General features: G+C 45.3%; 3 protein-coding genes across 3 annotated transcripts; 2 read left to right on the forward strand and 1 right to left on the reverse strand.

Annotated features, from left to right (window-relative positions):
- Positions 1 to 2642: 2642 nt before the first annotated feature.
- Positions 2643 to 34829, forward strand: LOC134397354 (neuronal PAS domain-containing protein 4-like). Its single transcript, XM_063123935.1, has 8 exons — positions 2643 to 2758; positions 15578 to 15744; positions 21300 to 21457; positions 22374 to 22479; positions 26203 to 26455; positions 30331 to 30440; positions 32559 to 32700; positions 33597 to 34829. The coding sequence occupies exons 1-8, from the start codon at positions 2643 to 2645 to the stop codon at positions 34600 to 34602; spliced, it is 2058 nt and encodes a 685-aa protein (XP_062980005.1). The 3' UTR covers positions 34603 to 34829.
- Positions 34830 to 36719: 1890 nt separating this feature from the next.
- RRP36 (ribosomal RNA processing 36) lies at positions 36720 to 71437 on the forward strand. Its single transcript, XM_063123938.1, has 8 exons — positions 36720 to 36826; positions 40412 to 40897; positions 59497 to 59635; positions 68175 to 68241; positions 68725 to 68829; positions 68942 to 69016; positions 69186 to 69303; positions 70446 to 71437. The coding sequence occupies exons 2-8, from the start codon at positions 40459 to 40461 to the stop codon at positions 70583 to 70585; spliced, it is 1083 nt and encodes a 360-aa protein (XP_062980008.1). The 5' UTR covers positions 36720 to 36826; positions 40412 to 40458; the 3' UTR covers positions 70586 to 71437.
- A 42672-nt stretch (positions 71438 to 114109) lies between these two features.
- LOC134398288 (transmembrane protein 121-like) lies at positions 114110 to 115679 on the reverse strand. Its single transcript, XM_063125546.1, has one exon. It carries the CDS (start codon positions 115677 to 115679, stop codon positions 114732 to 114734), a length of 948 nt encoding a protein of 315 aa, XP_062981616.1. The 3' UTR covers positions 114110 to 114731.
- Positions 115680 to 144179: the final 28500 nt, after the last annotated feature.

The following is a 144179-nucleotide window of genomic DNA, read 5'->3' on the forward strand; positions in this document are numbered from 1 at the left end:
CCTCTAAAAAATTGATGTTGGCTATTGAAACTTTGATGCTGGCTACTGAAATTTTAATGCTAGTATCATGCCGTAGCAGAGGTAGAGGTTATATGCTGGATGTGAACCACCCAGAGAGCTCCGGCTATTGGGCGGTATAGAAATGTAATAAATAAATAAATAAATAAATAAATAAATAAAAGTTAAAAAAAATCAATTCAGATTCCTAAATGAGGCAGAGGTGGTGCTTCTGGAAAAATGTCCCTATCTTTACTGAAGATTTATACCAGCCTTTCCGAATCTGATGCCTTGCAGATGTGTCCAACAATATCTGGAGAGGCACCAGGTCAGTTCAGCCTAATTTACACAAAATACAAAAGTAGTCGGAGTATGCATATTGATGGTTATATTAAATCCTGGGACAATAAATAATAATGCATGTTTAGACAGAACATTGTACGTACGTTTAGACAGAAAAAAGTCCTAAAACTGCCAGCATTCCCCAGACAGCGATGCTGGTTGGAGACAGCTGAAAGTTGTAATAAGATGTACATATGGTGCAATCCTATGCATGTCCTACAGCTAGCTCTAAGGGTGCTTTCAGATGAAGGGCTTCTAGCAGTACCTACAGTGGAGGATGGTGGATCCAATTTCAGTGGGGCTGTAAACCCATTCTGGGTTTCAGTCAGAATTAGCCAGAACTCTAAAAGATCTGTCCAAAGTGCTGAACCCTACCCACAAAAGAGGTCTGGCAGCTTGGAGAGCTCCTTTAGAGTTTTGGCTGTTTCTGCCCGAAACCCAGAATGGATTCGCAACCCTGCCAAATTTGGAGCTACCAGCCCCCACTAATTATCTACAACAGGAATGGGCAGCTTCAGACTCTGTGTGTGTGTGTGTGTGTGTAATTTCTGCTCCCTGGAATCCATCAGGATGGCTCCCCCACTGCCGACTGAATAGCTGCTGCCCAATTGCCATGTGCTTTGTTTTAAAGTGAAAAATGCAGCTTTGCCCCCCCCCCCCGCCAAACATTGTTGGAATTTGATAGCAATTCAGTGGTGCAGCAGAAACCATTTGGCAGAGGCGGGGGCCCAAGAACAAAGGATGGCACTCATGCAGCCCACATTTCTCAGCTATTCTGTCTTTCCTTTCTTAATGGATTAGTTGAGCAGGGCGAAAATATGGGAGGGTTACGAGAGGAAGAGTAGACATGGACACACCCCACCGTAAAATTCTGCGAATGAAGCAGCATGATGGTGAAATAAAGGCCTTGTCTGGAAGCACCCTAACATCATGTGATATATATCACATGATGTTAGGAGATTATATATTCAGTAAAAGGCACAACAGCTTGCTTTTTAAATGGGTGATATCTAGACACACACACCAAATTCCATGAAAGAGGATGGAAACCACCGTAAATGCATCACTTAAGAACATAAGAAGAGCCCTGCTGGGTCCATCTAGTCTAATGTTCCGTTCACACAGTGGCCACACGGGAAAGCCACAAGCAGACCACGGATGCAACAGCATCCTCCCGCTTGTGTTCCTCAACAATTGGTGTACAGAGGCACACTGCCTCCAATACTGGAAGTGATATATAAATCATCACGACTCATAGCCATTGATAGCCTTATCCTTCACTGGGAGTTGTATTTTGGATCATTTATATATTTAACTCTGCGACCCGGAAAAAAAAGTTGCACTGTGGAGTGCTCCAGTGCAGAGGGTTCCAGCCTGCCGACCATGCCCTTTCCCAGAATATTCCATTCCTTTCGCCCTTTCTTCCCCACTTCCATTCCCTACAATAGTCAGCTGGCATTTGGTCCCTACTGCTTGGTTCTCATTGTGCTGTTTTGGGGTCCTCCCCTTTAGTTATTTTTCTCTAAAGGTACATAGTACTACTGCAAACCTTTGGATCCCCCAGCCGTCTGAGACCTTCCTCTTGTGTATGACAGTGCTGTTTTGGCTATATAGTTCCCCATCAATGTCCCAAAAAGAGCATGGGGAGCTTCCTCCAACCTGGTGCCCTCCAGATGTGTTGGACTATAACTCCCAGCTGGGAATTGGAATCCAACATCTGGAGGGTGCCAGGATGGGGACGGCAGTTCTAAGGCACAAGTCCAACTGAAGTCAGTGACTTACTCCTGAGTAAACATCACTTGGAATTGCATATTTAAAAAACCCTCATGTACGATCATCATATGCTTGTCGGGGTTCATAGGCATTGTAGCCCAAAATAGATGTGAAGGCCACCAATTTGGATGGTTTTAAAAGGGGATTGGATAAGTTCCTGGCAGAGAAGGCTGTCAATGAGTACAAGTCCTGATGGCTATGTACTACCTCCAGTATCAGAGGCAAAGTAAGGCTGTATACACTAGTTACTGGGCAACATGGTTGGGAGGGTGCTGTTGCACCATATCCTGCTTGTGGGTCCCTGGTCGACAGCTAGTTGGCCACTGTGTGAACAGAGTGCTTGACCAGATGGATCCTTGGTCTGATCCAACAGGGCTTTCCTTATGTTCTTGTATTCTTATCTGGAGGGCACCAGGTTGGGGGGTGGGGGAAGACTGGGTTAGAACATCCCACTGGCACACAGGGCTTTGAAATCTTATTCCAACTTTGAACATCCCATCCTCAGTGTCTTTGCATCCCTTTGCAGAACCATGACCATCCTATGCGAAAGCTGCAGCAAGCCGGTCAGGACCGAGAGCTGCATCTCTAGATGCCCTACTGCTTCCTCTGTCTCCAGGCGGATGCTCAGGACCCCAAAGCCCTTCAGGTCAGAAACTACCTTGCTTGCTTTCCCTCTACACGAGAAGGTGTGTTTAAGAGGAGCCCCAACAGTCAGCTCTGGTTCATGTTCTTGGGGCAAAAACTCTCCTTAAGACAGCAGTGTGGAACCTCTTTCAACTTGAGGGCCAAATTCAATTTCTCAGAAGCTCTCAAAGGCCACATTTCAGTGGTAGGCAGGGCCAAAAGGACAAAAACAAGCCTATTTTAGCTCAAAGTTCTTATTGCCAGCAGTAACTATGCCTTAGGAGAGGCATTTCAACCTTTTACAGCTTCTCTACATTTATTTATTCTCAGCCTTGGATTACTGTTATTCAGCCTTGGACTACTGTTATTGCTTCTTTTAAATTTTGTTTTAACTGTTTTTATTTCTGTTTTTTATTTTCATTTTACATTGTACACCGCTCCGAAATTTTTCAATGGGGAGCGGTATATAAATATTCTAAATAAATAAATAAAATAAATAAATATTGTACGCTCATAATCGGCCAGTCAAGAAACTTTGCAGATCCTTTACATGACGCCGGCAATCTCCAGGACATCTCCCGCACCTTCCCCTGGTAATCTCACTTAAAAATAAAAAAAAACCAGAAATAATGGAGTATTTAAAATAATTGCGGGATTACTTCCACCACTAGATGACGCTCTTTCAATTACAAACCATATGGGTTGCTGTCAGTCGCCATCTAAACGAGTCTGTAGTGAACATGGAATTACCGAAGGGGAAAAAAAACCTGGTAAGGTTACAGTTTTTTTACTTAATGTAGAGACGCCCTTAGAATGGGAAGAAAATTGCACAAAAGCCAGGAAATCACCAAACAATTGGTGGTTCGGGGGAAAGGAGATGGGTCCATCTGGGGAACCCCAGGCCTTCTTTTCCCCACCCAAATGTTCCCCGATGTTTATATCAGCATAATGATGAAGTTAATCTAGAATAGCCTTCTGCAACCTGGTGCCCTCCAGATGTTTTGGACTTCGACTCCCATCAGCCTCAGCCAGCATGGCCAATGGTCAGGAACTGTTTTCCTTTAGAATTCATATTTATCAAATGTAAATTTAATGGAGCAATCAATCCAAACATACAATTCATCAAATAAAATGCATGGCTGCAATTCTCTGCACATGTATCTGGGATCACAGCCCACTGGATGCAGAGCAATGTACTGGAAAGTAAATATAGCATGCTTAGGACTGTGCTGGAAGAGACTCTCACTTCTAGACCAGTATCTTATGAGCTTTTCTACAGGAGGCTTTGTACTTGCCGTTTTACCAAGATTTCTGTTACTGAATTCTTTGCAGAAGTAAAATCAACTCCTTTACAAGTGTTTTTTGGGGGTGGGTGGGTTTCTTTCCCTTTCTTTCTTTATGTGGTGTTGTGGTATGGCGGAATTGCCCAACTACAGTAAGCTTTATTCCACCATTCACAAATAATAGCAGACTTTCCTTGTTAAGGAAAAAAAAAGCCCACTAAAGTGGTCGCAAAGCACTGGAGAGGCCCTGGAGGATGCCAATGTCATGTAAAAGATCTGCAAACTACTAAAAGTGAGGAATCAAGAGTGCACAGTAAAAGCCTCATGTAGAAACGCTCTATGTCTTACTGAGACTGGGATGATGCTGGGATTTCCTTGGTGGCCAGATTTTGATGCCCAGTGAGTAAACATGATCAGTTCATAACCAACATTTTTGAGTTAGCACAGCTGTTCCAAAGCATCTGCAAAACAATTGCTTTCTCTGTTGGGGCAGGGAGATGTGCTGGACTAGATGCCAGGAGAACCCAAGAGAGCAATTGGAATGGGTTCAGTCCATGCCAAGCCAGGCTTGCCACCTGTGGCTCTGAATCAGCTGGCCGGGGTTGGCTTGGTGTTGTTAACTGATGAATCACTGAGCTGGTAAATCTTTGCATGGCCAGACTCCAGGCTGAAGCTGTGAATCTGCCTGCCTGCCTAGGGTGATCATACGAACAGGAGGACAGGGGCCCTGTATCTTTAACAGCTGCATAGAAAAGGAAATTTCAGCAGGTGTCCTTTGTATGCAGGCAGCACCTGGTGGAATCCCCTCTTCATCACAACCGTTAAAGCTGCAGGAGCCCTGCCCTCTTGACCAGATACAAAAGAGCAACTCAGTCCCAGCAGTACCACCCAGTGGTCAGTGGGAGACATTGTAACCTAAGGGAGGGTGACCAGATACAAAAGAGGGCAGGGCTCCTGCAGCTTTAACTGTTGTGGGGTGGGTGGGGTGCCTTTTAAATATTATATATATATATATATATATATATATATATATATATATATATTAATTACAGCACCACGTGCCTTGATCGTGCAATATAATATAATATAATATAATATAATGGCACAATCCAGCTACTATTAAACACTTTTAGCTACCTAAACTTATGCATGTTTACTTCTATTTCCAGAGAGCTCACTGGGACTTAATTATAAAGAATCACCTTAAATTAACATAGTACGTCTTGACTAGTGGGTCAAAAGCATATTACATGCCAGACATTTTCAGGCTAAGCACAGGAAGAAGGTTTTGAGGGTATGTGATGTTATTGTACTGGGTCATGGGGGGAGTTTGTAGAACACTGGTATATTGTATAGGACTATGGATGGTGGGGTAATGTGTAAACTATCATAATATTATAATTAAAATGTAATACTTTGGTTGAGTACTTATTTTAATATATGGCTTTAAATACTCTAGGATCCATTGTTGATGGAGGATGGTTTCCAGAAATAGAAATATATACATAAATGTAAACAAATAGGCCTAGCCTCCCTTTTCCAAGTTTAGCTCCATGCCCCTCCCCCCTGGCAAAAAAATTGAGAAGTCCTCACTCATTTAGGCCTTTGAATGTTAATACCTGCCCTTTCAGTTGGGCTTTTGCTTGCAAAGCACATGTGCTCCTCCCGTCCCTTTGCCACCCAGAAGGCCAAAGCAATGCGTGCAAAAACCAAAAGGTTTTCCCCAGCACATTCCCCACTTCAAATACTCTCCTTCAGGGGAAACTATTGAACTTATTAATTTTTTAAAAAAGAACATCTATATGCTGGCTGAATCAATCTCCTCTGGTTTAGTCCAGAGGAAATGTGTGTTTTTTTCAAAGGCTGAGCAATGCAAAGTTCCATTCACATTTTCAGTACAGAAAAACTACCCTCTCTGCATTTCACTAGCATTTATTTCATGTCCTGGTTACTAAATTCCTTTGGAAGACAACTCCCTGTGAAATCCACGTTGAAACCGTAACATAGGATGCTCCTTCCTACGTGAGGATTTCTAACAGGGCAATCTCAAGCATGTTCACTCAGAAATGAGTCACTGACTTCAGTTGGACTTACGCCTTAGAACTGCCATCTCCAACCTGGTGCCCATCAGATGTGTTAGACTATGATACATCTGGAGGGAACCAGATGTGTTGTAGTTCAGAACATAAGAAGAGCCATGCTGGATTAGGGATCCATCTAGTCCAGCATTCTGTTCACACAATGGTCAACTAGCTGTCAACCAGGGACCCACAAGCAGGACACAGATGCAAGAGCACCTACCAGCCCATGTTCCCCAACAACTGGGGTGTATAGGCTTACTGCCTTGGATACTGGAGGTAGCACATAGCCATCAGGACTAGTAGCCATTGAAAGCCTTCTCCTCCAGGAATTTATCCAACCCCCTTTTTAAGCCATCCAAAATAGTGGCCATCACTACATCATGTTGTAGATAATTCTGGAGTTTAACTATTCATTGTTTGAAGAAGTATTTCCTTTTATCTGTCCTGAATCTCTCACCAATCAGCTTCATGGGATTGAAGGATACCAGATTAGGGAAGGCTGCCTTAGTAAGTGTATGTAGAATTGCAGCCTAAAAAACATCAAGGATAAGATCTAGGGACAGTCTGATCTATGTTCAAGTTTATGCAAATGTGTATATGTGGGACGAGTAAATTCTTCTTCCTCTATCCAGCCAGCTTGTTTCCCAGACATGAACAAGTGCATCTGAGATTCACCAGATCAAGAGAGAATACAATGGCTTTAAAGGCAGACCCCACTCAGTGATAAATGTCTTAATCTTTACCAAGTGTTTTGGACTTCAAGAATTAATTGATATGGGTTGTGGTCCCTGACACCCCTTTCAAGCCAAATAACACAAAGTGATGCCACTATCTATCTATCTATCTATCTATCTATCTATCTCAAACAATAGAGAATAATAAAACTATGCAATGCTAAAACAAGCAAAACACATTACTACATACTATGCAATTATAATAACAGGAATTGTGGCTAGCCTATTTCTTAGCAAAATTTCAGTTCCATTCTTCTCAACCAACAAAGCAGTCATCATTAAGATTTTATAGTGCATCTTTACATTGAGGAGAAATTGCATTGCTTACCCCAGGCATTTGTACTTCGTGTTTTTTGGCATGATTGTTATGGGCTGCATTACACGGACAGAGAGGGGTGACCACAAAGTGTGAATGGAATACATCCCCTCTAAGGGTGCTCTGTTCACTTCCACTGAGACAGCACCATCTGTTGGTGGAAGATCCCACTTTTTCCAGATGTTACCACTTTAAAAGTGGTTCTTTTCATGATGGAATTTCCAACCGATGCCACGGGAGATGTCCAGGTCATTCATGATGTTGTTGAAAAGACCCACAAACTTTCATGAGTGACCAATTATGAGCGTGCAATAAATTGCTCATTTAGAGGAGCCCATAGTTACAAGTATGGTTGACAGAGCTTAGGCAAGTATGGTTAACAGAGCTTAGGTAATCATATTGGGTAGGCATCTCGTTCTCCCAGGTCCTCTCTGGGCAATCAGATCACCCCCTTGCTTTATCTAAACCCTATGTTGATGACCTCATCCTAATTTTCAGACCTGGGCTGCATTTGGACAACACAATAGTCAATGGTGGTTTAAGTAGTCAGCCATCAGTAGAATAGCCAACAGTTGGTTATTGTGTTATATGTCGGGCAAAAATCACACTACGGTTGACTATTTCCTCAAAATAACCAACAGAGATCACCAACGCTCTGCAGAGAGGACTAGCTGCACAATTATTAGTTAGCAGCTGGGTTGAGATGACATGCTATTCAACTGTTGATTTCAATGTTCCTCCTATTACATCCACCCCCGTTGATTAGCATGTCATCCAAACCCAGCCAGCATGTTGTCTGTCGGGCTCAGTGGACTGTTTTGCAGGGTTGAGTTGACTATCTTGGCTGGCTACAGAGTCCCTGGGCAAGAGTGGCCAAAACTACACCGGCTGCTCTGCTACAGCCAGAACAACTCGCAGAGGCTGCTGGGATAGCTCCGGGAGGACTGAGGGAGGGAGAGGAAAGGGGCGTGGGCTGTGTCAGTCAAATGCCAGGTTGTCTATTAGTCCACTCAGCGCCAGCCCCAACCACTCCACAGTTGGGTAGGAACATGTTGTGTGGGGATTCCCCCCTCGATAATCAACTCTGGAGTTGACTATTAGCCCACCACTGACTATTGTGTTGTCCGAACACAGCTCTGGTCATACCACTACTCCTATTTCTCTCAATGCAGTCAGGTTTGCCGCATAGATGAAGGTATCCCTGCTAAGCTAAGCAGCTTTCTGCATCTCATACCTAACTAATCCACTTGTGAAAGCTGTCTTTCATTTCCAAGAATACATTCTATTACTCACAGTTATCTCGCATCATGTAGAGAACTAACCTCATCTATTACTAATCACCTACAGTCAGCATACACAGATAATTAGGAATAGCATTCCTATGAAATACAATGAATTCTTATCAACGCTACATGTTACATTCATACTGTGTGACAGATGGACGTGCCTGGTTGGTGGGAGTTCTCGTATCCTGGTTAGCCCAGTGCTCCAAGACCAAAGCCTCTGTCTTCTCCTCAGCACTCCATATTAACTTAAAGCATAAGGCAACAATCCTGAACATACTAACAAGGAAGTAAGTCCCATTGAATGCAGTGGGAATCACTTCTGAATCATCAACACCTTTAGGATTGTTCTATAAGCATCGTACTGTGTTAGATACATGTGGGTGGACAGCCCCCTAGTCATCATTATGGGGAGTACCCTTGGGGCGGGGGAGTTGCTTGGGGGTGCTTCTAGGCAAAGTTTTTATCATGCCATCACACTACCTCCTCCACAGAATTTCTGGAGTGACCAGATGAAAAGGAGGACAGGGCTCCTGTATCTTTAACAGTTGCACAGAAAAGGGAATTTCAGCAGGTGTCATTTTGTATGCATGCAGCACCTGGTGAAATCCCCTCTTCATCACAAAGTTGAAGCTGCAGGAGCCCTGCCTTCTTTTGTAGCTGGCCACCCTCCCCTACACTTCAATGTCTCCCACTGGCCACTGGGTGGTACTGCTGGGACTGAGTTGCTGTGGCGTTAGAAGGATATGAAAAGTCACTGAGCAGGGCAGTAGCTAGAAACATGGTTATCACCCAGCTCGCAGAAAAGCCATTAAGGAAAATAACACAGAATAGCTGCACACTGCCTTCTGGCTGTTCGCATTACACCCGCTTCATCTAGAAGTAAACTGCCTGAACAGAATTCTGGGCTTCAGTTTTTGTTCCTCACCTTCATCAAAAGCATTATTGATTATTTTTGTAACATCTCAAATATATTCTGTGTTGGGTGAACATCAAAGGGCACTGCTCCTTGCAGTGGAGGCTGGTGGCTCCGAAGTCAGTGGAGCCAGTGAATCCGCTCTGGGTTTCAGTCAGAGCCTGTCAGAACTCTAAAGGAGCTATCCGCCCCATGGATGGCTCCTTTAGAGTTCTTACTGGTTCTGACTAAAACTCGGAGCGGATTCACCGGCTCCATTGACATCAGAGCCACCAGCTTCCACTGGGTCCCTGCCAGCAAGCTTTCTATCAAAATAAACTCCACTCATAGCTGGATCCATAAGGCAGGGTGCTTCCAGACAGGTCTTTTATCCTGCAATCACACTGCCTTAAGCACAGAATTTTACAGGCGGGTCCAGACACCTCTTCTGTTGGTAACTGTCTTGTTATTCTCCACCGTTTCTTTTGCCTTAACAGAAAGAGAGAAAAGGCAGAATTGCAGAATGGTTTTTGCTTGGTGGTGCTGGGACATCTCTGTCTGAAAGCGCTCCCAGTAGAGTACTTAGACTGACTTCTGTGGATCAAAATCAGTACTTTGGCTGATACGCAGTCGTGCCATGAGCTGCTCCCATCCCTGTTCAGCCTTTTTAAACTGGATGCTCAAAAGCGGAGCTTACTATGCATCGGTAGTTCTTCTAACCCTGTCAGTGCCTAGATCCGAGGGATGGGAGAGACGACTCATGCCACCCACCTCCCAGCTCCTTGCACGGATTAATGCCTCACATGGCTGCATGGTGGTTGTCATGGGAACCATCACATACAATAACGTGGGGCCTGTTGGAGTTCTACACCGAGTGATCCATTTTTGGTTAGGCCGAATCCTTTTGAATCCTTTTTCTCTCCCCGGGGCCTCTTCATTGCCGGTGTTTCTTTAGCGATCGCTTCCCCACCACCACTGCTTCGCCTCGCCGAGGTCTTCCTGGGGTTCCCTTGCAAAGAGAAATCTCAAAAATGGCAAAGGACAGTGTTTTCATCAGATAGAAGTCTCTGCTTTCTAAAAGGGACTTGGCCCTAGAGCTGGTTGATCTGAAAGTGCCCAGAGACGATGGAGGACAGGCCTTCTGTGCCTAGAGCCGTTGTGGAGATGAGAGCATTGCAGAAGACTGTGCTGTTTTTCTCAGCGTGGCATGAAGGCTGCACTCCCCTAAAATCACCTCTTCTGCACAGTGATGAACGCCACAGGAGCCCCACTGTTCTCCTTTGCATCTGTTCCCTTTTTTTGTTTCATTCTGGGTTGCGCTAGCTCCCTTCCCGGCAGCTCCAGGTTGACTAGAATTCTGGTTTTTTGCCAATCACTCCTTATGTGGTGCAGTAAATGAAGTGATAACATTATTGAGGTGCTGCCGTGCAAAACACACAGAGCCCAGGCTGCCTCCGCTCCTAATTGACTGAAAACTCAATAGCAGCAGGCAGCAGGAATGTGTTTTTCATTCAAATAGGCTCAGGAGCGGTGACTTGTGGCCCAGAGGTTCAGGGCTTCTTTAGATTAAGGGGTAATCATGTTACCTTATTGGGGCTTCGCTTCCTGCTTCTTGTGCACAATTGTACTGGGCTGCATTACGTGGGTGGAGAGGGGCGACCACATGGTCTGCAATTGAAAACTTCCCCTCCTGTCCGTTCTTTTTGCCTGTGTCTCAAGGCTGTAGGAAGTGCCTCCCTGCTGGAACAGACTAACAAGTCCAACACCTTGTTTCCCACCATGTCCAACCAGATGCCTCTGGGAAGCCCACCTGTTGGAGATGTTGGCCATTTCCCAATGGAGCGGGTAGGGCTGAACCTTGGACCTGATGCTTGTCCCCCACCCCAAATGACCATCTGAAGTACGGGAGGTGATGGAGACAATGGCAAACGGACTCAGTATCAGCCGTTGGACCAGCAGGGGCCTGCCAGGGTCCCCCCAGGCTGATGCCACTCGCTTTCTTCCATCTTATCTTAAAAACATTTTATAACCAAGGGGTGGCCAAATGGGCACATACCTGGTTACAAATGCTCAATTTATAATTTTTATTTTAAATATATATGATCCTGCTCTATAGCCACACGGTGCATATTCCCAAGGAGCAGAAGCAAACTCTGCTTATAGTCACGATGGTGCCATGGTTTTAAAATGCAAAACTACGCATTCTCAGAAAGGTTTGGCAAAACGTTTGTTTTGTTTTTCTCTCTGTCGTAGTGGGAATATCGAAACAGTTATAAAGCATGGAATGGGGGGAGGAGAGGAGAGAAATGTTAGTTAGAAATAATACACAGAGCTGTGTGAACCCTCCCCGTGCCTCTGAGGGAGTGCTTAGACCATTAAATCTTACGGCCTGTGTATGTCCTCTAAGCTGTACCACTGGCGCGAACACTCCCCCTGCTGTTGTTACTGGTATTCAGAGGTACGCTGCCTCTGATCCTGGATGTAGCATATAGTACTAGCCACCATGACTAGTAGCCACTGATAGCTCCACTGATAGCCATTGCTAGTTCCATGGCTTTTAAAGCCATCCGGGTTGTTGTCTGTTGCTTGTTCTTGTGGTAGCTAATTCCATAGTTTAACTATATGCCGTGTGTGCTAGAGTGCTTCCTTTTGTCTGTCCTGAATCTCCCACCGTTTAGCTTCATTGGTGAACCTCGAGTATTATGAGAGAGGCTTGGCTCACACGGAAGCAAAGCACTGAGCAGAATCAATAGCACTGGCTCTACAGCCCTGCTCAAATCAAAGGAGAAGCTATCTGTTAAAAATTACTTGTCAATATTTATTTATTTATTACATTTATATACCGCCCCATAGCCGAAGCTCCCTGGGTGGTTTACAAAATCAGTGCTCATTGCCGCTTTGTGGCAGTGAAATATAAAATGGGTGTAGTAATAGATTTTGATTGGGCCAACAAGCTTTTGCATTGCACGAAATATGATTGAAACATGAGGCTTTTCACAGATAAGGAGTTGTCGATCTCAATAGAATAGGTGTCCTTCAATTACTGTATGAAAGTCATTTGCTGGGAAATCCTATCCATGTATACCTGAGAATATGCCCCTGGGAGTGCAGAACTTACTTCCTGTGCAGGTATTTAAGCAGGTATTATTCTAATAATAACGTTCTCTGCCACTTTTAAGTGTGCAGAGCACTTTAAAACTCTTATCGTCCATACCTTTTACAGCATAGAAGAAGGATCATTAATATTCTTGTTTTATATGCGGAGGCACTGAAGTGACAGAGAATGGCTTGCTCAAGGCCGTACAATGAGCTCATCATGGCTGAGCAGAATTCAGGATTCCCAGGCTAAGAGACATTTAAATATTAGGGGGGCTCTTGAGAATAATGCTGAAAAACACTTTTGTGTGTCAGTGGCTCCCCAGAGAAATGTAACATTTGAAAACTTTCCTGCAGAAGTAGGCCCAGTCCCATGATAAGTCTTCATACTAGCCAGACAGTAATGTGAGACACTGGTGTAGATACTCACTGCCATAGCCTTCCCCAGCATAGACCTTTAAGATGCTTTGGACTACAACTCCCATCATCCCAGACCATTGGCCATGTTGACTGGGGTTGGTGGGCATTGTAACGCAAAAACATGGAGGGACTCATGGTGGAGAAGGCACACTCAACTCTTCTGATGGTAGGTTGCCTTCTGGAACCTTTTCCCCAACCTGGTGCCAACTATCCATTGGGTAGGTGCATATGTGGAGATTCTTGGCATGCATGTTGCTGCTCTGATTTATCCAACCAGGCTGATCCATAGAGTAAGCCCATTTAAAATATCACATCAAGGCCAGCCCTACCATGAGGCAGAGTGAGGTTAGGGGGAATGGAGTTGTAGAACAGAGCTGTTTGTGCCATGTAGCCTGCTGCCCTCAGCCTGTTGCCCCCAGGTGTAGAGGAAGACACTAGCCCAGCTGCCAGTCTGGTCAGACCCTGGACACGAGATGAGAAGGGGCGCCATCTTGTCCTCTGCCTCAGGCAGCAAGATGTCTTCAGCTGGCCCTGTGTTACATCACATTCCCGACATGGAGTTACTGGCTATGTCCATGCAACGGCTACGACGTTTAAATCTGCACTGAGCCATATTTTTCTTCTAATTTGGTTTCTTGGATTATTGAGTAGATTTTGTACATTTTATTCATGATATAAAGAAGTTCATATACAGTTGCTTCTGAAGCCTAGTTGCTTCTGAAACGGTAGCCCTGTGTCTGGGCTGTATCACTTCAAACTGCAAGTGAGAGCTCACACGACTGAATGCATTTCCATACTGGAAAATAGAATCACTGCGCATAGAGGAACATAGGAAGCTGCCTTATACTGAGTCAGGCCATTGGTCCATCTAGTCCAGTATTGTCAACACAGACTGGTAGTGACTCTCCAGGTCTCAGGCAGGATTCTTTCCTCACCCTACCTGGAGAAGCTGGGAATCGAACCTGGGACCTCCTGCATGCAAAGTATGTGCTCTATTAGGCTGAGTTAAGGTCCCTCCCATAGTGTATCAAGAAGGCTGGTTTAGAGCTATTTCTTTATGTGAGTGGGTTGGTTTTTTGTTTTTGTTTTTATGAAAGAGCATTCAATCATTTGAAAACCCACTTGAAGTACAAAGTGGTATCCAGACCAGTTGGAGGTTTACTATCTCGGTGAAAACTAAATCTGAATCTTTATGGCCTCTCTTGAGCTGCTTCTCACAGGCACTTGGGGCCCATTGTGTTCCTGAAAACCGTTGAAATTGTCTTTTCAGTGAAGAATCACTTACATCAAAGGAAGAGATTTTAATTTCTACCAAAATCTCCCACTGTCATCCCTTACATTAGAAACTCTTCAGAAATATTTGTTGTTCACACACCTCTAAAACGCTCTTATGTGAGGCCTCATTCACTTAAAAGATTAAATTCTCCCAAGAATATTGTACCTTATTTGTTTCCTATGGGGAGCAATTCACTGCATGACACAGAGAGATATTTACCACAAATGGGACTTTCTTCAGTTTTGAAGCCTTTCTCATAAAATGGAACATTAAAGTTTGCACCCCATAAGGAACGTTCTTAGGAGTGCAATCCTTGCACTGTCTTCTCAGTCTTTTTCTAAGATTCATTGTGTCCAGATGAAGAATGGAACAGTGCCTTAAATCAATATCTAGTAAAATTAAAGATTTTTTTTAAGCTGGTTCACCAGTGGTATCTTATCCCAGTGACAATGAGTTATATTAATAAAGCTATATCTAAAAATTGCTGGAGTTGCTGTTCAACTGCTGGTTCATATTTTCACATGTGGTGGAGATGTTCCACAGTGTATCAGTTCTGGGGAAATGTATTTTAAAAAGCTGAGAAAAATAACAAATCACAAAACAAACAATTGAGTTTTTGCCAGAACAGAGTTTATTATCTTTATTTGACGGAGCAAATAAATATTTAAGGCACAAAGAGCTGTTGAGTTTTATGTCAACTAACTATAGCATCATCTTGGGAAAAGGAAGTAGCAAATTCCATGGCAATATGGAGGAATAAGTTAAGGTCCATCACCTAACCAAGTTAGGCTACAAAGGTCTGAAAACTACAAAGATAGCTTCTTTGAAAATTGGGCAACTTTCATAGATTTTACAACTAATTCAAATAATACAGAAACTCCATATTCACATGGATCCTGTTGGAAAGATGTCTTGGCATAAATGAATGAACAGAATAATATTTACAAATGCAGGCATTTAATTTTTACATAAACTTGGAATCCTGAAATTAAAATGAAAAATAATTCAATTCTAGGAATGTAATGTACCCCGTGATTGTTTTGTTGTTATGTTTATTGGTTTGTATGTTTATAATGAAACAATATATTTTGTATTGATTTTTTATATGAAAACTCAATAAAAATATTTGGGGGGAAAGAAGAAGAATGGAACAGTGGCTTACTAAGGCACGCAACTGTTCTTAGGTGGGAAAGATGTTTTTACCCTTAACTCTCAATAAAAGTATGGTCATGCGAAATGAACGTTGTCATGCAAAGTTATCACATAAATCAATTTGCAGTGTTAATCCCAGGACTGCGATCTCACAAGACCACTTTGTTCTGTGAAAATTGAGGATGGTCATGTGAATTGGACCCTCGGATCTGCTGGCAGCACTGAGAGAAGTGTTTTAAAGGACTGGAATTATAAGAAGAAAGTTGCCCAGTTGACTCATCTCTTTGAACTCTTGGCCCGTGCAGGTCAACGAAAGGCGCTTCAAAGGCTCGACGGGATCAGATCAATGCTGAGCTGCAGACGCTGCGCTCCCTCCTGCCCATCTCCCAGCAAGAGAAGGAGCGCCTCTCGTATCTTCACACCATGGCTCTGGTCTGCTTCCACATACGAGAGACTCAGCTGTTTCGTCCAGGTAAAAACCAAGCCTCTCGCTAGAACTGCTTCAAGTAGCCAGTGTAGCATAGTGGTTAGAGTATTGGACTGGGACTCGGGAGATCCAGGTTCTAGTTCCCACTCAACCATGAAGCTCACTGGGGGAACTTTGGGCCAGTCCTTTTCTCTCAGGGTTGTTGCAAGGATAAAATGGAGAGGAGGAGGACCATGTAAGCCGCCTTGGGTTCCTTGAAAGAGGAAAAAAGGCAGGATAGAAATGTGATAATCATCATTTGATTATCACATTTCTGTGTGATAAAGATTGTCACACAGAGGAGGGCCAGGATCTCTTCTTGATCCTCCCAGAGTGCAGGACACGGAATAACGGGCTCAAGTTAAAGGAAGCCAGATTCCGGCTGGACATCAGGAAAAACTTCCTGACTGTTAGAGCAGTACGACAATGGAATCAGTTACCTAGGGAGGTTGTGGGCTCTCCCACACTAGAGGCCTTTAAGAGGCAGCTGGACAACCATCTGTCAGGGATGCTTTAGGGTGGATTCCTGCTTTGAGCAGGGGGTTGGACTCGATGGCCTTGTAGGCCCCTTCCAACTCTGCTATTCTATGATTCTATTCTATGATCATTATAACAACAACAATAATGATGTTGATGATGTAATATCAACTTAGGTTGGCCTTGTGTCCTACTTTACAGGGAACACCCTTCTATTTGAAGGGTTGTCTGAGAACAGTCCTCTATTTGAAGGTGTCCTCTCTATTTGAAGGGCTGTGCAGTCCAAGTTCAGTTTAACGATAAAGAACCATAAGAAGACAGGGAGCACAGAGACCTTGAAATTGTCCCAGTGGAGACTGGTGACTCCAATACCAGTGAGGAGGTGAATCTGCTCCAGGTTTCAGTCACAACTATAAAGGAGCACCTTGGATAGCTCCTTCAGAGTTCTGACGGGTTGTGACTTAAACCCGGAGCGGATTCACTGCCTCACTGACTTTGGAGCTACCTTCCTCCACTGAGTTGATCATCTGCAGTTAGCATCAACAGGAGAACAGCAGTCTGAGCAAGGTATGCAGGTCACCTGGTCACAGTCTTTCCCACTATGGTCAGACGTATTGCATTTCTATTTAAATTATAGTAATTATTTCTAAATGTGCTTCTATGCAGGCAAGTTAGCATAGGCACATTTTATTGAAATTTCTGTCCTCCTTTGTTCTCTCTTTTGGGGATGCATTTCCTCTTTTTCGATATGCATAAATATCCCCCATCCATGTTGAGACTGTAATCCTCCCTAAGAAAGTTTGTTCAGCTGCTAGAAGTGGCATGAGTTCTCCCATGGGACAACTGCCCTCTACAGTTTGGGCGTGTATCTAGGTGTGGCCATTGTGCTGACCTGCCTTGCACCAAGTTCAGGGCTAAACTACACAAAATCTTCAATGTGTAGTGTGTTACTGATCCTGGTTGCTTCTTTTTTCTTTTTTACTTTAGTGTAAGTGCAAGAGTACTGATCCAGATCACGACCACTGCACGGGGGCAAAGGGGGGGGGTTAAACCTCCCCCCCAAACCCAATTCCACCTGCCCCAATTCACCCCCCACCCCAATCTGGGAGCTAAAGAAAAACAAATTCAATCAGTGCCAATTGAGGATGTGTATTTTTCTTTCTTTCTTTCTTTCTTTCTTGGGGGCGATTTAAAGGAGGAAGTGGTTGGATGGAAAGGTTTAAACCTCTCTCCCCCCCCCCATACCAACACGAGGAGGTCCAAATCTAGATTGGCACCCCACTGCACATACACTAAAGTAAAAAGAAAGTTAGACTCAGCTAAGCATCCTGCATTTAGCATAATCAGCTTTGACACCTAGTTCCTTTCCGCATGTACTGCTGCCAAGCCAGGTCTCCCCCATCCCAGATGTGTGCCTTTGATCTTTTGTGCCGAAATGCAAGACTTTACATTTCTCTCTGCTGAATTTCATCTTGGTGCTTTTGGCCCCGGCCTGTCAAGATCATTTTTGAATTTCTCTACTCTGTCTTCTGTTGTGTTTGCTCTCCTGCCCATTTTGTGCCGTCTGCAAATTCCTTCAGCATCTGATTCCTTCTCTGTTTGATTGTGATTCCTTCCAGTGCTCTCTGCCTCACAGGCTCAGGGCCTTCTGAATTTCGACAGGCACAGCCAGGCTGCTCTTATATGGGGGGTGAGAACAACTGTTAGCCTGCCAGAAAATAATAACCAGTATAACCATAATATAAAGTATTTATTACATTCATGCCTGGCCTTTCTTCTTTTGGGATCAACGTGGCATGCCTAGGGTATCAGCTGCCATTGGGATACTAGCCAGACTCAGAGTCACTTAGCTTCAACAAGGTTGCTCCATCTTGTGCCTTCAGACCATCACCCTAGGACAGGGGTATTGAGCTTCTTTCATCTCAAAGGCAAAATTCAATTTCACAGAAGCGTTCAGGGGCTGTATTCCTATGGGATGCCCTGCCACTGGAGGTCAGGCAGGTGCCAGCTTCATATTCCTTCTAGCGCCTCCTGAAAATGTCGTTGTTCCAGGAAGCCGCGGCTTATTTTGTACCTTTAATGTGTTTTTATTCTGTTTTTATCTATTTTATTTTGTCCACCACTCCAAATTTCTGAATGGGAAGCAGTATATAAATATTGTAAATAAAATAAAATAAAATAAAATAAAATAGATAAATTTCAGTGGTAGGCAAGGCCTAAGGCAAAAGAGGTGGTGCTAAATGCACAACCCCCCCCCCAGCACATATTAGCTTCAATCCCTGACTGTCAGTAACTAAGGACGGGCATTTTAACATTTTAGTATGTGGGGGAAATTGCACAAATGCTGGGCAACCATTGAACGGTGGTCGGAGGAAAGAGGGTGGGGCAAAGCGAAGGCAGCTGGATTTGGTGCTGAGGCCTGAGGCTCCCGACCCTTGCCCTAGGACTTTGCATTTATATAGCGCTTTGGTGTCTTCAAAGCCCTTCATGTATATCATTCACAGCAGTGTTCACCATTCCAAAATGTAATTCCTGCTGGTATGGTGTTTTTTAACTACATCTGTTTATTTTATTTATTTACTATTGCATTTATATCCCGCCTTTTTTCCTCTAAGGAACCCAAGGTTGTGTACATAATCCTCCTCCTTCTCTCCATTTCATTCTCACAACAACAACCCTGTGAGGTAGGTTGGGCTGAGAGTCTGTGACTGGCCCAGTGAGTCTGTGACTGGCCCAGTGAGCTTCCATGGCCGAGTTGGGACTAGAACCCGGATCTCCCAACTCCCAGGCCAACACTTTAGCCACTACACTGCACTAGCTCACTGTTTGTTTGATCTGGGCATGGGGTGGTTTACACATACATGTTCATTCCTCAGGTGTATGTTTCCTCATGTATTTATGCTTCCTCCCCCTTTCAGGGTAAATACCAGCTCGGGGGTGGGAGTTTTAATCAGGAAAATCAGGTTATAACCTTTTCCTCTATATGGGGTGGTGATCCCCACCTCTCACCCATGTCTAATATTAATTTTATTTTTAAAAACAGCAGGGAATTCTGATTATGAATTTTCCTCATTGTGTGTGTAATTGCACCCTTATTTGTGTTTATAGGAGACATATAACAGGCAGTAAAGAGAAACTGTACCATGAGTGCAACAGCTGGCTTTATCAGTCCCTACACATTACTCATGATGGTCTCGCCTCCCCAAAGGTGTCTTTTACTTGAAGACATTTTCCCATCTTCCCTTTTACTCTTTAAATTTTCCTCCTGAGGATCAGTGCAACAGCCAATGTGCCTTTAGTTGCATTTCAATTTTAATTTGTTGTTGTTGTTGTTGTTGCCAGTGCCATTAGATCGCATGGTGAAGTGAAAGAAGCAATGACCTTGATATTGTTCTTCCATAATTATGTTCCAAGACGGGCATGTTCTGTTCTGCACAATGCATTGCCTGAAAGATGTTGTTCTCTTCCAATCTATAACGTGGAAGGAGGAGCTCGCTTGGCAGGAAACAGCAAAGACCTAAATCAACCTCACTGCTACTGATGCTGCCAAGAGAGGAATTCACTGTAATAGCTTTGATTAGAAGAACTGACTAAGTAGCAGGCTGGGAAGATAACTTGAGATAGTGTCGTCTGAGGTAATTCTATACTGGTTAAGTGCACAATCCTATTGAATGGGCCTTCAATAATCCCAAGCAACTGGACTCAGGGGCCTGTGATCACCCTGTGCAGGGCAGGAGGGAGCAGTGGAAGGCAAGAGGAGGAGCGGAGCCATCCTCCATTTCCCCCCCAAGATGGGCTATTTTGCCCGTCTAGCAAAGGCGTTTTGGAGGGAGAGGGAATGAGGCTGGAATTGCCTCAAGATATCTCGAATCCTGGACTCTCCAGCCTCCTCCCTGCCCACCCACCGAAATTCCCCCTTTTCTGCCTTGTCTTAAGCAATAAGCGCTGAATTGAGGGGGCCATTGAATAGGGATCCAGATGCAGTGGGAATGGTCTTCTAGAATCATAGAATAGCAGAGTTGGAAGGGGCCTACAAGGCCATTGAGTCCAACCCCCTGCTCAATGCAGGAATCCACCCTAAAGCATCCCTGACAGATGCTTGTCCAGCTGCCTCTTGAATGCCTCTAGTGTGGGAGAGCCCACAGCCTCCCTAGGTAACTGATTCCATTGTTGTACTGCTCTAACAGTCAGGAAGTTTTTCCTGATGTCCAGCTGGAATCTGGCTTCCTTTAACTTGAGTAAGCCTATGCGGCAGGGTCCTGCTATTTACTGTTTTACTCTGTACAGCACCATGTACATTGATGGTGCTATATAAATAAAATAATAATAATAATAATATTCCGTGTCCTGCACTCTGGGAGGATCGAGAAGAGATCCTGGCCTTCCTCTGTGTGACAACCTTTTAAGTATTTGAAGAGTGCTATCATGTCTCCCCTCAATCTTCTCTTCTCCAGGCTAAACATGCCCAGTTCTTTAAGTCACTCTTCATAGGGGTTTGTTTCCAGACCCCTGATCATCCTGGTTGCCCTCCTCTGAACACGCTCCAGCTTGTCTGCGTCCTTCCTAGTTCCCCTGTGGCTGTTCCGCTGCTGCACCAAAGAACCGCTGCCTCCAAGAGAGCACCATTGCTCCCAGCAGCAGGAACGAAAAGGAATCGCTCTGCTGAGAGCCTCTCTGCCAGGAGCCACGCTTCAAATATCCACCTTTAAAATAAAAATCCCTGGGTCACATTCAAATGAAATGTGCTGCGCAGTGCGCATGCCTATGCGAACTGCCCAGGGAGCTTCGGCTATTGGGCGGAATACAAATGCAATCAATAAATAAGTAAATAAATAAATAAAATGTGGAGCAATAGCAGCTGCTGCTAGCAGCAGTGAGAAAGTAGATTCACCGAGTGAGGGGGCCATGGAGGATGGCTTGCCCAACGGCCCTCCTGCCTCAGATTGTATAGAGGGATGCAAGTTTAACAGGCCACAGGCCAGGGAGACCTTTTGCCTTTATTCAGTGACTGGAAGCTCCTGCTCTGTTTCATGCACACAAAGCTGAAGGTGTGGAGCCAACGTACCGTTCTCTTGTTTCCTCAGGCTCACGCGCTAAGATGGAACCTGCCCCTCTTCTTGCTGCTGCGCTGTTGGATCCGGAACTGCTGCTTTCCCTCCCAGGATTCATCCTGGCTCTCACTACGAATGGCAAACTGGCCTACGTCTCCGAGAACGTGTCCCACTTTCTTGGCTTTTCTGTGGTACGCCCAGAATATCACAAGTGTGAGGCACCGGTTTGCCTTGTTATGTGCACAGGCTTAGAAATTAGAACCTGAGTTGACCCCTGAGATCTTCCGAGGAGACCTTATTGCCCATCCCACAACCAGCAGTGTGTTGTCAAGTAAAAGCACATAAGCAGGCCTTCTCAGTGGTGGCACTCAACTTCTAGAATGCTTTTCTATGAGTGGACTGTGGCGGGCTTTAGTTGGTTACTTGCATTGCTCTGTTTTGCAGTTTTTGTAATATTTTAAATGGATTTATGATTGTTTTGACATTGGTTTTTATATTGAATTGTATATATTTTTATGTAAACTCTGTTAGAGATCTTATGATATCAAAAAGTATATTAGCAGTTTAAAATTATTATTATTATTATTATTATTATTATTATTATTATTATTATTATTATTGTGTATGCTGCTGCTGCATTATGCTGCCAGACCATTGGTCCTTCCACTGCAACATTGTCTATCCCAGCTAGCAATTTCTCTCCAAGGTCTAATTTGAGGTCCTTCCAATCCTGTATTTCCCAAGAACCTTTTAACTGGAGATGTGAAGGACTGAGTCTGAGACCTTCTCTATGCAAAACATGTGCTCTACAACTCCACAATGGTCTCTAGTCCTAAAATGTTTGCAATGGAAAACTCCAGGGGACAAGTGGCATTACATGCTATGGCGCCTAAGTAGATTAAACAGGGCAGTTAGCTTACCATCGCTACAGCTTTTGTTGGAATCCTGCCGGCCTCAAGTTTCCTTTAAAATGTTTCTAGGTGGCCTCATGGTTATATTTTCAAAATGAGATGGCACATATTTCTCACATGGCTTCCGGAGATAAACAAGACTCCTGCCATCATTCATAGACTGTAAGTAAGAGGTTTTCTCGTACTCTTCTCCCAGGTAGAACTCCTAGCTCACGGCGATTCCATCTTTGACCTTTTGAACAGCTCAGCAAGCAGGATCATGCAGGAGAAACTCTGTTTTGCCCAGCAGCATCCAGGCACTGGTAAGGAAAGAGTTGGGGGGAAGTCTTTGAAGCAAGGGTTTCATCAATGCTTATTGAGATGACACCATTGCAGCTTGAAGAAATGTATACTGATGAAGGCATGCATTAGTTCAGCACTCTCTGTTCTTGATCCATCAGCACGACTTGAATAATGCCTTTAAAGCAAAAACAATGCCTCTTTGCTTTCTTCTTGCTTGCTTTAAAAAAAAAATGTACTGCCCTAAATTAATTGATTTCAGGGTGATTTATAGTCACATACACAGACAATAATATGCATTTAAAATATGAAATACGTCATATATTTGGTTTTATTACAATGTTGTCATTCATGATTGTAAGTTCTGTGAATCGCCCAGAGAGTTTTGACTATTGGGTAGTATAAAAAATGTGATGAATAAATTAGTAAAGAAAATTAATAACAATAACAAAGTCCATTAATTCTATTGGCCATTTTTATAATAATATTTTTATTAAATTGTTATGTTGTATTTTAATGCCTTGTTTTATTGTTTTAATCAATTTTAATTGTTTCTGTAATCCGCCTTGAGTGCCATTTTTTGGTAGAAAGGCAGGGCACAAATAATATAAATAAATAAATAAATAATAAAATTAGAGTAAAACAACCGAATACAGAGTAAAATTAAAATCAGCCAACGTATTTTAAAAGCCTGGGTGAACAAAATAAAATATTAACTTGGCATCTGAATGTTAATAAATGAAATGCCAGTTGAGTGTTTTTGGAAAGGAAGTTCCTCAAAGGGGTGTCTCAGCCAGAAACACCATCTCTCTGGTTATCATTTATGTCACGTGTAATGACGGGGGCACTCAGAGAAGAGCATCAAAGGATGATGTCAGTAGACTGGCAGATTGATACAGGAAGAGCTGTTTCTTTAAGTCAGGCTTCCACAACCTGGTGCTCAACAAATGCGTTGGACTGCAACTCTTTTCATGGGAGTTGCAGGTTGGGACTAAGAGGAAAATCCTCCAACCATGGGCACCAGATATCAGGGGACCGAAAACAGCAAAAACCTGTTTCGTTTTATTTATTTATTTATTTATTGCATTTCTACACCGGCCAATAGATGAAGCTCTCTGGGTAGTTTACAAAAATTAACACCATCAAATACAATTCAAGGTATAAAACAAACCACGAATATAAAAAAACCAATATAAAAGCACAGTATAAAACACAACCGGGATAAAACCGAGCAGCAATGCAGGGATTTATACAGATTTAAAATACAACTCTGGCAACTCCGCACAGCTTTGAATGTCTGTAACAGAGCATCTGCACTGCTACAGATCATTGAATTTATGGGATACTCATCATAACAGCCAACCACCTTTCCTTCCCCCGACTTTAATATTGCCAGGGCAGCCATTATGAGGCTTGTAAAGGCCGCCCCGTGCCCTCCGTTCCTGCGTCTACCCTGTGCTGGGATCGACCCATAGATATGCCCACTTTAATAAGTCAAACTGAAGCCACCCCTGACAGAAGAAGAAACAACAGTGGTGACATCAAAGCAACGGGAAAAGTTGCAGTAAACAGACACAGTTTTTTTGAGGGGGGAGCCCAATGCGGCTACAAGTTGGTGGTTGCTTCATATAAACAATGCCGTGCCACTGTACAGCCATGACAGGGTATACAGAGCATATAGACCAGCCCCCAGACAAGCAACTTGGAACCGAGTGACCAACCCTTCATCTATCATCTTATTAGCCCATCTCACAATGTTTTTATATGGCATCAGTCCTATATTAGTTTTAATGAGATCTCCCCACCCATTCACCCCTGTCATTCTCTCTTGCCCTCCACTCTCTTAACCAGTGTTTCTGGCCAATATCTATTCAGGTATGAAGCCAAAATGATGTGTGACAGTCAGTTGCATATATTTTCCTCTCCTTTTTTCCTCTCCCAAAATCAAACCAAAAAAGCAGCTACTGAAACTGCAAATATAGACAACCAGGGAGTAGGGTGGCCATATGAAAGGGAGGACAGGAAGCCTGTATCTCTAACACTTGTACAGAAAAGGGAACTTCAGCAGGTGTCACTGTATGCATGCAGCACCTGGTGAAATTTCATCACAACAGTAAAAGCTGCAGGAGCCCTGCTCCCTTGACCAAAAACAAAAAAGAGGGCAGGGCTCCTGCAGTTTTAACTGTTGTGATGCAGAGGGAATTTCACCAGGTGCTGCATGCATACAAATGACACCTGCTGAAATCCCCTTCTCTGTACAAGTAAAGATACAGGAGCCCTGTCCTCCTTTCCATATGGTCACCCTACCAGGGAGGGAAAGTAACTGCCCACACCTTTCCCCCTTTTGGCTATTTTCTACACCCAAAAGCGCACTTCCCTATCCGTTCTTGCCCCATGCGGAAAAAAGAAACGGGTATCAAGCTAGTGAGATTACAATAACTTCTGGAGAGAAGACACTTCAGCTGCAACCAGGGTAAAAAGGAATCTCCTTGAGCTTTTTGCATAAAGTGCAGCTTTTAGATACAGGGAAATAGAAAAAGCAAAGCCTTCAAAAGACGTCGTAAATAACAGGCAGCATTTTTGTTTCCTCTTAAGTACAGCCAAAATTCTAGCTGAAAAGGTATTAATCCTCTGCTTTGAGCAGCTTCTTGCTTTTTTTAAAAAAAAAAGTAGGTTATGCTAACTTACAGAAAAGTCTAAAGTCACAAAAGCTTTAAGTAGGCATACTGTTCTGAAAACCTCTCTAGGGCCTAGAGTTTAAGCCAGCCATTTGAATGCAACATTTTTCCTGCAAAATGAGAGCTGGGGGTTGGAATTGGCAACTAAAGTAACAGAGGGAAGATGGAATAAGATTCATAGGAGGAAAGGAGAGTTGCCAAATGATGAGAAAAATATATATTCTCATAACCTGCTCCTAGGGCGACAATATGGAAAGGAGGATAGGGCTCCTGTATCTTTAACAGTTGAATAGAAAAGGGAATTTCAGCAATTGCCATTTGTGTACATGCAGCACCTGGTGGAATTCCCTCTTCATCACAACAGTTAAAGCTGCAGGAGCCCTGCCCTCTTTTGTATCTGGTGACTGTAGTATAGCTCTGCAGCTTTAACTGTTGTGATGAAGAGGGAATTTCATCACTCGCTGCATGCATGCGGATGACACCTGCTGAAATTCCCTTTTCTAGTCAACTGTTAATCAGGCAAGTGAAGCTTTATTCACAGCATGAAGTTAATCAAGCCTCAACTGACACCTGCTAATTGCTGATCAACTTCTGTTTAAGAAGAGCCAATTCAACCATTAGCAACCCTAAATGAGGGAATCATAAGTTAAATATATGTGTCACGATTTCTGGATTGGTTTACCAGTGGTGAAAAGTCATGGCTCTGTTCAAACACTGCAAAGTTTGCAAAACTTTCCCCCAGTTATATCTTTATGGGAGGGGGAGAAGCTTTTTTAAATTGTTAGATTCTGATATTTTATTCCTATTAATTTATCACTGTTTTATTGTGTTTAATGGTTGGTTTTAATTTTACATGGGATGGTTTCCCCTAAAAAATCTTTTAAATAAATAACCTATCAAAGGCCACAAGCTGAAATTTGAACTTGGGCTACATAAAGATTGAATGATGTATTGGGTAATGAGGGCTCCCAAAGTTTTAATATCTCACTTGCGCCACCAACACAAACCTCAATCTGGCTTTGAATTTCAAATATCCTCCCCCCTGCTTTCCCAATCCAATTTCTGCAGAAATTGAGTTCACCACTGAAATGCGCACCTCAAGAGTCTTTCGGGTACGGTATGGAAGGAACCGTTCCATGTCCCTGCGAGGCAGATGTCTCACGCTTGACACACAGTCGACTTCCTCGTCTTCTGCTTTGGCTTTTGTGGCCTTCTGCACTCCTGTTGCAAGGGTCTTGGAAGACGGGGGTGGTATTTCCCAGAGCTCCTCATTCCAGAGTTGGCACACACTGGATATGAAAGTTGCAGAGGTTGCAGAAAGGTAAGAAAAATCTCTTCTTTGTTAGGGTGACCATATTTTGGAAAACAAAAAGGAGGACAACATGGTCGCCCCCAAGGGGGCGTGTCCAGCACCAAGGGGGCGTGCCCACCCGAACATAGCCTTGGTCACATGTCTGATTTTACAGCACACATTTAAGACAAATCTCTTCTTCATAACATCTTAATGTTAAAATCACTGAAATAAAGAACAAGTGAGAGATTCAATGTATCTGAAATTAACTTCACTCACTCCTACTTTTGTAGGTTTTGCTGTACTTTGAAGCTTTTGCTATACTCTTTGTGTTATTTTATTTATTTATTTATTTATTTATTTATTTATTTATTTATTTTATTACATTTATATACCGCCCCACAGCCAAAGCTCTCTGGGCGGTTTACAACAATTAAAAATAGTAAACATTAAAAGTATACAAAAATTTAAAAAACATAAAAACAGTATAAAAACAACAGTATAAAAAGTGTTACATTCTCCCCTTCCCTCAAATATTTTTTCTGACTGTATCTTCACTCATTGCAAGCTGCTGTTGTTGTTAACAGGGTTTGCTACTGGCCCCAGATCTGTTTCAAATTTGGTATGGCTAAAGCTCTACCTAAAAGCTATCATGGTGCCAACTTTCAGCTCTTTATCTTTAAAAATGACAGTTTAAAAAATAATAATTTTAAAACCTCATTTTTAAAAAAATTCCTAAAAAATCAATGGATGAACAGATCTCTTTCAAATTTGGTGTGGCTACAGCTCTACCTAAATCCTATCATGGTACAAAGTTTCATCGCTTTATCTTTAAAAATGACAATTTTAAAAATAATAATTTTAAAACCTCAATTTTTAAAAAAAACCTAAAAAATCAATGGATGAACGGATCTGTTTCAAATTTAGTGTGACTAAAGCCCTTCCTAAGAGCTACCATTGTGCCAAGTTTCATGTCTTTATCTTAAAAAATGACGGAGTTATAAGCATTTTTGTTAATTCCCGTTAGAGCTGCTCTTTGTAAAAAATCCGGATTTCCCCTCCCCCTCCCGGATTTGCAGGTTTACACCAGAAACCCTACTCTTTTTCCATTTCAGGGGGCCATTCTGGCTGAGAATTGCGAAATGATCAGAAAAAAACCCAAATGAAGCCCGCTCCTTTCTTTTGATCTGTAGTCACTACCAGGTGAAGCTTTTCATAACATTGTGGGCATCGATATGACCCCACTTTACCTACTGATTCCCCCAAAACCTCGCAGTGTTGCTGCTGTGAAGCAGCATCACTAGGGTTCCATGGCAGAAATGAGTGTGGGCTATCCAGCGAGAAAAATTTGCAGAGCCGTTGTCAGACAACAATAATAGGCAGCAAATATTTAGGGACCGAAAACCATAAAAAAAACTTTTGTTTTCTGGCAACTCTGTGCAACTTTATTTATTTATTTATTTATTTATTGCATTTTTCTACCGCCCAATAGCCGAAGCTCCCTGGACGGTTCACAAAAATTAAAACCATTCAAAGTATAAAACAAACAGTATAAAAATATGATATAAAATACAATATAAAAGCACAACCAGGATAAAATCAGCAAATACAAATTTAAAATACAAATTTAAATCAGTGAGGTTAAAATTAAATTTATAGACTGTTAAAATGCTGAGAGAAGAAAATGCTGAGAGAATAAACATGCTGTTTAACATGTACATGAAACCGTTGGGTGCGGTCATCCGGAGTTTTGGAGTACACTGTCATCAGTACACTGATGACACACAGCTCTACTGCTCCTTTTCATCCTCATCAGGTGTGGCTGTGGATGTGCTGAACCGGTGCTTGGCTGCGACAATGGACTGGATGAGGGCTAATAAACTGAAACTCAGTCCAGACAAGACTGAGATGCTGCTGGTCAGTGGTTCCTCTGATCGGATGGGGGGCGTTCAACCGGTTCTGGATGGGGTTGCACTCCCCCTGAAGGAGCAGGTTCGTAGCTTGGGGGTTCTCCTAGAACCATCTTTGTCACTTGAGGCTCAGGTGGCCTCGGTGGCACGGAGTGCTTTCTACCAACTTCGGTTGGTGGCCCAGCTATGCCCCTATCTGGACAGGGATAACTAGCTTCAGTTGTCCATACTTTGGTAATTTCCAAATTAGATTACTGCAATGCCCTCTACATGGGGCAGCCTTTGAAGATGGTCCGGAAGCTGCAGCTTGTGCAAAATGCGGCGGCCAGATTGATAGCTGGAACAGGGAGGTTTGAGCATATAACACTGATTCTGGCCCGCTTGCATTGGCTGCCTATATGTTTCCGAGCCCAATTCAAGCTGCTGGTCTTAACCTATAAAGCCCTACATGGCTTGGGACCACAATACTTGATGGAATGCCTCTCCCAACATGAACCTACCCGTACACTGCGCTCAACTTTTAAGGTCCTCCTCCGGGTGCCTACTCTGAGGGAAGCTCAGAGGATGGCAACAAGGAAGAGGGCCTTTTCGGTGGTGGTCCCCCAACTGTGGAATGATCTTCCCGATGAGGCTTGCCTGGCACCAACATTGTTATCTTTTCGGCGCCAGGTCAAGACTTTTCTCTTCTCCCAGGCATTTTAACAGCATTTAACAACTTTAAGTTTGTTTTTAATGGACCTCAGAATTGTTGTTTTTAAATGGATACTGTTGTTTTTATACTGTTTTTATGTTTTTTAAATTTTTGTATACTTTTAATGTTTACTATTTTAAATTGTTGTAAACCGCCTAGAGAGCTTTGGCTGTGGGGCGGTATATAAATGTAATAAAATAAATAAATAAATAAATAAAAAGGTCTTCACCTGGCATCTAAAAGAATATAGTGTAAATGCAATGCAAACCTCCTTGGGGAGCTCATTCCACAGCTGGGGTGCCACAGCAAAGAAGGCCCTCCTCCTGGTAGCCACCTGCCTCACTTCCTTTGGCAAGGTCTCACAGAGAAGGACCCCTGAGGATGACTTTAGGGTCCAGGCAGGTACATATGGGAGGAGGCGTTCCTTCAGATAGCCTGGCACCAAGTCGTTTAGGGCTTTGAATGTTAATACCAGCACTTTGAATCAGGCCTGGACCTGGACTGGCAGCCAGTGAAGTTGGAAAAGGACTGGCGTGATGTGGTCTCGTTAGCCATTGTAGCTTTGAAAGCCTGTAGCTGCGCATCTGCGCTGCTACAGTTAATTGCATTTATGTGTTATACATAACTGTCCTTACTTTCATTCCCCAGACTTTAATATTGCCCTGGAAGCCATTACTAAACACTTACCTGGGGCTTGTTGAGCCCACCCTAGCCCTGTATTCCTGAGCCTACCCAGCACTGGGATCCGCTCCCTAACCATGCGCACTCTCTTAATCTGAACTGAAGCCACCACTGACATGCAAACAATCAATCGTGGTGACGTCAGGGCAATGTAAAAAGTCATGGTAAAACAAACGACCAGCTTTGCAGGGAATAGCATGATGTGGCTGCGTCATATAAATAACAGGGCTCAACTGTGCAGCACTGACGGAGTATATAGAATGTATAGACAAGCCCATAGAAACCAGCATCATCATCCCCTGCTGAAGATCAGATTCCTATTAGACATATAGAAGCAGCATTCAGGATGGGTGGGGGGACGTCAGCAGCCCTATTCTGGTTAATGTTTTTTCTCACCATTACTATGCAGTTTGTTTCTTTTCATTCATAGAATTTATATCCCTCTTTTCCATGAAAAATAATGCTCAGGGTGGCTAATGCTAACAGTAATAAAATACATCATAATTAAAACAAATAAATGAATCATTTGGTGCTCCTCTGTTGCATTTCCGTACTTCACGATGGATAACTCTTAAGAATATTATTGATTGGACTCTTCAATGTTGTTTCCTCCCCCATATCAGTGTTATTTACCATCTCGGTTATCAGAAAGAAGAGCTGATTGGACAGTCTTGGTACAGCCTCCTACATCCTGGAGATACTAGAAGAGCTGCAGAGATGCACAGGACCCTGAGTGAGTGCACTGCCCTATATCCAAAAAGGAAGGAAGATCATGCAATTATGCTGTACCAGATGTGGGCTTAGAGCAGTGGTTCCCAACTTTGGGTCCCCAGATATTTTGGACTACAACTCCTATAAACCATTGTGACTGGGGATGATGGGAGTTGCAGTCCTACATTTGGCAACCCAAGGCTGGGAATCACTGGAGAGGGTCCATCCCCTCTTCCCAGACCAGATCCTCCTCCTCCTCATACATATGATGGTTCATGAAATGCTTTGAACTCTTAGTAAAAGTGGCATCTAAAGTCCTAAGTATTATCACTGCAGGCATGCCAAATTCCACACCTGAGTGTGTTTCGGAAATATTACGAGTAGGGCGACCATATGAAAAGGAGGACAGGGCTCCTGTATCTTTAACAGCTGAGTAGAAAAGGGAATTTCAGCAGATGTCATTTGTATGCATAAAGTACCTGGTAGAATTCCTTCTTCATCATAACAGTTAAAGCTGCAGGAGCCCTGACCTCTTTTGAATCTGGTGACTGGAGTATAGCTCTGCAGCTTTAGCTGTTGTAATGAAGAGGGAATTTCACCAGGTGCTCCATGCATGCAAATGATACCTGCTGAAATTTCATTTTCTATGCAACTGTCAATCAGGCAAGTGAAGCTTTATTCACAGCGTGAAGTTAATCAAGCCTTAACTGACACCTGCTAATTGCTGATCAACTTCTGTTTAAGAAGAACCAGTTCAACTGTTGCCATCCCTAAATAAGGGAGTCATGAGTTAAATATTTCCTTTTCTATTCAACTGTTAAAGATACAGGAGCCCTGTCCTCCTTTTCATATTTTGAGCCTAATTATGAGGCATACCTGTTTGAGTTAGCATTTGGGATTGAGGATTCCATCAACGTAGGCCTTTTGTGACCTTTGCAAATATAAAAGCAATGCGGATTTCAGCATAATCTAGGCTAGATCTACACTACTGCTTTATAGCGGTATTGAAGTGCACTGGGGTACAGGACATATTCCATATACTGCTTTCATAGTGTTATGTTAACTTCGAGGTTCGACTTCTGCAATGTGCTCTACATAGGGCTACCTTTGTGCCTAGTCTGGAAACCAACTAGTTCAAAATATGGCAGCCAGGCGGTCACTGGTGCACCCAGGGGTAGGGTGACCATATGAAAAGGAGGACAGGGCTCCTGTATCTGCATAGAAAAGGGAACTTCAGCAGGTGTCGTTTCTATATATGGAGAACCTGGGGAAATTCCCTCTTCATCACAACAGTTAAAGCTGCAGCAGCTATACTAGAGTGACCAGATTTAAAAGAGGGCAGGGCACCTGAAGCCTTAACTGGTGTGATGAATAGGAAATTTCACCAAGTTCCCCATATATACAAATAACACCTGCTGAACTTCCCTTTTCAATGCAACTGTTAAAGATACAGGAGCCCTGCCCTCCTTTTCATATGGTCACTGTACTCGGGGTGACCACATTACACCAGTTTTAAAATCTCTTCACTGGCTGCCAATTCGTTTCCGGGTGAAGTATAAAGTGTTGGTTATCACATTTAAAGCTCTACATGGTTTGGGTCCGGGCTACCTGTGGAATCACCTTCTCCTGTATAAACCGCCCCACACACTCAGGTCCTCTGGGAAGAATTTACTTCAGTCAGTCAAAGTTAGGCTGACAACTGTTACCCAGAGGAACTTCTCTTCTGCTGCTCCCAGACTGTGGAATAGCCTGCCAGAGGAGACTCGTCAACTTGACAATCTAGCAGCATTCAAGAAAGCTATCAAGACTGACCTCTTTCGTCAGGTCTATCCAGTGGAATTTTAGGATGTTTTTGGAATGTTTTTAGGATGTTTTAACAATGTATATTATGTTCTTAATTCAGTTTTATGTGTTTTATATTTACTGTTGTTCCCCGCCTCGATCAAAATGGAGAGGCGGGTGAGAAATAAATTTTATTATTGTTTTTATTTACTGATTTTTATTCCACATTCGTAATGATTTGACACAAGGTGTAGATCTGGCCCCAGGTTCTGTTCCTCCAGTTATCTGGCATTCTGTTGGTCTGTGTTTAGATGGACTTTCTGTGCTGGATTATAATTTCTCATTTTTGCAATTTCAGTGCACAATATTGGGAGACATGATTGTCATGTCATAGTCCGTCTACTCTGCAAGGACCTGAGCTGGGCCTGGGTGCAAGTCTTTGCATTATGGGACAACGGAAAGGGACAAGAGCTGATCACTTGCAGCAACTACATCCTCAGGTAAAGGCATTCACTGCATAAGTCAAGGGTAAACAACCCAATTTCCCTTAACATAGGGACGCTCTAACACAAGAGGCCATTTTTATCAATGGCTATATTGCCAATATTAATGAAATGGAAGAGGTTGTGGAAGAATTTATGTATTAGATTATGAAAGAACTAGGCTATGGTAGAATAACTATAGTGTTTATTAATATAGCATGCTGATGAGTGGTTGCTATCTGTTCTTGTCCAGGGAAGATCTTGGGGACAAATTGCCGCTCCCATATGAACAGCTGATTTGTACCATGAAAAAAAATGGTGGTGTAATTTAACCCGAAATCCTTTGAAATAGATGTGTGCTAAAAATAATCTGAAAAGCGAAACTTGCTTTCATCTTCACAGAACCTGGGGAACTGTTATTTTTTGAAGCAGAGATAATTGTGGCCCCTATTGGCTGTTGTAGCTAGGGAACTCCAAAAGAAAAGTTTCATTGCTTTCAGAAAACTGCAATTCCAACAGTTCCTTGGGACTGACAGCTAAGCTATGACAGCTAAACCAGTTTGAGGTCTTCTTTACCAGTGATGCTTGAATTTTACTTTAGTGTTTTGTCCGTCTGTCCTCCACACCTCGTTTTCTACGTCTGCCATTTGCATCAGTTCCAATGTATATTGGTTTTACAAATGGCTCCTTTGGCTTTCTGTAGTACAGTATTTGCCAGTGATATGTTCTACTCTAAGAGGCGTTCTTATAATCCTGTACAAGCTAGTAGTTTACTTGTGCCCTCAGAGTTTGGTTATGCTACACTGGTATGGGAGGACCAAGTTTGGCAGTTGTAACAATGTTGTTAACCCTCCTTTTGGTATGTCTTCAAGTGCTTGTTCCAATCCATAGTAGGCTTTTTGTATTCCCCACAGGGAGGAAGAAGCTCTCTATATCCAGAGTCAAGACCCTCAGCATGGACCTGTTTCTCCTGCCACCCCAGATCTAAGATACCACTCCGGAGAAATACAGCAGCAGACAAAGCTGAACGAAGTCCCCCTTTTCTGTCAAGAACCAGCCTCGGCCAAAGATGGGGCACTCAAATACAACCCCTCCCAGCTTCTTGATACTTCTGAAGAGAAGATGCTCCCTGCTGCCCTCCAGCCTCCATTTCCAAATAGCTTGCCTGTCCCTAGCATGAGGGCCGGTGCAGCCACCCTGCAGTCCTCTCAAGAAACCGGATTTCCCTTTTTCCCTGCTGACTGGCCCAAGAGTCCCTGCCCAGACAGAGCAGACAGGCTGTCCCCCTTGAGTCCTTGTGCTCTCTGCTCCCCAGAAAATGCATTTTCCCCTGATAGCAGCCCTTCTGTAGACTTTTCTCCATTACGTGAAGAAAGCCCACCCACAGGAATGTTCCCAACAATGGATTCTGATCCAGACAGATGGGCCATCAGTTTGCTGGCTGACCAAATCCATTCCTTGGCTGAAATCTTCTCTCAGTATGCAAAGGAAATGCCTCAGGAGCCTCCCAGCATCCCTCTGTGGCCTGGAGGGCAGGCTGAGGGTATAAACACGGTACCTAGACAGGGCTGGGGGACTGATAGAGCTCCAGATTTCCCCGAGGAACTCTCTGTGGATGAAGAAATCATCACCAACATCTTAAACAACCTGCTAGACCATGATAGCCTGAATCAATCTACTCCTGAGCTGGGACCAGCAGGCAATTTCCACGTGTCAAACACAGAGCCACCGCTTTCTCTACTCCAGGCACCCCTATCAGAAGCAACACCTTGCCTCGAGCAGTGCTTCTTCCAGCAGCCTTTGTTTCCCCCCGCAGCAACATCTGATTCCCACGTACCCAATTCCCAGTGGGATGGGTGTTTCCACACTACACTTCAGCCAGGTACTGCTCTTCCTTCATCACAATGCTACAATTTGTAATCAATAAAGCCAGAGGCCAGCACGATCCCACATTGGCTTCAACTCAGCTTTGATTCATATGTCCATAAACCATATCGATTTTCAGCATGTGAAAAAAAGATAATTTCCTAATGTCCACTTGTATGATAAGCCCAGAGCTACAATGACCCAAACTGCTCAGAAGCAGCATATATTTGGAGTTTATAACCAGCTCTCCATGTGCTTAGCAATACCAATGATACGTTTTACAGCAGCTGCTGCTGCATGATTTGCCCATGTATGAAACCATACAGAATAAAGGTTCATGGGAGAGCTTCCTGATTCGGTTAAAGTGGGGAGCACCGGCTCGTTAGAAAACGGAGCCCCATAATAGCTGCAGTGGGTTAAAAGTAGTGCAGAAATGCAGATATATTGATACAATCAGGACTTGGCAGATGATCTCACCCACTGTGCAACCCATTCTGGGCAGAGGGCGGGGGTGGAGATAGGGGTAAAAATTATTTTACTAGAGGAAACTTGCATGATTAAAGATTAGGCTTATACACTGAAGGAAAAAATAGCATGCCTTTTTCCTCCTCTCTTGGGAAGGCAAGTCCATCCTTTACACACTGAAGCTGGTAGGTGTCTTAAACTCTTACCCCATACTATTAAAACATGCGGGTTTGTCAGATGACAGTTCTGAAAAGTACACAGGATACCAGCCTTGATCAGGCTCTGTGGAGCGGAGGCTGTGAGAGGGTGGGATCTTTTGTCTGGGAGCATTAAATGGGGACTCTGTGGAGGTGGTGTAGCACTTCACAAATAATTGTGCTTCAGGTAATACTGTACACCAATTACTAGGGGCTCATTTTAAAAAATGATTACAAGTGAAATCCACACAAAGGACTTGGTCACAATAATGCAGAAATCGTTGCTATGCCAGTGCTTGATTTATGAGGGGAAAGATAGAGGGCCCCATAATGAAATCCCCAAGCCCCAGACTCTCCCCCCACCCCAGCCAAATTTTAGCTAAATCTTGCCACCTCTGTAGCCTTCTTAACACAGGAGCTAAGGGTGGGGTTTCCAGTGCACACAGATACCTTCTTTGATGCTGGGCTGTCTGCCCCCCCCCATTTCTTTTTTATTTAAGATTTTTTTAAATTATTTGTCTTATTGGGAGGCAGACATGCTGCAAAGTGAAGTGCTGCCCTCCAGTGCTATCCTCATTTGGGTTCAAAAGAGTGCATTTTTGGTTTGGTACTCAGAATGCACCTCTGCCTTGTCATTAAATTTTTGGCAAGTTACTTTTCTTCTAGTCTCATCAGTTTGCCTTCTGGAAAATGGGTGTTTTGTGACCAGCTGTGCCCACTCAACAGCCATTTTATGAATGGGCAACCCTCACCCTGTATGGGAGCCATTTTGTGAGAGCACACATGACAGTCTCTCGAAATTCCAAATGTGCCCACTGACCCCCAAAGGACGGGGACCCCTGAGGCATGCAAGCCTCCTCTAGACCGCCTTTAATTTGAGCACTGCCTTTTGCTCTGCTTAACTCCTGTGTTCTTTCCTCCCCCCACAGGTGTCCTTCCTGAGGAGACCATGTTCTGCTGAGCTTGCTCTTGTTACATCAATTCCAGAGCCAGCTGTGTGCACATCTCACATGCGTGTCAGGCAAATTGGCTTGAGCGGCATGCTCAGAAACACACGTGTTTACAAATAAATGGGAGGGACAAACGTCTTCACTAGTTCCTTGACCAAGGGAGGAAACAGGCATCAATCCACACAAGAAAGAAGCCCAGGCTCCATGCTGGCCTAGGAACCTGAATCATGGCGCTGCCAGGAAAGGTGGCAACTTCGGAGTATAGAAGAACAGCAGCCTGCAGGGGGCGCTGCCGTGGCATTCTTACTGGGGGAGCGGGCTCGCCCCGGCGCTTGCAAATAAAGGCATTTAAAAATAAACACCCACATGTCTCTGGCCAGTTTCTGTTTGCTTGTGACGTAAGCAGGGGGCGGGCACTAGTGCTGCTTAGCTCCTCTGGGAAAACCCCGCCCAGCTGGAAACGTGGTCCGCGCGCGCGCATGCGCTGCCGGTTGAGTTACGCGCCCCGCCCTTTGTGACTCCCGCGAGCTCAGCCTCGTTGCCTGGAAACGGGAAGGAGCAGCGGCGGCGCGGCCTACAAGCCGAGTAGTACGTGGAGGCCTCACCAGGGAAAGGAACAGAGTGTTCCCGTGTGGGGATGACCGTGGGCAGCGCGTCAGTGGCCAGGTAGAACTCGTGTCTGGGGGCAACCCCGGTCTGTTCGCACGTCCTTCGCGAGGCACCGCCCCTTCCGGCGGGAGACCCCTGGCTCTCTTTTCCGACCGCCGCCACGCCTCACTTCGTTCCCCAGGGCTCCGGGGTAGCGGGTGAGGTGGAAAGACAAGGGGCCGAAGCTTGTGGGCTCAGAGTTGGGGAGCGTCTCTTGAGCTGCCAAGTGCCGGGTCGTATGAGTTGGTCGGCAAAAGGTCACGGCAAATAAGTGGAACCACCAAGCTCAGACGCAGTCTACCTTTTGCATACCATGGACTGGGGAGGGGAACGACGGGTGAGCCCTGCTTATGGGCGACTTCTGCACAGGTGATCCGATCCAGTAGTGATTTTCTTATGGGTAGTATCCGGTATTAGTCTTACTTAGATTAGACCCATTGAAATGAATGGTCACTGCTAACTTAAGTCTTATTCATTTCAAGGGGTCTAACCCTAAGTAGGACTAATATTGGATACTACCCTATGCCTTTTATTTGATATTTCATGGATCTTGATATTTCGTGGATCTATAATAGCTTTCCCCTAACCAGGTGCCCTCCAGATGTTTTGGACTTCACTCCAGCCATCATAATGGTGTCAAGGATGGGAGGGTGCTGTTGCATCATGTCCTGCTTGTTCATCCCTGGACTATGGCTGCTTGGCCACAGTGTGAACAGAGCGCTGGACTAAATGGATCCTTAGTGTGATCCAGGCACTTATGTTCTTAGAGCATCTCTACCTATAAAGCAGAAAGTATGTGCGTGTCACGGCTGTCCGGAAATGTTTACCCACTTCCACATATGGTACTGCCTTAATGCAGTTCACCCAGACAGGTCTTCGTGTACATGGATCAGAAAAAAAATTAAAAACATGAATTTTGGGGTTTAAAGTATTTTTAAAGAGTTTAATAAAAAAAAAAAACTAGGTTTACACTTATAATTCCCAGCATGCCTTGGGTGGGAGGCCAGACTTACTGGCCTTTGGCTGCCATTGTGATTCCTAAAGTCAGTCAACCCAATTCCACATAAAAGGAAACAACCCACATAAATGGGCTGCATCCATATGCGGTGCCTCCTTCCGTCTGCCACGTGGTTTTAAAATCATAACTAGATACAACAGCATGTCTTTGAGAGGCTGAACTCTGGACATGCTCAAAGGCACCCCCGTCCTGATACTGGTTTTCTCAGAAACTGAGGGAAGCACACACGCAGCCTTCACCCTTAAAAGGGGGGGAGGGAAGCACTCTGCACATGCCCAGAAACAGTCTTGACAAAGAGGGGCAAGTGCCCGGACCAGTCTCAGCCCTTCAGTACAGGCTCCTGATGGAGCATGGGTGAGAAGTGTGAGCTTAGGCAGTCCCAGCAGTACTTGGCCTGAGTTGTGCGTGTCCATTGACAGCCGCTTACCTCCCCTCCTTGGCAATGCTAGTCAATGCTCTGTCAAGGAGCAGCATCAACCATGAGAAGAGGAAAGCGCCTCTCAGAGGTCATGGGAACCTGAGGGCTGGCAAAGGCATGCTGGGAGGTGTAGTACTGGTATCACTATCTCTCAGTCCTAACTCGGCCCCCACTAACTGACTTTCCTCAACTGCCACTAACTCCACCCACCATTCCATTCTAGCCTTAGCTGCCAGTCATTCCTCCATTCACTCTTCTGTTTCAGTAGCCTTGGGTGGGAGGGAAGATTTATCAGGCTGTGGCAGCCATCATCTGGAAGTGGCTCTCCATCCTGGGCCTGAAGGGAGAGCGCATGGTTGGCTACCTCAGTTCCTAGGCCCCAGTTACTAGTACTGGCATGTAGAGTGGCTGATTTTAAATAAAGCATGGGCTACCAAACCAAGTCAATATGTGCAAACCACATCACTATCTCAGTAGTAACTAAGCCCCCAGTTTTCTAACCTCTCACTAACTGTTTTTGTTCTCCTACCTGACTTTCCCCAACTGCCACTCACCCCACCCACCATTTTATTTTAGCCTTAGCTGTCAGTCATTGCTCCGTTCACTCTTCTGTTTCAATAGTAAAGTCAGGCTTTTACATAAAAATCATAAACTTTATTCAGCAATTCTTGCTGGCGTTGAGGGAGAGAGAGAGAGACAGAAAAGAAACTAATTTAATTTGTTTTAAAGTTACCTTACAGGCCTAGGACTGCTCTACCTTGCAGGGTTGTCATGAGGGTTAGGGAAAAAAGAAATGAATTTAATTTGTTTAAAGGTTAACTCATAGGCCTAGCACTGTCATGTTACTTTAAGATGATTACACAGACATATATATTAGGAGGCCCAAGTAATGCTGGGAAGAAACTTGAAATTTGGCACGCTGATAGGTCTGGCTGTACAATGTACCAGAAAAATCGAAAAACATGTATTTTTAAAGGATTTAATAAAAAACTAGGTTTACGCCTGCAGCTCCCAGCATGCTTTGGGTGGAATTCCCAGCATGCTGTGGGTAGGAGGCCAGACTTATTGGCCTTTGGCGGCCAGTGCAATTCCTAAAGTCAGTCAACCCAATTCCACATAAAAGGAAACAACCCACATAAATGGGCTGCATCCATTTGCGGTGCTTCCTCCCTCCTGCCATGTGTGGTTTTAAAATCATAACTAGATACAACAGCTGGCTCTGTATCTAGGCAGCTCTGGCCAGGCATTGAGGGTGAGGGATGGGGAGGGAAACGTAATTTAATTTGTTTTAAAGTTACCTCACAGGCCTAGGACTGCTTTACTTTGCAGGGTTGTCATGAGGGTAAGAGTAAAAAAAGAAATGAATTTAATTTGTTCATAGAAGCCTAGCACCGGCCTGCTACTTTAAGATGCTAAGCTCACAGACATATATATATATATACTAGAGGGCTTGAGATCTGCTTCCCTACTATAGGTTATTCAGATATCTGGGCAATGCTGGGTATATTTTGAAAGCATATTCTTAGGCTTGCATCTTTTTTAGCTGGTAGAAAGGGTGTTGTGTGTCCTGATTGTTTTTGAAGTTCAGACGGCTGCTCTAGCCAAGGCATGATGAGAGGTGTAGGCATTTCAAGTAAAACAAAAAATGTGGTTTATCACGAAGTTCTAATTTAAAATACAGTTCTTATTAACACAATTTTCCATTTATTCTAACAAAACAATTTACTAACGCAACCAATCTAAAAAAAACCAACCAACCTAAAGATGAATAAGTTGCAGAGAAATTTATTATTTATCAAATAAATGCTATAAACATTATTCATGGAACTGAGCAATGCCGGGCATATCAGCTAGTTATAGAGTAAAGGGATACACAACTCCATATCTCTTACCTATAATGAAATGAGAGTCCTGGTACCAAGATTCTGTCTTAAGAGTTGTAGCCAAAAGTATATATGTCCCTCATGCCCTTCCCCTGTATACACACAATCAGTGCCATAGTTCTCTCTTGGAAAACAAAGCAAGCCCCCAGGCTTGCAAAGTGACTTTTGGTGCAGTTGTTTCTGGTGCTGAACTGAACTACCAAGCTAGGTAGATGTTTGGTCACAATTTCTAGGACTTCTTGAACTACCATGAGATGGAGGTCTAATAATAGCTTCTCTTTCAGCTTGAGGCAACTACATTGAAGCATAAAAAAACCCAACTGAAAGCCTTATGAAGCAACTGCGTGGGAATAAAGCTGGGGGCCATCCCCGAAAGAAGAGTTCCTCCTCTGGTAAAGACAGTGTCACCCCACCAATACAGACTTCAGATGACAACAGGGTGATCGACATCTTGAATCCAAAAGTGTTGGCTCAAAAGCGACCTCTGCAAGGCTTGAGCAGTACAGGAGGCAGCACCGCAGGAAGCGCTGATGATGCCAAAAGACCAAAGCTCTTGCCTGAAGTGAGCTCTCCTGGCCAGGAATCTGAAGATGAGGACTCAGATGATTGTGATTATGAGAGTGTAGAGAATGATAATGATGTCAGTGATGATACAAACAGTGATGATGACAGCGATGATGATGAAACTGAAAGTGATGCCTCAGAAGGTAGTAATGAAGATCCTGAGGAAACAACAAGCCAACCTTCTTCAAGACCTGATATAACAAAAGGTAAACACTGATTGCCTGGAAAAATTCAATAAATTGTGCAACTCTGCGTCACCTATCAGCAGTTCTTAGCTTTTCTTTCTCTAGTGGCTTCTTGTAATTAACCACCTTGGATGTGGACGTTGCAGTAACCATTAATATGCATTATGACCATCATTCAGTTGTGCTTCTGCCCCAGCTCTGTTTCTTGATTAACTGTCCTGCCTAACTGCCTTCTATCATCACATGTTTCATGCTGCCTGCGCCAGCGCTGTGGGTGTTTTACTTTCTGTTTTCTTGCTGTTGCACAAATGCTAAGAAAGGCAGGACAATCAATTGAATAACCTATTGCATTCTTTTTATAGAGACGTCTTGTTAGGATCCAAATAGTTGTGGCTCTTTTCTGTGATAAGATATGGAGTAACCAGTTTAAGACTGGTTGACTTAAATGATAAGTATTTTGAGTGGTCAGACTACTTTACAAATGTGATCTCAGCGGTCCTTACAACAGCTGTCAGGACAGATCAGTATTATCCCCCTTTTGCAGACTAGGGACAGGGGAGTGGAGGCTGAGAGCATTGTGGGTTGCCTACACTCACTGATTGAGTTCATTGCTAAGGTGAGATTTGAACTGGGAATTACCCAGTTCACATATTTTTCCACCGGCCTACATTAGCTCTCATTTTGGGCCGAGACAGCAGTTCCATGGCCTTAGTGTATAACTGGTAACAATCTCTAATGTGAGCTAGTCTTTAGGTTGGGTGTTGTCCTACATCTTTTCATTGTGGTAGTCTCCTAAAAGAGATCTTGTTGGCCTCAACAGCTGACTTGTCTGAACTCTGTTTTCTCCTTACATTATTTGAACCTGATGAAGTGAGCTGTAGCCTACAGGATCTTATGCCAATATAGGTTTGTTGGGCTTTAAAGTGCCACAAAAATCTTTGCTGTTTTTGCTGCAATATGGAATCGGAAGATCTAAGTTCTAGTCCCCACTCGGCCATGGAAACCCACTGGGTGACTTTGGGCCAGTCACAGACTCTCAGCCCAACCTACCTCACAGGGTTGTTGTTGCGAGGATAAAATGGAGAGGAGGAGGATTATGTACGCCGCCTTGGGTTCCTTGGAGGAAAAAAGGCAGAATATAAATGACATAAATGAATAAAATAAATAATAAATAGTCTAACACAGTTATGCATCTGGAAATGGTGACCCTGTCATCTGAAATAATTTGCCACTGGTTTGAGGCCTGAAATAGGTCATGTTCATTGATATCCCTCCCTAGAAATTGGTGCGAAGTGTAGGAGATTCAGAGGCATGGGGACTGGGGAATAAAAATGGATTGGGATACAAATGTTGGTGCTGAAAATGAGCATTTTTTGTGTGAGTCATGTTGACTGTTGCAGTAAGCAGCTGAACCTTATAATAAATCAGCTTAGTTACTATATAAAAGCCAAGTTTGCCTCTTGGTAATTGTGCAGATTTTCTTTCTTTGTCAGGTCTATTGAGAATTGACTGTAGTCTGGAGTCTTAAATGTATGCTTCAGCCTTCAGCCAAAACTATAGTTTGGTATCTTCCATAGAATGAGCTTATTAGGGCATTGTGGAACTGTCAGTAAGAAATAGCCTGGAGCATTAATAAAGAACAAATGATGCCACTCAAACATGTTTTTCCATCTTGAAAATGTGCTTCCTAAATGCAGTAAGCAATGTGATAAGATGTTTGTAAAAGTATTTGAGTCAGAGTTCCTAAGGCAGCCTTTTAAGTTGGCATTGGAATTCTTGTTTCAATGCATAAAAACAAGATTTCTCATAAGAATTAGGCTGCAAGAAATCTCTCAAAACTGTACAGGCATTATGAAAACTAAGTAATCAGAAGCTTTCCTGCCTGCTTTCCAAAATCATGAGATTCACTGAAAAGTCCTGCAATTTAAATATATTCAAATTCTATTTGATCTTTATTGTTGCCTTCCCTTTTCACTAATCTTGGGTTGTGCAGCCATGTGTTTATCACCATTGTGAAGGCCAGAAACATATTCAAATGATAACTGAGATTCCTTTTACGCTCATGTGCTTCCAAGAGCTACATCTCTAAGAAAAATTCCAGTTATCTTAAAAATCTTAATTTTAAAAACGTTGAGAGTTGGCAACCCTGAGAGTAATGCTTTTACATGAATTAAAATGGCTGATGTACCACAAACAAAGCACAATTATAAATAGCAATGTGGTTAATTGGAAGGGTGTCTAATGAGTTCAGCAGGGATGTGGATTAGGACTCATTTAGCATAATAAATGAATCTAGAAGAGGGAGCAAAGAGCACTAATGAAATTCAGAAATGAAAATAGAAGGTGGTGAGAACATAATCAGTTGGCATACAAATAATAATAGGCGGCTATATGGTGGCACAAAATATGGTCACATACAATTATTCTTTTGCAGGGAATAAATAATTGGAAACAAATTAATTTTAAATGCAGGGCAGGAAGAAAGGTGTACGGAGAGGAGTGATGGGTCCAAAGCTGATGCTGTTTTTGTAATCTTTGTCATAGACATACAAACTGCCAAATGCAGATGTTGGTTGTGGGGAAAAGAGCAGAGAAAGACAAGTTTACACAATTGAAGAAGCCATCATAGCTTATTTCCCCACCCTGCACATGCCACATCATTAACCATAATTGCCCTCTTCGCCACAGTTTTTTGTGTTGTCTGAACCAGGTGAAGGTGTGTAGCGGATGGGTTTGCAAACCACCCCACAAGCCGTGGCTTGTTCTGTGGTTTTGGGGTGGTTTGTAACCCACTTCTGCCACTCTCTGGGCTTAGACAATACGACAAACTGTGACTAGCGAGGGTAACTATGGTCATGCTGCGGCATGCACAGGGTGGGAAAATAAGCTACGATGGCTTATTTTCATTCCCCAATGATGTGAACCCAGTCAGTGAACCCAGTTAGGTTCCTCAGCAACCTAAGGCAGTACTGGCTTAGAATCCAATGGTATCTTTCTTCCAGCAGAACGGAAACTGATGGTGGAATAGATTTCCCCTCCCTCCTCAACCCCTCATGCGTTTCCCCCCAGATCTGTTCCAGAAACTTGCAAGACCCTCTGGAGTAGATCTTAGGTGTGTACTGGGGGTTGCATGGTGGAGGAGCGGATGGGGAAGTCATTGTGCGAGCGGAGGTCCACTCCCATGACATTGGGTTTAGCCCTGTTAATATTATAATAAGGTGTACAGCGCTATTGGTGGGCATGGTGGTTTACATGGTAACAAAATGAGGGCAGGTTTCTTCCCATGGAGTTTACAGTCTAGCATTTGCTATGTGTAGTGGTGGGGAAGGGGCTACTGAAGGATCAGAGGAAGATAGGAACAAGGTTAAAATGGAAATATTAATCTTTGGCACAAAGAGAGCTTCGGCTATGGGGCGGTATATAAATGTAATAATAACAACAACAACAACTTATGTTCAGTCTAATTATATGTACTTAGGGTTGATTTCAGTAAAGGGTGAGCACTATGGGGTTGCACTGCATACTTTGTAGATGGGTTTTGAGGAGGGATTTGAAGGAAGAGAGAGGTGACATCAAGAAGGTGTTTGGATGGAGCTGATGAGAAGAGCAGGAGGCCTTTGGACAGCGGAGTCTGATCGAGCTGGAGGAGTGAAGCCATGAAATGCCATGAAAGCCATGACAGTAGAGATGGGAGCATTTGGCTGCTTTCCTGTTTGTGTGAGCCATGCACTGTTCTTTACAATGGGGCTGTTTGCATGACATGACAGCCCACCATGTGTTATTTAAGCTACGGCGAGGCTGTGGAACATGTGCAGCTGACATTTTGAATATTCAGCTCCACGCATGGGTGTTATTGTGTCTTGTGAACCTGATGACATGAGTTATGTGTGGGGCTAAACAACCTTTGCACAACCCATGGTCTGTTTTAGAGTTATGTGAGGGTTGTTTAACCTTTGCATAACCCACGCCTGCCGGTTTCACATGACACAACCCCTGAGCGGGAGTCACGTATGCAACCTGATGCCCATGGGCTCCGTGGCAGCTCATCCAAACCCAGTCATTGTGACTGGAGTGTGTGGACTGTCATGCTCCCCAGACTGCTACTTGCCTGCCTCTCTTATAGCATCCTGGTGGTGCGGTGGTGTCTTCCAGGACAACTGGTTGCTATTTGAATGAAGGCGAGTTATTCAAAGAGAGAGAGAGAGAGAGTTAAGAGGAATACATATGTTAAATATATGACATATGCAATTGTGTTTTGAATTCAGCTTGCCTGCATTTTTAATAAAAGATCTAAGAATGAAATGCCCAAGGAAAGGCCTCAATTATCATGAGAGCTATAAAGAGAGTTTGGAGGGGTTTTTTATCACAATTTTATTTTACGGTGGTTATGTAGAGCTTTAATACTCGCCTGGTACTTCAGAGAGATTTCAGTTTACATTAAGGCAAATGCTGATGATGAGAAGTAGAAGAAAAGGTGTGGGATGTGGCTTAATAATACAAATAAAGATGAGTTATAGTGAGTGAATTCAGCTCAGTGATGTGCAAAAAGAGACTTCAGTGAGAAGGAATAGACAGAGCTGCCAACTGAGACAAGCTATAGAAAGCTACTCGACCATAGTTTGAGCTGAATCTGAATGGGGCATAGTTCCCCTCCCCAGCTTCCATGGGGGAAAAACTTTGCAAACGTGAACGAGATGGAATTGACACAGTGCTCTTTGCTGAACTCTGCAGACAGCATCCAGTGCCTGCTGCTCAGGACTTTGCCAATTTTGGGAGAAGGAATTGGGGTAGATAGGTTTAAATTAAAGCTCTTTAAGCTAACGAGCTGAAAGCCTTGATTTGAGTAATCAATTATTAATCAGCTTTTCCATTTGTATTGCACTTGCTTTCTGAACCAAGTAGATTTCCATTGGTAAATGTTGCCATTAAGCAAATCGACTTCCTTCAAATTACACAAAAATTAGTACATCATTTTGCTATTTAGCAAAGTACCCTGTGACTATATTCATGTATTTGAAGCAATTAAATACCTTAATATTCTCAGGTTCTTATTAACTGCAGTCTTCTTGAATACGCGACTTACTCCGAATAAAATGTGCTGAGGACTCTAGCCTTAAAATGTTCCACGATATTTCATTTTGTATTCCTTTTTGTTTGATAGCTTCACATGTCAGAACTTAGTACCTGTCCTTACGACTAAGAACAAACCTGCTTGGTGGACCTAACTTTCACTCTTGACTGTTGCAGCTAACACGTTTGGTCTGGTCTGGCTGTGTATTATGGGAGCTTGGCCTTGATAGCCTGGCCAGTTCTTAGCACCAAAGAGCAGGTCTTCCCTCCCTCACTAAAGGACTACTGTATTTATTAAATCTGTATTACACTAGTAAAAGACTTTAGCAAAAGAAACCCAGAATTTAAAGTGATTTCAACAAGAGATTACAGTAATTCCTTTTTTAAAAATTGGCACCTTGCCCTTTTCTTGGTTACCAGGAGTTTTCAGTACATAGATATGCAATTATATTGGGCGGTGTGGTGGGAGAGAGAATGGTACTTGTTGATTTTACTGGATACTGACAGCATCTTACTGGTCATCCTGTCTTCACCCTTTCATGCATCTGGGACAGCTGTGATTCTCTTGGTCCTTCTGCTTCACCCTGCATTGGATATCTGAGAAGTTGGTTGCTATGTCTAATAGCATGAGAAGGCTAACCAGGGAGAAACCAGTCTGTAAGGAAGCAGATGTATGCGAATAAGTTCTATGAGAGCAAGCCTGAATGACTGATTAGCAAAGACAGTAACAGCTTTGAGGGTGTAGGTGATTTTGGGTGAAAGAAGACACACGAGGAAGGAGAGCAGGGTAAAGAGCAGAATGTAGGAGGAGAGAAGAAAAAAGAAGGGATTAAGCAGTGGGGGGAAAGGAAGCCAAGGCGTACATCAAATACAAAGGCTCTGATGGGGAGGAAATGAAAGAAGGGAGAACAAAAGCATGAAGAAGATGAGGTAGTTTACATTCTTTTGATATAAAATACATTAAATAGAAAATATGTCACAGCTGACTGCAACCTAATAGCTTGCATAAAACTGCTATGCATTAGAAATTGCTAGAGCAAGTCAGACCAAGAATCCATTTAGACTAGGAAGCCTTTTCTTTTGAGGCTGAGGGCCATTTCATACCTGTTTCTTTGGAGGAAAAACTGTGCACAGTCACTTCCTGATCCACATACTTACAGGAAAAAAGAGAAACCTTTGCGCTGCAGTGCAAATGGTGGCCTCTACACTATTTTTTTCAGTAGGAAACTCTGCATAGTGAAAATGTCATATAATTGTGTGATTGCTTTTCCAAGTTCCTTACTTTGTGAGTCAGATGAGTGAGTTGCTCTGGTCTGGAAGAGGATGATGTTGCATCTCTCCCTGTTTAATGTTGAAATTTCCAATACAGAAGTATTATGAAATTCATATTATTTCTTAACACATCTGTCAAAATCCTGATATTGATTGGGATATAGGACTATCCAAGGCACATAGTTAGTTTCCATATTCAGCTATGTTTGTAAGATGTGTATGGCGCCCCCATATATTAGAAAGGCTTCCAAATTTGCACCAGTTGACACAGAAATATTCCAGATATAATTCAGAGTGCTGGTGCTAATCTTTTAAAGCTCCAAACAGTTTGGGCCCTGCATAGTTGAAAGACTGTCTTCTCCCATATGAACCTGCTGATCACTAAGAACTGCAACAAAGGTGCTTCTTTGGTGTCCTTACCTTCAAAAGTGAGGTGGGTTGTGACAATGAAGAGGGCCTTATCAGGGGTGGCGCCTTGTTTTGGAATGCCCTCCCCAGGACAGTAGCATTTCCAGGTGCCACTTCAAACCTGTTTTATTCATCAACCTTTCAAAATTAACTTTTGATCTGTTGTTCAATCTTCCCCTTTTTAGCTGTTTTACTGGCTTTGTTTGCTGGTGTGTGCGTGCGTGCATGAGTGTGTGTCTCTTTATGATAGTGCGACAGGTTTTCTATCAGATTTCCGTAGATTGCGGTCCCTGAGGCAATAACTGGACTTAGATGGGAGAGAGTTAATTGACCGGGCAGTATGTTTCCATGGGAGCTAAAATGCCCAGGTAATGGTTGGAGGGGATGAGTCATCTGGGTTCCCCCCTCTAACAAGGGGGAGAGATGCAAACATTGTATGTAAAAAGAACAATAGATTGCAGGTTTTGAGTGGGACAGAGCGGGAGAGAGAGCTGTGTTTAGACTCCACAAGCATCTTAGGGTACCAACTGTCTCCCTAGACATCTGGTGTACGAACAATGGATTTTGCCTGTCCATTGGTATGTTTAATCAGCATGCCTCCAGCTAAGCTCAACCTGTATAACAAATATTAGAAATCTCCAGTAAATCTCCAGGGACTTCCTTCCTGACCACTGAGCCCCTAGAATTGGGGGAGAGCATTGCAATAGTATTATTTTTAGAGCTTTGTGTTTTCTGAATCTTTGATAACAGACCAATCAAAAAGCAGTATATAAATACTGAGGGCAGGACACAGAGAAACATTGGGGGAAGTTGGTGGGCAGAACATGATTTTCCTGCCCCCTTGTCACCCCTGCTGAATGGCCTGGGCTGTGGTATGGAGAGGGGGGAGGGGAATTGCCAAACATCAGCCAGAGATTCCACCTGACTTTCAGCAATTCCTTCCCTTCCCCCTTGTTCCGCCTACGCCACAGCCCAACCTGTTCAACAGGGTCCACTCAACCTTAGGAGACTCTTGGGCAGGGGTGGGTGATAAGGGGAGGAGGGGGCAGGAAGATCACCTTTTGCCAGTGTTTCTTTGCATCCAACTCATATATATTATGGTGTGACATTTACCACAATTTATTTATGTAATGTATATCCTGTGTTTCTTCCAAAACTGGTGCTCAAAGCACAGTGGCTGTTCTGTGCAATTTACTAATGGGAATAGTTTTTGGGATGGATATTTTGGGGGTTCTCTGTGTGTAATCTGGGTGTGTGTAGTTGTTTCAAGTTTTAATTTTGCTTGTTGTCTCCCTGAATATCTCAATATTTTGATGTTAAGTTGGTGCTTTGTCTTTTTCTTTCCATTTATTTTGTTAAACCTTCTTTTCCTCTAAGCTAAACAACTCTAATCTCTTCCCACGCGTCTGTCGTCATTTGTCTTTCCCCCCTTTAATTAGTTTTAAGCAGAGAGAGTTGAACCAAAGACCAGCCTGAGGAATGTACCATTTATTTCTATAGTGGCATTGGTTTTCAATTTTATTTTTCATCTCTTTTCTTATGCATCCTTTGTATTTTTGTGACTGCTATTGAACATAACAGACAGAGTTTTATTGACCGGACCACAGTAGATCTCTAATCTTTTCCCAGAAGTGTCACAGATGGTTTAGCATCTATTAACTTTAGAGCACTTCAAATTCTTCTTCACTGTGTGTGGTTCTGAATCTGCCAACATTATTTCTCATTTACTGTACTGTTACCTACTTGCGTAGCTTGCTTTGTTCTGATGGGCATTGCTCATAGTCTTCTTAGTCGGGAATAGCTTTCTTTAAATGACATGGCAATATTATGTATATTTCCCATGGTATCTCAAGGGCAAATTGTGACAATTATTCATAATTTTGACCTATTTTTCATCTTTGAAAGGTTCGTATCTCAGGGTGAAATATACAGATACCCAACAGCCACTTGGCCTCCCTTTCTCTTTGCCCCCTTGCATCTGGTATTCAACAGCATGCTAAACCTGGAGGTTTCATTTAGCCGTTGTATCTAACCTCCTGGATGTGTCATATCCCTTTTTAAAAGCCACACCGTTAATAATTTTATAAATCCATCATATTTTGTTCCCTCCCTCCCCCCACTCCTCTTTTGGCTGAGGCTAATTGAGCTGAATTTTAAGAAGCTGAATGGTAGGAGATAAAGGGAAGTACTTCTTATCACCATGCATAGACAAACTATGGAATTAGTTACCGCAAGACGTAGTTATGGCCACCAACTTGGATGGCTTTAAAAGGGTATTAGACAGATTTGTGGAGGATAAAGCTATCAATGGCTACTGGTGATGATACTTATATACTACCTCCAGCATCAGAGGTAGAATTCCTTTGTATACCAGTTGCTGGGAAACGCAGGCTATCACGCTCTTGTCCTACTTGTACGCTTCTGTACAACCACTGTGCAAACAAAATGCTGGACTAAGTAAGCATGTAGTCACATCCAGCTTGGCTCATATGTTCTTATATGATCTTAGAAAAGACTATAGGTGGAAACTGGGTCTTGAAGAGGGACTGGAAGGTGGGAAGAGACTGTAGCCTGAACAGCATAGAGCGACCTTCCCTAACCTGGCGCTCTCCAGATGTGTTGGGCTACAACTCCCATAATCTCCAGATAGCACTGTCAGGTGACATGCTGGCTGAGGATGATAGAAGTTGTAGTCCAACACATCTGGATGACACCAGGTTGGGAAAGGTTGGCATAGAGTGAAAAAGGCTTGTTCAGCCATAAGTAGCATGGAAGAAGGCACAGAGAGAGCAAATGGGATTGGGGAAAGCCATGAAAGGTCAAAGAAGGGATATGGGACCTTTAAGGATAATAGATTTTTGTGGCATAAGCTTTCATAGACTGAAGCCCACTTCATAAAGTTCATGAAGTATTGCTCTTAGTTAGCAGGCGTATGTGTGTATATGTATGTGTATATATATATATATATATATAGAGAGAGAGAGAGAGAGAGAGAGAGAGAGAGGGACGCACACACTCACGCACACACACCCTGTACACAGGAAGAGTAAGGTAGCCCATTTCTCATAGGGGCCAGAAGCCCATGAAATACAAGCAGAAGCAGTAGGTCTGTAACATATCTGTGTATGCAGAGCCAATGTAATATATCCAATATAAGATCATCAGTGCGTCTCATTTACAGCAGTTATCATTGTTAGTAATACCATAGCTATGATAATTTAACGTCATAGTAGAATATAAACCTGTATTCCTAATTGAAGCCCAATCAGAATAGAATCAAAATTGTGGATTATCACATTCTAATTCAGCAATTTGAATTTCCTTTTGAATTTTTCTTGGTGACTTTGAGGGTCAGCAGCAGTCTGACCCAGAAGACTGACATATTCTCCCACTTTTTTCTGAATGTGGCTGATTGTGAACTCAAATTTGTGGCCGTTTATTATCTTGTATAGAGACTCTCCTGTTTATCCTATATAGCTAGCAGGTGATTATGTTTATCCTGTTGGGGTTGAGGAGGTGAATGAACTCCAGGTAGTAAGGCTGACATTAAGTCCTGTAATAGTATTGCCTCAGTGGGTGTGGGGAAGAGTTGGCATCTGGATTTGTTGCAGGGGCTAGTCTGCATGTCTAGGTGGTCTGTTGTTGTGTAGCCATTTTAGATTAGGGAGCTGTCTGGAGGCGAGGCGAGGCCCAAGGACTGTGAAGAAGAAGTGTCATTTTTCCATGATTAATTGTCACTCACTGATATGTTTGAACTGTAAGTGTCAACAAACAATGTTCCATCACTTTCTCTTCTGAGTCTGCCCTGTAGTAGGCAACTCCGAGCTACCAGTCTGGTGTATTCAATCTGTCTCTTCATTCATTAGGTAGATTCTTGTAATTTTACAAAAGCTTGATGTAAATCCTTCTACTTTGAGTCCCTGTCCAAGGTACAGTCTGCATATTCTATCAACAGATCCAGGGTTGCAGATCCAAGATTACCATCACTGCAATTGCAAGGCTGTGTTTCACATGATTTCAGACATTATATGGTGGTGTCAGTTGCTGCACAATTATTTTGAGTGAATTGGCCTGTATAGTAACACTGCCAAAAACACAATCCCTTCAGGAATGTACAATAATGAGTTGTCAGTCCATTTCTCCCCCTTTTCAGAGAAGGGATGAAGAATGGACACCACGTCAAGGTATGCACCAGCATTAAAGGAAGCTTCTTCAAAACCATGCATATAAGCTATTCCTTCTCTTCACCATTTGAAATGTTTTCAGATCAGAACCTGGAAAATGCTGGAGAAAACGTGCACAACAGGACACTTTCTTCAACGTTCGATAGGACTGCCCAGTTAGCCAAACATTTTGGGGCAAAGTTCTTGATGTTACTACAAAAACTAGATCTACCCATATTCCATTAAATGGGAAGAACTCCAGTATAAGCTTGCATTAGAAACCTCCTGTTCCATTTTATACACAACTTCTAAATCTCCACACAGCAGCCAAATGCCTGTAGTAGTAGTAGAGCAGAAAACTGCTTAAATTCCTTCTATTGGAGCATGGCTTATTAAAACATGGGCAGCACTCATCATGCAAAATGTGATGGATCAGCTCAAGCTTTCTAAGGATCAATCTAAACCCAAAATCTTCTTGGGTATTTATTGTAATTTCCCCCCACCAAATTGCTGAGTGCCCCTTTTATCTTAAAAATACTGGAAATACTTTATCCTCTGAGATAAAGTTTGCTGAAGGAGGGTGATTGGCCCAGAATCCTACAGTTGCTTCATAGCTGAGCAGGGATTTGAGGCTATGTTGCCCTGGTTCTAGCTATTTTCCTGTAGTGCAGGTGTGCACAAACTTTTCGGCCCCTAGGGATGCGGGGGGCTACATATGCGTGTCCGCATGCACATTTCCATAGAGTATACAACACCAGCCACTCCTTCACAATTACACACCCACTGTTCATTCAAATCCCACTCCTTCCCAAGATCATTTCAGAGGCCTGGCACCTGCTTTGATCAGATAAAACCCAATACTCTTTCCAGAAACCTCAATTCTCAAACCATCCAGCCATCCTGGCTCCTAACCTTTCTCCTTCCTCTGATCCACTTCATTTCTTGTTGTGAGTTGCCCTGAGAATTCTGTTATAGGGCAGCTTATAAATACTGTAAAGCAGGAATAAGCAACTTGGTAGCCTCTCCAGATACTTTGAGCTACAAATCCCATCAGCCTCAGACAGCATACCCCATAGTTAGGGATTATGGGAAACTTTCCAAACCATCTCGAGGGTATCAGGTTGCCTATACTTGCAACCTGAGGGTTTAAAGATTTTTCTTAATAAAGGTCCTGCGGAATGACCATTTATTAATATCCAGTGTCTCACATTGATTTTCCTGTTGTTTCCATATATATACCACAGGGAACTTTCCTTTCCTCATATAAGCAGGATTTTGCACTCAAATAACATGCGGCCACCCTGAATACCTCTTTTTTCCTTTTCCTTTTCATTAGTTATCCTTTTCTGCTTAACAACCATGAACTTAGTACATTTTGTAATTGTTGCTCCTTTTGTAGTTATAGAAGCCAGACTTTGCCTTGGGCTGTCTAGATCTGAAAGGACCCAAACCAATTTGTAGGCCTTTATATATTGGAAACAACCTTGATAAAGCAATTGCCTTTTAAACAGCATGCTGTTTTATTTTGTTATTGGCTTTCACTGTATTCTCTGTAATTTGACATTTGCGAGCGCTCCAAATGAATAATTGGGGATTTGGGGGTGAGGTAGCGGGGAGCAGAAACCAAGGGAGCGTTGCAATGAGGTTGGTTGGTTATTTAGAACAATGAGAGAGAAATGCTATTTGGTCAGGCACGTAGTTGACCTGTAGAATTCGCGGTAGCTATGTTAAAAAAGAAAGTTACATTTTTTGTTCGGAAATGGCACTTAGATTGTGTTAATTCAGTCTTGGGTTTTTTTGTTTTTGTTTTTTGGGACATGAAAGCCAGTTACAGTTACCAGAAGGAATTCGTATTGAGTTGGCTCATGTTGTTAAAAAAAACCCTCCTCTTCCCACCCACCCCGCCCCCTGCCGTACAACGAAGCATAAGGCACTGGTCCTTGCCAAGGGCACGATAGCCGACTTGATTGGCCATTGGTCTGATCCAATATGACAAATCCTGTGTTGATATATGAGACAGAAAGCATCACTTGGCCTGTGCTTGCAGAGGTTTTGTGTTCGGAGGTTGTGCTCTCACACTTTCTGGCCTATCCAGAGCACATCTAGAAAAAACCCACCATGATCCAGACTTCTACCATCAGGAAAAATTAGATGAGTGATTATATGTTTGGCTTGTTGGGCTAATTTCAGAATAGCATTGTTAATGTTTTAAACAAAGGAGACAAAGAAAATTGTCTGAAAGTTAGAAATGTAGATAAAGCCAGAAAAGATAAAATACACACTGATCAGTCAAACCTCTTCTCTCTTCCTCCAAAAGTCCCTCCAAACTCACCTTTGGCTTAATCCTTCATCCCAAATGAAATGAAGTTAAGTCCATGTAACTACGTTTGTGCTTAATGGTGCCATCAGAATGGCCAAGCAATCCACCACCCTGCCCATCTCTGTCCAGAGGCATTGGTTTGAATCCCGCTCTTGGCAGCCCAGCTCTTTGTCAGGATGACAGAGCAGTCTAACACGTGTTCGACCACAGTTTTCTCTCGAGGCATGAGTTCAAATCCCACTCCCTGACATCCTTTAGGGATGGAGCATAGCACAGTGGCAGAGCATATACCTTGATTGCAGAAGATCTTGGGTACAAGACCTGGCATCTCCAGTTTTAATAAGGTCCTAAGTTTTTCTTATTGCTGTTTGAAAATAAGCTACCGCCACTCCCCACACAATCGGACAGAAAAGCAACCGTGCCTAATCTGAGTCATCCACTCACCCCCTGTCCTGCTGCAGGCCTCTCACACAAGCAGTGGTGCTATTTCACCCATTAACAACATTGCAGCGGCCGCCTTTAACCTTCCACAATATCCCAGTGAGACGGGAGAGGTGTAGAGTAAAGTACAAGGGCTTAATTCAGCTCTTCCAGCATCACCCTGACAAGTGGGTGAGTGGCTCTAAGGTACTGGAAGTTTGCAGGATTGGGACCAAATGTCAAACACACAGCCTCCACTAGTAGGGAAGCATCCAATGCACCATCACAACCCTGTGCAATTATACGCAAATGAGTAAAAAAACCTAGGTGCACAAAAAAGGGTGTGTGCGCAAATAAACCCTTGGAGGTTTGCAGGCTTGGTACAAAATCTCTCATACTGATGCCTCTCATAGGAAAGCACCTGAAGCACTCTCAAAATCCTTCAACCTTCCCTCCCCCCCCCGGTCATTTTCTTAAGCGCAATTGTGCAATTTTAAGCGCAATTTTTGTGAACCGCCCAGAGAGCTCCGGCTATTGGGCGGTATAGAAATGTAATAAATAAATAAATAAATAAATTGCGCATTCCGCTCTCTCACACACATACACACCATAGACATTGCTGGCATAGATGCCTTAAAGTGCCATCAATGCCACTAAAGCACTATAGTGCTGAAGAACAATTGTGTATTTCCTCCCCTTAGACATTGCTGGCATAGATGATTTAAAGTTATCCCAGTTGTGTATTTCCCTCCTTAGTCGCTGTTCAAATAGCCTGTGTAAGCTGTTTCCATTACACAGAAAATGCTTGTGAAGAATAGAGCAGCGGCAGCAATCTGAACTGCTCTTGCCGCGTGACTCTATAGGTGAGCAAATTAACCTGCGGTGCCTGACAGATGACATGATAACCCACAATAGGTTAAATAATCCACTCTGCAGATTGTAGGTTATCAGAGTGGGTTGTTTTTTAGTCCAAGTAAGCCATCGTGAATTAAAAAATACCCGCCAGATGACACAACAACCCACAAAAAGTTAAATAAACTACTGTGGCTTATTTAACCCATCGTGGGTTATCGTGTTGTCCAAACTCAGTCTTTTGGCCTTTTTTGCTGCTCCACTGCCAAATTCCGGTGTCAAATTCAGTGGCATGCCAGGGGTAGGGGGTGATGCCCTAGTGGGTTCTGGGTGGGGGGAAATTGGCCCTTGCAATTTCCCCTCTCTTAGACTAGATAGACGAATGTTGTGAGGCAACTTCCTGTATTTCTTTAATCATGTCCTGCACCGATCGCCTCTCCTGTTTCTTCTTCCTTCATTCCTCTGCTGTTTCCACAACTGTCGAAACAAATTTTAAGCACCTCATAGTAGGCATTGGTATTACTTGTTTATATTCAATCTGTAAAGCATTGTGTATGCTCATATTTGGTTAATAATGTTGGGTAAAATGCGACTGCCTACCACAAAGTGTTAATGAAGGCGCCATATGGAAATTGTTGTCTTCCAGCCGCAGGTCATAAAGTAGATAGGAGCTAGAGGGGCTTTTCTTTAATCCTTTGGGCAGTGTCTGTAATGCAAAGGACTTTGTAGCAATGTGAGAAGCGAGGACTGAGAGATCCCTTGAGGGTGGGGGATGAAGTCTAAGGAAAGATTTATTTTGCTGGAATGTTGGATTTTAAAACTCTTAAGTCAAGTGGAAGGTTGGGTACTTGCATTATAATGGACATAGAAGAAAGTGTCTCCTCTCCCCCCCCCACCCATTTTCTTGGTATGTACTCATACTTCTAGTACGTTTCTAAAAAATGACACTGAGCCCTGCTCCACTAGAATCATATAATAGAAGAGTTGGAAGGGGCCTATGAGGCCATCAAGTCCAACCCCCTGCTGAATGCAAGAATCCACATTAAAGCATCCCAGAGATGGTTGTCCAGATGCAGCTTGACTGCCTCCAATGTGGGAGAGCCTAGGTAATTGATTCCATTGTTGAACTGCTCTAACAGTCAGGAAGTTTTTCCTGATGTCCGGCCAAAATCTGGCTTCCTGTAACTTGAGCCTATTATTCCAGGTCCTTCACTCTGGGATGATCAAGGAATAATCCTGGCCCTCCTCTGTGACAACCTTTCATATATTTGAAGAATGCTATCATCTCTCCCCTCCTCTGCTCCAGGCTAAACATGCCAAGTTCTTTCAGTCTCTCCTCATAGGGCTTTGTTTCCAGGCCCCTGATCATCATCGTTGCCCTCCTCTGAACCCCCTCCAGCTTGTCTGCATCCTTCTTGAATTATGCTACGTATGAATGCAAGGTTGGAAGAGCACCATTTTGAAACTAAAATTATATCCTGAACAATGTGGCTTTTATATTTACATTATAGATTGTTGATACAAGCCAAAATTGATTGAAGCCTCATGTATGACAGTGATCTTATTCCAGTTAGCTATTCTGGAGTGGTACTATATTCAGAAACAGTAAGAGGAGTTAGAAATGACTGCCGTGTGCTCAAGCCTGCAACATTCCATTCTCTTTAATCGTCTGTTGATAGAAAAAAATTTGACTGTATCAGTGCAGCATCTAGATAAAATGTATCCCAAGAAAGCCATACAAATAATATATCTGGTGGAAGTTATTAAGCATACGAATTTTTAAAAAGCATGCATTGAGGCTTCCTCTTTTTCAGTAAAACAGTATAGTTGCAGATCAATGATACCTCACAATGTAAAGTACAAACTTTTTCATGAATGGTGTGTAGTGTTCTAACTGACGTCACAGTTTTTAAATATTAAGGGAGCAATCCTATGGCCCCTGCAGATCTCCTCCTTTGCAAGAAAGCTATGAGTGCAGAGGAGGAGTGATTGTGGATCATCTCTCCTCTCTGCCCACCAGCTCCTTTGGAAAGTTTCTTTCATGGCATCAAAACTGTGCCCTCAATTCTGCTCTGTTGACTGGGACAATTGAAAAACCAACTACATAAAGTGTTAAGAGGTCCAATTGACCCTACCAAATGGTATTTGAAGTTACTAGTTACTCATCTTGCCTACAAAAGCTTGGCCTAGAACTTGCCCTGTCTGTTTTCTTTGAAAAGGGGGCATAGAGGGAAAGGAACACACTGTTTTATTCATTTTCATAATATATACATTATTCATTTCCCATACAACCTAATGGTATTCAGGTCCATGGTTTCCCACAGGTTTACAAAACACCTTTCCAAACCTGATTTTTAAGAACATTTTTTTTCTCATAATAACTATAACTTTCTCATCATAACTATCATTTTGTACAAAACTTAACAGTCCTGCTCCTTTGGCCATTTTGGCCCAACTGCAAGACTCCTCCTGCCCCGTTGTTTTGCAACCTATAAGAATGTTAAAATGGATAAACAGTTTGTGTCACTCCATGGAAGGTGCCCCAGGAAGCAGGATATGCCATCCAAACCCACAAAGTATGGCATGAAATTTTGCCTGTGTTGCAATTCCAAAACATCATGTGTTGATGATGTTGACAAACATCGGGGTACCCAACCAGCTTGAAATCTAGGCCAGAAAATTGTTGATAAACTAAAATCACATTTACAGAGTTCCATGTGAACTATAACAACTGATAACTTTTTTCATCATTATGCCAGGGAACGACCTAAAAAACCCAAACCCTTGAGTCTGGTTGGCACATTGAAGAAAAAAACAAGAACAGAAATTCCCCCAGGTGTTTTTTTGTTTTGGTTTTTTTTGCCCACAAATCCAAATGTGTGAAGCACATCTTTTTTGTTTTCAAAAAGATTTGACACTTGTTATCTGTGTACCAAAGAAATTGCCTTGATCCTCCTTTCTTCTAGCATAAATCTGTAGCAATCTCGGACCACAGATCCTAGCCTGAGATCATTTATAATTATAAGACTAAAGGTGGGGTAGACACCTGTGACCAGATGGTCTCCACATATGCTTCCAAATGCATATACTTAGTATTTACATTTGCATGTCCCCCATAACAGAAAGTTTTCTGAGCAGCTTACAGTAAATATAAAAACAAACAATAGCTGATAATGCCCCCCCCCAAAATATAGTGGATGTTGCCTGTTTAAATGCCTATATTGTTTGGAAGCTGAAAAACTTGCATTATGGACATTCCAAAAGATGTAGCCCTTGGTTTAGAGTTAATCAAACCGGGGTTCAGTCTACGGAGATAGCCAGCTTGCCTGGGACATTGAGAAAGACAGCATCAGAACTGGTAGAACCTCTTATGGCTAACACTAAGAGGAGGAGCAGGTGTCATTTCTGTGGTCAGTGCAGCTGGGGGCACATCTACACCAAGCAGATATTCCACTATGAAAGTGGTATGAAAGCGGTATATAAAATGCAGGAGCCACACTACTGCTTTATAGTGGTATTGAAGTGCACTGACCATTGTTGGGGCCCATTGATACATACCATATACCGCTTTCATACCACTTTCACAGTGTTATATCCTGCTTGGTGTAGTTGTGTCATGGGCCCCACCAGTTGTCAGTGCACTTCATTACCACTATAAAGCAGTAGTGTAGATCCTGCAGTGTACAGCAATATCACTGTAAAGCAGTCGTGTGGCTCCTGCCTTTTATGTACTGCTTTCATACCACTTTCATAGTGGAATAACCTGGTTAGTGTAGATGATCCCCTATGTGTGTGTTTGAAGAGGCTGCAGGATCAAAGGCACAGCACAAGCACTGTTTGGATGCACTGGGTCAGTGGTGAGGAGGCGCCATCAGAGCAACTAAGAAGAAGGGGGTCTTACCATGGCTGTCTTGGCTTCCTGTAGATCACAGTGTGTTTATGTGCCTGTAGAACAGGGAGTAGTTCAGCTATCGAAGCAGTATGAATGCAGATGAGTTTGTAATGTTCAATGTGTCACGTGGACAGAGACAAAGGAACTTTTTTTTTTATTATCCAGAGACTGACATTCATGTGTTTGGGGTGGGGTGTTGTGTCTTGTTTTACCTCTTCCCCAGAATTGTCTTCAATGTCTTTTGAGGAGCTGCTGCAGTTGAGAAACCAGGTTGGGACCAAGGCGTATCAGCAGATGACTACTGGGAAGAGAGCACCAAACGCCACAAAAACTGCGAAGCATCAGCCTCCAAGCAAACACAGGTAATTGCATTTCCTGCTATGTGTCTCCAAGGGAAAGAACACATCTGCACTCCACTATCTTCCAGCCAAGTTTGCCTTTCTGTGCACGCCCATTAAAAAGCAAGCTCTGTTAGACTTGGTCGGGCTTAATTCTCTGGAAACATGCTTAGGATCACACGGTAAGTCCTTTTTCTTCTAGATGCAGGGCTTCGAGCAGTGTCCCCCAGTCTGGTGCGCTCCAGATGTGTTGGACTACAGATGTATTGCACTGCAACTGGAGTTGTAGTGCAACACATCTGGAATGCGCCGGGCTGGGGAAAGCTGACTTTGAGACTTTTAATTTGTCTCTGGAGAGCTAGAAGAACGGAAATACATTCAGCAGGAAAGGAGGGGCTAACTTTTAACCAGAGGCTCCTTTTCCAGGTGCTCCTCTCCATGCGGGAGGATGTCTTCCTGGACAGTGTGGACTTTTCTGAGTGTCCACCTTATAGTCTGCATGACTGGATGTGCTCCCACACTCTTTCTGTGTTTTTCTAACCCAACCTGATTCCTTCCCTCCCTCCTTTTCTTGAGACTTTCCGAGATTGCTTTACGTGGCTACTTGGCCCCTGCTTGTGTTCACAGCTCCTCACACTTTGGTGCGTTCTGTAAATGTCATTGATGTGATGAGTAATTTAGACATGAAAGCAGACAGGAACGCACGCAGATCACCGTGGGGACCCTCCTCGGACGCCTCCCTGCGGCTCTGCACATTGTCTGCGTGTCATTAGCCTTTGTTCATGGTCCTGAAGCTGGGTTTCGGTCCGCATAAGTGTCACAGCCCAGCGAATGTGAGCAGACATCTGCTTTTTACTTCATCAGTTCTCCTTCATCAATTTCCAACTTTCAGCTGGAAACATCTCTGTTCCTCTCCCACACACCACTGTCCATATTATTAATATCTCATGCTGTTATTTCACCTTGTACCTGAGGCCCTCGCTGGGCTTTCCAGACAATGCTATAAGCCTCTCAAAATGCCTCTTCTATTAGTGGTTGCTTATTTCTATTTTTAACTCTCCAAAGCCTTTTGAGAGATGCTTTGTACAAGAGCCCCAGTGCAGCTGGAATTGAAACAGTTTGTGTGTGTGTATATGTGTGTGTGTGTGTGTGTGTGTGTGTTTGTTTAAAGGAACTGTCTTGGCTTCAAGGGAAGACTCCCAAAATTCTGCTCTGTTCAGTGGTGCATTCTAGAATGAAATTGGATTCAGAAGCAACCCACCACAGTGATATTTTTTTAATAAAATGAGCGGAACAGGATTTATAAAATCTTCTGCATACTGATTGGAAGCTAGCATGTGTTAGAAGTGAAAAAGAAGGGTGTCCGGAGGCCTGCAGGGACCTGACAGGTATGAGAGTTAGTTATTTAATCAATGTAAAGACTGTTTACCTCATCTGAAAAATATATCTTTGTTTACCTTCCAAAAAACAAAATGGGCATTAAAATTCAAAAACATCAAGATATATACAAATCATCATTGGTTAAAACGTTTAAATTCTAGAAACTCAAAATGCAGCAATGTGCAAACTGGGCAGCATAATCAGAAAGCCAGGCTGAAGAGAGATTTATTTATTTGTTTCATTTCGTTTTATATCATTTCATTTCTATACCGCCCAATAGCCAAAGTGCACTAGGCAGGTCACAAAAAATTAAAACCACAAAATACAAAGTAATATATAATTAATATAAAATATAATAGCTTAAAACTACAGTAAAACCTCGCATCAATGCAAAGAATTAAAATGCAATTAGCACATTTAAAACAGCAGTGCTAAAAGAATGGAATGCAAAAACCCTAAGATGCCTGGGGAAATAAAAAGGTCTTCACTTGGCTCCAGAAAGAGCACAACGTTAACCTTTAACAGGTGGGTATAACACGTTACAGGTGGCTCCTCCCAAATACCAGTGGGAGAGGAGGGAGGGCATTCCACAAGGTGGGTGCCACCACGGAGAAGGCCCGCTTCTTGGTTGCCACCAGATGGTGATCTGCTGGTCATGGGGAAATGGACCATTGCAATATCAGGGCAGAAGATACCATTCCGAAATAACATTCTGCTGCCCAGGAACTGTTAAAGCAACAGGTGTTGCCTCTGAATCAGGTAGATCATAATACTGCCCTGAACTTGGTCAGATGTGCTGTTCTTTCAGCTAGCCAATAAAATCTTAACCCCATCTATATTGGACAGGAAGATGAGCTCGCTTGTTTTCTCCTCATTAGTTTGGTGTTTTCCAATTCTCCAGATAGGAGCTTGGTGTTATCTCCTGGAGAAGCTACTTTTTGGACGGCCGACTCTTTCCTAAGACTAGCTGCATGCTCTGCCTTTTCTTGCTGTGTCTGGAGACTGTCATATAAAGATGTGTGGTTCATAGCACCTCACTGGCTGTCAGAGGGAGAGCTACTTTTCAGAGAGCCGTCTCTTTCCTAGAACTAGCTGCATGCGCTGCCTTTTCTTGCTGTGTCTGGAGACGATCGCATAAAGATGCAGTTCATACAAAAGGAGTGTGACTTTTGTTAATGTCGCTGGCAAATAGGGTATGGGTGTCATCTTTTCAGGCTGTTAAAGGCTTTATACGGCGTCTCATTAAACCTTAATGTCGGCATTGTGGTGGTGTCACCACCAGAATGAAAGTGACAAAGTGGGTGACAGGATAACTTTACTGAACCAACGTACTGGAGAGTGAAGAATTTTCAAGCTTCCTGAAAGTGCTACCTGCTGTATCATTAGGATAATTGGCTGTTGTTGGTTGAAAATGCTTTGAAAGGTGGTAAGCCAGTGAAGATGCTACATGGAAGGATATTATACCTGAGAGAGATAGCAAGTTATAATGCAGGAATAGTCCTTTGCTAAAGTGTAAACCTTGTCTGAATTCTTGTTTTGCATCAGTATTTATAGTTTTGTTTCTTTTATTTCCTGCCTTTCCACTGACTTACAAAATTAAAGTAGCTAACGAAATTAAAATTGTACAAACCAGTTGGAACAAAAAATATATATCTAACTTTGATAAGACAAGAGTGGTCCTTGGTTTCTCCTCCACTTCCCTTATATAAAAAAGTGTATGGCCTAATCTACACCAAGCAGGATATTGTACTATGAAAGTGGTATATAAAAGGCAGGAACCAAGCAGAATGTAGCGGTATGAAAGTGGTATATGGTCTGTGTCCATGGGCCCCAATGGTTGTCAGTGCACTTCAATACTGCTATAAAGCAGTAGTGCGGCTCCTGCCTTTTATATACCGCTTTCATAGTGCAATATCCTGCTTGGTGTAGATGAGGCCAGAATAACACTTTCCTTATAAAACTAAAAGCGTTGAATATTAACTACATAAAAGCCATGAATACAATCTTTAAAAACAGAATGCTGAAACCAATTTAACATCAAATTACAGATTGAAAGCTTTCTGAATGAGGAGGGTTTGATTTTTTTTACTTTTTGGGACATCGCCTGGAAAGGCATCCCATAAAAGAGAGATATTGGCCTTAGCTAGATGGGCTTTATCCCAGGGCGAACCCTGGGATCATCCCTGTGCGTCCACATGACGCACAGGGGATTCTGGGATCATCCCTCCCTTGCCCCGGGATAGAGCCCTACACTTTGAGACCGCAGAACGTGTGGCCCGTTGCCGCGGGTAGACCCGGCTCTGCGTGATTCCTCATGCAGAGCTGGGAGCTGCGCCCATCAGGGGTGGTGTGCGGGGAGCAGGGAAATTAATTTTATTTTTTAAAAAAACTTACCTTTTGGCACTCAAGCGCTCGTGCACTCCTGTTGCTTTATAAAAAATGGTGGGCGCGACGCCTCTTCTCCTTGTGTGTAAATGGAGGAGGGATCTCACGATAATCACATCGCGGGATCTTCCCTCTTCCTTCATGGAATAAAAGGTAGGTCTAGCTAAGCCCATTGACTGAAAAGCCCTGTGTCTTTGCTTGGCTAACTGACATGAAAGGGCAAAATTTTGAGTGGGGCCTCTTCTGTTGGTGTTTCCTTAGGTGGCATGGAGTAATTAGTAGACATGCCAGTGTTACATAATTGCTCCCAGTTAATAAATGAGCTCTTGCATTTTGCATCAGTAGCCTCTTTTGTACACTCTTCAGGGGAAATACACTCTTGCAGCAGCCAAGCCTTGAGGTTGCAAATGCCTTTATGATGGATTCCAGTTAAACTGTAGCTGCAGCCATTGGATCAAGTACTGATGATACAAAGAAGTTTGTTACATACTTACGAGATTTTGTGCATTCAAATGTAGCTTAGGTTAGGGTCCACCTCTACAGAGATGCAGATGACATTTCAACACCCGAAAAAGCCTTTTTCCTAAATATGTGGAAGCTGTATTTACCTGTCTTTGTGTTTTGAGATAAAAAATTGTAAGTGCAGCAGCAACATTCAGAGACTTCAGGTGGGTCATCACTAACCAGCAATAGACAGTGATGGGCAAATAAAGGTTGGAGACCAACGCTTCAAACAAAAATCTTGTCTTTGAACATCAAAGTTTAGTCGGAGAATATATTTTTGTTTGAAACTTTGGTCCCTCGCCTTTATTCAATGTACATGTAATGAGTTGCAATCTCTGCCCTCCAATTCTGAGGAAAATGAAGCCCTCTTTAAAGGTAATAAATGGAGGTGGAAAGGGGACAGACTGATAAGAACACTTAATTAGATGCACACAGCCTGGAAGCTTTTTTTATTAGCTTTTTTCCCCTATTATGAACACTGATTGTATAAATTAATTTGGCACACAGATTGCAATCATCGCAGTACAATCAGACTATCAAAATCCACCTACGCCAACAGAATTAAAATGTTTTCTTGCATTTCCAGATTTATACACTATCATGCTATCCATTAGCGAAATGACGAGTAAGTGTGTGGATGCACCCAGAGCCAAAACAGGGTAGGGCAGGATCTAAGAGGGTGTCAACTGATGCAAGAGGCCCCCTGTCCTTGCAGAAAAATAAGGTTGTGTGTGACACGATCCCCTCCTTCAGCCCCTTATCTTTCCTCTCTCCCCAAGTTGTTGACGGCTGTATAGACATGTTCGCCTTATGCTACTAGGACATGTTGACAGCAAAGAGGAGCAGACAGGTGGGGACTTAGTGAGGAATGGAATTCAGCTTGGTGGATCTACATTAGAGTGTCCTCAGACCTCAAACTTTCTTTATACAAACACCCTTATTTTTGTGAAGGGCAGCTGAAATACGATATGAAAAATTCTTTAAAAGCTAATTTACATCTCTTAAGAAAAGGTTTCGATATTCATTTTATCACTTAAAAACATACCGGCAATTATATGTCATTATAAAGCAAACAGTTAAAATAGATCACCTATAAACCAACATATAAGACATTAGTTTCTCACTCCCACTTTAAGCTAGGAGGGAGACAGCAGAAGAAGGGGGAATTGACCTCAGAACAAGCACACCCATCAGGCGCACATCGCTTCCCACCCCCCACCCCCACTTTAAACTCTGTGGGTGGTTCCTTTAATCTCCGAATGGCCTCCTTAAGACAAGCCTTCCTTTTGAGGCCAGTCCACACACACCCATTCATCCATGAAACTATCACCTGTGCACAGAGTGCGATCTATAGCTCTGGTATGGGATGAGGTTTGTCAAAATGATCTGGGAATACAGCTATCCGTGTGGGGTTACCCTGAGGCAATGCTGTAGTTACTTTGTTAGTGAGTAGAAATATTGACTTCACAGGCTTCTGAAATGCTGCTAGTAGACCTGTGTAATTTGGCACAGTCAGTAGATTTTAGCTGGCTTTGGCTGAGGTAGACCCCGTGAAGGGCAGCTTCTAAAGTCTGCCTCATTTCTTAGATGGACCTCTTACAGTTCTCTCACCCTTTTCTCATAGAGTCTTATCTCAAGATAAGCTGGGAGGTTTTCACTCTTAACCAGGCACTGGAAAAAGCAATTAGCTTCCCAAGCTGGATTCTTTGGGAACCTGTGAGAGGGAAACGCCACCTCTCTGCTTCTTCTGAAAGAGGGGAGAGATGTAGCCTGTCAGCTCCTGAGAGGGTGGTAGGCATCTAGCAGAGGAGCCTATAAGATCCAATCCATAGGCTTCGTGCGTTGGTCTCACTGCAGGGGGCAATGTGCCCGATATCAGCTTGGAGAACTTTTGTGGCTCAGGGGATGATTTCTGTCTATTGGTGGTGGTGGTGGTGGGTCGATAGACACCCAGCTATGAGAGCTTGATTAGCAGGAAAGAGGTGTGAACTTTCTTTGCATGTATATATTTTGCATCCATTTTCTTTCAATAAACTGTTATTATTTATTTATTTATTTATTTATTTATTTATATAGCACCAAATAATCTGATTGGTGACTTGAACCTGGCAGAACCAGAACCCAGATCTAATACAAATGCCTTTTAAGACTTGTAAAATGACAGTTGATAATGCATAATATTCAGGTGATGTGTCTCAGTAGGATCTCAGAAGACATAGGTGATAGGCAGAAAGGGCTCATCCTTAGCCCCCCAGCCCAACTTAGACATGGGGAGGGAGGGAGGTCTGTATATAAGCAGGAAACAAAAAGGACAGGATGGCATAGTTGGGAGCTGTTCTTTCAAGAATCCTACAAGATAGAATAGTAGTAGAGTTGGAAGGGGCCTGTAAGGCCATCGACTCTAACCCTCTGCTCAATGCAGGAATCCACCTTAAAGCATCCCTGACAGATGGTTGTCCAGCTGCCTCTTGAAGGCCTCTAGTGTGGGAGAGCCCTTCCTTTCTCCTTGCCCAAGTACCTGCCATCAGGTAAATGTGTCAGCTCAGGCACCAATTCTTCATGTTACAAATTGGGAACAGTACCTAGTGGATGCCTGTGTACCTCCACCTGTGCCTAACCTGTATGTTCGTAAATAATAAATGCTAATATTACAAGCAACCTGTAAGTTTCCTGTGATCTCATTCAAAGGAAACCAGACCCAAGGTGAGCACTTGGAAGCATATATCTATATAATATTTGAACAGGTTAATACAATATGAACAGTGATGATATCCATGTAATCATTATGAAAAAATATCAGTTACAGGCACCTCAAACAATATTCATGACATAATTTTGTATAAACAGAGCTGCAAGGTTTCATCGGAGTAGTCAAAGCTGTATAGTGTAATCTCAAGTATGTATACTCAGAAGAAAGTCCCATTGAGCTCAATATGATTTACACCCTAGTAAATGTGCTTAGGATTTCACTGTTGATTAGGTGATAAGACAATTTTTATCAGTAGGGATGAGAATTAAGGGTTCACTTGTTTATACTTTGAACCTGTATTGGTCATGGTGTGTTATTGGATAAAAATATATATATTAAGTTTGCTTTTCCTTCTAACAGTGAGCGGTAATTTACAATTCAGTAAGCAGAAGCTATCTTGCATGTCCTTCAATACTGCAAATGGGTATCTATATTGAGGTTCTGGCACCCAGTGTACATATGTTTATAAACGAAATGATTAATCAGTTACAGAATATTAATCAGCTAAAATGCTGTAATGTGTTGACAGCCCACGTGCAAGCACACACACACACACAGAGCAAGTGAAAGAGATAGAGCAATAAATGTAAGGAAATTTATATGTACTACTTAAATATGTAAACAGCCCAAATATGTATTATCCCTATTCTAGTAGCCATATAACTCCTGGAATTAGTGAGACTTTTGTTCCAGGATTTAAAAGCCTCAGTCCAGTCCTTTTCTCTTTAATCTCTCCTTTTGTAGTTGCAATATAATGAATAAACCTTCACTGGAAGCATTTTTACCCAGCTCTTATCTGAAAAGGCTCCAGAGGGGCTCACATATCAGTAAAAAATGAGACAGTCCGTGCCTTCAGGCTTACAATCTAAAAGCCACAACACAGAAGGAAAAGGGGATGGGCAGGGAAAAGGAAAACTTGCCAGCTCAGGCACCAATTCTTCATGTTACAAAGTTTTTCTAGTGGAAATGAGCTGCTCGCACACCTCAGAAATAGCCAGGCTACCTGACCTTCCTGGAAGTCACTTTAAAAGAGCTTGTGATTAGGTTGGTGTTACAGGTTGAGGCCTTCCTGGAATCTGCCAGCATCTTGTCCTTCCTGCCAGAGCAGATAAGACTCAGGGCTCCCAGGTGACTCCCCCGCCCTGAGCAAATGGTCCTCCTGCTCTTCCCCACAGGGCAGTTGTTGCTCAAAGCCTTTGCAACTGGGAAGGAGGAGACGAACTCAACTGATGAGAGCAGCAGCAAGTGGACATGGCGAAAATGAATGTTCACCTAGCTGTCTGGCTTCCTCTTTTCGATCTCACAGGGGAGTCAGCTCCAAAAGCCCTTTTGCTTTTCAGTCTGCTTTCATTCCCTTGTGTACAGTGGCTGCTGGTTTCCAAAGCTCACTGAAGGGTATCTTTTGATTATTTTTTCCTAGTGGTCTTACTGTGGAGTGCAGGAAAACCCATTGGGTGAGACAGTTGTGAGAATCAAGCCACCCAGTGACAAGAAGGCCCTCTGGTCTTCCCTTTCTCAAGAGTGTGCTTCTTCTGTCCCCCACAGGCCTTTGGAAATTTCAGCCAAGAAGCCGGTCCCCTTTCTGCGAAAAGTCGTGCCTGTTAAAAAGAAGGTGGGTTCTCCTGTGTCTCTGGACGGAAAGACAAAACCCACAAGTAGAAAAGACTATCTGGGGCAGTAAAACATTGACAGTGGCTTAGAAGGAATGGGTGTAATAAATTTTGGTGACATTTGAGAAGGCTCTTAGCTTAGTAGGCAGTGCATGAAACAGCGCTGCATCAAGCAAGATGAGGGAAGCTACCCATGCGTGTGATCGAAATGGTACAGATTCTGCTGGGCTTGCTTACACGAGATGGGTGTCCCTGGAGCAAGGGTGAGCAGAAGATAGAACTTCAGATGTTTGGGACTTCAACTCCCAGAAGCCCCTGCCAGCATGGCCATCTGTACCATTTTGATCACGCACTCCCAGAAATGCTGGGGGTTGAAGTCCCAAACATCTGGAGATCTACTTTCTGTCCACCTCATCCTGGACTTGAGAAGCTGCTTTCTGGCATTGCTCAAATGTTGGCGTCTGCTCCCCCTTCTTCCCCCACAGGTGCCCCGAGACCCACGCTTCGATGATCTCTCTGGAGAATATAAGCCGGAAGTGTTTGAAAAGACCTACTGTTTCTTGAATGACCTCAGGAAGAAGGAGAAAGAGGTAACGCTGTGAATACCTGTTTTTGAGTATCCTCTTTTCCTCAGAGCCTTGGAGTGAAAGATGGTGCCCCTGGATAGTCGTTAAGTGCTTTCCCATCTCTTCCTCCTTGCAGGTAGTTCAGAAGCAACTAAAGAAAAGTCGAAACGTGGAGCAGCAAGACAAGTTGCAATGGCTCCTTAAGCGGATGGTGAGTTGGTGTCGCGGTGAATCCTGAGATACGGGAGACAGGCAGGGCAAAAGGTTGGGGCGACCATCAAGCAGGAAGCTCCAGTGAGGCAAATGAGATTGGGGGAGAGGAGCAACCTGACCTTGCCATGCCCTGGCCTGCTTGCCACTTGCCCATATTTGCTCCTTAGACCCAGCAGGAGGCTGCACAGAGGAAACGCCAGAAGGAGAGAGAAAAGGACCTAGCCATGAAGAGGGAGCTGAGGGAACTGGCCAAGCAAGGAAAGAAGCCTTTCTATCTAAAGAAATGTAAGTGTCGGACGTATGGAGGCAGCAGTTGTATTGCTGGGGCCCAGACTGCAGTATATTCCTCATGCAGCATCAACATGTATCATCAAATAAAAGACGCCTCAGTGATGTCTATAGATTGGTCCACAGAAATTGGAGGTTCGCATCTGCATTGCTGTGACGCTTGAGCAGAGTAAAAGGAAGGACGCCTTAGAGCAGGGGTGGGAAGCCTTGTTTTGGCCCACGGGCTGAACTCCAATTTGGAAAGGGCCTCAGGGGCTGCATTCTGTCAGTGGGCAGGGCTAGGGGCATGGGGTGTGGCCAGAGGCACAGAAAGTGAGGTGGGTGGGGCCAGATGTAATTCTTACCCATTTGGACATTTTCTCACCGAGTAGGCAAAGCTCAGCTCTAGGCATGTCTACTCAGGTGTAAGCCCCAGTGCGACAGCTCTCTTGTCTACAAAGCAAAGCTCACTTCTATGCAGGGTATTTAAATTTTAATTGCCTTTGAATGCCCTCTTATCTCCCATCACTGATTGGAAATAAGAGCAGAAGCTGTCAGGCCTGATGGGGAATCTCTTTGGGGCTGCGTCTGGTGTAGGCCAGAGGTTCCCTATCCCTGCTTTATAGTCACAGTCAGGTGAGCAAGGTGTTGATGGAGTCAGTTAAACAGACTGGGGAAAGTGGTAGCAATACTTCTAATTCTGCCCCAGACCTTGCCCCAAACCTTGTATAACCCTGGGCACCTGACAGGCTTGTTCTGACACCATTTGCTGTATGCAAATAAGTTATTTCAGTTGTCTTTCTTCTTTGTTTGCCTTGCCGCCGGCCACTTTGAATGGAGTCCTCACGTGCTGTGCTCATGGGATATAATTACTAATTACACTGAGGCATGGTGGAAACCAAAAGGATGGCGGTTTTGGGCATCCCTTGTCTAAGTATCCGCCTTAAGCGCCACGTGGAAAGGCAGGGTATAAATAAAATAAATAAAATCCTTTTGCTTGTGGGGTGTGCTGTCAAAATGGCTGATAATTACACAACTGCAGGGCTGCATTTGGAGAGGGGGTTGGAAACAGAGCTTGAGCGAGGAATGGGAATGGCTTGTGACATGAAGCGGGCTGCTGGCTTGAATTAAGACCCACCTTTCCCTTTTGTGCTCTGCAGCTGATAAACAGAAACGGGACCTGGCTGAGAAGTACAAAGAGCTGAAGAGGAGTGGCAAGTTGGAGAACTTCCTGAGCAAGAAGAGGAAAAGGAATGCCGCCAAGGACAAGAGGAGGCTCCCTTTTAGGAAAGATGTATAACATCCAGCTGCAGAAGAGATACCTGGTTCTGCTGGTTGTGCAGGTGACATGGCAATAGATTCAAATCTGCTGCCATAGGACAAGTATTGACTGTGGCTATTAGACCCCCAGCAGGGTAACATCCCATGGTCCAGGTTTCTCTGCCACAAATGAGTTTGGGCAAAATTAAGTTGTGAAGTCTCCAGTCTCGCGGAAGCCTCTTAGACTTCCTAAAGACTAACTTTCATTTAGCCTCAGTTGAGAAGGAGAGAAGGGATTGCATCACTCTCCCGACTTTTCCTCCTCCTCCCAGGGACCGACCTAAAATCTTAGCATACAGAGTGGGAGCTCCTTGCCAGTTTCAGCTTTCAATCCACTCTTCCTCCCCCCCCCCCCCAAAAAAAACCCTCGAACCCTTGGCTCACAATCCTTATTTTTTCCCCTATTGTGCAGCCTGTGTAGGCTTGAAGGCTCCTCGGTCTTCACCTACTTGCTTTTTTGAGAATTGCCTTCCCAGACAGCACTGGTTTCTTCTTGCTGCTACCTATTAGTACCGCTTGATTATGTTTCCAAATGTTTTGTTTGCAGACACTGTGGAGGCTTAAGAGAGTTTCCCAGTAAGCATAGCTGCTGCACAAGCAGGGACCTTCCATAAGGCAATAGCACAGTCTTCTAACATTGAACTGGACCCTGGTCAGCTTCCTAGGCATACTAATTGCAGGATCTCATTACTGCGGAGACAGACTGCTTTCATTTTGACAGAGCTCCTTGGGTCACTGATTGGTCGCATGTTTTGTAGCTATGTTTCACTGAACATATCTCAAAGTAAAATTATTATTTTAAATAAAACCAAACTTTCCCTTTCATCTGTTGGTACAAAACAGACAAAACAAATGTGTCCTCATGAACATATTCACAGTTCTACATATTTTATTAGTGCACAGGCATTTCTTACCATTTTCTCACCGCATTTGTTCCTCCTCTCTCTCTCTCTCTCTCTCAGTATAGCTTGATGTCGTCACCTAGTAATTACCAGTATGGCTTCATTCCAGATAAGCACATCACTTTTTCAAGTTTTTATCTCGTATTCCACATCTTGTCAGCCCTTTAGTACTTTCCATCTCTTTTTTGCTTCTGATCCAACTCAGTATTCATTACTATGTATCCTTGTCAAGTGCAAAGAACATTGCTTCTTTTTCTGGATGGACAAGAGAATTTCAGGGCACTTAGGCATAAGAAGCAAGCTTCTTGTTTTGACCCTTTGTGTGGGTGTCTGCATCTTACAAGTTGCTATCTAGCCACTGCCTAAGAATATGCTTTATATGGAATCAGATTAGCATATGTTAATCTCGGGGTGTGAGAAGAAAACGGTTATGCTGGGCATCAAAACCATCGGAAATTCTGCGTATGATTAGAATCCCAACTCATAGGGCCGGTTCAGACGACACTCTGGGTTTTGTGGTTAACATAACCACGGCCAGCTGTGGTTACGCTAACCACATGCAAAATGTGTGCAGACGACACTTTTAACTCTTTTGTGGTTAAGTTTGCCTTAACCGCAAAAGGGTTAAGCGCAGCACCTGAGTCCTCCACAGGCAAAAATAATAGAGCCCGAAATATAGAGCGGCCGAAATTGCTGCGGCTGCTCTATACTTCGGGCTCCGTGCCCATGGGGGTGTGCTTTGGGGAGGGTGAGCAGTTTTAATATAAATGCCCATCGGGGTGTGTGTGGTTGGGCTGGGGGGAGGGGGAGGGGTTTTTTTTGTTTTAAAAAAAGGACTTCGGCGGAGGAGCGCTCCTGCGCTGGTTCTGCCCCCAAAATACATTCAAAATGGCAGCCGTGACGTGCTCCGCCCTCCAGGCACGTCGTGCGTCGCGTGCGTGTAGAATGAGGGGGTGGGCACTGGATCAACCATCACAGCACCCAGGGTTGCCAGCAGTTGCTTGTATTCCTGGTTGAGCACTGCGTCCCACGACTTGGAGCACAGTACGCTTCCATGGATTTATTATTTATTTATTTATTTATTTATTTATATAGCACCATCAATGTACATGGTGCTGTACAGAGTAAAACAGTAAATAGCAAGACGCTGCCGCATAGGCTTACAATCTAATAAAATCATAGTAAAACAATAAGGAGGGGAAGAGAATGCAAACAGGCACAGGGTAGGGTAAAACTAACAGTATAAAGTCCGCACAAGGAAAGGCTTCTCCCTTTTTATAACGACACTTCAAAATTGAAGTGTCCAGGGAAGTTGGCTACTTGCATCACCCCCACCCCACCCCGGCTGCTTGTTACCTAGATGTTTAGAGCAAAGGAGAAGTTGCCAGTAAGCATGCAAGCACCACCAGCACCATTGGGCTGTGATTACGGAACCGATTTTCAAGAGTTTATTTATTTATTATTTATTTAGAATATTTATATACCGCTCCCCATTGAAAAATTTCGGAGCGGTGTACAAGGTAAAATGAAAATAAAAACAGAATAAAACAGTTAAAACAAAATTTAAAAAGAAGCAAAAATCAGAAATCCAAGGCTGCATGTTAAAGAAAGGCTTCTTGGAATAAAGATGCTTTCAGGAGGCGCCGAAAGGAGTACAAGGTCGGAGCCTGCCTGACCTCCAGAGGCAGGGAATTCCACAGGAGAGGCGCCACCACTGGTTGAGACTTCCAGGAAGCACATGCACTGGCTACGTGCAATGGCTCCCTCTGGGTGTTGAGTCTTGTAGCCTGCCATGATGACGTGAATATATATTATTTATTTACGTATTTATTTATTTATGTATTTATTTAAAATCTTTCTGGTCAAAAGCCCTCCCAAGGTGGCTTACAGCAATAAAATATACAAAAACAGTTAAAACGTTTAAAGCAATAAAACGTGAGCGCAGTAAAATGGCAATAAAAGCAACAATAAAAGCCGACAATAAAACTAGCGACAACAACAAAGGCAATAACCTAATGCAGTTCCTGTAATATTTATACCCCTTGATTTATATAAAATGATGGGGCTGGGTAGGTAATATGGTGTCCTCCTGAAGTGTTGGTCTGCAACTCCCATAATTCCTAACCAATGGCCCTGCTGGTTGGGGCTTATCAGAGTTGTAGTCCAAAATACCTCAAGAGCACCAGGTTGCCTTCCTTATTAATGTATCTGCTCATAAATGATTGGTTAATCCTCCCCAGAACCACCTTTTATTCACCAAAATAAAGGATTCTTGTGGTATTTTAGGTAGGGTGGGACATGGGACATGCTGAAACCTTTCCTTCTATTGTCCCTGACCCTAGCATGAAGTAAATTCCTGGTATCAGATGCCTGAGGGATGTTTTTGGATGTTTTCACTTGCCCAGGATGGTGCAAATATTGTTATATACTGTTCCCACTTGCTCAGGATGGCAATCATTTTGTCTGGGGTGGGTGGGGGGGTTTACTGCAGTCAAGTTTACTTCCCCAACCTGGAGCCCTCCAGATATGTTAGTTGTGGGGCATTTCCACAGGTTGGGAAGGTTGGCCTAGGTTAATATGCTCCAGGATTGCTCCCTGGGGATCATCACAGGCTGAAGCACCTTGTACATCTGAGCTACATGGACAAATGCACTAAGCTGGCATCCTCAGTCCCCACAGAGAGCGGTTTAAATATGCCCTTAGAAGGAAAGCAGAGTTGCAAGGTCAGTTTGTTTCTATCCGCCCCCCACTCTGTAAAAATTTCCCTTCTGAATATATTTACAGAGTTAATGAGGAATTTTATTTAGTGGGCTTGAGTGTATTGAAGTGCATACTCACGGAAATCAATGACCCAAATATAGGGAAGAAAGCTACTTTCTCAAATTAGTGGAAATCATAAAAGATTAAAACCACAATTGGGAATCGTAAAAAGCAATGAGAAGTAACCATCCCTGTGCCAGTGGGGGGTGGGGGGGGAGAGAAACGGGTGGAGTGAGAAGGGAGTGTGCTCCATAACTACCTGCTGCGTTTTGCGCGGAAGAGGGCAGCAATGGCGAATTAAATGCAGGGATTCAAGCTTGACTCTGTTCTGGTTGGGCCCCCTTAATAGCCTGCCTTTTGCTTCTCGTTTGGCAGCGCCCCTTGAGCTTATGCCCATTCAATAACTTGGAGCTGAGCTACTGGCTGAGGCTGGATCTTCAACAGCCAACAGTCCCAAGGAGGGTTTTTACTTCTTTGTAGAAAGCAATTCTGCAAGCACAGTTCTCTCCCGAGTTGGGGCCAGATCTTCAGTGCCTTCAGCTCTTTCAAACCAAATCTCAACACTTCTGGTTTCTTCCTTTGCCACGTTCAGTTCCCATGCGACCCCCTAAGAACATACCAGTCTTTAACCTCACTGGGATTTGAACAGATGGAGCAAAAGGGGGAAGGTTTTGTCTGCTATTCCTCCAACGGAGTAAGTCTCCCATTTCTCTCAGATGGCAGCACGTTGGTCAACATGTGAACGCACGGCTGGCTTCGTTTGTTTTGTCCATCCCCCCCAGATCTTTGGGCTGCTTGTAAGCATGCTGTCAATCACTGCGCTTCCACTAGAAGAAGCTAAAAGCGGGATTCCCAATGGCTGTCCGCACTTCGGGTGTGTGTGTGTGCATCTCTCACAGTGGACACAACAGCCAAATGGGCGGTGTTGTCCCCGCCTCTTTTTTGACCCCTCATGGTCGCCGCACAGCCGTTCTCTGACATTTTGAAGTGGATGTTTCCCAGCGCCATTTTAACACCCTGGGTTTGTGTGTGTGTGTGGTTTTTGTTTTTTAAAAATTAAGACTTTATACAGCACAAGGCAAGTGGATTGCACCTTTACTTTTGAGTAAACATGGTTACCCTGGGACTGTAAATCCTGACCTTTTCTAGTCAGTTTTACAATCCAGCTAGGAAACTCTCCTGTTTGCTTTTTTCTAGTCAATTTCAAACTCTGGCTTTGATGCTTCTGATCAGACTCACAACCTTCCAAATGGAGGGTGCCTAACGCTGCCAGTCAAAAAGCACTGTGCAACTATTCTCTTTTCCTCCTTAACTGGTTTTCTTTTTCTGGCCAAAGAAAATGGAAACATAGGAGGGTGACAAACGGAAGAGGATATTGTCTGGTGCTGTTGTAAAATTCCTTGAATGAGACAGAACAATTGCACAATAAAAGCCTCATCTTAGAAGCACCTGAGGCTAGAAAGCTGTAGAATTCTGTTACATCCACCCCCGCACCCCGCCCGCCCCAAAATTGAAGAGGCTCCTTTGATTCATTGTTTCCAAATGCTGTTTCTTCAAAGGCAGCAGTTGAAATTGACAAGATGTGTAGCAGTACACTTCGACATTTCTTGTGCAATTTCAAAGTTTAACGATTCTAAGAATGAAATTTTAATGTGTTAAAAAAACACATTAGTGACAGCCAGTAAGAAGACTGCAGCCTTACAGTCACTTCTTACCTATGTTTACTCAGAAGTAAGTGTTAACTGTGTTCAAAGAGATTCCCCTACCTTGTGAGCTCAGAGAAACCTTGGGAGGACTTGATTTGCAGGACACGAAGTTGCCCTGCAACCAGGTAGGGATAAATGAAGGGCATCCTCTGCGTCCCGACCTTCCCCAGGGACAACTCCTCCCTCCCCCGCCTCACTTGCGCATTTCCCCCTCTACACCTGATCAAAAATTGTACTACTATTCCATGCTTTTCCACCTTGCTGGATTTTTTTTCCATTATAAAAAAGATGAATACAGCGAAAAACACGGGCTGATTACAAATGGATTGTGATGTTGTCTGGACTATCCATAAAGTTCCATGAATGATGCAAGAGGATGGCTCAATAAAAGGTCTCCTCTGGAAGCATCCTTGATTTTGAAAGCATGAGTGCAACTACACCAGTGTGGAGTAGTGGCAAAAGTGTTGGACTGGGAGTTGGGAGATCCGGGTTCTAGTACCCACTCAGCCATGAAAACCCACTGGGTGACTTTGGGCCAGTCACAGGCTCTCAGTGCGATCCACCTCACAGGGTTGTCGTTGTGAAGATAAACTGGAGAAAATGAAATAATAAATAATATCTTTAGAATCATAGAATAGTAGAGTTGGAAGGGGCCTATTAGGCCATTGAGTCCAACCCCCTGTTCAATGCAGGAATCCATCTTAAAGTATCCCTGACAGGTGGTTGTCCAGCTGCCTCTTGAAGACCTCTAGTGTGGGAGAGCCCATAACCTTCCTAGGTCATTGGTTCCATTGTCATTCTGCTTGAACAGTCAGGAAGTTCTTCCTGATGTCCAGCCGGAGTCTGGCTTCCTGTAACTTGAGCCTGTTATTCCATGTCCTGCACTCTGGGATGATTGGGAAGAGATCCTGGCCCTCCTCTGTGTGACAACCTTTCATGTATTTGAAGAGTGCTATCATGTCTCCCCTCAATCTTCTCTTCTCCAGGCTAAACATGCCTTTATTGTGTCACAATCACCATCTCTTGCCTTATACAGAGTCAAACAGTTGTTCCATCGACCTAATCAGTATCCCTGGCATCTCCACGTAGGGCTAGGAAAAGAGTCCTGCCTAAAACCCTGAAGAGCAGCTGCCAGTCAGAGTTGTCAATACTGGGCTAGGTGGGCCAATGATTCAGTCTAAGGCAGCTTCTTACCTTCCTAAGTGTTAATTCGACAATTGTGTCATTTCCGTTTTGTGTCCATTGGAATCTGGGGAGAGGGCTGATGAAGGAGTAGATGACCCAGTCAGGTTTGATCATGTGGGTCGAGGTGTATCTCTATGGGTAGAGTTTTGATACCTGGGACATACATGGCAGGTTCATCGCGTACACAATGGAGCATCTGGGGAGATGAGCCAGTAGTGCCTTTCAACCATCCAGGTAGGTGTAAATAAAAGGTGAAACCTGGGGGATATTTCCAATCTACTCCTAGTAGACAGAACCATCAGGGGCAGGGAGGGACGGATTCTGGTTTGTGTTCATGGAGAAGGCTTAAAACATAGTTGCTGTGTAATGGGGAAGCAATTTAGTTCTCAGCCTTTCTACATGGGAGGCCCCCTCCTTTGGCCCTTTCTACACCTAAGGATTATCCCAGGAAAATGGAGGGATCGTCCCTGTCTCCTCCTGGGATCCCCTGTGTGTCATTTGCATGCACAGGGATGATCCGGGGGGGAAAAGGCAGGTGTAGAAACAGCCTTCATTTCTAGCTTTTCTCTTCCACAATCATTGGCTTCATTAGCTTTATACATGACGAGAACTACCTGGAGGTTGCCAAGAATGTCAAAATCATTATTTATGTAAGTATGTATTTGATTTGTGCCCTGCCTTTCTACCAAGAAAAGGGCACTCAAGGCGGCTTCTATACTTCGGCATAGTAGTAACTGTATGATGAAAGCAAGCTACTTGTAAATGTTACTACTTCTTCAGCCTCCCCCAACTTCAGTGGTCATGCTGGCTAGGAATGATGGGCCTTGAAGTCCATCACATCTGGAAGGCACCAGGTTGGGGAAGACTGTTCAGGCACGATGGCAGCCTCTGGAAGTATTTCTTGGTGACCCCCAACACAGCTGCCATAATATATTTCACTCAGGGTGTATTGTTCCCCCCAAATCCTTCCTCTTTATCTTTGTCTGATTACAGACCATTGCTTGGGTTTGATTCACAGCCACCAAGTCCATTCAGCTTATCCACCCCTTTGTCGTGGCTGTTAGCTCTACTTGGATCCCAACTTCTTTTTTCCTAAATCAAGTTGCTGTCTTAGACTTGCCTTCTGCTCATTTATTAAGCGTTAAAGGTTCATTCGCTCCCACGAAGGCCTTAGATGTACTTGTCCTTCATTTAAAAATGAAACTCTTATGTAACCCTGGCTTCAGAAAGAATGCTTCCCCTCCCACCCTTTTTTTTGGGGGGGGGGGACGACGCTGCCCTTGCTGTAAGATTCACAATCACACCTCAGAGAGAGAGAGAGGGAGAGGGAGAGAGAGCAGTCACAACGCTTTGCTTCGGTTTTGCTCTATCAGTTTGTTAAGATCCCAGCTGGTGGAGTTGGTGATGCTGGAGCTCCCTGAAGGCACTGCCTCTCTTCCACCTGCTCTTTCCATGTGCCCTGCGCAGCAGTGATGACAGAGGAGCCCCAAGTGTACACCTAAAGAGTTCATTTCATTGCGTACTGATGATCTTGCTCCCAATGAGTTCTCCTGACATTTCACGTATCCGCAGTGTGCCAGCGAGTTCCCTGCGCGGAGGCCAAGGAGGCTCTGGTTTGTGTTCATTACCGACTCTGTTTGAAATTCCGCCAAGCTTTCATCACTGCCTGGTCGTATCAACCTGTTCTGAGGTCTGCCACAAGCCTTGATTTATTTATGGTGCAAAAAGCCCATATCCAGTGGCAACATCTGCCTGGTCATAAGGAAGAGAGACCCGATGCGCGGTAAATCGCAAATGCATGACTGTTTGTAGGCTAGAATTAGGTCACCTCTCAGTACTCTGGCCAGAGAAGGGAGATGATGCAGACTAGAGCAGAGAGGAACCAGAATTATTCCTGGCACAAATTTATTTATTTATTTATTTATTTATTTATTACATTTCTATACCACCCAATAGCCGGAGCTCTCTGGGCGGTTCACAAAAATTAAAACATTCGACGTATAAAACAACAGTATAAAACCATACTATAAAATACAATGTAAAAGCTCAACCAGATAAAAACAGCAGCAATGCAAAATTACAAATTTAAAACACCAAGTTAAGATTTATTAGGGTGACCATATGAAAAGGAGGACAGGGCTCCTGTAGCTTTAACAGTTGTAGAGAAAAGGGATTTGCAGACAGTATCTGGTGAAATTCCCTTTTCATAGCAATAGTTAAAGGTGCACGTGCCCTCCTCTCATTTGTATCGGGTCAAGAGGGCAGGACTCCTGCAGCTTTATCTCTTAAGATGAAGACAAAATTTCAACAGCTGCTACATGCATTCAAATGACATTTGCTGAAATTCCCTTTTCTATACAACTTTAAAGATACAGGAGCCCTGTCCTCCTTTTCATATGGTCACCCTAGATTTATTTATAGACTTAAAATGCTGGGAGAGTAAAAAGGTCTTCACCTGGCGTCTAAAAGCCCCCTCTTCTGGGCAAATCCTGTTTGTTCATGGCCCTTTCCCACCTGTGTGTGAACATCTAAGCCCCCCTTATTCTGTTCTGCTGGCTGGCTGGGAGCCATCACAGTGGCCCTCCCATGTGGAAGGACCTCTGAACCACACCAGCATCTCACTCTTCCGGAAAGCTGGGCTAGTGCTGACATGGTTAGGAGCTGCAGCATGGGCTTCTCAGGTTGCCAACTGAGAATAACCTGTTTTGTTTTCATTGAGTTCACCATGCAAGAGAGGAGGAAAGTTGTGTGTAGCAAGGGAAGGGGACCCCTCACACCCGTTTTACTCCCAAATTAACGTCTTTATTTAAAGTCCTTTCATTATATTGCACTGCACACGCTGGCTGAGCCAGGCGGCCGCTTTTCACATGCAGACAGTTTTGAAATGCGGCAGCTCTCGATCACTCTGCTGAGGATAGGACTGAGCTGGCAGGCAGACGGTGTTGTGGGCCGTAGATCCAGAAAGCAGCAAGGTGGAGGTGGCTCACGGTAGAGGTGGCGGGCAGCCAGTGTGCCGAGGGGCAGAGGCACGGCGCATTGTGGCAGTCACGCAGGTGGCATTGGGCAGCAGAGCAGGGTGGCCTTGAATCTCAAATGAAGCAAGTTTGCCTGACCCCCCTGCTAGGCTGCTGACCAATGCCCTGCTAGGCTGCTGGTGCAACCACCCCATCATTCCAGACCAGCATCTGCCTGCCTTCGCCAACGGGAAAGACTTGGTGGCAGTCCCAGAACAGGAGTGCTGCAGCTGAGTCAGCCAGTAAGTTGCCACAGAGGAAAAGCCGGTAGTAGCCACATGAGATCAGGGCCAACAGTCCCTGCCGCATGCGGATGGATATAATTTTATTACCTGCCCATATAATGCATATGCGTGACTTGTTCTGGCTCTGTTTTGTGGCTTGGATCCCTTTCTTGGGTTACCTGCTCTGCATGTGTTTTGAGGCACTGGTTCACAGGCCTAATCGTGGCCTCAATGTTCCTGTCTGTGAAATGGGCATGTTTGACTCCTTAATGTGCTGCGTGGATATGTGTTCTATACTTGTAATGGTCTTGCCTGTGACCGTGCTTGAGTTAAATGCTCTTGAGTGTGCTTTCAGTTCTTGCTCTGTGCTTGTGACTTAGTCGTAGGTTGGTTTGGGTTAAGTTAAGTTGACTTGGGTTAAGTTAAGCAGCCTGATATCGCATGTGAATGGTATTGCTTGTTAGCAGAGGACTGCCCTGCTCAAATAGCAAGTCATTCTTTTTCTGTTCCAAGAGCTGGCAACCGTAGCGCCTCCCACCTGGGCTGTGGGCTTCTCATGTTACTCTGGTGGTACTGGAAGGTGTTCAGTTGCAGTGGCTTCCACATCACCAGTGTAACGTAAGATGGGGGCGGGGGGGCAGAGGTGGGCGTGGAAAAGGGCACGGTCTTGGGTTGCTGATGGTACCACCACCTTTCTGAAGCTAAGCAGGATTGGATCTGGTCAAGGCCTGGATGACGAGAGTCTGCCTGGGGAGCCCCATGTACACTCCTTTGTGTTCCGTGATGGCACGAAGGTGGGATATAAATGTCATACAGGAACATAGGAAGCTGCCATTGGTCCATCTAGCCCAGTATTGCCAACACTGACTGGCAGCAGAGGCTCTCCAGTGCTTCAGGCTGATTTCTTTCCCAGCCCTACCTGGGATTGAACCTGGGACCTTCCACATGTAAAGCAGGTGTTCTACCGCTGACCACAACGCTTTATATATAATAAGTGTGGGACAACCTTTTCCAACCTGGCATTCTCCAGATGGGGCAGAATACAACTCCCATCATCCCAAGTAAGCATGCTGGCTGGGGATTCTGGGGAGCTATAGACCAACATGTTGGGAGGGAGCCAGGTTAGGGGAAGCTGGGTTAGGATACAATGATACAATAATTCTGGGCTTAGGACGGTGGGAATGGAGGAACAGGTGAGGCAGAGCAAGGATCAGATGGACTCTCAGCTGCAGCCTTTTTCTCCAGCTGTCCCAGACCTGGGAAGGTCCCAATCCTCTGCACGTTGAGACAGAGAAAAGTCCTACAACTCCATTCCTGGCTGGGGAATGCTGGGAGCTGCAGGACTTTTCCCCTCTCTAAACATGCGTAGGATGGCACCGCGCATGTGCTTCCTGCTGGAAGGCCCTTTCACCCCCCACAGATTTGCCTTCCTCCTTCAGCTGCAAATACACCAGCTGGGGTGATTAATAAACAGGCATTTCATTAACTAATTAGCCAAACACAGTCGTTGTGTACACACAGGACGCACGTGGCAGAGGGCGGGGGGAGCACCTTCCCTGCTGTAAACTGCAGAGTGGGTTTTGCTGCCGCTTTCTTCACTCCCACCCCCCACCCCACCCCACCCCACCCCCCAGCAATCTTGGCAGCAATTGCAGAGCTCGGCTGCCCCCTGAGAGTGGTGATTGACGGGGCAGTGATTAGCAGGGATGGGATCCCTCATTAGCTAATCAGCTTTCTCATTGCTTTGTCAGTGTTTAATGAGTAGCTGCCCTGGGAAGGCGGACCCTGTGCTTTGCATTCTGCTCAGGAGCCGGGAGTAGTGTGTGTGTGTGTGTGTGTGTGTGTGTGTTAATTGGCAAGATGAATGAGTCTCGTGCGGCTGGACCCTTTGCACCTGCTGCTGCTACTGCTGCCTTTTCTTCTTTCCTGTTCTAGCGGCGAGCGGTGATGAATGCCCTCCCTGAGTTGGCAGCTAATGGAGGGGGATTACCCCAGGACCCTGTGTCACTTGCGCTACTAAAACAGTGCTTCTGAGGCCGGTCAAATCCAGTTAGAAGAAGGGAGAGATCTCCATCATCTCGGAATAGATGACTGTGTGTATATATATATAAAAAGAGAGACCCGGCTTTCCTGCTGGCCGGCCTGCATCTCCATGGAAACCGATGGCTAGAGAGGTCATGATCCAGGAATGATGGGATGCCGAGAAGTCCTGGGATAGCAGCAGGAAAGGGAACCTGTGGGCTGTTTCCCCGTTTTTTATTCACTGATCGTATTTACCAGACTCCCCTCTGTCCAAAGGCACCCAAGGTGACAGGCAATATTAAAACACAGCTCCAACTCGGTTCTAAATCAAAATAGCAGAAGCCGCCTAAAAGCCCAAATGTGATCAATAAATATGCTTGGACAGCAGTCATTTACTCAGCACGGGACGAAACTCAGCTGAATGCGTGAACAGATTCCATTGAAAAATGGGTCGGAGATGACGTGACGCGTCTACTGTGGCGTCCGGGCGATGGCTCAGTTGCCCACAAACGTCTTGCCCGAATACATGTGTAAACCAATCCAAAGGAGAGGAAATGGATGTTAAGGGCAGGGACACAGGACTGTGGAAGTGTGGATTCGATACTGAAATTGGTTTCAGTGCATAAGCAACAAGGACAGCTGATTTCACAGAATGCCCATCCCTTTCCTGGCCAAGCTGGATAAATTAGCTAATTCCGTTTGCCTGTCTTTGAACTTAGATTTCAGCCAGGAATTTGCTGATTTGTGTTTGGTTTTCAGCCAGCCTGATTTTAGGGATGGAGCGAGTTTCTTCCCAGCTTGGTCTCAAACACTAGGTAATTGGGGAAGGACCAGAGCTCAGTAATAACAACACTACAGAAGGTACCAGGTTCAATCCCTAGCATCAAGTAGGGCTGAAATAAAAACCTAAGCAGAGCCCTGCTGGATGAGACCAAGGGTCCATTTATTCCAGCGTTCTGTTCACACAGCAGCCAAGCAGCTGCCCACAGGAAACCCACAAGCAGGACGTGAGTACAACGGCACCTTCCTGCCCATGTTCTCCAACAACTGCCTCTGATACGGGAGGTAGCAAAGAGCCACCAGGACTAGTAGCCATTGACAGCCTCTTCCACCAAAATATTGTCCAACTCCCTTTCCACACCATCCAAATCGGTGGACATCAGTACATCTTGTGGCAGCACCATAGTTTAACTCTACACAGTGTGAAGAAGTCCTTTTTCTCTGTCCTGAATCTCCCACCACTCAGCTTCGTGGGATGAAGTATTATAAGAGAAGGAAGAAAATGTTTCCCTATCCATTTTCTCACACCATGCGGACTTCACTGCCAGTGGAGAAGGTACTTGGAGAGCTCCTTTAGAGTTCTGACTGGTTCTGAATGAAATCCGCAGCAGATTAACCACCACACTGACATTGGAGCCAGCAGCCTCCGCTGGGTCTACCTCTATCTGGAAAGACTCCTGTCTGAAATCCTGGAGAGCTGCTACCAACCATTGATGTCTCTACTGAGTTCATAGAATCATAAAATAGTAAATTGAGCCCATTATTCTGTCAGGAGGGTGATGTGTTTCACACCAGCAGAGCATGCACAGAGTGCAAATAATGCAAGCAGAACCAGAGGATCCAGGTAGCAGATGAAACAGTCCAATGAAGAAGGAAGCACTCAGACACAGTAGCTTTAACTACTAATCTAAGTTTACTTTACAAGTATATACAGAGTAAAATACAGAATGACGCTCCAGCAAACTCTCCAATATTCTTTCTCCAAACTCTCCACACTGATTCCCCATCAGTAACATATTTATACAAATGAACACCAATCACAGTGTTCTCATGTAATGTGAACACTGGATTGCATCAGCTAATTTGCTGTTCTGCCCAGATACCCTGCACCTGTGTATCTGGCCTCTTTCCAAAGTCTTGAGATGACTTCTTCTTAGGTCTCTAGTTCCAGCAAAAACTTACACAGGTTAAAAACCTGACACCCCTCCTTTTTTCTGAAACTAGAATTTATACATATACATTTAACTTATCATTCCAAGCTGTTTGATTAATTCCATATGCTTATGTACACTTAGAGGCTTCGTTAGTACATCAGCAACATTCTCATTTGTGTTACAGTAAATAAGATCAATTAATCCTTCTTGCACAGCTTGTCTTACATTGCAGTAACGAATGTCCACATGTTTGCTTCTTGTATGCATTCTTTCAGACTTTGCCATGTGAATGCAAGTCTGATTGTCCTCAAACACTTTAACTGGTGTTTCTACCTGCACTTTTATATCTTTTAGTAATTGTACAAACCAAATTACTTCAGTGCAGACTTCAGATAAAGCAGCAAACTCAGCTTCTGAAGTTGACAGTGCTACCAGACTTTGTGTCCTGGATTTCCACCCAATTAAATTGTTTCCAAACTTTATCACAATTCCTGAAGTGGATTTTCTGTTTTGGGTATCGCCAGCCCAATCACTGTCCACATAGCACTCTAAAAATAATGTGTCTGACGGTTTTAACTTTAATGACACATCTATAGTGCTTTTCAGGTATTTAAATACTCTTTTTACTGCTTGCCAAGCACTATTTGTGGGTTTTGAAACAAATCTACTTAGAATGCCAACTGCATTAGCTATATCTGGCCTAGACCACTGTGCCAGATATAGTAGACTTCCAATTGCAGATTGGTATATTTCCTTATCACAAAATTCTGCATCTTGATCATTACATTGAAATCCTGCCACCATGGGGGTTTTAGCACCATTACACTCCTCCATGTTGAACTTTGTAAGCAGATTCCTGATCTTTGATTTCTGGCTTAATTCATAAACCCCTTGTTTCTTTGTGATTTCTACTCCCAGATAATCATGTATCTGACCCAAATTTTTTAGTTCAAAGAATTTACCTAATTGTTTTTCAAACTCTTCAACCTGGGCTTTTGTTCTGGCAATCAAACAGATGTCATCAACAAATGTCAGTAACCACATTTGTTCACCTTTTACATTTTTTGTATAAAAACATGGATCTGCTATTCCATTACTGAAACCCAATGATTCAAGTGCTTCATGCAAACATTGGTTCCAATTTCTTGCAGACTGTTTCAAACCATAAATTGCCCTGTTTAATTTGTATACAGAACCTGGCACTTGAGATTCATACCCTGGAATTTGGGCCATGAAAACAGTTTCTTTTAGTTCTGCATTCAGATAAGCAGTTTTCACATCAAAATGAAAAACTTCACAATCATATTTTGCAGCCAGAGCTAATGCAATTCTCATAGATTCAGCTCTTACTGTGGGTGCAAAAACTTCATCAAAATTTACATTTTTTCTTTGTGTGAACCCTTGAGCAACAAGTCTTGCCTTGTATTTCGTTTCTCCTGTTTGCAAGAATTTTTTCTTAAAAACCCACCTACAACCTACTGCTTTTTCACCTTTAGGTAGCATTGTAGGGGTAAAAACATTGTACTTCGCCATAGACTTCATTTCTTCATCCATGGCCTCAAACCATTTTTTTTTCTCTGGCTTTGAGAGCTTCAGTACATTTTCAAAACTTTCAGGCTCATAGCTCACTTGGCAAACCCTGACTTCACTTGCTGTGAAACGATCAGGTGGAATGCCTTTGTTACTTCTTTCTGACCTTCTGGGGACAAAAGAACTTGTAGCTGCCTCCTCCTCCTCCTTCTTTGGACTTAAAGAAGTTTGGCTATCTAACCTAGCTGCTTGCTCTTCCGCTAGTTGTGGTGTTTTTTCAGAATTTTTACTCTCTGGCAAAAACACTTGACTGCCATGCAAACGTTCCCAATTACATTGCTCTTGGAATTCAGCAGACCTGGAAATAATTACCTCTCCATTGTCTGCATAAAACCTGTATGCCTTTGAACCTGGAGCATACCCCAAGAACGTCATTTTCCTGGCTTTAAACTGTCCTTTCCTCCTAATAGCCTTTGGAACATGTACCCAAGCAGTGCTACCAAACACTCTCAAATGAGACAGTGATGGCTTTTTTCCAAACATTAGGAAATATGGGCTACTGTTAACTGCTGTACTCCACAGTCTATTTACAATGTAATTTGCTGTAAGCAGTGCTTCACCCCAAAAATGTGCTTTTAGTCCAGAATCAGCCAACATGGCATCCTTCATGGTTTGCAGAACGCCATTTCGCCTTTCTGCGACACCATTTTGCCATGGGGAATATGGGGCACTACGTCTGGCTGAGATTCCTTTGTTCCTTAGCCATTTCTGAAAATCAGTAGACATAAATTCCCATCCAAAATCACTTTGAAGTTGTTTTACCTTAGTAGAGAATTTTCTCTCCACCCAACTTTGCCAATTTTTGAAAATTTCAAACGTTTCACTTTTGTTCTTCATAACATAGCAAAAACCATATCTGCTATAGTCATCCACCAGGATTAAAGCATACCTCGCCCCTCCTAGTGTTTTAGACATGGGACCAATCAAGTCAGCATGCACCAGCTCAAAAATCTGCTTGGTGACTCTGTCACTCTTTTTACATATTGGAGCAACCTTTGACTTTGCCAATTTGCATGTGCTGCAGTCTAAATACTTTTCACAAGATTTTAAATTAAGTCCTTCACACATATCAGGCATTTTCTGCAGTACTTTGAACCCTGCATGTCCCAAACGTCTATGCAACAGGTGTATACAATTGTCATGTACAGGTGTGTTGCTAAATACAGAACATACATCTTTAGAACCTCCTTCTCCCTTGGGCAACATTTCATAAAGATTGTTTTTCAGTACACCTAGAGCCAAAACCTCATTTTCTTTGAGCACTTTACACTCTTTGTTTGAAAACATTACACTGTATCCTGCATGGTCTAAACAAGACACACTTAACAAATTATGCTCAAGACTTGGCACACATAATACTTTGTTCACAGTCTCACCCAAACTTGGAATGAATACAGGTCCTTCTCCAGCAACAACTGACACTTTGCCATCTGCCAACGTAACATAGTCCCGGTTGGTAGGATGCAATTTTTTAAACAACCCCTTATTGTTCACAATATGTTGACTGGAACCACTGTCCATCAGCCATGTGCTTTTTGGGTCATTTTCAACAGCCTTGACCACGGAGACTTTCGGTTTTGCAGTTTTCTTTTTCTTGCCTGAATAAGCATGCTTCTCCATCTGGCTAGGGCAATTCTTTCGCAGATGCTCTGTGGAACCACAACGAAAACAGCGCCTCACTGCAAACACTCGCTCCTTATCTTCACAAGCTGCTTGTTTGGTGGGAGTTTCTCTTGGCTTAGCAGTTTGCTTCTCAAGCTTCTTTTGCTCTTCTTCTAACAGCCGGCCGGTCAGAAATCGTAACGTCAGCTCACTTTCACGCATAGCCTCCAAACTCATGACAAGGCTATCCCATGAATCATCTAGCGAACTGAGAACAACGTAGACTTTATGACATTCAGTAAAAATCATGCCTCGCTCTTCCAGGTCTGCAAACAATTGCCTCATCATGTTGAGATGTTCAGACACACTGGAATTCGGCTGCAGTTGAGCTCTGTACAGCTTCCGCGTTAGCGTGACCTTGCTCACGGCCGAATCTCTCACATAAATCTCTCGGAGATTCCTCCAGCATTCTTGTGCTGACACCAACCCACGAACATGTACAAGTTGATTATCTTCCAGACACAAAATAATGCTGGCTAGAGCTTTCTCTATACTTCTCTGTTCACCTTCATCTGGCTGAGCAGGGGGATTACTGACAACTGTCCATAAATCCTCCCTCCGGAGATATTGCTCCATCTTGACGCTCCACGCCAGATAGTTGTGCTCATTCAAACGGCTCAGGGACAAACCTCCCAACGCCATACTTGACGCCATCTCAAAAAACTGCACACAGATGTCTTACTTGCTTTCTTCTAGCCCCTCCTAGGCAAACAGCAACAACATTCACCAGGCTGCAGATTGAGAAGACTCTTCTTCACTTCCAGGACTCCAACAGCAATTTGCCACCACACTGGAACACCTCTAGTCAGGCTGAGCAATCTGGGCCCATGACCTGTCAGGAGGGTGATGTGTTTCACACCAGCAGAGCATGCACAGAGTGCAAATAATGCAAGCAGAACCAGAGGATCCAGGTAGCAGATGAAACAGTCCAATGAAGAAGGAAGCACTCAGACACAGTAGCTTTAACTACTAATCTAAGTTTACTTTACAAGTATATACAGAGTAAAATACAGAATGACGCTCCAGCAAACTCTCCAATATTCTTTCTCCAAACTCTCCACACTGATTCCCCATCAGTAACATATTTATACAAATGAACACCAATCACAGTGTTCTCATGTAATGTGAACACTGGATTGCATCAGCTAATTTGCTGTTCTGCCCAGATACCCTGCACCTGTGTATCTGGCCTCTTTCCAAAGTCTTGAGATGACTTCTTCTTAGGTCTCTAGTTCCAGCAAAAACTTACACAGGTTAAAAACCTGACATATTCCGTGTCCTGCACCCTGGGAGGGTCGAGAAGAGATCCTGGCCCTCCTGTGTGACAACCTTTCAAGTATTTGAAGAGTGCTAGTTAGATGGACCCATGCTCTGACTCCCTATAAGGTGGTTTCCTGTGTTCCAAAACGCCATTTCAAATTTGCCTATGCTGAAATGCATGAAGGTGCAGTTCTGCAGAGGCTGCCTTCAAATGCTAGCAAATGGACAATCCGTAAATGAATGGACGTGGCTGTTGGTTGTTTTCTCCTGTGATAGACCTGCCGGTGCTCACTCGGAAAGATCTCCCTACAACAGCCTCCCCCAATGTGGTGCCCTCTAGATAGGTTGGGCTATAACCCCCATCATCCCCAGCCAGGATGGCCATACATCTGGAGGGCACTAGATTGGGGCAGGTGGATGCCCTACAGCATCCCAAACCATGCAAGAAAGTACATTTTAGGTGTTCTTTTCAGCTCTTTGGCCCTCTTCCCTTCAGGGTTTGAAGTGGGGGCGGAATGTCATCTTGTTGGAAACTTGAATTAATGGCTATGATAGCAAAGGTGCCAACGCTATAAATTACGGATGTCCTGAGTGGTGGGAAATATATTCTAGTCTCTGGGAAGGGCTAAATCCAGAAGGCCTGGCTGAAGGCCAGATATTAGGGGAATGTTGCTTAAAAGAGATTACAGGGCACTTTCTTAGTAGCTGGTTGCGGTAGGCCAAGTATGCAGGTGGCTTGAAGGACACCGTGTGTTGATTCATGGTCTCTTCAGAATGGAAGAAGGATCTTCTTGAATTTGTCATCTGAGCGCCAAGCCTGGCCAGCAAAAGAAGAAAGACAGAACCTGTGAAATGACCCATTTCCTAATAAATGAGGTCGCGCTAACAAAAACCGTCGAGCCCTGGGGTAGCCTCTTTAAATTAGGCCAATTGAAATCTGATTAGATGTCAATCAGTAAGCATATGAAATGCTACGAGCACAGGATGGCTTGTGTTGGTTCCTGTAGGTCATGCAGACTACTATGGAGACTGGGGATGGGGGGGGGCTGCTTATAGAGTGTTGGGTTGCTGCCGCATTTGCTAAAACCCTGCACTTTCTCTGTTGTGGGGGGGGGGGGTGGCAGCTAATCCCAATGCAGGGGGAAGGCGTGGAGTTTCCGGCAGCCATGCAGCTCATTGGCCCACCCTCTGCCTGGGTAGACGGTGACCAATCAGGGGTCAACTTCCACCCGGGAACTCCTCCACATCAACACTGGAGCAAGGTTAGACGGTGGAAGAGCTGTGTCCGTCTCGCCCCACAGTGGCTTCGAGGTGGCTGCTGTGCTGTATAACTGACGCAGTGCCACCGCGCACCCGCTGCATGGCTTTCGGGGTGTATAGACAGGCCCAGGAGCATTCTGGATAGCAGAAATGCTGCAAAACGTTCTCCTGATGTCCCAAATCAGGGCTTGCCAAGATAGTTCTAAGAGAAAATATGGCGATGCTTATTATTCCAGGCCTTTTGAGAGATTTTATTGGATACATTATCCAGACCCTGTCTTGAGAGCTAGAAACGTGAAGCCCTCTTCCATGGCTAGTGCTGATAGAGACCAGGACAGGGCAGAATCAGTGGCAGGAAAGGGAAGACGGGGGGTGGGGGCAGAGAAATATGTCGCAAGGTGGAAGCTGCCAAACCAATGCAAATTTTATGATCCTTTGAGGATTTCTTAGAAGCAAGGGATGGGGTTGGTGGATGCAAATATATGAGGTCTTTTGTTCGGAGACGGTGAACTACCTCGTGAAAAACAGAGCCACTTAGCTTTTTGCTAAACATGCCAAATGGATTTTAAAGCAATGCGGAGAGGGCGAGTGGGGAGAAGAAGGGGAAAAAGCCCAGGAAGCGCTATAAATAGCAAAATAAAATAGATTAAAAGAAACATGTAAGCAGAGGCAGCCCTCGATTGCAGACGAGCAGCCGTCTTGATCAGGACATTCTGAATGGCTTTAAGGCTTGTAAATCGCCATTCCTCTGGGCACCTGTGGCTAGGGAGCATTCCCTGCTGAGTCACCTGCAGGCAAGCTTTAGAAACGTTAGGCACAATTTTCTTTTTAAAGCCACAAATGTCTTGCATAGTCTGTCTGGTTCACCATGCTCTGGTGGCCTCGCTAGTGGATTGTTGCAGTTCCTTGTGGGGGGGGGGGGCTGCCCTTGAAGACTATTCGGAAGCTTCCACTAGGGCAGAAGGTGTCAGACAGTATTGAATGCTATGTAGGCTGCACTTGGTTGCCTATTCACTTCCAAGCTCAGTTCAAGGCCCAATTCAAGGTAAAGCCCTATTATTATCATCATCATCATCATCATCATCATCATCATCATCATCATCCTGCCCCATAACCGAAGCTCTCTGGGCGGTTTACAAATGATAAAAACAGTGAACATTAAAAACAAATATACAAAATTTAAAACCATAAAAAGCATAAAATACAAACAAAAACAGACAATATCCATTTAAAAACAACTATTTTGGGGTCAGTTAAAAAACTCAGCATATGCTGTTAAATGCCTGGGAGAAAAGTCTTGACCGGGCGCCGAAAAGATAACGATGTTGACGCCAGGCGAGCCTCATTTGCTCTGCTTCGCCCCCTTCTCCGCCCGAACCACCTCCACAACACTTCGATTGCCTGGAAGTTAAGGAGAACCTGGCTAAAAGGGAGTTAGCCCTAGACCTCGGCCAGGGAACATGTCTCCAGAGGTTCTTGGACTGCAACTCCTATTAGATGTAGCCTGCATGGCTCATGGTCAGGAATGATGGGAATTATAGTCCAACAACTAGAGGGCCACCAGTAGTGTCCATTCTGAGGGCCCTTGGGCAAAACACCCTCAACGGTCCCCCTCCCTGGATGAGCCTACCTTCCCCTTGTCATTATCACCAGCTGCTATTCATCATCTTCCTCATCATTGCTAGCCCTTGCTTGCTTGGCAGGCAGAGAGCCAGTGAGCAAGGAAGCAGCAGCATCTCCGAGAAGCAGGTGGACAAGCAGTGAAGAGGAGGAGCAACTTCAGGAAGGCCTTGCTAGCTGCAGGCCCCGCCTGGGGCCTGAGGCCTTGCCCAATGTCCGACCATGCTTGCTTTTGACACCAGCCCTGGCCACAAGTCCCCCACCCCAGCTCTAAATGGCCTGGGACTTAATATCTGAAGGAGCACCTTGCCCTCTACCTGGCTGCCTAAATTTGAAGATAATCAAAGGAGGCTCCTCTGCAAGTAGCATTGGTCCCTTATGTGACAGCAAGGGAGAGAGGCCCCAATTGTGGACACACGCAAAGAGAGAGGTAGAACTGGCCACCAACATTGTATTATTTTATTAATCTTTGTAAACCACCCAGAGAGCTTCGGCTATGGGGCGGTATATAAATGTAATCATCATCATCATCATCAGGTTGAAACACCTTTGTTTGCCCAGGCATTTTCAACTTCCTGGCCATTCTTCCAGCGCAAGCCCCACAGAAAGGAGCAGCGTGTGTATGCACAGGTCCCGTTCAATTCTGCAAAAGAACTTTGCAACGGAGCGAGCCCCCCAGTTACTGAGTGTGGTGTGTGGTTTAGATCATCGAATAATAGAATAGTAGAGTTGGAAGGGGCCTATAAGTACAGATGGATCGTGACAAAGCTGTTGCCACTGTGTTGGGCAATTGTGAAAGTGGGTCCCATGTTGCAGGTTGGGAGTCCGCTGGACAACCATCTGTCAGGGACAACCATCTTTAGGGTGGATTCCTGCGTTGAGCAGGGAGTTGGACTCGATGGCCTTGTAGGCCCCTTCCAACTCTGCTATTCTATGATCTGTCAGGGATGCTTTAGGGTGGATTCCTGCGTTGAGCAGGGGGTTGGACTCGATGGCCTTGTAGGCCCCTTCCAACTCCGCTATTCTATGATCTGTCAGGGATGCTTTAGGGTGGATTCCTGCGTTGAGCAGGGGGTTGGACTCGATGGCCTTGTAGGCCCCTTCCAACTCTGCTATTCTATGATTCTATGATTAGCAGGGCTGGTGGCATCACTTGCCGCCCCTCTCAGGTTTATCCCTCTGAGCTTGGCTGCAATCCTCACAGTAATTGGGGAATGGAGGGAGACAATTTTCCCAACAGCAAGATATGATTGCGAGCTATCTCTGATGTAGTGCAAAGTAATTTAGGGTGGATTCATTTTGAATGGATAATTAAGAGCCATTTGTTTTACAAAAGACCTACAAGAGGCATATATAATAGAGAGGGGGGGATCAACACAGCTGCAAGCGTTTTCAGACTCCGCTTGGGGGTGCGGCAATGGGGGTCTGTCATGCTGAGCAATGTGCACATCAGAACTGTGCCACTGGAAAGGAGCTCTGTCTCTCTCTCTCTGGCTAGGGAAGGAAGCCAGAACGACAGGGATGGAGCAGGGTATGAATAAAAAGCCTTCCTTCTGCCTGAAGCCACAGCGGCCCCCAGGCTTGGCCTTCCTTCCTCACACTGAGGCAGGCCCCAGCGGAGGCCTCTCTTTCCTGAAGGCCCAACGTCTGGCCAAGAGGGCAGTGTGCCCGGCCATCGTTTTGGCAGGGGACGCACACCGCGGAGGAGAAATCCACGGGCGACGGGCGGCAGTGAAGAGACATGATCCACCCCAGACCGTAGATGACTGAATCCGTAACGAGATTAGAGGAGATGGGATGACGTTTGCCTGGCAGACTCTGAGTCAACACAAAAGATTTGAAGTGAGCGACGGCGCTGAAGTAAACGATACAGATGGTCCAAGCGAGGCTGCGCTCTCCCTCTCTCTCGCTCGCTCTCTCCCTCGTGCCACAAAGAAAATTGCCCCTCTTGATATATTTCGCGTTTGTGGATTCTAACCAGCCGTGTCTGGCTTCTGTCGTGCATCGGCAGCCCCAGATGTGAATTAGCTGAGAATTCAGAGAATTATTTTCTCCGGAGCCCCAGGAGACGGGATGGGAGGGGGTGGATGATCTAACGGCACACAAGCCACATCTCTTCCCATGGGAACGTTAGCGGCAAGCCAAGCACAGCTTGCCCCTCCTAAGTGTTCCCTGTGGCCTTCGCCATGTTTAAATGCACTTTCCGCATGCACTGCCCACCGTTGGGAAGCGACATGAGCTAGCAGCACGCCCTTGCAGACTGATGATCGCTGGCATGCGAGCAATGCGCACGTATGAGCTGGTGCAAGCAGTAAGGGCATTTAAATGTGGGAGCAGGGCTCGTGGCACGCTTACACATGTACGTGCCTTAGCTGTGGCCCACAATGCCTGTAAATCAGTCCTTTATAACAGAGGAATGGCAAGCAACATCTGGAATGTGATGTAAAACCCCTGACCAAGCAAATACACGCACCAAGGGTCATTCCTGACAGAACCCAAACTTGTTTTGTGGGACGTGTACGAGTCATAGAATAGCAGAGTTGGAAGGGGTCTACAAGGCCATCGAGTCCAACCCCTGCTCACTGCAGGAATCCACCCTAAAGCATTCCTGACAGATGGTTGTCCAGCTGCCTCTTGAAGGCCTCTAGTGTGGGAGAGCCCACAACTTCCCTAGGCAACTGATTCCATTGTCGCACTGCTCTAACAGTCAGGAAGTTTTTCCTGATGTCCAGCTGGAATCTGGCTTCCTTTAACTTGAGCCCGTTATTCCGTGTCCTGCACTCTGGGAGGATCGACAAGAGATCCTGACCCTCCTCTGTGTGACAACCTTTCAAGTATTTGAAGAGTGCTCTCATGTCTCCCCTCAATCTTCTCTTCTCCAGGCTAAACATGCCCAGTTGTTTCAGTCTCTCTTCATAGGGCTTTGTTTCCAGACCCCTGATCATCCTGGTTGCCCTCCTCTGAACACGCGAAAATGCTTCTCCAGCACCAGTTACTTGTGTAACCTGCTCACGGACGAACTCGTTGACTGCAAGTGTTGACGAATCCAGCCTCCGTTTATGGGATTATAAGGACAGAAGAGCCCTGCTGGATCAAACCAAGGGTCTGTCCAGCACACTGTGGCCAACCGGCTGCCGACCAGGGACCCACAAGCAGGACACGGTAGAACACCCTCCCCCCTCCAACCTTGCAGATTATCTGTAAGCGTGAAGCCATTCTGATAAGATGGCTTTGTAAGGTTCATCAGTACGGTTGTCTTTTACGGTTTTAATTGTCGTGAACTGCCCAGAGAGTTTGGCTATTGGGGTTATAGAAATGAAATAAGTAATAGATAAGGTCCACATCGAGGTTGGGGGCAGATTCAAACCATATAAAAGCAGCGGTGTGCAACGGCGTCCTTTTTATAGCAAGGTTACAGCTAAGTTGCGTGGTAGAAAACTGCCCTTCCCTGCCACGTGGCAAAAGCACCTCTGCGATTGTCTACCTAGGACCGACGGATGTTCAGCCCACCACAAAGTGATGAAGGCTGAAAATCCTTCTGGCTGTGTGACGGAGCAGGCGACCAACCGCTTCATGGCACAGCCGGGGCATGTTCGGAGTCATGTGAATTAAGCCCTGCGACTGTCACAAAAGAGCTTATACAGCCTCTTTTTCTGACAGTACATCTTCAAAGGAAAAACCATACGGTTGGCACATTAGGTGGAAAGCGAGGTACGGTCAGATCCAAGCCATACCAAGCAGGTCCCAGTTCTGAGTCTAGGTTTTGTGCCGGGACAGCCCTCACCGCCTCCCAGACACACCCATAAATATGTATACTGATTGAGCAATACCCAGATATAGATATAGACAGGTGTTTCCCTCCCCAAAGGAACAGCAATAACAAAACCTGTAGCCTTGAGGCAGTTGCCTACGTAAACTCCAGCAGAAGTGGATCTACTTGAAACCTCATTCCTATTTAATCAAGCTTCTGCTCAAGGGAACAGCAAGCTGCTGTACTCTCATCTTGGGTAAGCCGGAGCAGAGGGTACATCAAGCCTCCGGCTTCTTGTAGAGTGTTGCAGCGCTGCCTTAGCTAAAGCAACAACCAACACTAGGGCCAGTGGAGGCTGGTGGTTCCGCTATCAATGGGGTGGTGAATCCGCTCCGGGTTTCAGCGAGAACCAGTCAGAACTCTAAAAGAGGTACCACGCCCCTTGGATACTTCTTTTAGAGTTCTGACTGGTTCTCACTGAAACCTGGAGCGGATTCACCGCCCCACTGGCTAAGGCTACTCCATTGGATGTGGCAGGGGCAAAATTGGCCACTCTCATAACGCCTTTGTACAAACTCTGTAGCGCAACCGAAGCTGGAATACTGTGTCCAGTTCTGGTTGCTGCCCCGTGAAAAAGGCACCGTAGCGCTTGGAAAGGTGCAGAAAAGGGCAACACAGGTGATCAAGGGGCTGGAGAAACTCCCTTGCGAGGAAAGGTTACAACAGCTATGGCTGTTTCGCTTAGAAAAGGCCTTGACGTAGGAGGCATGGTTAGGAGGAAGTGGATAGGGAGACGTGTTCTCCCTCTACCCTAATACTAGAATCCAGGGTCTTCCCCAGAAGTTGAATGATGGGAGATCTGGGAGAGATAAAAGGAAGCCCTTCTTCACACAGTGCAGAGTTCAAGTACGGGATTCACTTCCACAAGACGCAGTGATTTGGGTGGCTTTAAAGAGGGGTTAGACAAATTCCTGGAGGAAAAGGCTATCCTGATGGCCATACATTACTTCTTGGATCAGAGGCAGTTGTAACACTATGAAAGAAGTACTGGATTCAGTCTGAGTGGGTTGTGCTTCCTGGGAGGAACCAGGAAGTGGTTGAGGGCAACGCTTACTGCTTCTGGCCTGAGGAGAGAGAGGCCACAGCCCAAAAGACCTCAGTGGAGAGGTTTTATTTAAATAAAACTTAGAGGAAGATAGAGTTTGTATGAGTCTGTACTGTGCACTATGCCAACTTAAAAATACGCACTACGCACAAGAGCTGCTGGGGAATATGGGTGGGAGAGTCCTCCTTATGGGTTCCCCATGGGTTCATGGTTGGAAACAGAATGCTAGACTACCTATGTCTTTGGTCTGACCCAGCATGTGTCTTCTTACGTTCTTAAATGCTTCCAGCTCTCCTCCCATAATGCATTCAGCTGTCCCTCCACACACACACCAGGCCGGTTTGCACGATCGCAGGGTGATTAATAAGCCACGGTGGCTTGGTAGCCACCCTGCACCTGCTGGCCATGCGTTGGCCGGATTTATGTATTTATCTTTGCTGATACGGCTTGTGATGTCTGAACTAGGGTGACCAACTGTCAGGATTTCCCCGGATTTGTCCTGGTTTTTGTTCTTTCTGTGGTGTCAGGGGGGATTTTCTATAATTTTCAATAATGTCCTGGAATGACATGCCTTCCTCTTTAAGGCTGCCATTAGCATGGCAGGAGGGAATGACATGCTTTCTTGAGGCACGTCATTCCCCCACCCCGAGCTCCAATTGAGGTCTTAAAGGGGAAAGTGGGTCATTCGTGGACATTATAGAAAAGGCCCCAATTGGAGTGGATGGTGGTGGTGCAGAATGAAATCCTTTCCCCTCCTCCACTTCAATCGGGTTCTTTAAAGTGGCGGGGGAATAACGTACTTTCTGCAGGATTCAGAAAGCTGCTTCCCCACACACACACTAGGTGTCCTCTTTTTTGGTTTCCCAAATATGGTCACCCTAGTCTGAACCCAGTAAGGGTGGGTGGTCAACAAACACCCTTAACCCATGGCCTGTTTAAACATTGATGGATGGTAAACAAACCACACTGGCAAGGGTAATTATGTAAATCCAGCTGGCACTCTGTGTCATCTTAAATACCCTGCAATCGTGTGGACCAGATCACACCCACACCAGCTATTTATTTTTTGGAAAAAACACACTGAAAGGCTAAAGAAACGAATCCTCATCTCCTCTGGTCCTCACCAGGACCTCTCCTTTCAGAAAGCAATCCCCTCCCGATCCCTTTTCTGTCTGCTTCTGCCCCAGCTTCAACCTGGTTCCTTGACGGTCATTATCATAGCATGTGGCACAATGGTTCAGAAGGGTACGGGGTGGGGTGGGGGAGCGAGAGGTGCAGTGGCGTCCCAGCGCTGGAGCAAAGGATGGAGTTGGTGCTTGAATTGCACAGAAGGGGGTGCAAGCCTGGAACCTTTAGCTGGGGTGGGGGCAAGCAGCTGGGCGGGGGATTTAATTAAAGATCCTGCCTTCCATTACTTTCTCCCCATAATTTGAACATTAGGATGAATTGTCTGTGCTGTGCAAGTAGAACAATTCATATACTGGATCCTATGAGCATCCGTGAGTGATTCAGTTATTATCTATGTATTCATTTAAAGTATTTTATCCCATTCCTCAGCTAAAAAGGCTGCCAGAGTCCTTTATATACAATTAGTAAAACAAGGCCGTTGCTGCCCACGGGCTTACAATTTAAAACAACACGACACGCAAGGAAAAAGGGTTGAGGATGGAAGAGGAAAAAGAACTAAGTATTTCAGCAGGGCTGGAATGGCTGGTGATGTTGATAGTTGAGGGAAGAGGAACTTTCATGGGGGTGGTCTTCAGTAGGGCTGATGGAACTCCCTCCTCCCCCTTTTCCATCCTTTTATTAGTCGCTTTTTCCACATTTGGCCATTGTTCAAAGAGTGCTCAGGGCAGACAAGGCTGCAGCTGATAGACCCAACATTACACGTTGCTGACAAAAATGTCACTGATATTCATTACTTAGGGCTGCAATCCACTGCATGCTGACCTAGGAGTAAATCCCACAAAAACCCATGGGACTTCTCTCTGAATGAGCATGCATGGCCTGGAAATGGACAGCCACTTCACACAATTCAGGATTCCTGTATGCTTAATGGAGGAGCACTTGTATAATCTGTGCAAATGCACAGATTATACAATTTCCACCATTTAATCCAGTTGAAAAAGGAGGTGGAAGGATCGTGGAAATTGGGACTCCATTTGCATTTATATAGTGCTTTAGATAGAGCATTCAACATGGTTGATACACATTGGCCCCATTCAGAAGATACGTTAAACCACGTCTTTAACCATGGTCGTTAAGCCAGAAAGCCAGTTTGTGTTCGGAAGACACCTTCAACCTTGGCTTTAACCACAGTGAATAAGCCTTTTTGCCTTAGTCACCATGGTTAAAGCCATGGTTTAAAGCATCTTCTGAACACAACCTGGCATTCTGGCTAAACCACTGTGGTTAAAGCCATGGTTTAAGTTGTCTTCTGAATGGGGCCTATAACTCAGCCCTCTTTACAACAACACTGTAAAGTAGGCTGTTCATCCCTATGCTGAAGAAAGGGGATCAAGCTGAGAGATTGGGGGGGGGGAGGGGGGCCTTGCTGGGACCCAGGATAATGTTTCAGCACCTGTGCCTGAAGCAGAGGTTTACATGCAGTATTCCAGCAGGGGATTTGTGTTGGGCTCACTGCCCCCCACCTCCTGTCCTGTATTTCATTGCTGGATGTGCATTTGGGTGAATTCTGCCCCTCCCCAACAGAACCAGTATCACAATTTATAGACGTTCTGACAAAACATGTCATCTTCCTTGGTTGCTCTTGACCCCTTCCTTTTATAGCCTCTGTCACTCCTGTAAGAAATCATGTAAATTAGCGGTACTAATTTAGCATGCTTAATTTGCTTCCTTAAGGCGCCAGGATACACATTCTGCCAATGGCGTTGATTAGCTAGTGGGGGTGGAGAAATGGCAGAGCCGTGGCGCCTGCAACAGCATTGCGATCCCACACGCACAGCGGTTCATGCCCTGCAAATGAGGGGAGGCTTTCTGGCTCGCTCTCGCTCTCCTTTCCTTCCTTCCTTCCTTCCTTCCTTCTCTCTCACTTCTCTCTTTCCCTCTTGTCTCTCTCTCTTTCTTTCATATCTCTTTTCTTCCTTCCTTCCCTCTCTTTTTTCTTTCCTCTCTTCCTTCATTCCTCCCCTCCCTCCGTTTCTTCTCTCTCTCCCTTCCTTCTCTTTCACTTCTTACTTTCAATCTTTCTTCTTTCTCTTCTTTCCTTCCTTCTTTCTCTCTCACTTCTTTCTTTCCCTTTTCTCTCCCTTCATTCTCTCTCCCCTTCCTTCCTCTCATATCTCCTTCCTTCCCTCTTTCTCTCCCTTCCTTTTCTCTTTCATGTCTCTCTTCTTCCTTCCTTCCCTCTTTCTTCTCTCTCTCTTCTTCTCTCCCTTCCTTCCTTGTTCTCCCTCTTTCTTTCCTTCCTTTTCCCTCCCTCCCTTCCCTTTCACTCCTTTCTTTCCATATTTCTTCTCCCTCCCTCCCTCTCCTTCCCATTTCCATATTTCTTCTCCCTCCCTCCCTCTCCTTCCCATTTCCTTCTTTCTCAGAAAAGAATGCTCCAAGCGATGGCCTTCTCGCCCAGTTGCTTACAGACAGCAGCTGTGATGCCTGGATGGTGCGATCCAGGGGAGAGCCAAGCTCAGCCGTCTGCATTCAACCCCCTCTGAGGTGTGCATGTGATGGTCTAAGTACAAGTGCCTACCACAGTGCTGGAGGGCAGAACGTCTGTGGCTGGCTGCCGCTGCGGCTCTCTGGAAAGGTTTCCCCACGCACGAGCCCAGTGCTTTGCGTTGTCCACAAGGCAAAATTATACCTCGGACTTATCTAGCTACACACACACACAATTGCAGCTCTCTATCTGATGAAGCTGGGCTCGTGCCACTGTTCACCAGTGGGTCTCAGGGGTATCTCAGCACTTTTTTGCCTCCTGGCTGCCAAAGAAAGAGGTCTTGCTGATTCAGGGGCTGTTACCTCTGAGTTTCTCAGCCAGGCCTTTTCTCCTGAGATCACTCCTGTCTTGGGTGAATGAGGCCCTGCGGAGTCTCCATCCACACACCCCTTGCTGACTGTCTCAGATCTCTGTGTTTCTCCTGAAAACTGCTAACACAGCCCATCAGAAGGGCCACGCTGTCTGCACGTCATCACTTCTGCTAGGTTTGCAGACAGCTGCGCTTCTGCTGGATTCTGTGCTCAGCGCCACAATCTACGCCCTTGCAGCAGGCGTGCAGAAACACAGAGTCCTGCTGAACCTGGAACGCTTCCTTATAACAGGTCAGGCTCTTTGTCCATCTCTAGGCAGAATTTGTCCATCCCTAGATAGAGATGGCCATGCTGAATGGGAATTGTGGGAGTTGTAACCCAACACATCTGGAGGGCACCAGGTTGGGGAAAGGCTGCCTGTGAGTCTCTCTTGTGGGTGACAGGCAAAGGTCTTTGCTAGAATTCGCTGTCTGGTCCTTTTTTGAACTGGAGAGGCATGCAGATGAAATCGTCTGCATGCAAAATCTGTGCTCTGCTACTTGAACATGGCTCTTATTCTTCACCAAGTGGCTTTTGCATCTACAGGCAGTCAGGTATACAATTGACGCTGGTGACATAAAGTATTTCTAAGAGAGCTGAAAGAGATATGAACCATCAGTACCTGTGAAGTACTCCCTCATTTCTTTAGGCCGCTTGTCCTCTGGTCAAACAGGTTTTGCAGGCTTTTGAAGCACTGAAAGAACCTACAGGACCTGATTGTCAGAGATGAGGATAGAATATGTTTACATGTGCCATGGACGTCAATGCCTCTCTTTGATTCTCTGAAATAACTGTTGCCTGCCTCCACACTGACTTGTAATTATTATTTATCATCTCTCTTTTCTCACTTATGACAGTTTTTCTAGATGGACATGACAGGGTTTGCCAAATCATGCTGTCTTTTACTGATTCAGGAATTTCCTGACTATTGAGCATGTTTTAAGTATGACTGCTTTCTGGATGTTGGTGTAGACGTATTTTGGTAAGCCCATTTTCTGAAGTTTTTCTGTATAGTGTTTTGATCTGATGCCGGTCTAGCAGTATAATTGTGACCTTTTCCTGTTGCCGTTGTTGTTGTTGTTATTTGCATTTCTATACTGCCCCATAGCTGAAGCACTATTGATGGTTTACAAAAGAGTAAAACATAAAAACCATATCAAAATTAAAAACCATAAAAATGTAAAACAGACAGTATACACAAAAACAACATACCTCTAAAAAACAACTTTGAGCTGTCAGCCAAACAAAAAAACGGATCTGGATTTGATTAAATACTCGAAACATGCTGCTAAATGCCTGGGAAAGGAGAAAAGTCTTGACTTGGTGCTGAAAAGATAGCAATGTTGGCGCCAAGCGATCCTCGTTGGGGAGATCATTCCATAATTGGGGGGGGGGGGCATCACTGAGAAGGCCTTCTCCCTTGTTGCTGTTTTCCGACCTTCCCTTGGAGTAGGCTCCCAGAGGAGGACCTTAATGTTGAGTGTAGCAACCCTGGATTAAACTTTAAGCAATATAAGCACGTGCTTAGGGCACCAAGGGAACCACCAAAATTGAAAAGTATGCTCTCGAGATCACATAATTTCAGTAGACATAATATCAGATCTTATTTTGTCTTATAATCTTTTGGAGGGTGATTAAAAATCATTTTCAATAATTTTTTGCACTTGCATTTCCCCCCTTATAACAGTTTTATTAAAAAATGCATAAAACAGTGATGAAAATTTGTATTTTTTTCCTGTTGCCCTAGTTATAAGTAAGTAATTGGCTTATATTGCTTGCTGCTTTTTAGTGTTAAATAAATATAATAAAAAACAGTTTATATTTAATATAGTTGTGCGTTCTGGTGTGTGTGCTGGCGTGTCCTTGCAGAAAACTGAGTTTTTAATGTCTTATTTCACCTTCAGCACTTACTGAGTCTTAATCTCTAAGCAATGGAAGGGCCAAGGGGGCACCATTATTGGGCTGTGCTTAGGGCATCAGCTGGCCTTAATCTGGCCCTGATGGGTAGGTTTGTGTCGGGAAAGGCGGCCCATCAGGTATTGTGGTCCCGAGCCATGTAAGGCTTTCTAGGTTAGAACTAGCACCTTGTTTTTCGTGTTTCTGTTGTCATGTCTGGAGGAGGAATTTACAGGGGCTCAAGGCTGTGTTGGTGGCAGGGACTCCAGACTAGTCAAGTGCCGCGGGCTGTGTGCACTCATCGGAGCCCTCTTCAGCCTCAGAAAGACCATGGATGAGCAATATAAAAGCCCTGGGTTGGCCAAACCTGGCATACATTATTATTTTTATTTATTTATTTATTTATTTATTTATTTAGCACCATCAATGTACATGGTGCTGTACAGAGTAAAACAATAAATAGCAAGACCTTGCCGCATAGGCTTACATTCTAATAAAATAATAATAAAACAATAAGGAGGGGAAGAGAATGCACCAAACAGGCAGTATAAAAGTCAGAGCAAAATCAAGTTTTAAAAGCTTTAGGAAAAAGAAAAGTTTTTAGCTGAGCTTTGAAAGCTGCGATTGAACTTGTAGTTCTCAAATGTTCTGGAAGAGCGTTCCAGGCGTAAGGGGCAGCCGAAGAAAATGGACGGAGCCGAGCAAGGGAAGTAGAGACCCTTGGGCAGGCGAGAAACATGGCATCAGAGGAGCGAAGAGCACGAGCGGGGCAATAGTGTGAGATGAGAGAGGAGAGATAGGAAGGAGCTAGACAGTGAAAAGCTTTGTAGGTCAACAGGAGAAGTTTATATTGGATTCTGAAGTGAATTGGAAGCCAATGAAGAGATTTCAGAAGTGGAGTAACATGGTCAGAGCACCGAGCCAAGAAGATGATCTTAGCAGCAGAGTGGTGAACAGAAACCAACGGACTGATGTGAGAAGAAGGAAGGCCAGTGAGAAGAAGGTTGCAGTAGTTAGGCTGCTCGGCCATCCATCTTTACTTGTTCTGGAGGAAACCAGTCTGTTCTGCCAGCTGCACTTCAGCCTCCAGTTCAAGCCAACTGGAGAACTTGCCCTCTGGGTTTGGATTTACTTGAGCACACTTAGAACTTGTCCATCTCTCCTGCAAGTTCCCCTTTGGAAACCTCACATAAGAACATAAGAAGAGCCCTGCTGGATCAGACCAAGGGTCCATCCAGTCCAACCAACCAGCTGCTCAGGGAAAACCCACCATTAGGAACAGATTCCACCCTCCTCGCACCAGCATTTGTAATGCTGCTCTGTAGCACCATGCTACCTGCTTACACCACTCCCTTTTACCAACGCCTGATATTTTGTGCGTGCAGGAATGTCCAGTCTTCGTCTCGGTTTCTGGTCCACCAGCAATCTCGCCCGCTCTTGGCTTCTTTCTGCTGGGAGCTGGGCTGCTTATTTAGAGTTTGTGTTTCCCCTCTTGAGCAGCAAAAGGCAAGGGTGGACAGGAGCATCTTTGACCGTCCAAAAAACATGGGTGTTTAAATCTGGAACCTAGAGATGTGAAGTCTTGCAGTGGGGTGGGGGTGGGACTTGGAGGAAACAGAACAATTCTGGAAAACCCTGTTTTTGTTCCAGATTTTCTAAACAAACAAACAAAAAGAACCCTGGAAAACAAAACAGGGGAGGGAGGGGGAGAATGAACGATCCCCCCTCCAAATTTTCTGAGCTTTCCCCCATTTATTATGTTCCTCCATCCCACCAACCCACCCATAACTCTATTGGAGCCAGTCTTCAACTCACAAGAGTGAATGTACCTGAATTTTCAGATGGCCTTTTATGACAATCCGTCTGAAGATTCACCGCAGTCGGAAGGATCAGCGTGACACAAGTAAATAGGTCAGCTTTCAACCTCCGTAGGAACACAAGAAGCAGCCTTATACATGGGTCCGTCTAGCCCAATATTGTCAGCACTGACTGGCAGCGGCTCTCCTGGGTTCCAGGCAGGTTTCCTTCCAAGCTCTACCCGGAGATGTCGGGGATTGAACCTGCGACCTTCTGCATGCAAAGCAGAGACTCTACCATTGAGATACAGTCCCTGTGTACGTCAGCACCCGGTCAAGAATAGCCGATCCCCATCCTGTGTCATTCCCGCTCTGCTTGGCCTGTGTACATTTCCGGGCCCCGAGGAAGGGAAAGGAAAGATAGGGCCCAATCCACTTCGAGGCCATGCTACGCGTCGGGCCTTCAGGACTTTGATGCATTTTGAATCTCAGCTGTCCTCCAAGGAGCCCTCAGCCGCAGATGTGGTCTCCCATCCAGGGGGACAGCCAAGCCCAGAGCTCCCATAGGCTGCGGCATTACTACGGCAGCACTCTTATCTGGCTCTCGCACGCGTGCATTTGCGTCCCCCTTCTGTGCACTGCCTGTGGAACGAGGGCTCCAATTCCCCTTCTTCCATCATGCAAAGGAACCGGGGCTCCGCCGAGCCCGAAGGAGAGCCAGATGCTGCTCTGTGATAGAGAGGCCTTATGCTCCATGGGCGTGATCGCCTGTGCGCAGCAAGTTATTAAAGGGAGCGGGGAGCGCGGCGTGTCTGCAGTAATTCAGCACCATGCATTAACCCTGGCCAGGCAAGGGGGAAAGTGCTCCATAAATCTTTTTGCCTCGTTGGCTGACTCGCGTACGCAGGCAGTTCCCTGCCCTGTTTTCTGGAAGAGCGCCAGCAGCAGACGGCGGCAGTCCAAGAGAACTCCCAGGGACTGCTTCTGTTTCAGGACAACTGGGCCTGGCAGAAAGCTGCCGGGGACAGCGGAGAGGAGTAGATCTCAAAAGCATCCAGGAGAGATCTGGAATGGATAAAGGGCAACACTTCATGTCCTCCCCACGTTCTGCAGACACAAATAGGCACACGCACTTAAAACACTCGGATTCTCAAAACAAGGACGACTGCCCTGCCCAGACTGCGCATGCTTGTGGCTGAACACTGTATTCCGCTTTCTGGGTTCGTTTAGACTACAATTGCCTGTCCTCTGCTCATTTAATAAAAGTCAGGTGGGTGTTTGTTCTTTTGGTTGAAAATATATCTTTGAAAACTAATGGGCTACAGTACATTGTCAGCACTATAGTACATTTGTGAACCGCTCAGGGAGCTTCAGCTATTGGGTGGTATAAAAATGCAATAAATAAATAAGCACTTCAAAATATACCTCAGCAGCTGCAGCATAACGTGCCAGGCCGTGCATTGCGTCGTGCCTTAGTGTCCATGTGTTTGCGTTCATGTGGATGTATTCATTCTACCCTCTCCCCGCCCCATCCTAAATTTTGACTTCTACAGACCTGGGGGTGGAAGCTAAATACCAATGAATCAATGAACTCTAGCAGCTCATAGGAATACAGGAAACTGCCTTATACTGAGTCAGACCTAGGGATGTTTGGATTGTATTTGAACCATTCCATATGAATTCTGTGGATCGGGTAGAGTTCTGAGGACCGCCATTCGCAAACCCACGAATTCAGATTCCCCCCACCCCGCTCAGAAAATTACATAAATAAATTCGCAGCAACTTATGGAAGTACAGAATATATGTAACAATTTACAGAATTTATATATTTATGGGGTTTTTTAAGCCTTAAAAAGTTGTACGTCCATTTTCATAATATTTGTGAATCATATAATGTTCTACATCGGACTTGCAGTCTCACCTATGAATTTATGTATGTGTGTGTATATATATATATATCTGCATGAACATGGAATTCACAGATGCTGGCCTGGTGCAGAATGCACAGACTGAATTACAAGTTATCTGGACTCCTTTCAGTCTGTTTCTCTAACATCTCTAGTCAGACCAGGGCTCCAACCAACTCAGTTGAAACATTTCACATTAAAACATTTCACAAAGCATCTCCAAAAGGCAAAAGTAGGGCTGGTGGTTTCAAAGGGACAATTCAAAGAAAATTCAGGATGTCCCTGATATATTGGGGGGGGGGGGCTTGTGGGGAAATTGAACCTTGCACGAAAGCAAGATGTGATGAATATTCTGCTCCCTCCATCCCTGCCCAAAATCTGCTCAGGGGGTCCCATGATCCTCCATAGATTTCAGGGGCTGGAGGGGGAATTGCCCCTTCCCTGTTCCATTGATGGAGCTCTTCATCAATGGAGTTCATTGATTTTATTCTCGGAGTATATCGTGAGTAGGGAAATAGACAGTGGTGGCTGGTGGCTCAGATTTCGGTGGGACTGTGAATCCACTCTGAGTTTCAGTCAGAACCATCCAGACCGCTAAAGGAGCTATCTAAGGTGATGGACCTATTTTGGAGATACGGTTTAACACCTCAGAGAGCTCCTTTAGAGTTCTGGCTGGTTCTGGCAGAAACCCAGAATGCATTCACAGCCCCATTGGAAACGGAGCCACCAGACTCTACTGGAAATAAAGGCAGGGGTAGTGAAGGTTTTTCTGTCAGGGGCTGTATTCCCTCAGGAGTAATTTGTCAGGGGCCACACGGCAGTGGCCTGTGGGACCACCCTGAAAATGGGTGAGGCCACCCCTTCTCTTTCTCTCCCTCCTCTTTTTCTCACTGCTCCCACTTCCGCTCTGCCAAGCAGGCTGCTTGCCAGAGGTTTGGGCTGATTTGCAGAGGGCTTTGTGAAATGAGGCCAAGGCCTCCGTGAAATGAGGCTGAGAGCTACATGCAGCCGTAGGACTGCAAGCGATGGAGGCTGTTGGCTCTAAAGGAGCTATCCAAAGTGCTGAATCAAAACCTCCCCCCAATAGGCTCAGGACCTTGGAAAGCTCCTTTGGAGTTCTGTCTGGTGCTGACTGAAACCCAAAGTGGATTCGCAGCCCCACTATTATTATTATTATTATTATTATTTATTTATATAGAGCCACCAGCCTCCACTAGCTGTAAGCGGCGCACACCTGCAGTGGGCTGTGTTCATCTGTGTGTATCTCTGTGTGTGCAGAAGACACTTAGATCTATAAGTGGGAACAAATGTGAGCCATTTGTGGGGCCCACGACGTAGGAAGTCGTGGAGTTCTGAGAGTGTGTGGCCTGTTTAAGACTTACTCCTTGCATTCTGGAAAAGAACTGAAGCATAACTACCTAATGCCCCACCGCCACTGAACCAAGGAACCATGGCAATTGTCATTCAAGAGGGCGACTGAGGACCAGTAGCAGAAAATCCTCAGCATTCATACAAAACGATATGGCTGCAAGAAAGGCAAATGCTATTTTGGGCTGCATTAATAGAAGTATAGCTTCCAAATCATGTGAGGTACTGGTTCCTCTCTATTCGGCCCTGGTTAGGCCTCATCTAGAGTATTGCGTCCAGTTCTGGGCTCCACAATACAAGCAGGACGCAGACAAGCTGGAGCGTGTTCAGAGGAGGGCAACCAGGATGATCAGGGGTCTGGAAACTAAGCCCTATGAAGAGAGACTGAAAGAACTGGGCATGTTTAGCCTGGAGAAGAGAAGATTGAGGGGAGACATGATAGCACTCTTCAAATTCTTAAAAGGTTGTCACACAGAGGAGGGCCAGGATCTCTTCTCAATCCTCCCAGAGTGCAGGACACAGAATAATGGGCTCAAGTTAAAGGAAGCCAGATTCCAGCTGGACATCAGGAAAAACTTCCTGACTGTTAGAGCAGTACGACAATGGAATCCGTTACCTAAGGAAGTTGTGGGCTCTCCCACACTAGAGGCCTTCAAGAGGCAGCTGGACAACCATCTGTCTGGGATGCTTTAGGGTGGATTCCTGCATAGAGCAGGGGGTTGGACTCGATGGCCTTGTAGGCCCCTTCCAACTCTGCTATTCTATGATTCTATAAACAAAACACACACACACACACAAAAAGACCTATAACTCCCAGTAGGTTCTTTGAGAGAAGCAGTGGCCGTTAATCCAGTATTAAAAGCGCTGTGTGTTTAGAGTGCAGAAAGTTCCCTATGAAGGAGAATTTTAGGGTTAGAGTGAATTTTATATTAGGTTTTCATGTTGTATTTTTTGGGATTGTAATTGTTGTGAACCGCTTAGAAAGCTTTGGCTTTTGGCTGGTATAGAAATGAAAGACATGAAATGAAGTGAAATGAAATGAAATGCTGTCAGCCGATGAAAGATCTTTTAATCTTCAGTCTTTTAACTGAGTGGTTGATTAATTCATCAATTAAATTTTAATAAAATGTGCATCTGGCCAAATACTGCCTATAGCAATACTAAAAACAAAAACAAAACCCCCACAATATAACTTATAATTTAATTAACAAAAGCTGCCATTCACTGTTAGATGAGACAGCCATCTTTGATATTGTCATTCCCTGTCATAGTTAAGAGACTGGAACCAAAATAGCCCCTTCTCAGCAGATAAACAAGCTTTGCTCAGCCATTTTCTTAAAATTCCTACTCTAATTACTCAACTGAAGCTTTAGTTAATGAATCTACCAATTAAAATTTGCAACCCTTCATAGGAGACTCAGACCTGGTTCGCACATAACAACCTAGAGTACAGTCTGAGAATGAGTTGTTGTTGAATTGTGAGTTGTTAATTTGCACTATGGTTCAACTATTTGTTAACCCTGAACAAACCAGAGCTCACAACCCAGCAACAAACCATGGGCTCTCTTCCTGGTTTGTTTGTGGTTAACAGCCAATAGTTAAACTATAGTGCAAAGGTTCACATGTAATGGCAACCCACAGTTCAACAACCCAGAAGGCCCAGTAAGGGCTGGACGAACAGTGTGACATAGAGAAGAGGAAGACATTATAAAAGGTGCTTGACTTTAGTGACAACTCCCCATGCGAGACAAATTCTTAAAATGCGTTGAAAAGAAACTCCAGCTGAGATCTTTAGTGTACACTTAATAAATTTCAGACCATGAAAATGTTTGCTCACAAATGTAAATATTACCGCAGAGGGAAGTTAATTTACATGAGTGTTGATTCAAGTTTCTGTGCTTACCAGACCAGTGAGCTGTTGAGCTCAGGCAGTAGTTCATTAGTTTGTGTGGTGTTACCCCAAAATTGATTATATTGTATATGTCTGACTTAGTAGGTCTGGTAAGTAGGGAATGTTCCGGGGCTCCTGTATCTTTAACAGCTATAGAGAAAAGGGAATGTCAGCAGGTGTCATTTGAATGAATGCAGCACCTGGTGCAATTCCCTCTTCATCCCAGCAGTTAAAGCTGCAGGAGCCCTGCCCTCTTTTGTATCTGGTCAAGAGGGCAGGGCTCCTGCAGCTTTAACTGCTGGGATGAAGAGGAAATTTCACCAGGTTCTCCATATATACAAATGACACCTGCTGACATTCCCTTTTCTGTGCAACTGTTAAAGATACAGGAGTCCTGTCCTCCTTTCCAGATGGTCACCCTAGCTTCGAGGCACCTGCCATAGATCGCGTAGCAGCACATCTGCTTTGTATGTGGTAAGATCTGAGGCTTAATCTTCAGTTAAAAAAGGATTTTGAGCAGGAGTGCTGGAGGAAGAGTCCGGACTGAGGTCCTGGATGGATACTGCCCTTCAGAGTAGTCAGTATTGATATCGACAGACTAAGGCCTTAGCTAGACCTAAAGTTTATCCTGGGATCGTCCCAGGGTCATCCCTGTTCATGTAAATGAAACACAGGGGATCCCGAGCAGGCAGGGACGACTCCAGGATAAACCTTCGGTCTAGCTAAGGCCTTAGTGTCTGGTTTAACATAAAGCAGCTTCCTGTGTTTGCTTGCTGTACCTGATGCATTTCAAGTATTAAAGAGAGAAATAAAAGGAGGAGCCTTCTCTCAAGGAGACAAAATATCTCATATAGGAAATCTGGAAAGACGATTATCTTGATGAAGAATATTTTAATTGTAATATTCAAAAGGCATCAGGCCTGGGAAGTTTCTGGAAGGCTTCTCGCATCTGAAAAAGGACAGGGCTCCTGTATCTTTAACAGTTGTAGAGAAAAGGGAATTTCAGCAGGTGTCATTTGTATGCATACAGCACCTGGTGAAATTCCCTCTTTATCACAACAGCTAAAGCTGCAGAAGCCCTGCCTTCTTGACCAGTTACAAAAGAGGGCAGGGCTCCTGCAGCTTTAATTGTTAGGATAAAGAGGGAATTGAACCAGGTGATGAGGAAGGACTTTCACCAGGTGCTGCCTGCATACAAATGACACCTGCTGAACTTCCCTTTTCTATACAACTGTTGAAGATACAGGAGCCCTGTCCTCCTCCTTTCCATATGTTCACCCCATTCTCGCACAAAAGGTCACTCGCAGTTTTTGTGCTTTGCCTCTCTTTTTTATTGGGACTCTCCTGTTGCCTGTCTTCACACCATCACTTCACCACTCATTCCCCCTGAAACCCTAGAGTTTTGCTGCTGCAAGGTGGGGACATCCCCACGCTAGGAGGAAGCACAGGGTTTACCAGCAGTCACCAGTATTGGAGCCTGCCCCTGCCCTCTTCCCTATATCCACCCAGAATCGGACCAGAGAGGGCCATAGTGACCTCGCTTCTTCAGGAAAAGTCAGAGTAAGTTCCCGACATTTCCCACACACAGCTGCAGGGAAAAGCCCCACAGTGGCTGCAAATCAGTGGCTGCGTTGTATAGCTGACGCAGCACCAATTCGCAGCCACCACGGAACTTAGAAGACGTTTAGCCAGCCCCCAGCAACATCCCAAAGGGCGTCCAGCAGTGGGTGCTTCAATGCTAATTATTCCAAGGCATGAGTCATACCTTCACAACCATTAATTTGGTCTTGAAGTCATGGCATCAGACTGCACAAATACTGCAGATGCGTGAGGTTTTCTTTTCATTGCTTCTTGTTTACACCGGCCTTAGGAGGACGTTCCGTCACGCTTTCAAGGCTGACTCTCCACATCAGCAGCTAGGGTTTCAGCTTGATCCAGAGACCCACTGCACCAGTGCTTCTGCTTTTATGGCGGAGTGCACTTAATGCGGTAGTTATGGAAAATCACAGACAGGGCAACCTGCGTCTTGGCTGCAATGGGAAGGAAACATTGAAAGGCGCAATCCTTTGCATATATAGATGGGAAGGGGGGGGGGAGGCCTGTAATGCCCAGCATGCCCCAGCCGCAGCCTTTTGGTATGTTTAAACTTCCATAGAATTGCAGCCTAAACCACAAAAATGACAAAACCCAGAACTCTCCTCCCTTGCTTCTGCCTTGCTCTGGATGAGGCTGTTCATCCTCCTTGGGGATCTTCCCGCCAGCGGTGGTAGGATGGTTCTGTTCATCTCAGATTCATGCCATGGCCTTTTATTCTTCTTATTTTTTCCACTCAAAATTTTAAGGCTAATCTCCCCCACCTACCACCTGCAAATACATCATTTTATTAAAGGCTCATATATTATACATGTACATTTTCTGGTACAAATTGCTGATTTCGGCTCCTAGGTGTCTATTTCAATCTCCTGTCCAAGAAACGTTATTGCAAAAGTGAAGAATGACATGTCAGGAGTCCGGCAGCAGCTTGGAGGCTAGCAACGTTTTTATGGCATGGAGTTTTGTTCTGTTTTAGCCATGATCACTGAAACTCTCTATCCATGGGGTTTATATACACTGGGCTTTATTTGTATTGAGGATTCTTGGGTTTTGCCCATATGATCCTGCATTTAGGGCTCTTAGAATAGCCCCAAATGTTCTACTATAAACATGAGTAAAGGTCTGTGTTTAAAAGATCTGCTGCATTCCAGTTAATTATACTTCCAACTGTTTTTGACTACAAATCTTAACTCATGGCCACATTCTCCATATTCTTCTGACTTTAATTCTATGCCTATTTGCAGGGAAATGAACTCCATTAAACTCAGTGGGAGTTACTTCTGACTAAGCAGGTATAGGATCTGGGCTGCAAAAGGCATTGAGTTTTTGCTTAAGCGAGGCTCTTTCCGGCTGCAATGCAACATTTGCATTTCTAATTTCACAATGAACGGTTACCATTTTCAAAATGCTTCATCTTGCTCTTCTAAAGGTAAAGTTCCTGTCTGCACTGGAATTCCATCAAAGAAATGGAGAGTGAGGGATACCACCCTACCCTGTATGATACTTGGTTCACTCACTTTTTATTTATTGATAGTTAGCTGTGATCCAATGTATGTTTAGACAGAAAAAAAGTCCTACAACTCCCAGCATTCCCCAGCCAGCATGCTGGGAGTTGCAGGACTTTTTTCTGTCTAAACATGCATAGGATTGTGCCCTTCATTTTCATAGTTCAGGCTGATAGTATGAAATGTTAAAATCTGAAGTATTTGTTCAAGTCTGACCTGTGACCTGCAGATAGATCAAGCTTAGCCTGTACCAGAAAAAATATATATTAGAGTGACCATATGAAAAGAAGAACAGGGCTCCTGTATCAGTTGAATAGAAAAGGGAATTTCAGCAGGTGTCATTTGTATGCATGCAGCAGCTGGAGAAATTCCCTCTTCATCGCAGCAGTTAAAGCTGCAGGAACCCTGACCCCTTTTGTATCTGGTCAAGAGGGCAGGGCTCCTGCAGCTTTAACTGTTGTGATGATGAGGGAATTCCATCAGGTGCTGCATGCATAGAAAATGACACCTGCTGAAATTCCCTTTTCTATGCAACTGTTGAAGATACAGGAGCCCTGTCCTCCTTTTCCATATGCTTACCCTAAAATATATGCAACACTATACACACTTACTTGAAAGTAAATCTCTTTGAACTTCTTTTTCTTTCAAGGAAAAATGCATAGGGTCCAGCAGCAAATCCAGTATTAGAAGATTGATTTTTAAAAAATGCTATTTTTGGCCCCGCCCACCAAATTCGAACCTCAGGCTGAGAGAGGTTTTGAATTTTAAATCATATATTGGACAGGTTTGTAGAAAGGATTCAGAACTAAGCAGTAACACAATCCCTGTGGTGACCAAGCAGCTGTTCTTTTATGCTCCATCATCCACTTTGTTCCCTTCAGCCAAACCTGTGTCCTTCTCACTCTCCCCATGAGCACCAGACACACATTGTGGGGTGACCATATGAAAAGGAGGACAGGGCTCAGGTATCTTCAACAGTTGTATAGAAAAGGGAATTTCAGCAGGTGTCATTTTCTATGCATGCAGCACGTGGTGCAATTCCCTCTTTATCCCAACAATTAAAGCTGCAGGCGCCCTGCCCTCTTTTGTATCTGGCCAAGAAGGCAGGGGTCCTGCAGCTTTACCTGCTGGGATGAAGAGGGAATTGCACCACGTGCTGCATGCATAGAAAATGACACCTGCTGAAATTCCCTTTTCTATACAACTGTTGAAGATACAGGAGCCCTGTCGTCCTTTTCATCTGGTCACCCTAACACATTGTCCTGATGGCTGAAAAATGCTGGCAAAGCTTCTGCACAGAGAGACACGTGACAACCTCAAGGCTTGGCCTCCATTTTATTGGAAAGAGAAAAAAGTACCAATGAAAAAAAGGGAGGGGGTGCGGGAAGGATCATGACCCAGCATGTTTCCCCAGGGGAGACCAAGTGGCTCTGGAACCAATGCAAACCCTATGCCACCCTTCCCCAACCTGATGTCCTCCAGGCGTTTTTGGACTTCAACTCCCATCTGCCCCAGCCATCAAGGGTCAAGAACACTGGGAGTAGTCATCCAAAATGTCTGGTGGGTTCCAGGTTGGGGTAGGATGCTGTACATCTTCATCCCAGGCACTCCCCAGGATAGAGGGCCGGCAGCAGCCTTTCAACCATCCCAGAAAGGAAGGTCATGAAAACAGTAAAATGGCGTATCCAACAGGAGCTTTCCCGATATTCCCACATCTACCCCAGGCGACAAAATAGGTTACATTCCGAGACATCTTCCATTTTACCGAAATGACGGGCTACATGAGAGGCAAAGGGGGGAGCGGCTCATTTGCCACTACCTGCTCTCCGTCAAGCAGTATATTGATCCTGCGGCTGCTACCCTCCCGGAGACCCATTCATCGGTCTCTACGGCCTGCTAGTTTGCACCTTGGCATCAAGGCTGGGTCGCTCTCAAAGCAATCTGATCTCAGCCCAGGGCAATCCCAGGGCACGGGCGTGTCTGTGCGGGGGGGGGGGGGGGAGGGAGGGAAGGAGTCGCTCACAAACGTCCCGGAAGGGCCACCACTGGCCATGTGGGGCTCAGTGGATTGTGTTCCTCTTTGCCTTTGAACCTAAAGATCACGGACAGAAGGTGTTGCTTGTCACCCAGCATGTGGACGCGCGCCGTGTCATGTGTTCTCCTGGGCCAGCCCCTCAGGGCAGGGAGTCTGGTTCTGGGGCTTCAGGAGATGCATGACCGGCTGCACCTGGGACGCGGCGTTGTGTTGAGGGTCCGCGGTGCCCGATCCTGCCGGCGCGTGGTGCAGATGCTTCCTGTACTGCACGAACATGCAGATCTTGAGGACGATGGCCAGCACGTTCTTCCCCATGAAGATGCCGGAGACGCGGATGTCCCTGAAGAACACCATGTTACTCCCCCTGATGAAGATGGTGGTGATGTTGATGGTGAGCATGCTCAGCATTGGATAGAGCATCATGCGGTGGGGCACGATGCTGATCCCTTGCATGCTGATTTCACACAGCGAGACGCAAGGGAGGACCAAGAGCAAGATGTAGCAGTAGAAGAACATCAGCCCTTCTACCCAGATGGGCAGCCCTTTCTTCTGGGGCTCCCAGAGGTTGGCCTGGATGTCCAGCACATCCAACATGTCGACAATGACCCAGAAGAGGCGGTTGCGGAGGTCCTCCTTCTTCTTGAACGTCCTGACGTACTCCATGTGCTCTGTAGCCACCAGCAGCACATAGAGGGCTGGGATGCAGATAGACAGCAGCAGGGTCAATGCTTTGCGGGCCATGAGGTCCAAGCTTTTGCGGTCGGCCTTGTAGTTCTGATAGATGAAGTAGACTTTGATCTCCAGCACGAAGACGTAGAGGAACCAAAGGATCATGGCGTAGCCTCTCTTGGCAGTCCTCACCTCGGCCCCGACCCAAACCGCCACGTACCTGAGCACCACCAGGAAGCAGATGTCCCCGACGGAGACCATGATGCAAATGCCCAATTTTCTGGAGCCTTGGTTCTGTTCCACCAGGTAGGCGTCCATCAATACCATGCTGCTCATGATGAGTGTAGTAGATAGGCAGACATGGGGCTTGTTAATGGGTGGGGGAGGAACCATCCTGAAACAAGGAACACAAAATCACACTCATACATATTAGTTAAGCAGGTTGGATTGCAGTGCAGCAACGGCCCTATACTGTACTCACTCCTGGCAGGTTTGGGGTGCTACAGCTTTTGATGGGGAAACCCACTTTCCATATGTCTGCATCTAATAGTCCAGGGGTGCAGAACCTCAGGCCCAGGGGCCATATCTGGTCCTCCAAAGTTTTTCAGAAGGCCACGTCCTTTCTGCTGGCCCTACCCCTTTACCCTAGTCACTGATCATTTGGTGGATTCCAGGCTGTTTCGCCATTTTTCCCCATTCAAAAAGGTGGAAATGCCACTACGAAGGCATAGCTACTGGCTGTAAAGCTTTAAACTGAAATATGCTGGTGTCATGGCCCCGCCCCTTTCCCCTTAAGTCCCACCCATCCCTGGAATGTGCCCCTCCCCCCCAGAGCTTCTCTGGAATGGATTTCGGCCCTTGGGCTGAAAGACGTCCAACATTAAATAATCCATCAACTGCACAGTGTAAATTCATCTATTCTTAGTTCACACAAGAACCATATGGATGTGACTCTCCAGCAGCGAGAACTGAACAGGGATGTTTTGGTTCAATCTATCCTGAACACACTAAATCCCATGCAGAAATCGTAATATGGGGATAGCAGAACTGCGCTTTGAGCATTTAGGGGGCAAAGTGTTACATGCATACTAGCTATAGGGTTGGCTCCTAAGTTCTCTTCCACGAACGGAAGAACTTGTTCTGTCCATGAAAGGGATTCCAATCCAGAGGAAGAGAAAGGGGGAGGCCTTCTCCGCCAACAGCCCCCCCCCCCACAGCTCCTTATATCGCCAGCCCCCACATTGTTCCTGAGGGTCTCCAACCTTCTGGAGCAGAGTTTCAGAGGTAGAGAGTGTAGAGAGAAGAATCGACCAAAATGGCCCTCTCCCCACAATTCTGCTGGCAGGAGCGTCCCGTGAGTGAAAATGTACTAACTCATTGCTGGGGGAGGGGGACTGAAACAAACAGGAGTCTAGATAGATAAGACTTGATAGGACTGAAGCTATATTTTGGCTTCCTAAATACCACTAGCAAATTTCTAGGTTCTTATATTACCAACCGTTTCATGTAGATGTGAAATAGCACAGGTGCAGGGTGCTGAATCCCCCATAAACCAGGCCAGCCCAACTTATTTTGCCACCTGAGGCAATTCGCCACTGCTACCACCTTTCCTTTCCAGCTGTGGGGAACTCACCCAAAGTCTTGTGAGTCCCGGCCAAAGTTTTCCAGACTTCAGACAAACTCCCCACAGCCATTAAGAAAGATGGCGACAGAGAGGTGGCAGCCCTGGGAGGATGAATGGAGATGGTGGCAGAGGGTCAGTCTGCCACTTCCTGGAAACTCTGAAGTGTGTAACCATTAAGCTTTTGCCGTGAGATTTCCTGCAATAAAGAAGTCTCACTGATTTGGGGGGATCCTGCGTCAGTTTGCCAGAAGGTGCGCCTGTCTGAGGAATTAAGAGACCTGACGGTCAGTATAATCCAGAAATCCCTGGAGTTGGGTCACTGCCATGTACTCAAGCACCTTGCCCAAAAATGGAACATTTGAAAGTGGTCAAAGATGATCAAGAATAGTGGGATCCAAAGATATATTTACTACAGCACCAAGCTAGATGGTACCACGTCTCTCTCTCTCTTTCTCTCTCTCTGCATATTAAGCAGACTTCCCCAAGCTGGTGCCACCCAGAAATGTTGGAGTGCAACGTCCAGATGGCCATGTTGGCTGGGAATTCTGGGAGTTGATGTCCAACACATTTGGAGGGCACCAGGTTGGGGAAGGGTAATTTGAAACATTTGCCAATTTTTCCACATGCTCATCTAGGTGGCCTCTGGCAGCCTTAACCATCTGGGAAGAGCAAAAGTCAATGCCATAGGTAGCAGGTCTCCAAGAATCCTCAGGTTGAGTGTTGAGTATATATGGTCCATCACAATTTCAGCTCATGAAAGGCCAGGGAGTGTCATGCCCCTGCCTGAGGAATCCTCGGAGGAGGAGGAAGCAAAGCCCCCAGAAACCAGGGAGACACATCAAATACTGGCACCAGACCAGGAGGAGCCTGGGCCTTCAGGGGAGACGGCTCCAGGGCTTTCCCTGACAGGGGGAGGGGATTCTGACTCTGGAGCAGAGGCTGAGCAACCACCTGACCCTCAGGAGCGCCGTCACCACAAGCGACAAGCCAGTAGGCCTCCTGTAAGCAGTGCTCGGTTGCAAAAATGGCCTCCTTGGGAGAAAGCAACTCCTCCTGAATAGGGCTCCAGCCAGAGAGCTCTGATGGACAGCAGCTGAGCCAGGGTGGGGCTCAGTAGCCTTTGTGAATAAAAGCCAGCAATGAGAGCTTGCTGGTTGCTGGAAACAATGTCTCACCAGCTTCTCTTGCCTCATTTTCTGGCTCTCTGTGCTATGACCTTGGACCTCTGTTACTGGATTATGTATCTATTGGACTGCCTCACTGTGTTTGACCGACCCTTTGCCTCTTTGACCACTCCTGCTTTGCCTGACTCTATATATTGGACTGCTTGCCTGTACCTTGTCCTGTTCTCTGGACTACTTCTGCATTTGCCTGAACTTAAACCTTGTCTGCTGGAACATAGGTCTGGGGTATTACTTGGCCTTGTGGTCAGCTGTACAACCAAGAATGCTACAGCCCGTGCAAGACAGGGAGACAGCTTGCTTTGCGCAACAACTTGTTCAGTCCATGAGCTTCTGAGAAGCCGGACCCCATCATACGGTGCCAGACAGCCTTTGAAACCCCCAAGATCTCCCTTAGTCCCTATCACTGCAAGCATCGCAGGTAGAATCATTCCATTTTCCGTGCCTCTGGCTCTCCCGTGTGTATTAGTTGCATATGATATTGGGAGGGTTGGAACAGTTGACGTTTGTTAAGGCTGCTGCTAAGGTGATCTTTAAAATGCCAAGACGTGCACGCTCCTGCTGCGTTGAGAGACCCTTGTGCCCGAAAGGCATCAGCAGAAAGAGGGGAAGGCGGAGGCTGTATTGCAATGGGGGGGGGGGGATCCAAAGCCTGAGAGGGGAACGAGATGCTGATTAGGAAGGAAGAAGGGGATGGGAAAGCACGGGGAAGAGGAAGGAGCTGTGAGAGCCTATCGCAATTATTTTTAAAATGAGGTCGATTAAGAATGCAGATCCGAAAGCAAAATGTCAAGTGGCACAGCCTATGGGCAGCCATTCAGTCCCCGCCGTTGACGTTTTATGGTTGTGTTTTGAAGTGATTGGTTCTGATGTGGTGTTTTAATTAAGATTTTGTTTTTAATCGGCGTTTTATTGTTAGCTGCTTTGAGCGCCGGGTTTTGGAGCCAAAAGGCGGGATATAAATAAAATAACAAAATAAGGGTCCCACAACTCCCACCATTCTGCAGCTGGCTTAGCTGGCTGGGGAATGCTGGGAGTTATAGGACTTTTTTCAGTCTAAGCGGTCATAGGATGGTGCCCTAAATAAATATTGTGTGGGCCTTGTCCTTTCCCTCCAAGGCTGCTGAAAACAGGCTAATATTGGCCTGGTATACTATTGGTATTCAGTGTTTCCCCACCCATGGGACAGTCTCTCTAAGATGAAGTAGGGCAACTGGAGTTCCTCTGGATAGTTTAGCCTACAACTCCCATGATCCCACACCATTGCTATGCTGGCTAGGGCTGATTGGAGTTGTAGGCCAAAACAGCAGGAGGACCCCAAGTTGCCCACCCTATCTTAGAGCGACTGTCCCACGGGTGGGCCTCCTACTCTAGGTTCAGCTGTTCTCTCCAATCTGTGGTTCTACATTTCCACACACAGCTCAGGATGTGGAATTGATTTGCACGAATGCCTCCCAGGCTGGCTATTTATTTATTTATTTATTGCATTTTTATACCGCCCAATAGCCAAACCTCTCTGGGCGGTTCACAAAAATTAAAACAAGTGGCACAGCGGAGCCAGGGCTCATGGGGACACACAACACTGGCATTTTTTGATCAGCAGGGACACCGACGGAGCCCTAGTGCACAGTGACCCACCCCCTAGCAGCCATTTTGTGAGAGTGCCCATTCCAAATGTGCCCACTAACCCAAAAAGGTTGGAGTCCCTTGCCATAAGCTCTTAGAATTAGGTTTATCTAGCTCATAGAAAGGGTAATTGTAATTAATGGAATACATATCAGATTATTATTATTATTATTTATTTGTATCCTGCCTTTTGGCCAATACTGGGCCTCAAGGCAGCCTAAAGCTTATGAAAGCTTAAATGTTCCATCAATATATAACCAATGAAAGACTTTACCTACTTCAAATCTCTGAATCTAGATTCAAATGCAACCAACGTGAAGCCCTTTTTACAAGTCCCATTTATTTTAAAGGGAGTGACTGAAAAGTGTTTTACGCTGGCTGGATTGTGCCTAAATTTAGGTATATACTACAGCAACAGAAACTGATAACATCGTATCTCTTCCGTACCTCTTTGTCACTAGCTACTCTCTATATAATATCGGACGTGGAATGTATTAAAAACAGTTTTTGTAAGTGGTATTCATTCTTGCTTTTATTATCTTTGCATTGTGTGTTTGAGCAACTTGGAAAAGCAGGTTTGAAATATTCTGATTTAAATCAAAATACTTGCGCAGAAAGTCAGATTTATGCATAACGTTGGGGTTGTCGTGCGAACACTTTCTCAAAATCCAGATTTCCAAAGGAAACATACACGTGTGAGCAGACCTATTATTTTCAGGGTGATTTATGAGCGCGCAAAGCACCCTGCCCAAATTGTCTCAGTACTCCATACGACAACCCTGTAAAAAGTCAGGTGATGATGACTATTCCCAATTTACAGATGGCATTCTAAGAGATAATGGCTTGCTTAGGGCCACTGCATAAGCTCATGGCAGAGGAAAGATTCGAACTCAGTCTCGGACAATGCAATTATGTACACTATTATTTTGGAAGTGAGCTCAGTTGGACACAGTGGGATGTTGTATTTCATTTACATGGGCGTGGGATTAGGCTGTTAGTTTCGTCATTATGCTAGTGCTCAAGACTTTTCATTAGGAAGGGCAATAACGGAAGACGCCTTGAATAGGGGGACCAGGGATTTGTTCTGTGATGCACTTGAGGAGACAGGCTAATGGCATTCACGTCTGCAGATGCGGGATGCTGTGCGTTCTAGCAAAGACAAGCAAAAAGCAACAAAAGAAAGTACGGAGATTACAGACGAGGACAGGAAATAGCACAGCGCACAAACGTTGCCGCGATCAATGCTGCTAACAAATCTGTAGAGAAAAATCCCAAATGAGCCATAGAAGGCAGAGCTCCGGAAAGACCCGAACAGCTAAGCATTTTTAGATTGCTTGAAATGTCATGTTATTCCTGCTGTTGTACAAGAAAAAGAAATGTGCAAAGTTGTGTGCACACGGTGTGGGTGTTCCCGTCACTGGACTTGCCGTTTTGCTGTGTTTGATCTCCGCTGTTGTTTGTATAAGTCCAATAATCAAGTTGCCAGGAGTCTTAACCGGGAGCAATATTGGTACGGATCGTGCTGCGCAGAATTTATGCCACTACCATGTGTAACTGGTTTTTAAGAGCAATGTATTAAGTAGTGCGGCAACATTAAGTAGCAAGCAATAAAATAGCTGTCACAGACCCGAGGTCTGATGTAGCTGAGCCAACACGTTTCTCATGCTCAGACCCAGCTTTGGCGCTGGGTTGACTATAACACAGTTGACTGTAATCAGCTTTCACATTGGGACTAATGTTAGCTCCTCCACTGTACCCAAATATTTACACACAAGTAAGACAATGACGTAACACAAAAAGGAGCAAAAGGAAGGCCAGGAACTCTTCTCGATCATCTGAGAGTGAATAACGGACTCAAGTTACAGGAAGCCAGATTCCGGCTGGACATCAGGAAAAACTTCCTGACTGTTAGAGCAGTACGACAATGGAACCAATGACCTAGGGAGGTCGTGGGCTCTCCCACACTAGAAGTAGCTGGACAGCCATCTGCCAGGGAAGCTATAAGGTGGATTCCTGCATTGAGCAGGGGGTTGGTCTCCATGGTCTTATAGGCCCCTCCCAAGTCTACTATTCTATGATAGCTATGCAGCAATTTCTTTCTTAAATCCACGGGACTCACTTAATCCAAATTCACTCTACTAAAGAATATTATGTAAGTAGTACACAACCAAGAGTGGCTACGACAGGGTTCATGAATTCCCAAGGCAAAACCTAGGAACATTCTTTAAAGAAACTTTTCTCAGCTAAAAACTTTTCTTTTTTCTAAAGCTTTTAAAACTTGATTTTGATCTGACTTTTATACTGTTAGTTTTACTCTACCCTGTGCCTGTTTGGTGCATTTTCTTCCCCTTCTTATTGTTTTATTATGATTCTATTAGAAAGTAAGCCTATGTGGCAGGGTTTTGCTATTTTATTGTTTTACTCTGTACAGCACCATGTACACTGATGATGCTATATAAATAATAATAATAATAATAATAATAATAATAATAATAATAATAATAATAACAACAATAATAATAATAACAACAACATTGAGGAAATACCAGGCCGGTAAGAAAATAAACAAAGCAAAATAAAACAAAACCTCACTACCATTAATATATTCGGGTAGCTTATAAGTGGAAGGCTGAAAAAGGCAGGAAAAGGTAGTTAGAAGTTACAAAGCTTTACCTAAAACACTTGTTGGCTGGAAAGTGAAAAGTGAAGTCCCAAGAACAATTTCCTTCTGATGCACTATTTTAAAAGTAACAGGAGTACATCTCAAAATCATGCACAACCCAAGTAGCAAGAATTATGCTATTGTTATTATAAAAACAGCTTCTGCAGATTTAGGGGGAAGCAACATCACAAACCCATGTGATTTACAACCAATAGAAACCTTTGGAACAATGGCTTATGCAAATGAGATCGGACAGGTTTTTAAAAACACCAAGTGGATTAGGGCAATCAATCCTGGGTTCCAGGAACTACCTGGGAAGTTATCAGACAAGATGGTGTAGCTTCATCAGTGAGAACAGTCTTAATTAAGTGTTCTCAGACTGGCTGGATTCCATGCACTCTGGGCCAAAGGAGAGTTAAAGCAATATGGAAACATACATAGAAGGTGGCCACCATTTGGTATATTTTTTTACATGTAATACATTATTTCTCCATCTCTGTCAATGGCGTATTTTCCCATACGTTTTAGGTTAAGAATGTGCGGGATATGCCCTTGCCTCCCAAGATGCATTGCATCTCAGTGGATGGAAATGTAGAACATTCCAGTGGAGGCTGGTGACTCGGATGTCAGTGGGGTGGTAAATCTGCTCTGAGTTTCAGTCAGAATTCTAAAGGAACTATCCAAGATGCAAAACACCTTGCATAGCTCCTTTAGAGTCCTGACTGAAACCGGGAGCGGATTCACAGCCCCACTGACATCAGAGCCACTGGAAATCCCTAACAAACTCAAGTCCCAAACTGTCTTTGCATCCTGTTTGCCAATGGTGGATGTGAAGCTATTGCCACTCAGTTTTTGCTTTCACCAGACAGTGAGTCAAGTAGCCTGTTCCAGTTTGTTACAGAGACATCGCTTCCATTTAACGAACAAGTGTGGCCAGTGAGTGGAAGATTTTATTATGGGCACCAAAAAGTTAGAAAGAGCCAAGTGCTGCTTTTAATAAGTAACATATTTTAATATTTTTTTTTAGAAGTTCATTTACTTCTATTACATTTGCATCACATCCAGCTCCAAGGCCTTTTTTTTAGAGTTAATCCATTTTAATGTGCAGTTTGCTCACTTTTACTGGTGAAGTTGTTTTTGCTAATGAGCACATCTGCAGAGCAGGTCCAAACTGCTGCACAGAAATTAACTCAAGAGACGATCTGGACATTACATTCACCATGGGGATCAGTATTCCGGTAACAATTTCCCCATCTTCCCCGGGCAGCGATGGCCAAATGGCAGCCAGCTCGCACAATGAGTTCTAATTGACAATACAGCCAAGCCACTGATATTCACCCTGCGGAAGAGGATCCCCACGGAAAATAGAACATCTAGGCCAGCTCTTGGGAACGAGGTGCTTGCAGTGCCTGCATGGAGGCAATTAGCCCATCACCCCTTCACTTATCCTGATAATCCAGGGACGTAGAACTGTTTTTATGTGGCGGGGGGGGGGGAGACAGATCTCCCCACTACCATCACCATGCCCACTGTGGACCAGATATGGTCATGGCCCTGATATCACCCCCTTATTTCCCCCCCCCCCCCCGTCCGTGCTGAGAAAGGCATGGAGAAAGGGAGCCACTCTTCTGGACACGGTCCATGTTCTGCTGCCAAACATCCCTGCTAGGGTGACCATATGGAAAGGAGCAGCTGATTTGGATTGGGGCCGTAGGGCGGGGCAAAGGGTTAGAGCCCCTTTCTGCTCGTGCAACAGCCCTGATCCAATTTGGTTTCTGGCTACGATGGGGGCTGCTTTTCATAACATAAAAAGACTTAGAACCATAGAATAGTAGAGTTGGAAAGGGCCTATAAGGCCATCGGGTCCAACCCCCTGCTCAATGCAGGAATCCACCTAAAGCATCCCTGACAGATGGTTGTCCAGCTGCCTCTTGAAGGCCTCTAGTGTGGGAGAGCCCACAACCTCCCTAGGTCATTGGGTCCATTGTCGCACTGCTCTAACAGTCAGGAAGTTTTTCCTGATGTCCAGCCGGAATCTGGCTTCTTGTAACTTGAGCCCGTTATTCCGTGTCCTGCACTCTGGGAGGATCGAGACGAGATTCTGGCCCTCCTCTGTGTGACAACCTTTTAAGTATTTGAAGAGTGCTATCATGTCTCCCCTCAATCTTCTCTTCTCCAGGCTAAACATGCCGAGTTCTTTCAGTCTCTCCTCATAGGGCTTTGTTTCCAGACCCCTGATCATCCTGGTTGCTCTCCTCTGAACACGCTTCAGCTTGTCTGCGTCCTTCTTGAATTGTGGACGCAGTACTCTAGATGAAGCCTAACCAGGGCTGAATAGAGAGGAACCACTTGGGGGTGTCAGTCTCTGAACAACATCGTATGTAATTTAACCCTAATAGTACTACCTAGGTAGGCTGTGGAAGCTTTCTTGCCTTCTCTCTCACACACATGTGTTTAGTAAGCTGTGCTGCTCCGGCTGAGGACAATGGGAGTTGTTGTCCAAACAGGTCTGGAGGATGCAAGGTTGGGTACGGCTGGTGTAAATGAACATGCTGACTCTGGTTCCTTCCATGCTGAGTGCTTTTGGGCTCCTTCCGGAGCAACTGAGCAAACTGAGTCACCTACCCTCCCAATTTACACGCCCCTGTGACAAGTCCACCCATTCTGGCTTTCTCAAGAAAATGGTGTAAGAGCAGGGATTAGGGTGACCATATGGAAAGGAGGTCAGGGCTCCTGTATCTTTAACGCTTGTATAGAAAAGGGAATTTCAGCAGCTGCCATTTATATGCATGCAGCACCTGACGAAATTCCCTCTTCATCATCACAACAGTTAAAGCTGCAGGAGCCCTGCCCTGTTTTGTATCTGGTCCCTGCTCTTATCCTGTTCTGCACCCCTGTGCTCATCCAGCATCTGAAATCTGCTATCATGGCTTCTCTTTCTTGCTCTAGGGAATAGGGTAGACACTTTCTCCTTAGGGAGGCATTCAGATAATTATGGCCTGGCAGGGATCCCAGTTGGGTCAGGTCCCCATAGCATACTTGGCAGAACAGTTTATTACGCACTCTTGGGAGAGACACCTCTGTTCCCCGGAGTGAAATGACATGAAAAGTCACGTCTCCAATAACTAAGCCGGGGCCACATCATCCTTCCCCAAACCGGTGGCCTCCTGATGTGTGGGACTACAATTCCCATCATCCAATGCAGTGGCTACACTTGCAAAACTAGAGCTCAACCGCTGTGCTACAACCCCTGGAGGGCAGCTGTTGGGGTAAGATGCTCGAACGCCCCATGAACACTGATAGAAGTCACAGTTCAACACAACTGCAGGGCACCAGGCTGGGGGAAACTGAACTACATGAGCCAAACCAATTCAGAAAAGAGATCCACCCGCCAGCCAGTGGAGGCTGGTGGGGCCGATGGCAGTGGGGTTCTGAATCCACTCTGGGTTTCAATTCAAGCTTTACCACCCCACTGACATCAAAGCCACCAGACTCCACTTTCACCAAACCTCCCCCTTTTAATGCTGGAAATGAGAGTTATCTGTCCTCATGATTTACCCATGTTCCATGCTTACCGTTATAATTATCCTTGCAAGCATTCTCTCACTCTCTCCTGTTATAATTATCATCTCTCGCTCTCTCTCTTACAATTTCACCCAACAGAAAATGACCCACTGGAGTGGTTATTGCCTAGCCTGCAACATGACAACGGCATCCTATGCAAGGCACAACCCTCTGTCCACTGCTTGAGGACTTCTCGCCTTCTGCTTTGGTCTAGCGAAAAGGGATTCCATCATGCGAGAGGCATTTTTGATCTAATCTGGACAAAAGTTGGTTTAATGACTAAGATTTTTTTTAAAAAAAAAAACGTTTTCATATCATGTTTTTATTCTTTTTCTCTTTTACTGCTCGCTGCTCCAGAACCTGTTTAGATGTGTAGCAGAATATAAATGTTGCATGTAAATAAACGAACACAATGGAGACCAGGCAACTGCACACACTCTGAAAGCTAGCGAGGAAGTTCCAACCCCGTCCACTCAGCCAACCATACTGCCTTTCAGTGGCCGACAACGGGACACATCCACTTGTTCATCCCCACTCGACAAGGTTGATGAGCCTGGATTACATGCTGTCCAGCCATAGTTGTAGCACTGCCACCCCCTGCTGAACCTGGGTCAGTTCCTGTCATTCAGTCCCAATAGAGAACCTAAGAGGAGCCCTGCTGGATCAGACCACAAGGGTCCATCTAGCCCAGCATTCTGTTCACATGGTAGCCAACCAGCTGCCCACAAAAAAACCACAAACAGGGCATGAGTGCAACAGCACCCACTAGCCCATGTTCCCCAGCAACTGGTGTACATGGGCATGTTGCCTCTGATACTTATTTATTGCATTTATATCCTGCCTTTTTCCCTCCAAGGAGCCCAAGGCAATGTATATAATTCTCCTCCGCTCCATTTTATCTTCTCAACAACAACCCTACGAGATAGGTTAGGCTGGGAGTCCATGACTGGCCCAAACTCACCCAGTGAGCTTCCATGGCTAAGTGGGGACTAGAACCTAGATCTTCCGACTCCCAACCAAACACTCTAACCACTACATCACACTGATATTGGAGACTGCGTATAGCCATCAGGACTAGTAGCTGTTGATAGCCTTCTCCTCCAAGAATCTGTCCAATCTCCTTTTAAAGCCATCCAAGGCGATGGCCATCACTACCTCTTGTGGAAGCGAATTCCCAAAGGAGAGTAGAAAAGCGCCCCATGCTCAGTTTAGCACATGGCAGGAGAGGAGGGGTGGAGGAGAAAGCGTTTGTCCAGCTTAATGCGCTACAGCAGAGAAGAAAGCCAGAATGGGTGGACTTGCCACGGGGTCGTGTACATGGGAAGGTGGACTTGCCACGGGGTCGTGTACTCTGCTCAGTTGCTCCGGAAGCAGCCCAAAAGCACTCAGCATGGAAGGAGCCAGGGTCAGCATGTTCATTTACACCAGCCGTACCCAACCTTGCATCCTCCAGATCTGTTTGGACTACAACTCCCATTGTCTTCAGCCGGCGCAGCACAGCTTACTAAACACGTGTGTGAGAGAGAAGGCAAGAAAGCTTCCACAGCCTGCCTAGGTAGTACTATTAGGGTAAAATTACATGTGATGTTGGAGTTCAGAGACTGACACTCCCAAGTCTTTTTATGTTACAAAAAGCAGCCCCACAGTGGGTGGAAACCAAATTGGATCAGGGCCCTTGCACGGCAGGAAAGGAGCTTTAACCGTTTGCCCCCACGCCACCGTATGGCCCCAATCCAAATCACCCACTCCCTCCATGGCTACAGTCTATAAAATAAAAAATGTGCAACCGCTCACCTCGCGTCTCCTTTGACCCTAAACATTATTCCAGTGAATGTTCAAAATGTGTCGAGTGAACATTCACACGTTAATGCTGTCAGTCCCTGGTGAATTCCGTGTAACCCCGGGGGGGGGGGAGGAGGAGATTCCCCCCACTTTGGGGATCTGCATAAGTGAATGCAGACAATCCCATCTGAGCCACTGTCAACATTCACCAGAGTATCTGACTTTTCCAGCGGACACACAATCCGCCCCGGGGTCGCCAGCCTCTCACGAGCCAACGCCACCTTGGCTGGGAAGGTTCACACTTTGCCCGTCACCTCTCCATCCACTGTGAGCCCATCACCGCAGTATCGGGCCATTCGTCAGTTTGTCTGTCTGCCTTGGCAGAGCTTTTGGATGCTTTCCAACGAAACCCAAGAGCTTCTTTCTCTCTGTTTTAAAATCCCGTTTAATAAAGGATTCGTTTGTATGTCGATGGTTATGCGTTTATTTATATATTTACCTAGAGCCGGTCTTGGAAGCCGCGGGACTTTCCTCTGGCACTGAGCAGAACAGGGATGGTTCCGTGCAGAAAGGAAGAGGGGACGCTGCCTCGAGATGCCGATCCAGTCCGTTGAATCAGCTGGCTTGGATGGAGAGCGCGCGCGAGAGAAAGAGGGATCCCGGGCAGAGCAGCCTCCCGGAGCCAATGAATGCTCAGCAAGTTCCGCGCGTGGATTCCGGGCTCGCTCCGCCGCTCACACTCCGCGAAAGCGACTCCAGCAGCCGCGGCCGGCCGAACGTCCCCTGCTCGCGGGCTGACCCTGGCCAGGCAGCGCCGGCGCCGCGAGGATCGCCATGGCTCGCGCCGAAGTGCGCCTCCTCCGGACTCCCCGCCCCGCGCGGCTCGCTCGCTCCCGGGGTCCCGGCGCCGTCCTGCTGCCGCTCCGGCGGATCGCCTGTCTTCCCCCGGGGGGCGCTTTAGCGTAGCCCGACGATCAGTGGAGCGCCCCGCGCCGCTCGCCCTGCCCCGGGTCCCCTGCTGCCGCCTCCTTGTTGCCCAAACCGCTTCCTCGCTGCTGCTGCTGCTGGCATGGGCGACGTGGAGCAGCAGCAGCAGCAGCCCGCCTTGGCCCGGAGCCCTGCAGGCCCGGAGCCCAAGCACAGCATCCCCCGCCGCGAGGCGACCCCGGCGGCGACCGGCCTTCTTCTCGCTCTCTCCTACCCACAGGAAGCGAAGGTCGGCTGCGATTTGCGCGGGCAGCTCATGGCAGTCCGCGCGCGCGTGTTTGCGCTTAAAGTCCAGCCGCCTCCCACGGGGCGAGCGATTCTCTTCCACCCCGTTGCCCGCAAGGTTGGAGGAGCGGCGGCGGCGGGATGGCGGGAGGTCTGGCTGGGGATCGTGTTCAAAAGCAAACCGGCGCGCGCGCGCGCCCAGCGTCTCCTCCTGCTCCTCCTCCCGGGGCCCAGCAAAGCGCGGGACTTTGCGCGGCTTTCGGACCAGCCCGGGCTTCCGACCTCGCTTTCCCTGCCCTCCGACTCTCGGATCACCGATGGCCCCGAGTAAGAAGACGCGCCAGGCGAAAGCTACGACTGCTGCTGCTGCAAGGAAGGGAGGTCGCTGCTGCTGCTGCTGCTCTTTCTGCAGTCTGGCAAGCAAGCGCCTGGCTCCGGCGGGGCTGTGCCGCGATCGAGTCAGCCTGCCTATTGATTCGGAGCCGGGAGAGGCAGTGAACGAAAGTGAGTTAGTCAGGCGGCGGGGTGGCGGAATGGCCACTCCCGCCGGAGACAGAGAGGAAGGCGGCGCGGGGAGTGAGGAATTGTGCCGGCCGAGGGCTTGCCTCGCTGAGAGGGCCTGGGGAGGAGGGGGAGGAGGAGGCTGCCCCGGGACGCTCCCAAGGAGGCGCGCCGGCCTCCGCTTCTGCTTCTCGTGGTGCAAAAGAGAGAGAGACACACAGAGAGAGGTAGAGTCAAATCGCAGGCGCGGATGGCCATCTATTCAACGCCTGCCCTGCCTGAGCTCTCTTACCCGAGGGCTTCGCAGAAGCTCTGCCGGTTATACCATGCTCCTCACCCCAATCCCCCTCACCCCCCATTCTCCACCAAGCTCATAAAGCCGAATTCTGCACCGGATCAATTAGGCAAATCAAAGGTATTTCGGTTTTGCCTCGTTCTGAATTGGCTAATGGCTGGGCGGAACAAAGCCCTGTGCAGAGCCCTGTAGATTCTCTCTCTCTCTCTCTCTCTCTCTCTCTCTCTCTCACACACACACACACACACACACACACACACACACACACGCTGGTTTGTGAATTTTGCCTACTGACTAATTACCACACTTTCAAGCCTTTCCTCGCAGCCAAAAACTCACAGTAAATTACCGCAACAACAACAAAAATCCATAAAAGAGAAGATTTTCCAGGTGTATTGCTGGACCCCAACACCTGAGCACTCATACACCACAAAGCACAGACAAGATGGCCATTAATATTGGTTTGGATCAGGCCATTGCTTGATCCTAAAAGACACTTGCTGGCTAACCGCTGGTGGCTTTGGTCCAAAAAGCTGGTGCTGTTCCCTAAGGAAAGTATCACACTGGTTCTTCATGCAACATAGTTAACGGTTGGAGTTTGGTATCATAAAATGTAGTGATGGTCAAATTCTGGATGGCTTTAAATGGGGGTTAGACAAATTTCTGGAGCTGAAGGCTATCAGTGGCTACTAATCCTGATGGCTATATGCTGCCTCTAGTATCAATTGCTGGGGAACATGGGCAGGATGCTGCTGTCGCACTCATGTCTTGGCCATTGTGAGAACAGGATGCTGGATTAGATGGACCCTTAGTCTGATCCAGCAGGGCTCTTTTTATGCTGTTAATTAGTTTGATCATCCAGCACAGCTCTTCCTGGGTTCTTGTGTCCTTTAAATTTCCCCCCAAGTTTTTCTGTCTCCCCCACTCTCGCAAACATCAATACAAGAACAAACAAGGACAGAATTGAAGTATAAACGTGAATGTAACAAGATAATACAAAGCCAAATAAAACAGTGTCAGCCTGCCATTAAAGAAAATAGAAGGATATAAGCCATAGCTTTAGATTTGGAGAAATAAGATACAGTGTTTTGTATCCTAAGGTTAAGAAATTGCTCCTGTGGATCTTTAGAAAGTTCTATAAAAAGAGGCTGGGTAAGTAGGGATTTTGTTTTGATTTTTGTTACTGGTAGAAACTCTTTAAGGGTGAAATCCTATGCTTACCTAGACAGAAAAAAGTGTTACAACTCCTAGCATTCTCCAGCTAGGGAATGCTGGGAGTTGAAAGACTTTTTTTAAATTTAGGATTGCGCCCTGAGTGTGAGATTTTCTCCTATTCAAGAACTCAAGGCTTTCGTCTATCACATTTACAAAGGCAGATTCTGTTTGGGTCTTCTAGCAAGTACAAATTTGGCCACCATTGAGAGGAAGAAAGTGAAATACCTTCTATACGGGATGGAATCATCAATGTTGTTGTATAAGACATCTAACACTGAATTCACTTGGTGATTTGATGTTTATATCTTGTCCAAAATCCAGGAGCTATAGGGCATTCCCATTGCAAACATGGGGAATACATACTCTGAACTGCATAACCCCTCCAAGCATGGTTGGATTTAGATTGAAAAACCAAAACAAACCCTGAGTAGCTTGTTTTCATAGGGTTATATACCACCCACTAAAAATATCTTGACACATATAAAGAAGATGGGTAGTTGCAATCAATCTCACATATAAAGGAGATGGGTTATTTGCCACATATTTTGTTCTATGTGTCGTTATTCCATTATACCTTTATATCTTTTTTCACATCGGTCCTTATGATTGACCAATTTTGTGTTCGATTACGTAGGCCATTGATAGCTCTCACACCTGGAATTTCTCCCCAGGTTACATATATTGACCTAGCTCCTGTTTCTTTTCCTTCGAATTCCTCCTCAATCCCCACCTGTTCCATGAAGCTTTTGAAACCACCCACCCCAATTAACCATCAAGACAAGCATCCAGTCATCCCCTCCTATGGAATTCCCTGCCTCTGGAGGTCAGGCAGGTGTCAACTTTGGCCTGGTTCAGACAACACGCTAAACCATGCTGCTTAACCACAAAATGGTTAAGGGAATGCCTTAAGGTTAATGCATTCCCTTACCCATTTTGAGCTTAAGCAGCATGGTTTAGTGTGTTGTCTGAACCAAGCCTTTGTATTTCTTTCGGCGCCTCCCGAAAATGTCATTATTCCAGGAAGCCTTTCCTTAATGACTAGCCACGGTTTACTGTACATTTTGCATCTTTTAAAATCTATTTTGAAGTGTTTTATTCTTTTATTTATTCTTTTATTTTATCTTGTACACCACTCTGAAATTTTCAATGGGGAGCGGTATATAAATATTGTAAATAAATAATAAATAAATAATATATCTCTGCATCTTTACAAATCCTTCATTATACAAGCTGCCAAATCCAGAATCCAACTTTTTCTCCGCACAAGTTTTTCTTAGAGTGTGGCGTTTGCTAAACCTTGATAAATTACAAGCAAGTACTGTGTGTGTGTGACCCATTCATATGAAGCCTTTTCACACTTGGCGTGTGCCCAGAGCAGCCATTCAAAAACCCATCCTGTGGCTACAAAATGCTTCAGCCGGTCCTAATATTTCCTTTCTGTCGCTGCTGCTTTAAGCACCCTGTGAGACGTTCCTGCCAAATCATGAGATAGGCAATGGGTTGCTACTGTGACAATATGGTTCCAAATTCCAGGTTTGAGAGGATTTCTTTGGGGAAGAGCTAATCTGATACAGGGCAGGGGACTGGATAGGGCTTCCCTTGAAGGCAATAAAATAACAAGCAGTAGGTTTGAAAGGATTCCCCATGGGCATGGATAATCCAGCAGTGACTGACAGGTTTGTGAGAGGATTAAGCGTGGGCACAATCAGTCACCAAGAGTTAGGTCTCGAGAGATTTCCCTTGTGTACAGCCGATGTGGCACTAAACAGCAGGCGGGGGAGGCGATCAGAAACCGAAGCAGCCGTTTCGAGGAGATTTTGACTCGGGCAGGAGCAATTTGGCACCGGGGATGCAGACGCAGGAACGAACTCAGAGAGAACGTGGCACCATCAAAGGATTATCCTCAGCCACAGAGAGACCATTTAATTTTGGTTAACGCTGCAGGTTGCTTTGAGGCTTCTGCCAGGCAAAGGCAGGCTAACGAGAAAGCAATATCCGTTGGGCACTTTCCTTCAGGCACAGGGCTGGCTGGCTGCTCCCCATGGGAGCGGGGAGAGGAGCACAAGTGCTGCTGCCTCCTGGGGAGGAGAAGAGGAGGCCACCACTGTCGCCTTCCCTCTCTTCTCCCTTCTCTCTTCCTGTCCGCTGGCCACCTCCCCTAAACATCTTGCTCTGAAGGGTCCTTTGTGACAGGAAGGCATTGGCAGGGAGGTGGCCCTGGAAACAGCCTGCTCTCACAAAGGGCTCCTCAGAGCGAGGCCAGGCGGTTCCCCAGCCGGCCTACCTGCCTGATGCCTTGCTCTAGGGGGAGCCTCAGAGTGAGGTATCTGGTAGGCCATGCTCTGGGGAGCCATGCTAGGGCTTCTCTTGCTGCGGACTTTGCCTCAACAGATGAGCAGCTCATGTAGCTCTACAGAGCAGGCACCCATCTACACCTTACTCAGAGGAGGTGGAAGCAGCAGCTGCTCTGGAGAAGTGCAACAGATGCTTTCCTGCCGCAACGTTTGCCACAGCGAGAGAGTGGCCAGTGGGGCTCTCTCGAGCAGCCGCTCACCCTAGGCCTCACTTTGAGAGTCATAGTGCAGCAGCAGCCCAACCACGGGGCATGCAGGATCCGCCACCCTTACAGATCTGCCGCCTGAGCCAGGGGATTCATCCTGCCTCATGGGAGGGCCGGCCCTGTTCTTGCCCATGTGATGGTTCTGCCCTGCATCCTGACTGATACACAGTAGCCTCTCAGTTTCGTACCTCCGCCTGCATTTGCTGAGGTAACCTGAGTGTGAGGGCAAGGGGCCTTTGCTAGGCAGGACTCAGTGGAAAGGGCTTAATCATATCTCCCTGCAATATCACAGCTCTGCCCCTGGCCATTTCACCTCCACACAGTCTTAAGACCCTGGACCCAGATGGGGAAATTACCCGTGGGATCACTTGTCCGGGCCCGATTCAAAGTGCTGGTATTAACATTCAAAGCAGTTTGGGGCCAGGTTATTTGAAGGAAGCCTCCTCCCATACGTACCTGCCTGAACCTTAAGATCATCCCCAGGGGCCCTTCTCTGTGAGCCCCTGCCAAAGGAAGTGAGGCAGGTGGCTACTATAAGGAGGGCTTTCTCCACTGTGGCACCCCAGATGTGGAATGAGCTCCCCAGAGAGGTCCGCCTGGCACCTACACTGTACTCCTTTTACCGCCAGCTGAAGACCTTTTTATTCTCTCAGTATTTTAACACTTAATTTTAACTTAATTTTAAATTTTACTGTTCTAATTTTGTATTTTAATCTTATATCAATTTCTGCTGCGTGGTTTTATCCTGGTAGTGCTTTTTATACTGTATTTTGTATTTGTGTTTTTAGACTATTGGTTGTTTTATTATGGTTTTAATTTTTGTGAACCAGCCAGAGAGCTTTGGCTATTGGGTGGTATAAAAATGTAATAAATAAATAAATAAAAATAAATAAATAAATAAATTGTAGGGGAGAAGTGGTGGGCTGGTAAAAAGAATTAAGCACTCCTTCATCATGCCTAACCATTCTCACCTACAAATGACGCCAGCCTATGTATTAGGCTCAGGTCCAGCCCTACCATTAGGCAGATTGAAGCGGATGCGTCAGATGACAGGTGCTAGGTGGTACGGAGCAGCAAAAAGGTGTTGGAGTACAGAGATATCTGTGCCATACAGCCTGCTCCACACTCCCTAAACACACCTTGGATAGCTCCTTTAGAGTCCTGACTGGTTCTGACTGAAACCCTGAGCACGTTCACTGCCCGAGTGACATTGGAGCCGCCAGCCTCCACCGCTAGCAGCAGCAGTGTTTCAGTGAGCGCCAGATGCCTGGAAGCCTCCATTAAAATTTCCCAGAATTTTAATTCTGCCTCAGGGGCATTGTGGGCAATTAAAATGGGTAGCTCCTAGACCTGCCTGCCTGGCCCGGGAGAGGCAGGACAGACGTCTGTGTAGCAGTAGGCCCTGCTAAGGCTCAGTGTGAAGGTGCCATGTACTAATGTGATGCCTGGTCCTAGAAACCCCTCTTGGAAAGTCAAGCAGGTCGTTTCTAGGGCAAGGGTAGGTAAGCTGGGCATTTGAGGCAGAGAATCCGACTAGACATAAGAAGAGCCCTGCTAGATCAGACCAAGAGGCGCTGTTCACACAGTGGCCAACCGGCTGTTGACCAGGAATCCACAAGCAGGACACAGGTGCAAAAGCACCCTCCCACCCATGTTCCCCAGCAACTGGTGTATGGGATCCTCTCCTGCTGCCTGCCCCAGCTATGACTAAAAAATAATAAATCAGGATGGCCAGGTGTCATACCTTACAGAGCACAACGTTGTATTTGGAGGGCTGTCCAGCCCAGTCCAAGACTGGTTTAAAGATAAAGAGCCATGAGAAGAAGTGAGAGCAAGGGGCGTGAGGCTGCCCAACAACAGGGCCGGCGCTACCATTAGGCCAACTAGGCAGCCGCCTAGGGCGCAGACCTCAGAGGGGTGCAGCACTGACCTTTAAGGGTCACAGTTTTATACAAATTAGCTGATTTCAGAAAAAACATAATAAGTTCAAGTTTTGTGCTTTTTATTTTTTCTACAAAACATCTGTTCTTCAAAACCGAACTTGGCAAATTTTGGTGTGTGTGTGTGTGTGTGTGTGTGTGTGTGTAAGTAGCTCGCCTTGCCTAGGGCACAAAATAGTCTGGCAACAGTGCCTGGAAAGTGGAGTGAGGAGACACAGAGGTCACCTAGCCCCAGTGACATCTCCATTATGAGGAGTTGTACTGGATTCCTATTTAAATTATAGCCATTATCTCCAGATCTGCATCTATACATATAAATCAGCAAAGGCACATTTTATGCAAATCCAGGTCCTCTTCTGTAGTAATGCATCTCCTCTCTTTTTTTTGGTGCTGTGTAGGTGACCACCCTACTAATAAAAGAACTGGCCATTTGCTGCCCTTTAATGGCACTCAAAAACTGCTGGAAAAGACAGCTTGTCTTGGCCATATTCGAGGGGAGGCTGTTGGCTCTGCCATCAGTGAGGCTGCGAATCCACTCTAGGTTTCAGTCAGAACCCTCAAGGAGCTACCCATAGGGCTGAGGACCTTGGATAGCTCATTTAGAGTCCTGGCTGAAACCCAGAACGGATGCACAGCCCCACTGACCTCAGAGCCACCAGCCTCCACTGCCATATTCTCACCCACATGCAGGAGGCGTTTGTCATGCATCAATGGAGAGCTTCAACCAAAGCGGCCGCTGGGTGTCACTGAGTCTCTGCAGAGAGGCTGCTGATCAGGCATTTCTCTGGATGAAGAGGGGCGTATTTCTGTGCAGACAGCAGACGCTGCAGGCCACAGAATTCACTCGCAGCACTGCTGCTCCACTACATCTGTGGTGCATCTCCAACAGGGAATATGCAGCAATGGACATTCCTAAGTCTTCTTGCTTTTTTTCCTGCTTGTGGGTCTTTAAAAGACCATCTTGATGCAATGGGTGCTGTTGCCAGATTGGGCGAAAAGGGGCCATTTGTTTACTTGCATATTTTAACTTAGCTGAGCACAGACAAATTTTAAATGCTTCCCTGGTTGCATCAGACAAAAGAAAAGCAAGAAAAATCATCAATAGGGACCTAGTGGTAATGTCATACTGATACCATTCCTAGAGGCCCCCCAAAATCCCTGTGTCTTTGATGGTGGCTATTATGGATTTCACTAGTTTATTTGATGGGCGAAAAGCATGGCTTTTGTGGTGGGCATCTTGATGAAAATGTCAACCCGGTGCGCGGCTGCTGTAAAGAAGGCAAACTCCATGTTAGGCATAATTAGAAAAAGAATTGAGAATAAAACTGCCAGTATGATACTGCATTTATACAAATCTGTGATGCAACCACACTTAGAATACTGTGTACAGTTCTGTTAACCACACCTAAAAAAAAGGTATTGTAGAGCTGGGAAAAGTGCAGAAAAAGGAAACTCAAATATCAAGGGTCTGGAGCATCTCCCCTATGAGGAAAGATTATAACAGCTGGGATTGCTAAGCTTGGAAAAAAGGAGGCTAACGGGAGACATGATAGAGGTGTACAAAATTATGCATGGTGTGGAGAATGAGGATAGGGAGACATTTTTCTCCCTCTCTCATAATACTAGAATGAGGGGTCAGTCCCAGGAAGTAGTTGTTCATACAGCACATAGTTAAACATGGAAATTTGCTACCACAAGATATAATGATGGCCATCAATTTGATGGCTTTAAAAGGGGGTTAGTGAAGGGGTTGGAGAAGACCATCAATGGCTACAAGTCCTGAAGGCTATGTGCTACCTCCAGTATCAAAAGCAGTTAGCCTATGTACACCAGTTGCTGTTGCACCCATGTCCTGCTTGTGGGTCCCTGGTCAACAGCTGGTTGGCCACTGTGAACAGAGTGGTGGACTGGAGGGACCCTTGGTCTGATCCACCATGGCTCTTCTTACATTCTTATGATTCAGCCTAACAAAGGTCTGTAACAGAGTCAAATCATTCTCGCCTGGGCATGCAGCTGGGCGCCGAGCGGTCGATCTCCCAGGTGGCGAAGAGGTTCATGGGCACCGGCACCAGGCAATAACTTCAGAGTCTTTTCCTTGCTGGATTCCTTTATTACTAAAACCTCCTAGAACAGTGACACTCCAAAAACCCTGTAGCAAGGCCCACACCACCAAATGGCTGAAACAGAGGCCCCGCCCAGGCCTTCGATGAGGACCTGGAGACTAGCAGCTACAGGCCTCTTAAAGGTATATACATCCACATATCACATCCCCCCTTCTCCATAAAAACAATAACTTTTGTTCAATTAAATCTTAACTCGTCAATCTCAGCTCTTCACCACTATCCCATAACATAGTTCTTAAACTTTGCTGGTAGTCTCACTTCTCGCCCACTCCGTGTCTGTTCGATTCTATCTGCTGTTACATCTGACAAAAGCTCCAACTGCCCTCTTGGCCCTGTGGGGAAGAAGAAAGACCGGGGGGGGGACAGGAGCAGGCCAAGGAAACATCAGGGCCTGCTCCTCTTGGACTCTTCCCCCACCCCCACAGGGCAAACTGCCATCTTGGCCCTGTGGGGAAGAAGAAGGACCGAGGGGACAGGAGCAGGCAGAAGTAACATCGGGGCCTGCTCCTGTTGGACTCTTCCCCCACACCCACAGGGCAAACTGCCATCTTGGCCCTGTGGGGAAGAAGAAGGACCGAGGGGACAGGAGCAGGCAGAAGTAACATTGGGGCCTGCTCCTCTTGGACTCTTCCCCCACCCCCACAGGGCAAACTGCCATCTTGGCCCTGTGGGGAAGAAGAAGGACCGAGGGGACAGGAGCAGGCAGAAGTAACATCGGGGCCTGCTCCTGTTGGACTCTTCCCCCACACCCACAGGGCAAACTGCCATCTTGGCCCTGTGGGGAAGAAGAAGGACCGAGGGGACAGGAGCAGGCAGAAGTAACATCGGGGCCTGCTCCTCTTGGACTCTTCCCCCACCCCCACAGGGCAAACTGCCATCTTGGCCCTGTGGGGAAGAAGAAGGACCGAGGGGACAGGAGCAGGCAGAAGTAACATCGGGGCCTGCTCCTGTTGGACTCACTCTCTCTCTCTCTCTCTCTCTCTCTTTCTCTCTCCTCCCTCCTGGACTCCTTTTCCTTGTGTGTCATGTCTTTATTAGACTGTAAGCCTGAGGGCAGGGACTGTCTTTTTTGCTAAGTGTAAGCCGCTCCGAGAGCCTTTTTTGGCTGAGGAGCGGGGTATAAGTATGATAAATAAATAATAAATAAATAATGCATCAGAGAACAGGGATCCTGTGCCTTTAATAGCTGCACATGGGTCTTGGCTGATGCTGTGTTTCTTGAGCCATACAATGCTATACCAAGGCTAAAAGTGTGTCTTAAAAATAAGGTTGTTGGAAAGCCTCCTGAGTGGCATCTGGTCTGCAATCTAGGCCAGGGGAACGCAATCTGGTGCCCTCCGGATGTTTTGGACTACAACTCCCACAAGCCAAAGCCAGCATGGCCAATAGTCAAGTTGCAGTGAAGGCTGGTGGCTTTGATGTCAGTGGGGCTGTGAATCTGCTCTGGGTTTCAGTCAGAACTCTAAACGAGCTACCCAAGGCACTGGACCCAACCCCCAAATTGTCATGATTCCAAGCCCTCCCACTGAGATGTGAGACAATAAAGTGTTCTACCATGCAATCCACAAAGCTTGATTCAGTAAATAGACATCTCTTCACACCTGAAGGGAGTGTGAATGCTAGGAGCTATCCTTTTAGGTTAATCAGCCTAACAAAGCAAGGCAGGTGCTTATCAACTAAATTATCAGTTCCCCCCACCCCATGCCTGGCAAGCTTTTACTGGACCCCTCCTTCAGGGAGGGTCTTCAAATTATAACCTCTGGTGAGTGGCTCCTTCCACCTCTCAACTCTGCCCACTTCACCCTGCGGTGGACTCTGGGATCTGCTAATTCCGATGCTCCCTCCCCCTCCAACAAAGACTGAGTTCCCCAAGGTGGGGAGGATGATCTCTGAGCCTGGGCCTCCTGTTCAACAAACTCCTGGGGAAATTCCTCCCTGACTCCCGGAGAGTCTTGGAGAATTTCCTCCCCAGCTTTCTGTCTTGGCTGTTCTACTTCTTCTTCAGGCTCTGAGTCCGATTTGGGATTTACACCAGGGAGACCGAGCCTGATCTTGACACAAATTGGTTCAGTACCTTGGATAGCTCCCTTAGAGTTCTGACTGAAACCCAGAGCCGATTCATAGCCCTACAGACATTGGAGCCACCAGCTTCCACTGTCAGGGTGGATGATGGGAGTCGTCATCCAAAACATCTGGAGGTGGGTTGCCTACTCCTGGCCTAGGCCAAGGCCACCCACTGAATTTAGAGCTGAACAAAGATTTGGACTTAAAATTAGGGGTAACACACAATCTACTGGATTGATTATAACGGAGGTGAGAAGCCTCTTCTGCCTGAGGGCCAAATTCAATTTCAGAGAAGCTCTCAGGTGTGTGCACATTGCAGTGGTGGGTGGGGCTGAAGGAAAGGGGTGGAGCCAAAATATAATAATACCAGCATTTTGTATCGTAAAGTTCTTCCTGCCAGTAACTAAGCCATAGGAGAGGCATTTCATCCTTTTAGGATGGAGGAAAATCTGCACAAGAGCTAGAAAAACACCAAATGATAGGGGAGGGGTCAAGAGAACGGGGCAAGGCCTTCTGGGTAATCCTCGAAGGTTGGATTTGGCGCCACCCCGGATGATGTATTTTTTGCACAGACTGCCTGGCTGCCAATTCCCTCAAGGCAAGTTTATTATTTATATAATTTCATTTCTATACCACCCCATAGCTGAAGCTCGATGGGAAGTTTACGACAATTCATAAAAATACAATTTACAATTTAAAATGCTTTTCTTGTTTTAATGAAAGGATTCAAAAGGACAAAATAATAAACAGACAAAAGAGCAAAATTATCTGAGGCCAATGCGTGGTCGCTTCAGGAACTGATCTTGGGGGGTCTGCATAAACTCCCATCTGAATTCTCTCAGCCCCAGCCCCAGCCCAGGAGTCTCTTCTGCTTACATCTCAGGGGATAGTTGATTTGCTCTCCAGAGATGACTTGAGTCTTGTGATTTGTGTATCCCCACTTTAGCCATAAATGAATCCACAGGAAGAGGGGGAAATCCCACTTTCAGTTGCTTGCTCGAAGATTGTGCTTTGATGGTCTAGAGGCCGCTTTTATTGGGAATGGTGGGACACCTGGAGGTCACCAGGTTGAGAAAGGCTGGTCTGGGTGGAAATAATCTCTGCGTATTTCTCAAAATATCTGTGTGATGACTAACTTAAGTTTGGAAAAGAACCAATAGGTTTTACTTCCTTTAAGGTTTTGGCACGAGGCAGTGTCATTTTTACCCACTACTTACTGTGGAGGTTCGTAGCTCTGCTGTCAGTGGGGCAGCGAATCTCCTCCAAGTTTCAGTCAGAACCATTCAGCTCTAAAGTGCTTCGCACCTCGGAAAGCTCCTTTAGAGTTCTGACTGAAATCTGGAGCGGATTCACTGCCCCACTGACAGCAGAGCCACCTGCCTCCACTGACTCTCTAGCCAATTTTAAAAAAACAATGGTTAGGTTATCCTCACTTCACACTTATGATCCAGCCTTTCACCTCATTCCACATCTTGTACCACTGCCATGATGTGCATTTCATTTCATTGTTTCCAATTAAGTGTGGGCCAAGTGATCGGTAGCGTTGCCAGACAATCCTCATTTTCGAAAACTATTGGCTTATTGTGGAGCATCACAGCTCCAGAGAGTGTGACAGATACCCTGTGTGCATCCAGGCCCTGTTACCCCTCGCTGTGGGTACCGAACTGCATACCCCAACATCCGCCGTTCCAGATAAGATGAATAAGGCGAGATGCTTCTAGGCTTGAGTCTCTGATGAGGAATGGAATTATCTGCTTATTAGTCACACAACCCATCAGGCATTCCCTGCTGGAGGTGCTGAGACAAACAGAACACGAAGTTAAGTTGTTTCCAACGCTGAGGTTAGAAGCGTTGGGAGTCTCACGCCGGTACATGTTTTTGAGTGGCACATAGAATGGGAATTCCTTATGGACTGATGCGCCTCAGCGTTTGCAAACAATCTATTTCTGAAAACATCTATTCGGGGACAAATGTGCTGCTTCATCGTAAATCATTCGACGAGTGACAGGGTGTGTGTGTGTGTGCGAGAGAGGATCAGGCGTCTAAAACACACTGGTGTTGCTTTTCGGCAGAAAATTCTTCTCTCCATTTTGTACAAGTGCAAGCACAGAATGTGCCGGATGTTGATAAAACCCCGCTGGGAAAATTGACTAAAGCGTTGTCTTGCAAACTTGAATGGATAGATTGGCAATTTCAGTGGGTGGCCAAGGGTCCTCTTTTACAGAGGCATTCCCCTATTTCAAGGGCTGCAAGAGGACGGTCCTCTGTTTGAAGGTGGCTTCTACTGAAAGAGCTGTCCAGGCCGATGCCAGTTTTGAATGGCTGTCCATCAAAAGTTAACACCTGGAGGGCAGACAGAATAGGCAGGCACACAGGTCGACATCACAGTCTTCCACACTATAGTGAAATGTACTATATTGCCATTTAAATTATAATAATTATTTCTAAATTTAAGAACACAAGAAGAGCCATGGTAGATCAGACCAAGGGTCCATCTAGTCCAGTATTCTGTTCACACAGTGGCCAACCAGTTGTTGACCGGGAACCCACAAGCAAGACGCAGGTGCAACACCACCCTCCTGCCCGTGTTCCCCAGCAACTGGTGTCCATAGATTTACGGCCTTTGACACAGGGGCATCAGGACTAGTATTCAATGAGAGCCTTCTCCTCCAGGAATTTGTCTAGCCCCCTGTTAAAGCCATACAAATCGATAGCCTATTTGTATCTATAAATATGAATTAATATATGCAAATATGCAGATCACTATCTTTTTTGGGCGATTCATGAGTGGCCTTCAGAGCCACAGGTGGTGGCAATAAGGGAAATGGCTTCTTCCTATCACATTGTCTCTCTGTGGAATTTCCTCTTGAGCGAAATGGGGCCGGCCCTACCATTAGGCAGAGTTTAGTGGGTTGCCTCAGGTGGCAGATGCTGGGGTGTGTGTGGAGGGGGCAGCAGTGGCAGCCCCCCTTCTGTTCCTCTTGAGATTCCCTCTGAGATCCTCTCCCCGCTGCTGGACGATAAGAGTTGTTGCATGCGGCCTGCCCTGCAACCCTTATGCTAATCTGTTGCCCTCAGGTCCTGTCATAAGGACATAAGAAGAGCCCTGATGGATTGGGCCAAGGGTCCATCTAGTTCAGCACTCTCTGCTCACAGTGACCAACCAGCTGCTGACAACAAACCCACAAGCTGGACACGAGTGCAATGGCACCCTCTTGCCCCTGTTCCCCAGCAACTGGTGTACATAGCCATACTGCCTTGGATACTGAAGGTACCATGTAGCCATCAGGGCTGGTAGCCATTGATACTCAGTGTTGAAATGATTTGACTGTCAGTCCAGTTGGCTTCTCTGCATGGTTCAGGCTGGCAAAAGGACTCGGGCTTCCCCTGCAAAGCCGATGAGACTTGCCCCTTTCAGGCCTTCAAGGAGGCAGTTAAGAATGAAAAGAAATAAATCTAAAGGCGTTTAAATTATCTGGCTGAATCATTTTAAACTACCTTAAAAAACTATCCTAGAGTGTTTTGTATTAGCTATTTTGGGGAAGACGGGGGGAAAGCAATTTTAATTCTTCATACGTACATTTCGTTTGTGTTCCTATTTACCAGGGATGGTCTCTGCTGGCTGGGGAATGCTGGGAGTTGTAGGACTTTTTTGTTTGTTTGTTTAAACGTGCTCAGGATGGTGCTTAAAGGGTTTTACAGGCAGGTCACCGTTTTCATCAGTGAAATGTTGAAGCAGGGCTGGCTATGCCATTAAGCAGGGTGCAGTCACACTGGACTAAGGAGCAGGGGGAAAGTGCAAGAGCATCATCACACGGGGAAACCGCATTTGCTTACTGTCGCTTCTCTGCCCCCACATTTTTCCCTCATTACTTCCTCTTTTGAAAGAGGAAGTAAACAACTTACACGTGACCCATTCAGTGGGCCGTTTTGATGCCGCTGCTTCTCCTGCATACAGCAGGAGATAGTGGCAACTTCCCTATTTAAAAATAAGTCAGACTTACTGGTGTGTGTTTTTGTGGTGTGAAGAAGGCTAGAAGGGGCGGACCCATGAAAATCCATGAGTGGCCAGTAACGAGTGTGCAATAAAACACTCGTCCGATGGAGCAGCAAGACTGAAAGCAAAGGTGTTGGAAAGAATGCAAGTCAGAACTCCACCCAAATGAACAGAGCTGCTCCATGTTAAGTGTATTGTTTAGAATACATTTTATTGTAAGTGATCATCAAAGTTTAAATAACAGATAAAGGAAAAAAATAAAAGAAGTTGGGTGGGAGAGAATTGCAAAAATAAACGTATAAAAACTAAACGCCTTTCCAGACTGATATAATTTGAAGACGATATTAATGGTGTTGCTTTCCTTAAGGGACAGGAAGTCCAAATCTTTGTTGCACCTTTTTTCAGTTTTCCATTTCAGCTCTGCCCAGTAATGCCAATAAGCATCATGTACAATGTAGACATACCCTGAGATGTGTGGGTCACGGAATCCGCTGCTTACTGTGCTCCTTGCGTTTCGGCTGCTAATCCGTTGCCTGAGTGCTGGTGG

Source organism: Elgaria multicarinata, chromosome 4, assembly GCF_023053635.1.
Source record: "Elgaria multicarinata webbii isolate HBS135686 ecotype San Diego chromosome 4, rElgMul1.1.pri, whole genome shotgun sequence".
Lineage (NCBI taxonomy): Eukaryota > Metazoa > Chordata > Lepidosauria > Squamata > Anguidae > Elgaria > Elgaria multicarinata.

Bases quoted from the DNA above. Each gene is read 5' to 3' on its own strand.
- RRP36 (XM_063123938.1), top strand. From the start codon at position 40,459: ATGAAGCAACTGCGTGGGAATAAAGCTGGGGGCCATCCCCGAAAGAAG. The intron at 59,636-68,174 runs GTAATTGCATTT...TGTCCCCCACAG, and splicing joins CAGCCTCCAAGCAAACACAG to GCCTTTGGAAATTTCAGCCA. The intron at 69,304-70,445 runs GTAAGTGTCGGA...TGTGCTCTGCAG, and splicing joins GCCTTTCTATCTAAAGAAAT to CTGATAAACAGAAACGGGAC.
- LOC134397354 (XM_063123935.1), top strand. From the start codon at position 2,643: ATGACCATCCTATGCGAAAGCTGCAGCAAGCCGGTCAGGACCGAGAGC. The intron at 15,745-21,299 runs GTAAAAACCAAG...TTGTTTCCTCAG, and splicing joins GACTCAGCTGTTTCGTCCAG to GCTCACGCGCTAAGATGGAA. The intron at 26,456-30,330 runs GTAAGAAAAATC...CCCCCATATCAG, and splicing joins GTTGCAGAGGTTGCAGAAAG to TGTTATTTACCATCTCGGTT.
- LOC134398288 (XM_063125546.1), bottom strand. From the start codon at position 115,679: ATGGTTCCTCCCCCACCCATTAACAAGCCCCATGTCTGCCTATCTACT.